This window comes from Melozone crissalis, unplaced genomic scaffold, assembly GCF_028551555.1.
Source record: "Melozone crissalis strain CALT ecotype California unplaced genomic scaffold, PUWL_Pcris_2 ptg000019l_1, whole genome shotgun sequence".
In the NCBI taxonomy this organism is placed as follows: domain Eukaryota; kingdom Metazoa; phylum Chordata; class Aves; order Passeriformes; family Passerellidae; genus Melozone; species Melozone crissalis.
In genome coordinates, this window is record NW_026535797.1 from 10311387 (window position 1) to 10428450 (window position 117064).

Genomic DNA, 117064 nt, shown 5'->3' on the forward strand with positions numbered 1-117064 from the left:
TGATGGTCCTGCCTTGCCTAGCCATACTGCTTCTCTCAGGTCCATTTATGATGCTGTTATTTACAGGTTCATCCTGCTAGTACCTCTAAAGCTTCTACTTAATTTCCTTTGAATTCCCTCCTTACAGTCCTGTAGGGATTGGTCCTCCTTGAAATCTTGTGTGGTGCCTCCTGATCTCAGCTTTCATCAGGCAAACCTATGATCTCTGCTTTTACAATAAGCTTTTTATTTTACCTCCAGCCTTCTAATTGCCCTCCTCACTCTCCATCTTTGTACTAAATAGTACATTTTCTGTCTCAGAGGCTGGGAGATGGCATGAGCTCTTCTCAGCTCCTACTAGTTCTCTGCTGTTCACACTTGGCCTTCCACTGTAGTTGCCATGCAGCTCTGATATAAAAATAATAAAGGATTTTTCTTGCCCACCCTTAAGGGAAAGCACACATATGGTCTGAAATTGCCTTGTGCCAGCAGAAAAAAGGCACATCTCCTGGTGGGTGGATTAAATGCTGAATATTCCTGGTGGGTCTGGGTGGGTGGGCGTGGATGGGACCTGCTAAGGCAGGTGGGAGGATGGATGTGGCAAAAGGTCCAAGAGTGTCTCCCCTGGTGAAAAGAGCCAAGTGGAGGGTCTAGTTCTGCATCTGCTCAACTGAAAGCTTTACATCACTCCTAGGAGTGCACCGATTGATCCTTGAGTCTGGGCTGGCAGATCAAGAGAAGGTCATTTGACATTGCTCCAGGCAGGAGGATCTTGTAACATTCTCAGTGTGCAATTTTGCATGCTTCAGCTTTGAGTTTTTATGTTAGATTCAGTAATGTGACATCCAACACATTTCTGGGATTTGTGCTTTCTGGGCTGGGGCTGAGGAGCCACTAGGACAAGCTCAGCAGAATTTGCTGTGGGAAGAGCAGAGAAAGAGGATCCCACACCTCCCAATGGAGGTTTGAGCCTCTTCTCACTTTGGAAAGCTTTGTGTCCCTCCACTCAGCCTTTAACTGATGTCATAGCACACAGCCTCCTGTGTTTTGAGGCTTTAGCTCAGGATGGCCTTCCTGAGGTGGTGGCTGCTATGAAACCAGGCATCTCTGGGGTTGTGCACAGACTGCACCTGCTCAGTGCCTCATTTTTCCCTTTCACCCCCTCAGGCCTCGTGTCTTGGCAAACTGGCTGCAGGAGATAAAGTCCAGAGGAAAAGAAAGGCAGAGGCTTTGCAAGGGGAAGTGTCCTGGGAGGTTTCCAGCCATTCCCACCCCGAGATGGAGGATGCAGAAATGATGCCCAGAGTTTTGGAGGGGCAGGGGATCAATTTTGGCCTCCCCAGAGTGTCCTTCAGCAATTCCTTATTTCTGCTTTGCCAAAGCTTTCACAGCTTGGACTCACCAGACAGTTTCTACAAAGAAGACATGCTGATTTTCACAGTTTTCCTTGGTTTCCTGGGATTTCATTGCTAACCTGGGCTTTGTGGCACCTGGGTCTGATGTTAATGTGGGGAAATCCATCAGGGCACAGCTGACACTTGACTCCAGCAACAGCAGCAACTAAATAATAGTGAAAAATGACATTCTTCCCTTGAAAGGAGAGGAGGAATGCTGGTCATCCCAAATAAAAGGCTGGATGAGGGTTTAACTTTAAAAATGTGTTAAACTTCAGAAAAAATGTTGTGGGCTAAAGATGTCATGCTCAGACCTGGAGTTGCTGCTCACCTGCAGGCAGAAGAAGGCTCAGTGCACAGGGACAGACTGCAGGAACCTGATGGGCACAGGCTGCTGGGGTTGGTCTGGAGGCTGGGGGGCACAAGGATGCTGCTCTTGGCCCTAATGCCACTGCACAGTGGGCAGGGGAAAGCAGCCCCTGGCTGTGGAGCCACAGTGATGCCACCACCTGGGCAAGGGGGCTTGGAGGGACAATGCTTCCAGGAGGAGCTTGGCTTTGGGAGGGACCTTGGGAGCCTCCAGTGCCAGCAGCTCTGCTGGTTCAGTGCAATGCATTCAGAGACAGCTCGTGGCTCTTGCAGGGTAGTTGCTGCTGTCTGATGATTTCCTTCACTTCTCACAAGCATCTCCCTCCAATACAGCTCACTGCGCCTCTGCAGGCCACTGGCACGCAAGTTTTGACCCCAGAAGCTGATGCAGGAGGGTTTTCTGGTGCATCCCAAGAACAGAAAAAGCACACCAGTGTTTGGATACAGTTTTTCTCATTTTTACTTGCTTGATACCCTAATATTCAAATACAAATAGACCAGCCCTGTTGCTACTCCCAGCACCTGGTGCCATAAGGGGAGGGCAAAACCAGAGGGGATAGGCTGGGTCATTTATCCAACTATTCTGAGCAGCCACGTCATATAATCCCCTTCACCAATTTCCCAGTCTCCCAGCAGCCCCCACCACTTAATACCCATTTGTTCGTGTGCCAACATTAGCTGAGATTTAAAAGATATTTCCTCTCCCCAGTATTTCCCTGCAGCTTCCTCCTCATCTTCCTCTGCTCTCTGTCATTGTAACCAAGAAGGATTGTGCATCCTCCAGGCTGATCCTGCCTGGCATCCTCTGTCCCCACCCTGGCCGCGGCTGATCATTGCAGCAGCACCAGGGACAAGTCTCAGCATCCTGGCCCCTGGTTTGCTGCCCACAGCAATCCCACAGGATCCACTGGGCTGAGATCCCCACATCTCATGGCAGGCATGTCACAGCAAAACCCTCAGCTGCTGGCTCTGACCCTTCTTTTGTGCAGGTTCCAGCTCTGCTGAGTGGGGGTGATGCCCCCAGCCCTTCTGCTCCCCTCCCCTCCCCGGCCAGTGCATTACTCACTTTGCAATCCACTCCCTAATCCCCACCTGCTCTGATTCCACTGATGGTGACTCCCACTGCGCTGTCAGACACCTGTCTGGAGAAGACATTTGATCTGTTGCACTGCCTGGCCTAGAAAAATCTCAGGTTGTAAAGACAATAATCAGCATGACCCGTTCATTGCACTTTTAACCCTGCGCCTGTTGTTACCCCCAGGACTCGGATTCTGTAGGATCCCCCAAAGAGCAAACAACTTGCAGAGTAAAACCACATAAAATGCCCCAAACCAATGTGCAGGGCAGGAAAGAGTGACTGTGGGTTCCTGATAGGGCCAACCTGGCAGATACCCTTGCTTAAATCAGCAGCTGATTGCGGGCAATGGCTTTGGCAGGAACGTGGTTGTTCTCTGTTACTGATGTGCTGCCCTGCCTTGGGTATTCCCCTTCCTGGGAACCCCCTGTGCACCCTTTGTTTAGGGCTCACAAACCCTCTATAAACCTGGGACTGTTGGCTCTCAGACAGCTGGTAACAGCAAGCAGCACAGATTATCTGCTCTACATTTCAGATGCCTGGGCTTGGTGGCAGATGACTTGGTCCACACAGCCAGCTTAAATCCTTGGCTCTCACGAGACTCCAGTGGTGATTTTCTCATTGCCTGCTCCTGGTGCCAGAGCACTTCACCATGAACATCACTTCAGTGATTCTTAAAGATGCTGTTTGCAAAGGTGGCCCTCTAAATCTACCCAGAAATTCTCTCAGCACCTGCAGGAAGTTGATTCCAGAGGTCCTGGTTCAAACCCACCCCTGTTTATTTGTACAACACTAAGAAAACACTCCAGGCCACAGCAAAATGGCTCCCTCCCCATGAGTGCTCACTGCATCTGGGGAGAAAAAATGATTCATTAGGGTGTCCAGGATTAGCAACAGGATTGGTGGTGTACAAAACACTTGGGGTGATTCAGCACTGGAGGCTGAGGGATGGAGATGTGAATGTGCTGTTGATCATGGCAGGTGAAGCAGGAAGGGGACAGAAAATCTCACCTGGGGATAGCACGGGAAGCTGCAGGTGGGGTGGCACTGACACAAGCTCAGTGTCAGGAGCTGGGGCACAAGGGCACTGAAGAAGATGCCATAGAAAACCAGGGTGGATTTGATGGGAGACTGAGCTGGAGCCCTAAATCCTAGAGGGATGTACAGGATATGCCTGCAAGAACAGCCCACAGGGCTGCAAAGCAGCTGGAGGAATGCTCTGCAGGGCAAAAGCAAAGTCCTGTGACCTCTGGTGACCTGACCCAGCACCACACAGGATGGGCGCCACCAGCCACTTGGGCTGGAGTCAAACCAGGGAAAACTCACCGGATCCAGGCACAATCCCTGCCAAACCCTGCCCTGCACAGGTTTCACCCGGCCAGACACGGCAGAGGGTAGAGCAAAGGCACAAATAAAGACACAAACAGAGAGGCTGGTGTTTTCCGCCCGTCTGTCCCAGCTGCCATGCAGGTTGCAGCTGTTTCTCCCCAGTCACGCTGGCCGCAATACTCGTTGGGTTGGTATTTAATTGCCTCTCCCTAACGACGCATTAGGCAGGCTGTAATTTGCTGGCGCTGGCCAAACAATACAGATAAACCCGGTTTGCACACAAAGGCAGCGGAGCGGGGAAACTCCGCCGGCTCCTTCTGCTCCCCTTTGGAGCTGCTGGCTCCAGACATGGGCGGGATGTGGACAGACAGACGTCTCGGCCTTGGGGAGGAGGAAGGGGAATGTCAAACAGCTGGAGACACCCGCCTGCAGTGCGGCCAGCCGGGGCGAAGTCATGAGCACCCACACCGTCACCAGGGCTGGGCTGCCTGTGCCAGCACAGGGGCTGCCCATGTGCTGCTACAGCTCAGCACATCCCTTTTCCTGGCCTGTCTTTTTCTTCTTCCTGAATTTCAGGTGTCAAGATATTTTAAGACTTCTCTCTCTGCTCTTCTTAAACCTTAGCGGTTAAGATAGGGGAGATGGCAGCTTCTCTCCTGCTTGGGAATGACCAGCTGGATATCAAAACCCAACAGGTTTTTTTTGACTTAGGAGGCAGAAGGGCCATCATAACACCTCTGCTAGCCCTCAGTGTTTCGCAGCAGGTTGGTTTCAGCAGAAGTGGTCGAAAAGGAACAAAAAGGGAAAGCTTCATTCATTCCCATATCTCACCCTGCAGCACCTTGATGCTCAGAGCATGCCTGCTCTCCCCAGCTCTGCTTGTACCCCAGGCTCCAGTCAGTGGACTGGTTTCACTCAGATGCTGTGAATATTAGGAGAGAGTTAAAAATTAGCCTGCCCTTGCAATGCAAGTGCTGAAAAAGCAAAACACGCCCTTCCTTGTTCTGGCCCAGGCCACAGACCTGCTTTTATGACCACATCTAATAGAGCCATGTATTACATGAGCAATCCCCAATATTGATACAGAGAGAAGGGCAGTTATATAGACCATGGGTGGATTTTAGTGTTCCTTAAATATTTACCCAAAAGATGCTGGTAACCAGAAGTGCTGTTAAAGGGTTGCAAACTGCCAGCAAGAAGTGAGCTTTAAAATGCCTAGAAATTAAGTATCACCATTAAAATTAATTGGGGAATCACCTCATATTAAACATGCCAGTGTTTTTAGGCTAGTGGAGGCGTGATGCTCTCTGGGCAGCAGTGAATCCTTTGGCTCACCCACTTCACGCTTGGATTTGAAGGAGCCTGACTGCTCTGCCTCACCCTGTAGAGGGAAGACTTGTTTCAAATAGCACCAGGCTCCCACGTCCCATCCCCAGACTGCTCAGCATCCTCCTCCCACTGCTAACATGCTGCACATGCAATAAAACCAGCTGCTTTGCCACCAAGTTGCACATTAACACCCACACCTACAAGCTGGGGCAATTTATGGGAAGCTGGCAGATAACCCTGTCCCAGCACTCAGCATCCTGGCACCAGGCACAGGCACTGGTGTCTGCTCCAGCACAGGCTGGGAGGAAGCAAACCAACAACAAAAAAAGGAGCTGTTTGTTTGAAGGCCTCTGGAACAGGAGGAAATCAAAGCTGCGTCAAAATGGGAAAGCACAAAGACAGCAGGGAAACAGGGTTTATTTATAAACTTGGAGAGGATGGCTGTGAACAATAGGGTGGGTGGTTTTTATCCCACCAAGAGAGGGAAGAGGAGTCTGTGTCTGTCAGCCCCCAGCACAGCAGGATGGGCTGGCTGGAGAGCCTGGCCAAGGGCTCAGCCTGGGGCTCTCCAGAGTGTGGCTGCACTGCCTTTGCAGAGCTGCATCCTTGGCAGGCAGGCAGGCAGGCATGGGATGCTTCCTGGCTTCCTCCAAGGCTCCACCACACCAAATTCTCTATGTGAGCAACAGCAAAGGGCTGCACAGCACCCACAGTGCATGTTTCTCTGGGGGGGGGGTTGGGGGCACCCATCAGTGGGGAGGTTTGGGGTAGGTCCTGTTTCTGTGCAGCAGTGCTCCTGAGCACGTTTGGGAGCAGGTGATGCAACAGCAAACCTCACTCCTGCTCATCAGCTCCCCAGGAGCTGCTGGTGACTTACTGCACGTCCCTGTTACCATCCTATTGCAAAGCTCCCATACCTTCTCAGTGATTTATCACGTGCAGCTCCTCACAGCACTGACTCCACCGTCTTCACAATCCAACCAACAAACTCCATCTCTCTCCTCAGCCAGCTAAGCCACCCTTTTGTAGCACTCATCCTTATTGGACACAGCTGTGGCCTGTTGAGGGCAGGCCTGTTCCTAATCTTTGGTGATCAGTACAGTCTCAGGTGTGAGATGACCTTCTGCACTATTTTCTTACATTCTATCCCTCCACACATCGTCAGTTCTGGTGATTTTTGTCCTGTCTGCCAGCACAGTAGAGGTGAGCCATGGCTGGTGGCAAATCCCACCCTGGTGCTGTTTCCCAGGTGTTGGGCTGGAGGCAGGAATGGGCAGAGCTTTGGCAGTGCTGTGGGAGCAGCTCCTGTTCACTGTGTTACCACTCAAGGGGCATTTCACCTTTCTGCCTAGGTGATGTTTAGAGAAGCTCAGTTACACTCCCATTCTCCCTTGCCATGTTAAATGCTCTCTGGCAGCCACAGCTGAGTGAACTGGGGTGGCACAGGCATCAATGAGACTGGCAAGGTAGCTCAGGGACAGGAAATGGACACTGAACCAACAGGGGAGTAAAGGGATGAAGGGAGCCATCGGTAACTTGGCACTGTCCCTGCTGCCCAAAGTGCAGCACAGGGCATCCAACAGCCCCTGGCTGGCAGGGAGGAGCATCCTTCCCACCACTGGAGTTGGGCCATGGAAATAGCCATCCCAGCCCCTGGCCACAGCATTTTGGTTAACACAGGAGCTAAGAGGTGCTGCCATTCCTTTATGATTGGAGGAACTGCATTGTCTAAATCCCAAAATCCTAAAATCAATTCATAACTGCATCTATCAAATTAAAGGCAGCCGCCAAAAGTGGCACTTGCACACGTGCTCTTGTTGCTCCAAGAGCCTGTCTGTCTGCATGCAGCACAAGCTATTTAATTCTTGTGCTGGGCATGGGCTGACACTGGGGAATGCTTCCTGCTTGCCAGACCTTCTCTTCTTATGGGAATATGCCCATACTGGAACTGGAAAGGCAGAAACCAAGCCAAGTGGAATATGACAGCCCAAAATATCTGTTTATAAGAAAACTACTCCAATGCCCAAATATTCTCCCATTAGACTGACAGTGGCAGAGCAAATTCTGCCCAATGTGCCTCTTCCAGGTCATTTGTGAAGTTAGCTCCATTAAATAAACCCAGGAAGAACCAGCTGCTCCAGCTGAAGGTGAATGATCACATGTTGGTGACATGCCAGCCAGGAGATCAAGACTTAAATGGATGTGGTTACTTATTAGTTGTAAACACTGTTGAATAAATCTAAATAAACTCTACTTAGTTATACAGCTTATTCCTAATGTTGCTTGGATGCTGCCAACTTTAAAATAAAACTGAAGTCAAGCAGGGTAAATGTTTTAATGCCTTTGTAGATATAATTAGCATGTGTAATATGTATATACAAATATACATAATATATGTAATTATAGGTATTGGTGTTTGAGAGAGCTGTCTAGCCAGATGGAAAGAGTAAGTATTGAAAACACTGTACCTCTGCCTGCTAGAAAGGGGAGGATGCTTAGACTCACTGGAATAAGAAATTGGTAGTTCCTGTTTGGGAAAGGGAGTTATTGTCCCACATTCCCATTCTGCTGAGTGGATTTAACAGCCAGCTTCTGTCTTGTCCATCCACTTAAAGAAGGATTGGGGCTGAAAGTGTCCAACATCCAAGGGCAAAGCACTGTGTATAAACTGCAGCTGCTGCAGTGTGTTCAGAGTTTTCTGTAGGTCCTTTTTGGCACTCAGCAAAGGTACAATTCAGGAGATGAGGTGGCTTTGGTTCCCTGGAGCACCTCTGAGATGCTCAGCACCTGTCTGGGTACATGTCTGCCCCACATGGCCATTGTGCAGGGACCTGAAGTGTCCCCGAGCTTTAGTGCCCCTGTGCCAAACACCAGCTCAAGAGACAAGCCCAGGCAGGTCCCCACACTGCCATTAACACTCAGAGACCCTGCCCATGGCATGTTTATTAGGGATCAGTCAGCTGCTCTCAGCAGCCTGGACACAGAAATTCAGCCATCTGCAGCAACCTCTCCTCTTCCACCCCAGTGAGGGCATGGAGGAGAGGGAAGGGCCTGGACTGACAGGATTCCACTGAGAAATTCAGCCCCTGCAAGGTCCTCAAGCACAGCTCAAAATGCTGATGTTGGGAGCTGCATTTCCCCTGCAGCTCAGGGATTACTTGGCTCTCACTGCACGCAGCTGAGGGCTCAACAACTTGCTCCTCTGCAGCTCTCCCTGGCATGGCTAAGTGCTCAGCCTTTCTAGAAAAGCCAGGCCATTAAGTTAAGCAGCTCACTTAAGTGGATGTTTGAACTTTCTGTACCTTTGGGAGGAGAGGGATGAGAGCTGTGCCTGGGAGGTCAGAGAGCAGCCAGCAGCTGACATGCCAAAGGTCACAGCCAGCACCAGCTGGCAATGTCAGCCTGGGCTGGGAGCGGTCAGGACCATGCCCAGGAACACGTCACCACCCCAGAGAATTTCACTTGCTCCTTACAGAGTTCAACCACTCACCATCCTGATAACCCAGGGCACAAGTTTTGTTTTTACAAATAACATTTGCAAATTAAAAATTTGCAAAAGCTCCAGCAGAGTCCAGAGACACGCAGTTGTATCGAGTTACCACTGCAAATGTGAAAGGAAACGCACCTGGAATTCAGGATGTGGGAGCAGGTGAGACAGAAGGGTGCGGGGACCTTTGGCACCAGAGCTCTTTCACTGGGGACTCCTGTGACTTCTGCTCCACCCTCCAGAACCACTGAGAACTCTCTGGCCTGTGGGTAAGGCTGATAGAGAGAAAATGCTGAACAAATGGATATTATTCTGCTTAGTGGAGTGAGTTAAAAAGTTCAAAAAAACTTCACCAGCATTCTTAGCTGGTTGCAAAAGGATGGAGGGGAGAGGAGGAGCCTTGCCTCCCTGACAAAGCCTGCTCCATTGCTGGATTTTGAAATGAATCAATATAGAAAATGAGTCCAGCAGCCAGATGTCTGCTTTCATCTCTCTGCACTGGAACTGGAATAAAGCCCGCAAAATCTCCACCAAAAATACCTTCTTTGAAAGCGCTTTGTTGGTGGCTTTGCGATTGCGGGGAGGGAACAAAGGCAGCAAACGCGAGGGTCTGATGCCACCTAAAGGCCGCTTGAATTCCCACCTCCCAGAGGCTCTGCTTGACTTTGGAACTCTCAGCCACAATTTCAGAGTGTGAACTCTTGTTCAACCTCCAGTTCCCATCATCAGGCTTTGTTTAGTTTGCGTTTAAGTTGATCAAACTTGACCGAAGCTGTCCATGCTGTGTGCTGCTCCACGTGAAAACTGCCTGGGTGTGTTTGCACGTACTGCCGGCACATGTAAAAAGCACAGCTGTCGTACCCCAACACTTCCAAAGGACAAGGCTGTACAAAAATACAAGTTTTTTCATATTGTAATCTGTCAATCTTTTCTCTTGGAAACTTAAATTATTTCTAGCTTTGCAATTGAGATTAGAAACTGTGGCGAAGGGCTGAGCAATGTTTATATTGAGGATGGGCTTTCTACTGTTCCCCCAAGAGCCTGTGCAAGTTTGGCCCAGCCGCAAGTCTCTGGCAGAGCAGTTCCTGCAGGTTGTGGGACAGGCAGCATGCCAGAAGTGCCCACCCTCACTGGATGCTGTCCTGGTGCTCCCAGTGTGCTGCTGTGCCCGGGGCAATGCCCACGGCCAGGCTGGCCCCGCTCCAGCTGCCCCCACGCACACACGGCCAGGCAGCTCCTGGCCACTGCCCTCCAGAGCCCTGCACCTCTGGGAGCACCCTGCGCCTTTGAAAGGACAAACACCAACCCACACAGCAGCCCCACGGGTGAGGGATGTGTTTCCCTGCCAGTCCGCAGAAAGGAAGAGAGAGAACATCGGTGCTCACGTCAGAAGTTTCCATCAGACCCACGTGCACAGCATGGGACACTGGGCCCTTTCTCACTGTCCTTGGATACACCACGGCACATCCTGTTTGAGAAGTTTCCATGGGCTCAAATAGTGAAAACTCAACAGTTTTGCAAACTAGATATGCAGAAAATAGAAAATCCTCAACTACCTGCCCCAGAGATGACAGCAATTTATGCCATGTGCTCAACAGTGTGTAATGGTCTCAACAGGCAAGGCAGGAAAATATGAGTCAAAATGGTCTATTACAGTCCTAACCATGACATTATTCTGTCTCCTTGTGCCATCTAAAGCCTGACACAGCTCATTCTGCAGATTCTGCAAAATCTGCTTTGCTATGTAACACTTATCTCCAGAACAGCTGGAAGTCTGTAAAAGACAACAACAGGCCATCACCTGGATGTACAGCTTTATAAATCCTTTTTAATGTTCTTTCTTGGTAGCTGGCATGCAATTCCTCACAGTATACACTGCTTCTCTCTATTGCTCTCTCTTGGGTTAAGCAGCCTAATGACAATAATTATTTCCTATCATATTAATGATCCATTTTGAAGCTCATCTGTCCAAGGGCTACTACTTCCCAAAACTTAAGTTTTAATGTTTATTATGACTGTTACAAACAGGCATCCTTTATTTCCATGCTGTGGCTTGCAGAATCTCAGATCCTTCAAGTAACACTGTGAAGGAGTAAGATGTAAGTGAAAATGAAGGGTCTGATGTGGTTTGTAGACTCATGGGAATAAAAAGAACCTGAAGAAGTAAATTATGTATGTCCTTGGCCTTACAGTGGACACTCCTCTGGGTGGATACAGTGTTTACTTACACATTAGTGCAGCACTAAAAAGATTGTAGATGCTTCTGGAAACAAATTATAGTCAGAAAAATACTAAAATCTTGGTCAAGATTTATTTAAAATGCTAAACCAAAATTATTCTATGACATAGGGACCAAGTTCATCAAACTGTCACCAGACTCAGAGGACTGAATTTTGACTTTCTTGTAAACAGAAACAAAAGGCTGATTTGTGGAAGGACAAGGAAAATAAACATTGTGCAGTCCTTAAAGACATTTCACAGAGTTGATACAGCTACAAAAACAAAACACTGCAACTCCTGCAGCTTCACAGGCTCCAACATACACCATATGTTGGCAGGGCATGACAGATATCTTCAAATAACTTTGCATTAAGCTTTTTCTATAAGGAAACCTTTGTTTTACCAATAATTAAAAAGGGTAATTTCTTTGATCTATTTCCTTGCTCTGTACTCACTCAGCACTAAAACCACCCCAGTCCCTCATGTCACCTGTGATGCCATGGTGCTGCAGAGCAGGAGGCAGCCCAGGATGGGCAAGCACTGACCCCCCTGGGCTCAGAACAACTGCCTGGCAGTGCCCTGCCTTTTACCAAGGGCCTGTCCTCTTTCCAGCACCTGTGACAGAGACAAAAGCTGTTCAACACAAGATCAGGTCATTTTCTTGCACAGCTCTTAGGATAAACACAAGCAAGAAGTCCTCTCCAGAATAAATTCTTGAGAAGCAACATGCAAAATCAAAGCATCTTCTCTACAAGCAAAAGATGTAAGTGCATAAACAAAAGGCTGCTATATGAAATCCATCTATTTAAAATACTGTTTATTTGTGATTTAACATTAATTAGCATTACATCTATGAGCAATTTCAGATAACATTTATATATTTTCCACAGGACACAAGAGTTGGCTGGCTCATTCTTTATGCCAAAGCAAGTAAATAGAGGCATTAGCAAAAGGTGCAAATAGTTCACGGTTGCATTTTAAAAAATATTTATGCACATTGCATTCATTTAGATATATTTTTAAAAAAGTTATGAAAAGCGTAGTTCACAGGTTACTGTTTCTACATATGTTGTAATACAACACAAATAATGTAGAACATAAAAAAACAAAGTAAGCAACTGAAAGTTTCCACTATGATTAAAAACACTGATTCCAGTATTTAGTGACAGCTAGAAAATTGTTTCCAGGATCCATTCCAACATTGCATTATCACACTTACACGGTCAAAGCTAACCAGCCCCCAAACATGCTATAATCAACATTTTTGCATGCCAAACCACTCTCCAGCCATATTTAACAATTATATATTGTATAATATTTCAACCGGTAATTTGGGAATCACATGGATCTTAAAAGATGTACTTCCTATTGGATGACTGATTTACAGACATTTGACACAGCGAAGAAACCCCTATGTTAATCTCTATGTTTAGTTTGTATTTACAATACAGTAAAAGTACTAAAATGACAACACAAGTAAAAATGAGTAAGTGGCAGTACCACCCTTACCCATGGCACTAGGCTCTGATTTGCTCTGGGTTCATCCAAAGGACAACACAGATTCACGAGACCCTTTTACAACTTGAATGAAACTGAAGAAAAAACCCCAAAGTGTTGCACTCTGCATGAATCCATACAAATTATTTAAAACATCTAATATGGAAATGTCACTCTGCTGATTTAATAAAAATATCCCGCAATCCGTATCATATATTTAAAAAAAATAATCACCGAACTTTTACTTTCTTTGTCTCCTCCTATTTCCCTACTATTTCACTTTCCCTTTTAACATTTTTGTTTCCTTCATTTGGTTATGTTAAGAGATTATTTTTCTTCATTCATTAGCAATACCATGAGAGAGAAAAAGAACAACCCACAAATAATTTTTAAACATGAATTCAGTTCAATTTTATATGCTTTTATCCTTTGATTTTGAAGTCCCTGGATTCCTGAATTATATTTAAGTATACTCTAAACCAAGCATTCTTAAATACACTCTAACTATTAAATGCTTGGTTCACATGCTTATAATACCTTTATACTGAATGGTATACAAACATTTGAACATATAAAATCTTCTTTTTGTTTTGTCAGTTAAACTAAATTATCAATGTTAAGTGTATAAAATCCCCCTTCTTGAAAAATAAGGGTTTCCCCCGCCCCAACTGATAGAATAAAAAAGAAGTCTTCAAAAATTATATTTCACTAAAATGAAATATTTGGCAAAAAAGTTATTGAATAATGGAATTCTTTAGACATTTTGTATAGTTCCAAATAAACTTTCTCTTACACAGTTTTTCCCCTAGTATTATGTGCCAGTGTATATTATTTCTATATGAGCTAATCTTAAAAAAGATGTAAAGGTGTGCTGTTAATATGTACCCATTCAAATAGGGGTACAGAAACACAAAATATATGGTCAAAAACCACAATACAAAAATGTATGATCTGGTTTCCAAATGAGACAGCAGTTTTAAAAAGTCATATGATCACTCAACAGCAACTTTAATAAAGACTTTAACTGTACTGAAAATTTTCAGGTCTGCAAAATACTCTGAGCAGAACTGGCTGCTGCATACTGTGATGGTATTTGACCTTGCTATGATGGTAATTGAGCACCTGCCAGTGTAGTTCTACATGAAACTAATCAATGTTTCCAACCCTCATAGCAATTTTGGACACAGCTAAGTGAGAGATGAATTAATTTGCAATTAACATGAAAGGTTTTCTTGTTTGTCTCTTTGTTTGGTTTCTTTAAAGCAAAACCTCTTCCAGTTTCTACTTGTTTAGGTTAAAAGTCCAGTTTACTGCACACCCCTAACACTACGCTGTTAATGGTCAACTTAAAGGTTTAAAATGTGCAATGTCTCCTCACCACAGAACTGCACTTATGCTTCCACCTTCTCCTTCTTTTTACTCTTTTTCAGGAAGGATGGGGTGCGGAATTTCTTCTTTTTCTTTGAAGGAGATTTGGAAGGTGACCCTTCAGGGGACAGAGCCTCCTCTATTTTTTCAGAGCCTTTAATGGTAATCTCCACGCTCTCCACAGTACTCAACTGACTGACCCTCCTGGTGAGATCCTCTTCCACGTCGTGTGCATCTTCCTTCCCGTTCACCACCACAACTGGCATCTCCACAGATATTAGGTTGGCATTCTGGGTGTAGAAATCCTCATGATTTTCTGAAAGAGCAAATGATTTAGAAATTATTTATGTACACTTTCATGCAACAAAACCCAGTGTTGAGACAAAGCCTGAGAGTCTGGACTGTGATCCAAAGAATGAAACCCGAAGTGCTTAGATGTGGTTTTTTCCCCTTTATCCACAGCCTTAGTTGCTGTAAGCAGATAACACAGTCAAAATGTCATTAAGGGAAAAGGGGCTGAAAAATTTAACCTTATCTCTGCCAGGTGCATACACAGCTCAAGCTGTATAGAGTATGTACAAATCAAGCTGTATAGAGTATGTACAAATACAGTCTACACAGCATACACAGCCTCAAGCACAGTCAGAATTACATGTTACTGCAAGAGACTGATTTATGAAAACACAGCCAATCCATATAGAAGGCATTGGAGAACTTGCCTTTTAAAATGCCTACTTAGACTTCTGGAAAAGTCTTAGGCAAAAGAACCATTCTTAACATTTTCAGTAAAATCAAATATAATATCTGTTTGCTCCACCTGGTTAATATCTAAGTTTCAGCACGCCCTGAGTTGCTTTCTGTTTATGAGAATGTTGTATTAGAAAAAATTGGGAAAAAATAGTTTTCTGGACAGAGTACCACCCAAACTTTACAAAAGAGGGCTCCTTTTGACTCAGTTGACTTCATGCAACTGTAAAAGGGCAGCAGAAGAGTCGAGGACTTGGGTTATTGGAGCCCTTGGCATCAAACAGAAATTGCATGGAATACCTTCTAATCTTTCTGGGACATTTTGCGGGGATTGAGTTTGTGACTGAATTTGTGACACAGATGAACCGTCATCTGAGAATAATTCCTGTTCAGCATCTGCAGGACAAGATGTGAGTTAGTAGCCAAGCAAAAGTGAAAATCAAGCAAGAGTGTCAGTGTTAATGCTACAAGATTTACAGGTCTGCTACAGCTTTGTGTTGCTCATGCTGACAACAACACAAAATTACAATAAACAGTTGAAACTCTAAAGAATTATGGATTGTTTTATCTGATAAAAATTGGTATATATTAGTTCTTTATTAGAAAGCATTAAAAAAGGTGGCAGGACTGCATTCAAGCCCCATGGTTTTATCTTGTCAGAGTCTGCGGGTACAGTAAGCAGTTACACTATATTCTGAGTGTGACATATAGCAAAGTTGTTTTATTACACAGTATTAGTGAAGAAGAATTCACAGTAAGTGCTATTGTTAAAAATTAAAATCAACTCTGAATTAGTAATTCTCTATGGAACAGTAGTATTGGAAGAAGATATGAAAAGTGAAAGTAGATGAGACTTGCACACTGAGAGAACAGAAGTAAAATTAGAGAAGCCAGGGCCAAACATCTCAGTAAACTTTTGCTCAGTTGGGCACAGACTTGGACACTTGATCTAACTTTAGTATCAGCTCTGAGGAGGAGCTGGATTAAGATGACTTTTGTGGACTCTTCCACCTTAAGTTATTCTATGATTCTGACACAAAAATTCATTATGGTTAATTGTGCTTTAGTCAACCCCATTTCTCTGCAAACCTTTAATTGCTTTAATTTCAGCACTAACTAAAATAAAAGAACGAATCACATTTAACAAAAGAATTCTACCACCTCAAGGAATGATTAGTCCTAAGCTAGTTGCCAGCAGTATATGCTAATAATTACCATGTACACATTTTTTACAGTAGATATTTTCAGGCTTATTATTAAAATGTAAACCCCAGCAACTCAAACCACACTGCTGACCTTCCAAGCCCTGCTGCTTGCGCTCAATGGTTTTCTTGTACTCTTCCAGTTCCTTTTCGGTGAGGTGGCTGAACGGGTTGGGCGGTGCTGGCGGCGCGTGCTCATCATCAAACTGCACTGGCTGGGAAGAGAAAGCCACAGAATTTAACAGTTAAAAAATATGAAAAAACAAGCAAAAGTTCAGGTCTTTTTTTTAGCCAAAATTTGATGACAAAGTTTTGGCAGGGAACACAGATTAAAACACAGATGTACTAACTGTTGGGTAGCTGGAAACTCTTAGAATTCCAATTCACCACAGTATGTTGGATAACCTCATTAGGGATATCTATAGTGTTTGGAATATATTCTATTCAAGAAAAGATTAATATGGGCAGGTAAGAAAGTGGAAACCCTCTCTCCCAATAAGAAGCCTGTTTCTAATGAAAGCTGCCTTTCACATTGTCACACCCCACCTTTTTAACTCAGCTACTTCTTGGACTCAATTGTTATCTTTAGCATCACTTCCACAGACTAATGAAGGCTATTTTTGGCCCCATGCATTCCAAAGTTCTTCCTCTCTCACTTAAATGAGCTTAGACAAGGATTCTACTTCATTAACATTAATGGTGGCAAACTTAACATGCACATCTCAATTTGAAACTAACTTTCTAAACCTTTAAAATGAAACATGAATAAGATGTATCACACCTCAAAAACTGGCATTAAAATAATCAGTTCTAACAAAACATTCACAACAAAAATGGTCCAAGCTGACATTTGAAAGACAGGCAGCCAAATAACCTGAGCAGCTGTAAATTAGTTAATTATGTTATACTCACTGAACTTGGCTTTTTATCCACTACAATCCCTGCGAGCAGCTGAGACTGAGGTCCTGCTGTCTTTAGGTCATATCGGTTTTGCTCCCTTATCTATAGAGAGAAAATAAACCAGGTTAGAAAAAGATATTTCTCTTTCACAAACCCTATGCCCATCAGTGACTTTGCAAAGTCACTAACACAGGCAGCAGTGAATGGCTGGAGAGTCAAGATGTGCTGCTGCACCTAAAAATGAAGAACTCTTCTTCCACCTCTGAATACACAGCATATGTTGTTTGGCTCTTTCAGTACTCACAAATATTTACCCCAGTCCCAGTTCTTGCACTTCATGCAAGCCAACATTTAGAAATAAGCTCCCAGGAATAGCCCCTGAGCTGTCCTCTCCCCCCCATAAAGGATGCATGTTCAGCTACTGGAGGAAACTCTGTGGTCACAAGGTTGGTAAAGTTTTTCCTTCTGTGAATAGTTGATTGTTTTCCCTAAACTAACAGCCCTGGCTTCTAATTGTCAGAGCTTAAGAGATTGACAGATCAGATATAAATACCAATACAGATCATATTAAGAAAATCCTACAGCAGAGAATTAGGAATAAACCCTCTGTGAGCCAGTGGCATGCATGAATTTAAAAATCATTGCCTTGGACTTGTCTTATTAATCTCTGGATGATCAGAGGGCGCCTTTCCAGTTCTGAGGAAGGGAGTTGCTCCTTCTAACTCCACTTCAGTCCCCAAGGACACTGATACAGTGCTTTCCAAGAAAGAAAAAGATATGCAATCCAATGAAAAGTGTCCTGAATATCTGTTAATATAGTTATGCTGAGGGTGGAGTATTTGGTCAGTCTGATAATCAGTGTCTTTCATGCTGGAAGGGAAAGGCAGAGAGATATTTCTGTTTACAGAGAGATGCAACAATAATCTCTCATTTTCTTTTTTTTTTTTACTGCCATTAGAAATTCCAGCTTAACAAGCACTAGGGAAATTAAAACAGAACAGAACAAGATTAGAGTCTGAGACTGAATCATGCTGCAGATGATGCACAGCAATTCTGTTGGTGTTGACACCTAATTATCTACTAAATAAAAAGCTAAATAACAGGGACTACCATTCCCAATCTATAATTTCCAGAGTTAACACTCATCTTTCATCAGACTATTACACTCAAGATTTAAATATATAAATATTGCATATGTATCTACAGATTTTATGTATATCACACATTTAAATACATGTTTTTGCTGCCAAAAATCACATATAGTGTAAGAACCTTCTTAATAAAATCAAAACATTTGAAAATGTTATTTTACTGCTCTGCTGAATCATTACTTGAACACATAATTTTATTTGGAAATGTTACAATTTTCAGTTCATTTTACCTTATTTCTCTTTTCCAACACTTCACTTGGGTTTGTGTTTAGAGGAACAAATTGGTTTGGATCTTCAATTTTGATTGGCGTTCCTCCACTAGTCTTGGAGGAGTCATCAGCTTTCATCCACTTAAAAAGGAAAAAAAAAAAAAGGACAGAAGCTAAAACACCCAGTATGGTGGAAAGGAACAATTCTCTGTGTTGTTTTTCTGTTAAAGAAGAGATATCAAGAAAGGACTTTCTGACTTTATTTTCAATTCCACATGACACCTAAAAAAATAACCCCAATTCCTTTACAGGTTTGTGTGTTTGCCCAAGAGGATTTAAGTTGCCTTGAACATGACTACTTTTTGCAAATACTGACATACATTCCTGAAAAATGCAGTGTTAGCTCTGTATTAATGATGCTGTATTTAGAAAGGATCACACTTTCTAGTAACTGGCATGTAGATCAGAGCCCTTGTTCATGCAACCATCTTCCATCTCTGCTGACTACACATTGACTACAGTTTTTTTCCCTTCTCAGGCAGGGTTCTGAGGGTTTTTTTCCCCAGCTCAAGTTTAGAAACCTGCCAGCCTGCCAGCAGGAGGAGCTGAAGGTTTTACAGTTGTACTGGGAGTAGCTGAGGAGCATTAACACGCTCTGCAGTCCCACGAGGGCCACCTCTCTGCAGGCAGGAAAAGAAGTGTAAGCATCTTGCTGAGCTGCAGGAGGGGGAAAATCTTCATCATCATTGAAAGCCTGTAGCACGAACAGACCTTTCAAAAGCTGTTTTCAGTAGGCTCACAAATAGAAAGAGGACAGCAAGAAATGAATTAGAGCTTGTGTCTCCCTCATATGAAAGAAGAACAACCCACGGTTGACTTAAAGCCTTACTATATTTGGTGGATAACTAATAGCACAAGAAGAAGTGGTAGAAAAACTGTTTTCTACTTCAGAGATTAGAAGAGATGGTTAGAACTGTGAAAATAATTGTTAAATTTTATCATAAAGTGTTACTCTTACAGTCAACCCCTCTCTCCTGTAAGAGAGGAGACCCTTAGCACCAATGTCATTAAGGCTCTGAAAAGCCTGTTTTAATATGCTCAATAAACTTATTTGCTAATCCTAGTCAAGATTTCATCATATAAACCGTGCATAACTTACTTCAAGTAGGGTAAAATCAAAGTGACTGTCCAACACATCAACCTACCGTAATCTTAGTCCTGGGACTGGTTTCCCCATTCCAGGACTCCTCAGGCACATTCACTTTCAAGTATGTGTTTGGAGAGTTCAGCCATCTTGTCTTCTCTCTCTGTTGCCTCTGTGCAAGGAATTTCAGGGGGGAAAGTGGGACTGAATCATCTTCAAAGGAAAAGGCAGTCACAGTGGCTGGGATCTCAACATCACTCTTATGTCTGGGTTTTTCCCTGACTAATGGTTGCCTATAGGCATAGCCAGTTCTGTATCCCTGTGGAGGAGAAAAATAAGAAAAGAATGTTTAAAAAATTAAAGATTTTTACTATTAAGTTACTACATATTTGTAAGATGGTGGGACAAAATTGAAGCTCAAAGCATTATAAATCTTATTAAGACAGAATACTGCTGTCAGAAATAGTATGACTAAAAAATTATTTGCTTTACAAATCTAATCCTACACTCAAAACCTTACAGACCTACATAGATACCACCAGCAACAGGCTCTCACCAGGTTGTCCAGCATCCTCATGAGTGCTTCAAATTCTTGCTCCCCAACTTTCCATTTTTGTTGTGAAGCCATATTAACTCCACCTCCTCCCATTGCTGCCACGGCGTGTGTGGAAGGCTTGAACTTCTGCAGATCCAGTAGTAGGAGATTGTCTATCCCACCTGCTCCAGCCAATGCATGAACCTGGACACATCAAGGAATGCATTTCATTTGTGAAAAAGCTTTTGTATTGTTTGCTTTTCTGAATTTGCAGCAAGAGGTTGCTTAAATACATGCTGTGGTTACCTCTCAGGCTATTTTTCTACTGTCCAAAAATTGCATTAAAATACATAGCAAGTGACAGCTACAGAAAGCATTATATCAACTGCTATTAATTGCATTTCAAAAGGGGTAGACTGAAATACCTGCTTTCAGAGTACCCTAAAAACATCTCTCTGCATCACAAGATTAAAAATCTTTTATTTTTCTCGCTGTTTCAAAATGAGAGTGTCTGAACTCAAAATGAATGGTAGGGCAAGGAAGGAGAGGAATGGGAGTCTGCCATTTGCACATCCAAATGCCTCTTAGGGAGGACAGGATCACTGGGGAATAAGAACAAAGTGATGAAGTTTCTGGGGATGAGCCTAAAACTTATGAAAGGTGAGAACACTTTCAGTGGTCTCTCTTCACATGTAATAGGTAATATCTGGATACCTAACCAGGTAGCTAAAGTTAGACAGAATGGAAACACTGAATTTGTGATTCAAGTTATTTTTAAATATGCCACCCACTACCACTGCTCTAAAGACCTTCTTTTAATTTGGTTTCACAAGTCTGAGATCACAGAGAGAAGCTTCTTTTCTTGTCACAACATTCAGCCTCAGTAAAGGAGCTGGATCTTAAGTCACACTTCCCCATGCAGTGAGTACCAGCAAATCTATCATCTGACAGATTCCCTGCATGAGGCTCACTCTGCACAGCATGGAACAAAACCTTCTGTACCCTTTGGAGTGTAACACCACTGAGACTGTGTCAGTGTTCCTAGAGTGAGTATTTGTGCCATTCCCTCAGTGATTCCCTGATCACTCCAGTCTCTCTTTGACCAGGTATACAGGATTACTGTATATATTCCACAAGTCCAAAACTGTGGGATGGAAGAGGAACTCCCATCTGGGGTACAATCTGTAACTCTGCAGCATAAGTGCTTGAAATGAAACACAGATAAATTCTCACTCACCTGTGTTTCACAGGCCAGTTGCACATTGAAAATATAGTGGAATGCTTCTTCCAGTGTCTCTCCTAGTGTTACCACACCATGGTTTCTCAAAACTAATACCTAGTAAATGAAGATTCTAATGTTAAATGGTAGAAACTGGAGCAGGACATGAAAATTGTTTAGGAGGAGCATAAATGAGGTTGAATACCTTGCAACTGGGTCCAAGAACTTTTTGAAGCTGAATTCTCTCTTCCTGTTCATCAAGAGATCCCTGGTAGTTGTAATAAGCAACATCACCCAGAATCAGAGCCTCTTGGGATATGGGAAGGATGCCACATTTCATAGAAGAAACCTGTTTCATGAAAATGAAATGCTGGTAACTAGGGAAAAATGGAACTCTTAAAACTCACATCTCAACCACCCAAGCCTTTGCAGGGTGTACTTTGTCAGAAAAGAGACAAACTCCATAGGGAGAGCTTAGAAACAACCCCTCCACCAGCCTGATTTGCAATAGGATGACAGAGATGCTGTCACCCAGTCTAAGCACATATTTATTGAAGGAAATTTTTGTGAATTTTATTCATGTTTCATTCTCAGCTTACTAAATGGTTTACCCTTCTTTCTCACATTTATTACTTCAAAAAGCTAGTATAAAAGAAATTATTCATTCCTTTATAATTTGTCTGTAGCCAAGGAATGTGTATATATGTATATACATATATACATTTCAAGATAAAATAGTAAGAATTTAGTTATTTCAAACCAATTCTTCCAGGCCTGCTTACATTTTTAGCATTATTATCCAGACAATTTAAAGTTTATGTTAACTATAACATTTAAATACTGAGGTAAATCCAAACTGAGTGTAACAACTAATCAAACCACTTAAAAATGGAGCTGCATAATGCAAATGAAGATGATTTATACAGCACATTATATTATCTAGGATGCTATAAATGAAGCCTGTGTAAACTATTTGCTTTACAACCTCCTCAACCTCAGTATAATAATCTCTGAGCATCAATTTATTCCGATGCCATTCCACTGTGGTGGCCTAGCCCTCTCTCATACTTCTATGAGAGAGGGCTGGGCAGAGTTGATATTAAAACCAAAATGAAACTACTGTGAGGAGAAATATGCCCTAAGTTCATAAGGCAAAGGTGTTTCCTTTCATTCTGTGCCAAAGGAAGACTTACAGCAGCTGTGGCAGGGGTGTGGATGTGTATGACACATCTGACGTCGGGGCGGGTGGAGTAGATGGCCACGTGCGGACTGAAGCCCACACTGTCAATACTGAGAGCTGTGCTCCCCTGGTCCACAACATCTCCTAGGATGTTCACCTTGACCTGAAACAGGCAAACACACAAATGACACCCAGAAAGGTTGTGACAACTTCAGTTATCTAGAAAATTGCCTTCCTTTCTTATTTAGCATCAAATTTCCCCACACACACTCAAGGCTCAAAGCACAAAAAGTAGGAGAGCAGCCATGAATGTGTGTGTCAATAAACCACCCTACTGTACTTGCCCTTGACAGCTGCTGGAAGCTCAGTCCTGGAAGAAGTAAGGATCAGACCCTGATACAACATATATTCTACTCCAGTCTAGCTGACCTTTCCTTGTTTCTGACTTTCAAAAATGTATTCCATTAACATTTCCTACGTTTTAAATATGAAGACAACTCAGAGCCTGAGAAATTTCCAGTAAGAATATTCAGTGCACAAGGATTCATTGGAACATTAAAATAGTAATTCCTGGATCAACAAAAAACTACAGCAGGGTCATGTGTCATGGTATTTTGGTTCTGTATTTGCTGTAATAGTATCAATCTCATTTTGGTCCCCCTTTCACCTTGAGGCAGTTTCTTTACATTTATGCACTGACATGAAGAGCATATGGCAGGTTCTACACCAAAAGATGTGTGATTTAGCAGCTACCACTGCCTAAATACCAGCCTGTAACTTCACCCAGCTCATTTACTGGGCCTGGGGAAGATTATTTGACTTTATCAGCTCACTTCCAAAGGTAAGAGGTGATTCTGATAATACTACTCCTACAGAGTCATTTCACATGTGTTGCCACACTCTCATGTTATAAAAGGCTACACTGAGGTGTAGCTGAGTTTCATCAGACAGGAACACAAAACTTTGCTGCTCCACATGGAAGCTGGAGACAAAGAAACAGAAAGTAAAACTAAACCCAAGAAGAAATACTGGCAACAAAGGCTGCTACTATCTATGCAGTTAATCAGCTTTTCATCTGGTGGGTAAATATTAAAAAACCCCAAACAACACCATAATTACAGAAGTCCATTTAAGCAGCCACAAAAGTATTTTAGAAAACAGGATGAGCCTTGTTGGTTATTACAGCAGGTGAATCACATACCAAATTAGAAGCTGAAGCTTCAGAAAAAGACAGCCCTCTTGGAATAATTAGAATGTGGTCATGTTCTTTGCTTACTCTTACCTGCAAAGGAGAGACAGGAAATGGATTACTGATCTAATTTACATTATTCAGAGGGAAAAATAATTTGAATGAATAGGTGAGATTCTAAGTAAGTTTTTTTTTCTCTAAAATACTTACTGTGATATAGGTATTTGGCAAATGTGCCCACCCAAACAAGTCAGCCAATCTGTACAAACTGGCTAACTTGCAACGAGTGAGTTTTTCTCCCTTAACAAACGAGGAGGTGTCTACCCCAGGTAGGTCATTGATGGGTGTAATCATTCCATGGCCTGAAAAACAGACAAAAACAGATGATGGCCAGTTGGACAATTAAATATATTTCCAGCTATGCCACGATCTTCCAGATGCAGTGTATTTAAATGGTTAGCGAAGCAGTACCAGTGTTTATGAGACTGAATAAAGGTTTTCCTGAGCTGTCTCCTGAATCAATATCCTACATAGGACTGGAACTGAGCTCTAAGACATTTGTCACTAATGAAGTATTTTTATACTTCTTTACTACTTTAAACTTTGAGGTTTGTTTTTGTTACAGGAGAAGAGATTCCTTGTAGACTTCTAACACCAGCAAAACTAATTTGAAGAGATATCTCAGTCTTAGCACTTCAGTTCAGCCCTAATGAAGAAATTAGGATTAGTGCAAGAGTTCTCAAACCCTTAGACAGAAGGTATCACCTCTTAACAGAGAAATCATCAACATCAATTTCTGTCTTTGACTTGTGACTACACAAACATACCCCTCTCCCCTTCACGAATGCACGACAGCCTTCTGAAAGCTCACAACCTTTGTTCAGAGGGAAAGTTAAGATCAAAAGAACTAGAAGTCATTTTGGTTTTCAAGAAAAGAAGTGTGCACTTTGAGATCTGTCCCCATTGTCCCTGGCAAACAGCAGAGACAACAGTGGGACTCAGAGTCTCAGTAACCAACCAGAGACGTGAACACGAGGTTATTTGGGCTCTCTGTTCTCTTCCACTCGTTTTGTTAAATAAACCCTGAAGTACCATTTTGGGACCAAATCCCCAAAGATGATGAATGCTGACAGCTGCCACTGTACTTCAGGCTTGTAAGCTCCCATATGATGTCCACCCACAGAACTTAAATTGACTTGAATGCCTCAGTGCTTCATGACTTGGAAAGAACTTGGGTGTTAACTGCGAGATCCCAGGGACATCTTCACAAGTAGACTGCAGACTAGGAGCTGTTCTTAACTGTGGGAGCTGTTTATCTGATAATTCAGTTTGCCAGGGGATTCTCCCCACCTCAGAGTTCTTGGGTTTTTTTTAGCAACAATCTATATGCAAGAGTAGAAAAATTAAGAAACTAAATGGCAATGTATTTCACATCTCAGTTTATATTCATGTTGAACTCCTTATAGAAACAGAGCACAACACTTTGTTCCCTATGTCAGTTCAACTTTCATTAACAAATTATAGAATAACTGAGTTTGAGGATTCCAACCATTTTGGATATTATTATACAAATCAAAGACTTTGAGAGAATGAAGCCTAAAACGGCAAGTTAAGGCCACCATCTGTACTACTTCACAGCTGAAGCAAGCTCTGACAGAATTTTTATTCAAGGAAAGAGGAGATTCCAGCACTCCTAAGCCCTGGTAACAATTAAAAAAAAAAAAAAAAAAAGAGCAGTTTATGTATAATTCACTTACTGAGTGAAGATGAGGAAAAACCTGTAAAAGTGCTCCCTGTAATGTACTCAGCAATCTGCTGTAATGCAAGCAGTCCGGTGGGGTTATTGCCCTTCTTCATCTGTTCTTGAATAAGGCATTCCAGATCTTCTCTAAAAGCCTGTAGAAACATTTGAAAAACATCAAGGAAACCCAGCCTTGATAACCTTATTTCTATAATAGGTGGGGCTGCTAGTTTTGCCTCTTATTAATGTTACATGAAACTTCCCCACAGAATTTGTTTTTAGCTGTTTTAACTTTGCCAGACTTCATCATCTGACCTAAACTTTGCATGCTAGGTACTGGCAATTTGTGGGGCAGAAAGGAGGAGTTTGGTCACAGAGGATTTACTATTTCCCAGTACACAACAAGATAAAATATATTTTTTTTTAATTATTGAACTCATTATTGTCCATATTTTGGAAGAGATACTTGAAATTCGATCAGGATGTGTTGCTTTCTGTGCTGGATATTTTTTTTATAATGTAATCCCTCTGAAAATCCATTCAAATTTGATAAAGTTATAAACAACTGGAAAACTGGAGCTTATCCACGCTCAAGTAATATCACAGACATGCAAAAACTAGAAGGAATGCTATATCCTCTCTATTTTTCCATCCCCAAAGGGAAAAACCCTTCCTTCTTTTTCTGAATAAAGTGATTGCAAGCCCAAGAGATAAACTCTTGCAGAATATATAATGAAAAAGTTTTCATAGTATTATTAAATTTAATATACTATGCACTGTGGACAAAGCCTGTTCCTTTGAGATGATAAACAGATTATTCCCTATCTACAACCAACTCCTGTCCTAGGACCACTGCAGTCCTGACATTCCTAGACTCAATAAATTCTGTTCCTTCAAACTTACAGGTTACATTTTCTAGCCCTCTCATTACTTCTTGGCAGCATCTTGCAGCTTTTCCCCAACCTTGCAGTGCCCAAAGCTGCACATAACGCGAGCTGAGGTGGATTGTGAACACTCCTGGTTCCTTCCAAAAAGACATTTGGTGTCTTTACCACGCAGCTGGCTCCCATTATAACTCCAGACTATTCCCTGTAAGTAATTGCTCCTTTCAGTTTGCCTTCCTTGGCAGAGCACTCGCTCTCAATTAAAGAAAGAAAACAGTTCTGTATGACAAATGTAATTTCTTCACTGAATTTTAATTCAGTCCTTCAAAACACCCACTCTGCTGGGCAAAATCCACCAATCCCTGGGGTCTGTTCACCAACAGGTTTTGATCAGCAGGAGAGAGTGCTACCGAACCCCACAAAGACATCCTCAAGACTCTGATACAGCCTCCTCAGCTGCACAGTTGAGTCTCTAGGACTCCTAATTCCCAACTCTTCAGATATCCATGCTCTCCTTAGAATAATTCGTCAGGATCATGTCTGTACCTGAGACTTGCTAGATTTTCCAAAGTAAAGCCTCTAAAAACTCCCCTTGACTGACTCTGAATGATCTGCTGCACAGATCTCTCAGTGCAGACCAGAATATTCACGTGGCATCCCCTCAACAGCTGAAGAACATCTCACCAGCCTGAAGATGAACAAACAAAGTCACATTTTTCTCTTTTGTGGCTGCTGTTGGTAAGGTCTATGCAGCAGGAGAAAGGAGCAAATGAGGAGAAGGAAAGGAAAAACTACAGAACTGAGAGAGGAAAAAAACCTAACAGGGGGAGAGAAGTGGAGGACAGGGAGCAATGGCTGTAAACTGAAATGTGCAAAGCTCCAGCTCAACATGAGGAAGAACTTTAGATCAAGGGTAGCAGAGAACTGGACCAGGCTGCCCAGTTTTCTGCATTATATTAAATTACTCCTCCTTCAATCCAACAAGGACTATTAAAAAGATCTGCAAAAATATTAATAGTGAACTCTTATTAGTCATATTCAGATTTCTGGAAGTTTTTTTAATCTGTACAATTAATGTTACTTCCATAGCAGAAAAAAAGGTAATGCAATATATTTTGGGAAATTTTTGAAAGAAAGATTTTTTTAGTTTATTGCATATTGTATTTTTAATTCTTCTGCTTTTTGGTCATGTTATTTTCCTTCTGAGCTTAATTTTGCACCTTAATGCTAGCAGTAGTATGTTACACATTTGCTAAGACTACTACAAATGAGGATTTAGTGTTGTATCAACAGCTTTGTTAAACCAAGCAAGCAGTTTCCCTTAAAAACAGTTTTAGAAATAAGAGAAGATAGGTAAGAGGCAGGAAAGTAGCAAATATGGAGGTTTGGGATGAGTTGTAAAGCAGGTGAGAATATGGATGAAGTGCACAAAATCAGGTATGCAATTTATCCACATGCCAGAGCATAATGATGTTTGCTAGCAGCCTTCAGCCTGCCACATGGGTATCTATGAATATTCCACTACATTTCATCCACTGCTACAGACCTCTGAAACTTGGAACTGTATATCCTTAGGTAACACATGTGCTAACACAGCCTTCCTCCATTTCTGATTATCCCAGTGGGCTCCTATGAAGGGCACCACCTTCTTGTGGTCAACAATTTACCTTTAATAAGAGCCACTAAATGAATGATATTTATTGGATATTTATTTCACTGTACAAGACTGATTTCTGTAAAACCACTAGCTTGCAGGGCTCTGATTCTGGGATCTGACCAGAGCAGCAGGAGCCTGCATCTAAAAACATAACTAGAGCCTGGGGACCAAATGGTTTGGTTTTGCTTTAATCCATGAGATTGTAATATATTTATATATGTGTGGCATTACACTGCCCACAAGTGATCAAGCAAAAGTCATACAAGTCATATTGGAGAGAGATGTTTGCAAAAAGATTACAAACATGCTGCTCTGGCACAAAGCAGATATTTTTCAAGCAGAAAGGTAATTTCAGATGTAGTATTTGACAAGAAAATGCTCACAAAGGAAAAACTGTACTGTGAGATGAATGAAAAATGATGTTACTCCTTGGTGTATTCATGATGTATGCTCAGCATTGCTCAATCAAGAGAAAGTTTCAGGGATTTAGTAGGCTCTTTGGGCACATGTGCATTGGTTTGTTTGTTTGTTTGTTTGTTTGTTTGTTTGAAACCATGACAACTTTAGACATGAGACACTAAGGGCAGTGACTTTCTGCAGTGGGGTACAAATCCCAAAGTGAGCAGCATAGCACTTCTTGGCTGCCCATGATCCTGCCAGCACAGCTGGACTCAACACCTGCCCGTGCCTGCACACAGCAAGGGTGTAGCCAGGCTAACCCACCCCTCACAGCTGGGAATCATTTCCTGTTTGCACAAGCATCCTCCTGTCTTCAGGGACCTCACCTGCCCAGCCAAGCACCTGGGTCCCCCCTGTTTGTGCTGAAGCAGCACTTCAAGCATCAGCCTGAAGGTCTGAGAGGAAATATCCCATGGTGTGAGAACTGGGCCCCTCACAGCTGCTGGGAAGGAGGAACAGTGACATTTCAGACAAGGTGCACAACCAGGAGGATGCTGAGTGGGGCTTTTACTTTAGTCACCCAAGAGAGTAGCCTGACCTTGGCAGAATGCAGGCTGCTGCTCTGCTTCCATCTCACCCACCTTCTGAGTCCCACTCCACCAGCTTGCTCTGAGACATGAATTTCCCCACCACTCACGAGTAAAAATGAACAGGGCAGCTCAGCCTGTTCCTAAAACTGCTTCCAGAATTCCACTCTTTCCAAAACTGTAGTCAGCTTTTTTACACCAGCTTAGAGCCTTACATGGTACTGCGCAGCCTGCAGAACAGACACAGCTTTTCTTGATGGAGTCATTAGTAGGATGATTAGGTCAAGGTCTTTCTAATATCATAAAACAGTTCTTCTCCAGAACTATTTGCAATCATCTTCCAAATACACATCATAGGTTCAGGCAGTTTAGATAGAAAAATCTTTCAACTTAGATCTGCTGAAAGTCAAGAGCGAAGTTAACAAGCTCAGTTCTGACTCATTTACTTCCATTTTCTTTCAGAAGTACAGTCTAACTGTGAGCTGACAGTGTAAATTTGGGCTTTTAAGAATCAAAGCCACATCTGCATGTACCAGTTGACAACTAGTATTTTTCAGGAAGAACTAGAATAATTAACTTGCTAGAATAACCTATTTTACATGGATATACACATACATAGTGCAGAATAACGATGTTACTAACAAACTTTGTATTAGTCTCTTCATCTTGCTAGGCAGCTCTCTAAGGATGTTAAGAAGTACAAAGGCTTATAAGTATTTTGACTACCTATGCTGTTTCTTTTTTGTTGACCACTGACTTCCACATGTATCCAACCAAAAGAAGTAGAAATAAACAAATAATAATGGTATACAAGTCATCTACAAATACTCCACACCACTGCAAACCTTTAAGAGGGGAAAGCACGTGCTCACATTAGGACTAATACAGTAATGACTAAACAGTTTCACATCATTCTACAGGAAAGTAGCTAAAAAATACATGTGAGGTCCCTACCTTTAACAGCAGCACTGCTGTTAGACTTAAAACTGCCAAATGATCCAAAAACCCATTCAACCATTTTCACTTTAGCCCATTTTGATCAGAGTTTCTAATATCTTAAATCCATTTTTAAAAAGGGCATAATTCAACTTATCTAAACATACCCACACAGAGTCTCTAAGCCAAATCACCACCACTGAAGAAAAGTTTCAAAACTTAACTGGTACTTTGTCCTCGAGAGAGAAGAGAGGTTAATTTTGGTTCCCGTGCTGTAAACACGGCTGCCTGTGAGAGGAAGACCTTCACTGAAACAGCCAACACAGCTCCTTAGAGGCTCTTTCAAGACTGAAGTTTAGATACAAACAGCCAGAACCCTCAGTGGAAAAGGGTGGAGCTGGCCACAAAAAAACCGCCAGGGAGCGAAGGCTGGCGGGGAGAAGATAACAGTCACAAAAAGTGTTTGTCAATGCTGTGAAAGAGAACAAGGGGGATGGGGCTTCTGGGTTAAGACAAAAAGAAGCAGCCTTGGTCGTAAGTATGGGGAATTAGCTGAAGTTATAATAATCTCTTCACTTGCACTGAAGGGTGAGGGTACCTGGGCTGGATTTAGTGACTGGGCTGACAGCGAGGCGCTCCCCACACAGAGCTCAGCCCGTGCCAGTTTTTCCAGCTCCTCTAACCTGGTGCACACTGGCTTTCCTCCATGAGCTGCAGCAGAGTGTTCACTCCTATGATAAGCAGCCTAGAGATACCCCATGATTAGAGCCAAACCTGAAGCACTCAACTCCTCTGCCAAGCCCATCCCAACCAACACAGAGGCAGCCACTCACACAACTGCTGCTCTGCATGGGGGTCTGGGTCCCTCCCTCATGTTCTCTCATGGAGTAAAGCCATACCACACATCCTTCCAAATGGAATGTAAATGAAATATAATGAATGCAATTGGAATGTACAATGAAATGTAAAATGCTAGACGAAATCAAATTTCAGCTCGTCAGGGGTCTCACTCATTTCTGAGCATAATTAACTGGGATTTTCAGTAAGTGCAGGACTTGGAAGGGTGGGAGCACATATGGTGAGGATGCACTAGGAGGGATGGCAGAGCTCTTGCAGGGTGTTCTGGATGCACATGCTCCTGCAGCCAAGGAGAAAAGTCACCAGTCATGGCTTTCCAAGGTTTTCCAGGTATTGTTCATCTGGTGGCATTTATATCTAATGAGAAAAAAACACAGGTCAAACTAAGTGGAAAGGAGCAATATGGAAATAGAGTGGAGTGAAGGGAACCCAGTTTGATAGAAAGAAGGGAAATTCTCATGATGTGCACTTGTGATACAGGATGTTGGTGTGAATTTACAGTGCTCACCACAGCTACAGAAATGAATGATAGCTGGGCACGGGGATTTCTTGGGTCCCCACAGAGATCTAGCGCACGGCCTTGATTTGAGACAATGTTACCCTGACCCCAAACTCCCTCTCAGTTAAAATGTTGTCACAGTGCACAGGGGATCTTTAAGGGACATTTTGTAGTATGTTTTCAACTGACATATCAACTGAGCTCTCGCCTCTGGGTGAACAAAATGCTGCACAGGTTGTATGATGAAAGCATGCAACTAAATAAGCTACTGGAATGGGAGGAGAGTCATGACCTCCCAGCAGAATACTGGGAAGATGTCAGAGAAGACAAAAGCCAGAGCAGGGAGCTGCAGGGTGAGAGGACTGCCCAGTGAGGAGGTCCTCAGGTGAAGCAAAAGGTTGTGTGTCCTTTGTGGCCAATGGGTGAGGCTTCTGAAGGATGTGAAAGGCTTTTGAACTTCTGAGAAAAGAGCAGTAAAAGCCAAAACATATGAGGAACTGAAAGGACTTTGATATTTTTAAGAAAATAAACTGCCGCAAAAGGGAGTGGTATTGCAAAAATACTGGATGTTCACTTGATACAAACTAAAGTAAGCTAAACAGCAAAAGCCGGGGAAAAAAATAAATTAAATCATCCTTCATCTCTGTCCTGATGGTTTGAAAATAACATATCCAGGAAAAAAAATTCAAGTGTGGGTGGGATTGCTTGTTTTTGAGGAGAAAAATCTGCCTGCATGCTGCATGCTAAGGCAGACCTCTGAATAGAAGAGTTGCTAAGCTGTATAGTTATCTCCCCATGTTTTTTTGGGCAAGACCGGCTAGTGTGGGAGGCAGGGGGCTGTGCATGTGCAAGGCAGGAAGGGAGGCACAGCACAGAAGTACATTCTTAACCTCAGTACAACCCCCCCAAATTTTTCAGTCTGGATAGTTTCACCTGAGCCTTCCTGCAATGGCAGTACCAAGCCAGAGTGGCCCTGAATTCCCTGCAGAGTCACAGTGGGTTGGTAGACACTCTCTAAATCCAGCACTAAATTAAAGTAAAGCCTGATGGGATCCTGCCAACACAGAGCTCAACTTTAGAAAAAAAAAAAAATCCCAAGCTCCAAATAGCTGTGTTTTATATGTAAAAATAGCCAGTGCACATCCAATGGGTCTCAAGAAGCCACACAAAACTTCACTGGTAAATTAAAAACATAAACTGCACATTTAAATTTTAGTAACTGGGCATTTTTATGTTTACATGAAACAGCTGTTCCACTCATCGCTCCAGACACAACTTCTTCTTACATTAGGAAAAATAATGAACAAGTATATATACATAACATATATATACCTATCTATCTATCTATCTATCTATCTATCTATCTATCTATCTCATATATAAGGACATTATCCTCTCCTATTTCCATCCTCATCTGTAGCTTTCCTTCCAATACACCAGTATAAAGGGATGGAAGGCATTCCTCAGTGCAGCCTAAGCCCTGATCCTAATTTCCCACTGGGTTACACACATTGTCCTGCTAGTTCAAGCCTGTAGAAGCTTTTCTGCTGGGTGGACAGTTGTTTCACATGGTGCCACTGTGCTGGAAGCAGTGTGACACTGCCGCCTGCCTGCAGAAACATCCAACACCTTCCCTGCTTCACCATGGCTGTGGGGATCTTCTCCCCATCTCTATGTTCACTCAGCTCCTCAGTGCTGAACTGGCTGCTCAGTTTTCATAAACATCATATTTGCACAACCACTGCCCTTTTTTGAAAAAGTGCTTTAAGAGTTTCTGGTTGCTATGGTGACAGCATCAGAGAAATGCTAGAAGGAAATAAAGGCCAGAAGGACTTGTGTACCATAAGTGAAGTAAGGAGTTGGATGGTACAGCAAATATATTTTTGCTCTGTGAAAAACATAGTAACTCTGTGTAACAAGCAACATATGACTGTTTAGCATACAGACAAAACTGTTTTTAACTGCAGAGTTAAGTTGGAAAATATAAAAAAAATCCCAAAACAACCAACCTATCTTTTCAGATTTTGGGTATATTATAGGGCAATTATTTTGAACCCAATAAGCAATAAAACTAGCCCACTGTATAAATGCAGTACCTTTCTTTAAAAATAACAACATGCTACCTGAATCCTCTGAAACTGAGGATGTTACCAAATAAACCTAAATGGCTTTATGCTAAGATTGGCCAGCAGTACTTCTGGATGCTATCAGGCTGCTCAGGCCCAGCTGATTTTAATTTCTTTCCACCCTTCTAACAGACACAGAAGAGCAAACATGTTCAGTTTATCAGATTCTACAGGGGCTACATGCAGCATTAGGCAAACACATCTGAGAACTCACTGATAATGTCAGGACATTCTCCATGGGCAATGGTCAGAAAACAGCTATGATTTGTTTAAGGTTTAATATGAACAGACTCCAAGACATTAGCAAACATCAGAGGTAATGGAAATAGCTTTTCAGTAGCTTTTAAATTATTTAATTTAGGAAAGGGAAATTGCACATCAGAGAGGAGTAGTCACATGGCACACTAGTATGGGCACCAAACAGTACATCAGAGAGATGCAGCAGCTTGATGTCTGAAGGTGTCTGGTCAGACCTGTAGCCCTTACAACAACATGCACGGAGTAATACAGACTGTGGTTCCTGGAATATATTCTCTAATTTATTGTCTTTCTAAAGGATTCAGATTTTCCCACTTGAAAGAAATAAAAAAAAGCTTGTTAATAAAACTAGATTAAATTAGTACCTAAGCTTCCTACTATGTGACAGTGATTAATCCTTTAGTTTTGCACCTCTGCTCACAGAAAGTGCATGTTAAGAGCTCACCTCAGTATATCACCACCACAACATGCTTGTGTACTTTTAAGACAGCTGCTATCCTTGCTAGATACACTTCACATTTACTAATACTTGCCAGAAGAGGAGTCATTGACTATTTCTTTGATCTGAATGCATTTATCAAGGCTTGGTGAAGATATGCATTTATAGATGTAAGACTGGGTGAAGATTCACCAGCAAAGCAAGCTCTTCCTTAAACTGCATCTCATAATTTCTATTCTTCTAAACACCTTACAACTATATCTCATAATTTCTCCTCTTCTAAACACCTTACAATTATATTCTCTCTGTCAAGTGGAATAATCCAGAAAAGCAATAAAGTTCCATGAAAATATCTAACACAATGTAATTCTGCAGCTATAGAACAAAAACACTATGGACAATGCTCATCAATTCACTCCTGAACCTGTGTTACACAGACTGGTAACAGGAACAATATTTTCTGGCCGTTGTGTGATGAACTTTAAATTCAAGAGAACAAGGTAAATGTTTTCAGTCCTGAGTCCCAGGGACAGTATAGCACTCAGCAGCTGGAGCCTGGCACACTGCACCTTCCACCCCAAATAAATTCTGAAATTCCCTTGATGGACATTTACTCACAGATACTGTATAAAAATGCTTTCATTTCCTTGCGTGAGAAATCACTGCAGAGTTCCTCTAAATTTTCTGTATCAGGAAAAGGGAGGATAAAAGGAGATACTTGAGGGGAAGTGGGAGCTCAGACAACTCCTCTTCGTGCCTGATCCCACACTCAGCTCCCACGTTCCCATTTCTCTCTAAGCCAAGCAGGCAGCAGGCCCCTGGCTTATTTGGACAACTGTTCCCTTACACAACAAAAACTTGCAACTTATTGGCAGCTCTGAACAGTCACTTTCCAAAAAGTGCTGGGCTCAGCTTCTCTTGCAGCAGGACACTGACAGCAGCCCAGCAGCTCTCTGTCCCACAGCCTTCTGCTAAAACAGCAGCCTAAACTCAGGGGTTCATACCCCTCTTCACAACCCTTCCTAAAAATCTGCATGCTGACATTGCATCTACCATAAAAAAACACTACAGAGGCTGCAGCCAAGGGACTTCAATTACATCTGGCAGACTTGGCAAAAGATGCCACAAAATGTTAATGAAATAGTTACACTCATCAGATTCAATACTGTCATCAAAAGGACCAAAAAACCACCATCACATACAAAACTAAATGATCTCTCCAACTTATTTTTATCTGTTAGGCTAAAGATTTAGTCTTTCTGTGAGTCCTGGCTACTCATAATGTGAGTATTTTAACAGGAATGAGTAGACTCTGATCACATTTTACAATTGAGTATTTAACATAAAATGGTCATAATTAAAACATTATGCAGTACCTCCTTAGAGTATTTTCCTTATAAAAGAGCCTGGCTGCAAACCCAAGCTTGCACAAATTGACTTGAAAAATAATAAATTCCTTAGTCAACAGGTTCACGTTATACTCAAAGCAACACACAGATCCAAGAGACACTCCAGGACAACACTTTAGCAAACAATCCTGTTATTCATGGATGACTATAATAGGGTGATTACTAACAGCTGTTTGCAATCTCTTTACATATGGAAAACCTTCAAAAAAAATTACAGAAGCACCCCAATTTACAGAAGAACTGAAGACAGAAGGATCTGTAAAGCTGCTTAGCCCCTTTCCAGTCCCATTATCCTCAATACTCGCATTACACATGGATACCCCTAAAGGATCATTCCACAGGCCTTACTCACTCCCTGTGGCTTCAAAATACTCAAAGCAAAAGCATTGCTTTCCAATGTATTCATCAGGTTAAACTCAAAGAATACAAATAGGTATTAAAATATAAATTAAAACTACTACAAATGTGGTTCAATAGATTGAATAGTTTTATATGTAGTCTACACGAGTACTGAACTTACACAACCAGTAGATGAGCACTAACGTGGCTAAGTAGGGGTATGATCACCCTCAAGGACACAAAAAGAACATAGTCTAGCTTTTAAATAAACTTAACCCAATTATAAATGTTAATTAAAGCATTCCTGATGCAAATGATAGGTTAATATTCAAACCCAGAAAGCAGAACACCACGTAATGCCCTAATTTGTTCCTATTTGACCAGTGACTCCTTCACTCTCTTCCCCGTCCCTAAGTTTTAATTAGGAACCCTGCAGCCAGCCACATCTTTCTGTAACAATGCAATGAACCATAAGAATATAAAAGTATCAGGAGAAAAAAAACAACACTATAAAGGCTGCTTGCCCACAGACAAAACACCACACCAACAAAATGCCGGATAATCTATTTAGCGACTTTTCTTAGAAGATGGTCCCGAGATATTCCATCTAGCTGTGACACAGATTTCTTTTTTTACAACACCCTTTCAATTTTACTCCCCATTAGTGGCACTCACAGGGCTCTGCAGTATCTGGGTGACCCTCTTCCTCTGCTCCATCATATTGAAGTCCTGTCTGAGGTCGGGGGACATGTTCCTCTCTCGGATGTACTCGGGGTCATTCTCATTGATGCGATCAAAGTACCGCTCCTTGTGAGGCATCGTGGCAGGGGGAGGAGTGGTGATCACCTGGCTGGCATCAGCACTCATGCTTCAACACTGTGCAGGGAAGGCTTCCCCTGAAACAAAAGGAAAACAGGGAAAAATGTTAGTTCAAAGGAGGCCAGTGCATGGAACTTCCAAGTCTGGACACAACTAATGTCCCTTTGCATCTCTGCAGATCATCTAAAATGACAGGAGAACAAGTGAGTAACTATCACAATCAGGAAATTTAGGAAAGAGTCTAGAAAAATGGTTAAAAACCATTAGTAAGTTCTCTGATGGTGCACAATCATCTTTATTTGAGGTAAAATAAAAACCAAAAAGCATACAGTTAGGAGTGACATTTGAAATGACCATTGTACATTTTATGACAAAATTTCCCCTGTAATTTTACATTACACTGACCACCTCCCAAGGTTTTTTATATAGCTCTCCTTCCAGAGCTGTTCAAGCAAACACCCAGAAGAGAAGGCCTGTTTAATATCTGCCCAGAGCTCATCACCCAGCTTGAATGAAGAAATTCCTCAATTACAGCACTTTCAAAGCATCTCATAACCACAGCTTAAAGATAATGCTTCAGGACTCAAGGACCACCAGGGAATTTCCACTGAGCTCCAGCTGGTGCCTGCTCTTTCACAAAGCACTTGGAGACATTGAGGGAACTGCAGAGGTTCTATGTTGGCTTACACAGCACTGAGGCCACATCCACAGCAAACAGCTGAGCTTTAGCTTTTCTCCTTTTGTGTGCAATTGTATGCAAAGATTCTCACTGAAGCTCATTACATTAGGAAAAGAAAAAAAAACCACCAATAAAAATACTTTCATGTCTTGGTAGAAAGCTTAAAAATCTCATTAAGAAACCTGATAAGCATTTGTAAACACAAACAAAGCTGGATCAAAAGGAAAGAAGCAGACACCTGAATTTTCATACAAAGAATCAGGCTCAAAAGCACACTCAGGAACACCATTCCTCAAAAGCTACTGAAGAGGGACACTTTCTCAGGTTTGAGGAACAAAGAGAAGCAGGATTTGAAGGACGAGATAAGTTTATTATGAAAATACATTTTAACATGCAAATATCTACAGTCAATAATACATTTAATATAAAAATATTTGCATGAAAAAAATATTTGGTATGTAAATTCACATCTTCAGAGGAAAAAAGCTCAAGTCAAGCAGTGTTCAAGTGTGGTTTGACAATTCTGGTATCAGTGGATCAAAGTGTCCTTGCTCTGTGGCACAGTTCACCCACCCTGGTTTATGTCACTGCAATTACCATTTGGGACATTCTGTGAACAGTGAGCCAATGTGGAGCATCCAGACTGCCTCCACTGTAATCTCTCATATTTCCCATGTGGAACACTGGGAATCCCTGTCAAAACCAGCTTCAGCAGCCCAAGCCCTCCTCCTGCCTGCAGCAAGTCCTTTCAGTCCTCGTAACACCCTCTGCTGCTCAGCCATACCATGATGACTGAGGATGTAAACTGGTTTTCAGCCAGTTTCCCACACTGATTCCCAAATGGCTTTGCTGACTATTCAAGAAAGAGCACAAGGATGAAATCCTGGGGCACTGCAGCCCTGCCACCAAGTATGAAACCCCAGACAGAAACCAGTGACAGAGCTGGGAAAGTATTAGCAGGTAAGAGCCAAGAAAACTATGTCTGTGACTTTCTTTTATACCACAGATTATGATAAAATTTGGGATTGAGATAAAACACAACAGTTCCTATAAGTTTAATTGGTTTTGCTCTTCCTGCCATTTTTTTTTTCCACAGAGAGAGAGAAAAAGAAAACATCATCTGGGATGCAACATTATCCAGCTGCACACACAGAGCTCCCAGGAGGTACCTGGCATGCTGGATGAACATACCATGTTCTGGGATGTATAATTCACATCCTGGAGACAAGCTCCATGAACTCTGATGGCTTCATTCCAGAGGCTGAAGAAACACATTGGTGAGTTTTGCATGTGCTGCTTGGGTGCAGAAGGAGTTCATTCAGCATTTGCTGACTGACCTCTGGAAAGCCTGGGATGTGGGATCAGTTTGGGGATGCTGGGAAGAAAATGGAGTTTGCTTCAAGGAAGTGAGAGTTTGGGAAAAATCTGCTAGAAGTATGAAAGGAGTTTAAGTTTTTCTAAAGACTTAACTCTTGGGATGGTGTCTGGGGATCTGACCACCACTTAGGAAAAATACCCTTATAAATGTAACTGTGGATTATGTCTCTGCTCCACTGCCCTGTGTGTACCTTCCCTTTCCCCCTTGCCAAAAATGGTGAGGTTTAAGAAGAAAGAGAAAAAAAGCAACAGGAGAAAACATAAGACCATGAAATCACTGGCTAAATGCCACAAGGTAAGAAAAACTCAAGACCAGACCTGTCGGCCTTCACTGCTCTCCATCTGTGTTGGGATAAGAACCTCCATCTGAGCCAGAACAGACACCTTCCATCACTTGCAGGTAACTAAAACCAGTCTAGAAAGCCAGATAGCAAGAACCTTGCTTGAACTGGTGACCAGCTGTGACTCCTGCTCTTTTCCTCCTTCCCTGGAGTTGTCTTATCTGACCATTTATTTGCCTAAAACCTGACCTGTTAACCCCAAGTAGGAGACTTGCTCAGCTGCTCATCGACTCAGTTGGCCGGATCAACTACACGCATGTCTGAACTTCAAAACACATTTATTGTTATTATTGTAGGTTTATAGGACATAATTAGTTCAAGTCCATTACTTTACAATTCATTCTTACAGTCACAGAAAAGCCCATTCATCTGTAAAAATGGCACAAATGTGACTGGCAATACCCAAAATCCACGAAGGAGATTTTTCTAATTGCCTTGGACTTGAGTTTTTCCTCTTTCCTTTCAGGCTGGTTTGTTACCTCTAGCCATTAAGATTACAACACTGAAGTCCTTGTAGTACAAAACCCCTCCATTACTGAAAATAATATGGGTGTTGGGTCCAGTTGTTCTTATTAGGTCTGGTTCAATGCCCGCTCTGTTGGGCCCAGGCTGACTCTCATATAACCCCTACTGTTTCCTGGAAAATTTTCAAACAAATCAACCATTCTTTTATTATTTATTTGCATCTTCTACTGATTTTGTTTTAAAGAAACAGGATATTTGTTAAAAATGCCATCAGCTTTAGGGGATCAAAAAATTAGTATCTCCTTCTCAGCATAGAACCAGCATTAAGACAAAAGTATTTACAGGAAATCCAGATCTCAATATTTATGAATTGTGATAGAGGATCCTCTCCTCCACTTTTGGTGGTTTTTTTTTACATTGTATGTGCGTGATACTTGTACATAGAGAAGAAATCAGCTTTGCTGCAAGGCTACTTTTGGCTTCCACCCCCTCCAATGCTGTTTATGAATCAAAGAAAGTGAGCTACCACCTTCCTGAACAGTACTAGCTAACATTACTTATGCATGCTCCAGACTAATTGCAGAGACTGAGGTACAGGTAGAAATGAGAGACCCTACAGCAACAAGACACTGTATCTAGACTGGTCAGAACAGAGAAACATACACAGAAATCAAATACAAACTCAGATCTGATTCCATCCTGGTGAGAGCCATCACTCCTGGTCTGCTGAGGCACACATTTTAGCTCTCGTTTTGACCTAACATGCACATGTTGACACACTAAAAAGAGATTCAAAGTTAAAGAAGAGCCCACACTTGGGCTCACAGTTTTCCCACACTTGGTTCAACTGCTCCAATGTGGCCTAACTAAGAACTGAAATTCAGGATGGATAAATTTTTGTTGCACAGAATCCTCATCTCCGCTGAAAATACTTGTAAGGACCTGTAAAACAAAAGGGCTCACAAGGTCTTGCTACAACGTAACTTGTTAATCTAACACCACTTCCCCCTCCGAGCTCTGCCCTCCTGGTTCATGCTGAACTGAATTCTGATACAAAAGAAAACAGGTCGTGTCCTCCAGTGCTTTGATGCCTTATATAGCTCATGGGTTTGGCTTCCATATCCTGCTCTGTATTTCAAACCCGTAACGGGGCTACAGAGAAAGTAGAACATACCCCCTCTGCCAGGAAGCTGTTTATCTCTCTACTTAGGAGTTAGTCTCATTTAATGGAACCTTCAATTTGTTTTTCCAGGAACTTGGAACTGTTGATTTTAGGTTGCAACATTACATCCTGAGCATCCCCATCTGACACTTTGTAAAATCTAGGTAACCTGCTGTGTTGCTTTTGTTGCAATAGCGATTTTCAATGTCAAATCACAAAAATAATAATGAGGTCAGAGAAACAAGAAGTACTAAAGTAAAAAAAAGTGCAGGAGACCAAATGAGAGGAAAATTTGTATTGAGAAAGAACCCCCCAGAAAGCACTGACTTGATATATTTATATCTTTCATAATGCACTGAATGTATATAAAAATAAATACCACCAGACAGAATAACAGTGAAAGGACCAAATTATTAGATCACCTAGCAACAGAACATTAACCTACCTTTTATGCTGATCTTTTCTGGCTGGTTTCAGACATCTCCATTTTCTCTATGCAGTGCAATCCATCTTACTGAGAGTTCCCAGCACTGCAAGCCAGCAGTGTGTGCACAGCATCATTAACTGCTGTGGCTGATTTGGGGTCTGGGTCGCCCCTCATCGGAGCAGCTCCTCTCAGGAGCACATTGAGCTGCTCTGCCCCTGCGATCTCTCGCCTGCTTGTTTTTAAGGAACAGTCTGCTCTCTCTCCCCACCACCCCTCCTCCAATATCTTGTCTGCCAGGAGACTTGTTGGAAGCAAACTGGGCGTCTCTTGATCTCAGTTCCAGCCTCCCCATGAAACAGGTTCCAGTCTGAATCAAAGACTTGGCTTCAGCAAACACCGTCAGCTGCCTACGTCAGCTGGCAGCAGCACACACACTTCAGGAATATGGGGGAACGGTTCAGAGGGATGGGGAAATATGTAGGGGAATGTGGGCTGACAAGAGGGTCACCAATGTTGTTTTCTGGCACTAGAAAGTTAACTGTTCGTCCTCCCTCCTACATATTTTAGTAATGACACACAAATGAATAATTGCAACTCTTTTAAGGCAAAAAACGTAATTTGGATAAGCACCTCAAAATTAAATTAATTCTGAAATTCACCTAATGGGGACATCAAATACCATAAATATCCAAGTTGAAAAAGTTCATTTTTCTTTTTATCTTACAACGGATTTGGGATTTTCTTACTTTACACATTGTCCAGGTGAGTAAGATGTGTGTTCAGATGCTAGTATTTCCTAAACTCAATTTGTGGAACTGGAAATAACTAGATAGGTAGCACTTGTTCAAAATTTTATTAACTGATTTTACTAATATACAGGAATTCCTTACACTAGTACTCAAGCCAAATGACACAATCAAATTGACACAAATTAATTTGCATTTAAAAATAGCCATATCTTCTCTCAGCCTGCCCAGCCATTCAATCTTTTCCCCTTTATCACATCTTCAGATTCATACCAACAAATGCCTGTAAGGGTTTTTTAAGTTGGTTTGGTTTTTTTTTTAAATGGATTAATTTTCAGCTGTATCATTTACCCTGGCAGTTAGCTGCATATCTACACAAATGTTTGTTCTGAAATAAAGATAATGATGATACAGGAGTGTCAAACACCATTGCTTCCAGTAGCAATGCAGCCATAAACAATTTGTCATACTGCAGCCCAAACTGGTTACTAATCAAATAGTCTAATCCAGCATTGCACACTTAAGTCCCTCTGCTTTTAAACAGAGCAAGGTAATAAAATGATCATCTCTTTTCAGACACCACATTAAAGAGACTGTATGGCATCAAGATATATTTTTTCCTAAGAAATAAGCATTTAAGCGCATTTGAACCTTGTTTTCGTGTTGCTGTGCTAAATCTAAAGCATTATTTTTTCCCAGTTACATCATGCAATGTTAAAGTCAACACAAATAGTCAAGCTGTGCAACTCACACTTTACTCAGTGTAAACTGGAACAGAGCCAGACACACTTTATTGTCAAGAAGTGAGAACTAAGTGGGTCACTGACAGCCATACAGAACATGAGAATTTGAGGCCTGCAGCTTTACCTTTAACTGCAGGGATGTTTTTTCTCTGTTAAGGAAGGTTCCCTATAATGCACTCAGCCTGTAGCAGGTGCAGCCTGCACCTCCACATTTGCAGCCTGGCCTGCCAACATTTTTCAGCACAAGTGGGGAAAAAACTTCCGGAGACCAGAATGCTGGTTTGATGTATCCAATATGCTCCACCACATGGCCATAAATGCTATTTGCATGCGTGGAGTCTCATAAATGAACTTGCATGCTTAACCCTGTAGACCCAAATTATTTCCTTCACTGCTGCATGAGTTTTTCATGTAAAAAAAGGGAGGGAACCCTTGATAAGCAAATTATGCTGTCATCCTTTTCTGCAAGTCAGTATGATAAAAGACAATGCCAGTCTCAGAAGCACAACCCTGGGAGTTCACCTCCAAGGTCCACCCTGCCCACTGTGGAACCTCTTGTGCCAAGGAAAGGCAGTACATGACCAGGATGTTGCCATCACTGCATTGCATGACACTTGAGCAATCAGCAGTGTAATGGTTTCCTTGCTCTGCTCCATGAAATGTTTTCTTGCTTTACACAAAAACTGTTAAGATTGTGCAGGCATTATGAACATTTTGAGATTATCATGTTCTGTGCAAAAAACATGCAAGTCAGAACAAACCCAGTCACACATGCAAACTAGTCACAGAAAAGTAGCAGAGGAGGAATACAGAGTTTGTTGGTGAAACAATTCCCACAGGTGACAATGAAAAACACTTTATTTTTAAAGACTTACCCTGCTTATCTACATAATCACTTGTACTTAAGTCACCTAAAAATATTTCACGAGTTAGCAGACAACAGAGAGCTAAATTAAAAGATTACATTCTGGTAGCACTTATCCGTATTAAGCTGTGAAAGTAGGCACACACACAGCCCACACACAGAGACAATGGCTGAACAATGTCCCTGTGTCACCTGGAAAACATGAAACCTGGGCTCCTCCACAGTATAAAATGAGAACTTCTCTGAGAAAGGAAAACTTAACTGGAAAGCTGATGGCAGTCACAGTCTTTCATATTTCGCAACACTCTTCCTCTCCCTCTCCCTCTCTTGCAAAGTCTCCAGCTTCCTCTGGTGACTTTTTTATTGGGCTGTCCCTGACCTGCACAGATGCAGGGGAAACCAATTCTGCTTTATATACAGATCTACATAAGGTTATGAAGTAGAAGAAAGAAGTCTGTTATGTAAATACTTTTTTTGAAATCCATTGATTCACATCAACCTGGATAGAGCCATTTGGAGTAACAAGGACTACTCCCAGCAACCTGCAGGAGCCCTCCTGGGTCACTGGTACAATGTGTGACATTGGAGAGCAGGGAAACCTCTTAACAATCCCAGGGCACATGAAAAGTCTTGGTGATTTATGGCAGTTTGATTATCCTGAGAAATGTCACGGCCAAAGCAGCTGCCTCCTGGGTTTTGCTGGAGGGTCAGAGGCTGTGACGGTGGGCAACCCAGATGATCGACAGGAGGCAACTGCTGGATTTTACAAATATTTACACCAACAACCAATCTTGTGTATGGTAGCACACAGCTAAACCTTTTTATAGCCCAAACCCCTGGAGTTCCTCTCTCTTCACAGCAAATCCTGACCTTTAGCACCACTGACAGCTCAGTGTAGAGCCTGTTTAAGACCACCACCATGCACTGACCATACAGAATTGCAGCACAACGCCCTCCATAACTCACAAGTGAGCACTGGGAAACCTGGCCAGCAACTAATCTCAGTAGGACAATTGTAACTGGAAACTTGAAGAAAAGAAGAAATTGTGCCAGGTCTTCGATCATACACTCTTCAGGACAAATTGTATCTTTATTAATATTATGCACCACACCCTGCACAACTCTCCCCAGTTCATCTTGGGATCTCTGAATCACTCTGCCATAAATTTTATATGAAGAGCAACAACATAATCACATTAATACACCAATATCAGCTTGATCATGTCAAAATAAACTGGCTAGCCTCTCAAAAAAGGAATTTTAACATTTTACTGACTTATATACCATTCTCACATTAAACAGAAAACAAGAGCATTTCAAAAAGCTGATTTATGATAGTTGTAGTTAAAAACTCAAAATATTTTAGATAAAACAACACAACTACGTATATTGATTTCACATATGAAGAAGAGGCTTAGTGTAATGTTATGGTTGTCTTAAGGTTTTTAATTAGAATTTACAGATAATAATTTTAGGGACTGATGAAAGTGTGAGACAAATGACACCAGCCAAGCCCAGGCCTGACTGTGCAGCAGGCACATTGCCACTGACTGGCCATGAGCAAGTGGAAAAACCTTAGGCATTGTGAGAAAAGAACTATATCCCCTTGTTCTAATAAACGCTTTAAAAAGGCAAGTTCAAATTGAGCTGTAGAGGGAAGGCTCTGTTAAATAGGACTAACAGCTTATATCAGCCGTGAGATGGCACAAGGGACAAAAATCTGTAAATCACTCTTCACAGATTATGCTAAGAGTGTCTTTTCTCACCCCATTCAAGGCCCCAAGACTTTCTTTTTCCTCCATTACTAAAATTAGTCTTGCTTTAGCATATGGGACATTTTTTCCCCTCCTTGGTCCCTTTATAAACAAATGTTTGTGACTGTCAAAATATAACAAGGGAAAAGTGAACAAACACACAGAATTTGATGGAGGCTATAGCTGCATCCCTAATACTTAAAAAATTATCATCTTTAGAGGACTTAAGTTACACATACCTTATGCTCCAATTTTTCATGTTTTCCTGGCTGCCTTGAGGCAATCCTGCCCCTCCCAGTGCACATGTTTCAGTCTCCCACCTCTGAAAATACCATTCCCTAATTGTGCTAAGCACATCTCTCCATGAAGCTTGAGTATACAGTGGTTACACAAAGGCATAAGGGTTAAAAAAAATCTGGGGAGGAGAGCAGGGGAAAGTGTGGAGCAGAGCAGAGCAGGGCCAAGGACCTGCCTGACCTACTCAAAAGTTCAAAAGGCAACTACTTTATTAGCTACGTTCACAGCATGTTGCTTTAATTATCCTTCCCAGGGAAATCCCTAGGATTTACAGTAGTGAGAAACCCTTCTTCTTTGTATAGTCACATGGTTAATATTGTCTTCAGCTTGCTTGAAAATAATTAAACCCCCTCACAAACTACCCAACTGGCACATGCAGAAAGTTTCGCATGCATTCAAAGTTTAACCTATACAAATATGCACATCAATCTCAATTGACTTGGCCTGAATTTGACCTCCTTCTTGTCTCTGCCACCTTTTGCTCATGGTATTAGAAAAGCAAATTGAATTTAGAGAGTTGAAGGTCTTCTACACCTTCAGGAACGGAAAACTATTCCCTTGAATTTCAAGCAAGCCCAGCTGATGGCAGAAGGTCACTTTGGACTTAACCACAGCACTGAACAGAGAAGCAGATGTGCCCAGAGCAGCAGCCAGCACATCTCTGAACAAGTGCTGAAGATTTACTAACAAAAGCTTTGGTAAGACAAACAGTGAGGGGTAGCGTGAGTCAGCATCAAGCCCAGTAGTAAGAGCAGTATTTTAAAAGTCAAAAGCAGAATACATAAATATTTCATAATTAGGTTACTATTATTTTCCAGTACAAGCAAGCAATTATGTACTGTTATCCCATAATTCTCCTCCTCCATCATCACTAGTAAGCCCTGGAAACTTGGATAAAATAAAAGACACTCCACAGCTAACTACTCTGGTACTAAAGAGCATGGATGCATCCTGGCATGCTACACAAAATCATGGGGACTTGCACACACCTGTGATTGTTCTTAGACTGGAACACCAGCTGACACTGAACACTTGTCCTACAAACTCAAACCATCTTCTCCTTTGATCTCAGTTGCATGAAGCATGAATATTTCAAGTCTAAAGAGGAGGTAGTCCAATGTACTGAGAAGAGAATTTCAGCCAAGGTGGTACAAGCAACCATCCACCCCAGACTGCTTCAGAAGACACTCACTTTATACTACAGCATTGTCAAGCAAGTGAACAATGAAGAAAAGCTTCCTGCTTTCTCCTCTAACCAGGGACTTGAAGAAACTGCAGCACAGTAGCTCAGAATTCCAGTTGCAAAGACTCCACTATAATTTTGCAGGCATGTGCACTCTTTGATCAGTCACATGCAGCACTAAAGACTCTCCCTCTAATCCTTCCCCAAACAATTCTTCCAATTTTGCCTTCTACTGGCTTTTTTGGTTGTTTGTAATTTCAAAAATATTCTGAAGCCAACAAATATATTAGATGGATCTGTCTTCTAGTTAACTAAATACTTAAGAGTAATTTTATTTGAATTCCCAAAGCTCATAAGTAAACCTGGCCCGAAAATGCTATTGGCTTGTTTGCAAATAAACCTGTGTATGTTTATACTGGGTGGAAGTATCTGACACCTTACCCATGGGCTGAATTCAGAGCCTGAAATGTAGAAGCATATTCTTTCCTCAACTCTAACATTAAGAATTAAAAGCAACAAATTTAAAAGTTAATTAGTGATTTTTAGAAAAATGACATTATGTTCTGAGCTTTGGTGATGCTTTTTTCCCCTCAATATTTGAATAACTAATGGAAATGATCCTAGGTAAACAGCATTTCACCTTACACCATAAGAAAATTATTGATGATACAAAAAAAAGTCTGAGGCTATGGAGAGTCCATCTACTTGATGAATAAAGGTAAGTAACATCTTTTCTAGGTTTTTCAGGGTTTTTTTTCACTTTTGTGTTGGGTACTTCGTGAGTTTTTTTATAAACATCTGTGAAAACCTAATACTGTTCAAAGAATTAAAGATCTCCATGCAAGAACATGCCCAAAAAATACCACAAAACTTGATTAATACAGTGCTGAATAGTAGGTGATTAGATGCTTGCCAAGGGCTCCTCCATGACAGCTCCCACAGACGTGCTGGAATGCTGTGGAGGACAGCACTGACCCAGGGCAGCCAGAGCTCTGAGCTCTGCCTTAACCACAGTGGGGATGAGGAGGAACCACATCTTTTTTTTGGAACTCATTTCTTAATCCAAAGAGGAAAAAGGGAATCTGCAGGACTGATCTGGTCTCAGGAGTTTGATCTAAAAGGTTTTTGGAAGAATAGGAGTAGGTGCTGCTTTTAGAGTTTGGCAGTACTTAAATTTATGTTTTTCCTGTAAGATGTGTTCCTCTAACTTGCTCATTTATTGCAGCATTTTGGGCAGGGAGATAGCTGGATTTCTATTTTTATTTTAATTACTGAGTGATGCTTCCAGTGTGCATTGAAACAAGCATGTAAGATACCATTTGGGGGTTGCTGTGGGTTTATAATTTTGTTCTTTTTAATTCTCTGGCAAATTGCTAAGGAATTTTGATTTTGGCCTACCTCATCAGTACATGTTCTCTCTCTGTGATAAATTATCAAAACTAATCAAAGTTTGTACTGAAAAGCAGACAGTATGATGTGATGAAAGCATGCAAAGTTTTGTGTTATATGAACAGACTTTTTCTTGAGACTTCTGGCTTCAAACTCAGAGAAGTGGAATTCATAATGAGAAACACTCCTACCTGGCACACAACCCCCGTCCCTCAGAGAGTGCAATTATACAATTATGCTGGATGAAACTTGAAGAAAGGTTTTCATTACATCTATCCTGTGTTCATTTTCATGTCATATTTAACATGTTGTTTGTGTGATACTGGACTGGGAGATCAGTGGTTTCTAGAAGACTGAAATGGATGGTTTATTTTTTTGAAGTTATTTTTAAATGTCACATTCACCAGGCACTGGATATGAAGCCTTTAATAATTATAATCTGATATATAAATAGCAAAACATGAGAAATAAGTAAACAAACAAAGCTATCCCTTCCTGGCCACTCCTGGCATGGTGCAGCAGGTTGTGGGCATGCCTGGCTGTCCTAAAGTAAATCAGCAGCCATCCTGAGCTAACAGCACATTCCATTTTCATTCTCTGTTAGAAACTGTCTCCCACAACAGTAAGTTCTCCAAGCTGGCTGTTTCATTCTTGTATCCACAAAAAGTAAGTGCTGCCTTGTGTAATTATGACAGCACTTTCACAAGTTCAGAAACACAATGCCTTAATGTTACTTGTCTATTTAAGATTGCAATATTTTATACACCTAAAAGGTTTTTGCCCCTTTTGCAGGAAATACATTTTAGTCTTTAAAACCGAGAATTTTAATTATCTCTTGATTCTGCAAACTTGTGATTGAGTTCAGTTAATTCTCTACATTTAACCTGGACTTTCTTTTAGTCAGTGCCCTATAATCAGATGGACTGAGCAACTTGTGCTTCAGGTACTCAGCATCAAAATCCTACATCTTTAACCAGATTTCAGCTTCTGTAAAGCACAAGCAAATGATGTTTTTACCTTTGTACCACATTTGGCTTAAAGTAAGCAATAGGTTCAAAAGTTAAGTGGCAGGAATGAATACATGCACAGCAAGATCAGGTAAGATCTCACTTTCACAGAGCAGCAGGTGGACAAGCAGTACCTGGACCTCTCTCTGACCTGCAGCATGAGCCCAGACACAGATCCAGTCATTTAAAATAACCTCCCATGATAATTAAGCTGAAGTTGTGAACAAGCATAATTCTGCAAACATGGACTATGAAAGGGGAACCTGGATATAGAAGAGTCAATAATTTTCTTTCTTCTTAATAAGTAATGTTTGTGCCCAAGGTGGGAGTACTTCTGAAACATGAACAAAGGAATAGGTATGTTTGGAAATTTAAATCTGTAGGTTAAATTTAAAAACAGCATGTACCCTCATAGCATACTAAAGGCTAGCCAGTGTTAAAACTGCTATCTATAAATAGCTTAAGTTCATTGTTCTGAGAGGAGACCAGGATTAAAAATTTTCCAGGTGCCAGTGAGCAACGACCCAAGTTAGTTCTACCTGAGCAATAAAAGCACTTGACAAAAATGAGAAATGTACTGCTAGGGGTTGAATTTGTTTTTGTGCCCTCTCCTTCCATTTCCAATTCCATCATTACCACTAACAGACAAGTCAATTCAAATAATGACACTCAAGTGATCCCATGTAAAAAAAAAAAAAAAAAAAAAAAAAGAACGACATTTTTGTTGTTATTCTTACATCTCATCTGACCTCCTCAGTACAACCATGAAAAATACAAGGGGGGGGAAGAAGGAAAAACAAAAGACCAAACCAAAAATCTGAACAAATTGCTACACAGGCTCAGAATATCAGTTAAGAAATATAGCTGCTCTGAAACATTTAAAGGGAATACAAAAGGGCCTCTACAATAGTATAACCTTTGCCTCTGTCTGCCAGCATCACAGTTTACACGGTTTCCATGGAAACCCTCTGCAAACATACGAGTGTGCTTGTTGCGTTAGATGTCGAACAGAAAATCCTTTGTGGCAACTCTGGAGGGCCATGGCCAGTGCCAACCTCCCAGAGGAATAATGCCCTTCACTATGCCTTGCCCAGCAGGCTCATGACACACTCGCTCACATGGCACAGCTGCTGCCACCGCTTGTTTTTCCCCAGCTGATAAAAAAAGGAAGAAAAAAAAAAAGAAATATGTGCACATCATAACTATTAAATATTTCCTCCTTCATGGAGAGCCCGTTTTGCCTTCACCATACTGACAGCAAAGTCTTTGGTTCTGGACTCTCAGATGCAATGCAGGAACTGTTCTGTGAGGACTGACTGGGAAGCTTCCAGCAGGGCATTGGGAATACATTTGCATATTGAGTAGATAGCTACCCAGGAAGGGGATGCCACAATTCTTCATTATTATGTGCTTTGAGAAAAATACATTAAAAAATACACATAAAACCTCAGCATGCAATAGGTACACCAGTCCAGAATATAAAACTAGTTTCATCACCTTGTTATTTCTCATAATGGGAAGACTAACTGACCTACAAATAACTCACTGGGCTCATCTTTCAGCCCTGGAGGCAGGAAAATTCTACCCAGGACAGTAAAGTGTTATCAGGAGGGGTGGTTTCTTTTTTTTTGTTGTTAGGGGTATGTGTGTAAGTGAAAGCTGAGGAACTAAAAAACTGGTTTCTGCTTTACAAAAGAGGAGTATTGCTACTGGCAAACATCTGGCTGTTGTGTGCCTTCTGGATTTTCTGAAAATACATGTCCAATCTGTAGCTGTACATATTTTACCAGCATTGAAACATGAGCACTTCTAATAAAAGTACACCTTCAAGACCAGCAGCATACATACTTGGAACATACCTTGTCTGTAGGCTAAAACATTGCCTTACATCCTTACTCTGAAAAAACAAATTTTTGGTACAGCAAAATAGAATTAGAAAAAGCTTCTTCAGCCAGAGGGTGGTTGAGCACTGGAACAGCTCCCCAGGGCAGTGGTAAGAACACCAAGTCTGACAGAGTTCAAGAAATGCTTGGACAATGCTCTGGGGCACATTGTGTGATTCTGGGGGATGTTTCTCTGCAGGGCTAAGAACTGGACTTGATTTTTGTGTGTCCCTTCCAACCCTGTCTGTTCCGTGATTCTGGGATCTGACTTCTGAGATATCAATGGCATAATCTACCTAATTGCTCATCAATGTGCACAGCTTCAGGGGGATCACCCTCAGGGAGGATGGCACCTCCAAAGGCCACATTTAAAATCAAAGTCTTTGGACCTTGTATGGGATGGGAAAGCCTGACTGTGCCATTCCATGTAGAACTGGGGAGGCCAGCACCCTTCTGCTTGTGACCGGACTCTTCACCTGTCATTCAGCCATTTCCAGCCACTTTTACTGCCAATGGCAAAAACCAGCAATGTAACAGTTTTGTCTTAAAAGCTGATGAGTGAAGGAAAACAGATTTTATACTAGAAAGAGAAAACAAACTGAACACTTTCAACTTTGCCAACTCTCTGTTTTTGTGTTTACTTCTTTCCCTTTCCCAGTGAGGGCCCTGAGGGGAAGCGCTCCCTGCTCCCTCATGGCCACCCTCACCTCACACCCACCGCCAGCCCAGGCCCCAAGGCAGCAGCTGCCAAATTAACTCTGAGGGCAGCCAATCTCTGCTTTTAGCCTTGCCTGCAGAACACAGGACCGCGGGGGTCACTCAAAGCCCGTGTTGTTCCAATGCTCTAATAATCCATTGTTCCCTCGCGGCCGCCTCAGCGAGATAAAACGAAAGGCCGCGTTTTCCGAGGGTAAGCGAATTCCCGCTGCCCGCCAAGGGCTCGGCCTCACATGGGGCCAGCCCATCCTGTGGCTCGGCGGGGACCTGGTGGGTTTGTTTTTGTTAGTGGGGGTTTGCAGGAACATCTGCTCAGTGAAGGGATGGTGTGGGGCTCGCCATCGCCTTCCCCACAGGGCTGTGCAAAGCCGTGTTCGCTTGCTCTGCACTCAGTAAAGATACTGCATTGATGGTCCCGCGGCTAAAATCTGACTCCTACCTGCTGGATACGGGTTTATAATCTGCTTCCTACCTGAGGTTGCAAAAGGATTGACAATCTAATGGTTGCTACTGTAAGTTTCACAGGAGAGGGGAGCCACAGCATGGGCTCAGGGCAGAGAGCCCCGACAGCAGAGCTGAAGCACCCCCAGCATCACATCCACCAGACTCCAGGTACACAACGTGTAAGTACTGGGACGGGAGAAAGGACACAACAGGCAGAAATTAATCCAACAATACAGGAAATTGTAAGATTGAAAAGGCACTCGTTTTATATTTTCACCACATCCTCTCATCCAGTAATGAAGTTCGCTGAACATCATTAACATTCCGCTAATGAGACATCCAACTGCCCAGAACAGCAATAACGAACGTGAGCTCTGTTTCCATCAAATCTACCAGAAAGATTTTTAAGGGTCTGCTTTCCCACTGACATGAACACATGACTCCCATTAGCCTTAATAAAGGAACAGTGCATCCAGTGCAAGAGAAACTTCTCAAGGTTGCATAACTGAACTGCAGCATTCTCAAGACACAGTATAGACTGCTAAGAGAAGATAGCAGTCCCAAAACTACAGGGACAGGCCAAATTCTTCCATTACTTTCCCGTTAACTTTTGTCATAGTTCAGACTTCCTTGCTTTAGGCAGTGAGAGTACTCAAAGCTTTTTTTATGACAGAAAAAGGGAAACGTAGATTTTTTAATGGAAAAGCAAATCAGACAGTGGGATGTTTAAATTCTATTTTTAGGCTGAAATAAATTAACTTCAGATATGGACTTTCTTAATGCATTGTCCCTACATACTATTCTTGACTCCACGGTATATAAATTCTTACTTTTCTAACAATGCAAATTTGTTGACAGGATGACAGGTTAAAGTTTATCTTTCAGGCTGCTTCCCTTGCCCCAGTCACAAAAATCTAGTTATGTCAATTTATGTGCCTTTCAGTGCTCAGTGAGGCGAGGAAATGGAGTGGAGTGCCAGAATGTGGAAACAATGCAAAAAAACTAATGCCAGAACTTAGTATCTGCCTCCTAGGCTAAGCTCTGCTCGCCCTCACAAAGCTTTGGGATTAATATTGTGTATCTCAAAACTATGCTTAAGAAAAACCTTCATTCCAGATGTTGAAAGCATGATTAATCTACTGAAAGTTAGAAGCTTTTTGTTCATCCTTTCTCCCCAGTTTATATATTTTAAAATACTTGGGTACTTAGCTCTTGTTTTTTTTTTTTCTTTGACCAGGGTGCATGCATGCTTTTGGATACTAGGAAATTGAATTTAATAGACTACTTAAAACTAGTTGGTCATGCCTTTACCATAAGAATCTCTCTGATTCTGGTGTAATGAAAGAATCTGATGTAATTTAAGAAATTCAATACAATTGCAGCATACATTAATGAAGGCTGCCTCATGCACTCTGCTATAGCTTTAAATGAGAATAGACTTCTCTATTATCTATCACACTGCAATGACTAATATGGGAGAATGTCTAGTCTGCTACTACTCACACACATGATAAAAACTCATTAGCACACATACTCACAGAAGCTGAACTACTTTGATACAGTAAAGAGAGATGGGGAACTACATCTCTCTTTACAACTGCTGTAACTGTGTGACCAGTAATGAGCTGTTTTAGAGAACCATGTGTTCAAACATATCAAGATTACCTACCTATAAAAAACCTCCAAACCAACAGCAATTAAAAAAACAACTACAAATCAAACTCAACCACAAACCAAAATATAAGTGATTCATTTTATTTCACAGACTTAAAACCTCAAAGGTACAGGGACCCATGGTACTGCAGCACAGTGCAATCGGCCCTGTGCCCCATGTGGCTGTGTTCACTTTAGCTGCCAACAAACACTCAAAACTCTGAGCCCAGTCCTACTGAGTCTGGTGTTCTCCTTGGCTTAAGCAGAAGCAAAATCAGATCTCATTTCCTTAAAAAAACCAAAACAAAAAACCAACAAACCCCAACCCATCCCATAATATACAGAACGACCAATGCTAACAGACTGATTTATGGATACATGATACTAACTGCAGTAGGAAACTCCATTCAAACAGAGAAACTGTAACTCACCAGTCATGTCACAACACTGAAGATAAAAATCATGCTGGTGTCAAACAGAAGACACTCAAATTACACGACAACTATCTGCAGCATCCATCCCCATCCATTCTATCAAACACACAACTGCAATAGCACAAAGCATCTTTATGACAGGAATAAAAGGCTCTTTAAATGCTCCTTTTATTTTTTATTGAATGAACCCACTCTTACACAAAGTTCACTCAACGATGTCTCGAGCTTTAGCGCTGCCAAATCCTGTATTTCATTAGTCAACTATGGCTTGTCAGTCACACACAGAACAATCTGAAGTATTTATTGACTGCATACAATTTCTTCATGTAGTAGGTCAGGTGGTTGTTTAAGACACTGAACTTATTACTATATTGATAAATGTAGTTGTCAGGACAAGAATCTTTTCAGTGTTACACCACAGCTGACCAAACATTTCCCTGCTCCAAGTTACTGGCAAAACTCAAAGGGAGTTAAAAACCAAAGCCACAGACTCCTCCCAGGCAGTGTTAGTTTCAGCATTTTCTGTAGCTGACTCTTCTCACAGATCAGTAATCTTTACTAACAGTGCCTCCCTCCAAGGAAGCACACTGCACCACACCTCCCAACTGTTTTAGAAGTACATATATACAAAGACCACAGTTCAAAAAGATACCATCAGACCTGGCGAGCCCAGAGAAATCTTGTCCTAAATATTTTTCAAGTTTATTCATGAGAAAAGGGTAGAGAAAGAAACCACAGCTGAAAGATTCACAAACATGAACTCATTTACAGGTTTGCAAAGCAAATCACGCCACCAACCTGTCACGTAACCCACAGGAAAACACAGTGCAGACAGTCTGGATCAAGATACTCACTGTCAGATGAATTAAATTGCCCAGCTCCTCTAGGAGTTCCTTAAAAGTGGCTGGATTTTTTTGCCACTCTTAATCTCACAGTCAGACAGGCACTAGATTAAAGTGAAGGCAGAGCAGAGAACAACCAGTCTCTAACCTTTAACAACTTCTTACATGCCGAGGTAATTAAGAACACTGTTCTCATACACTGTTTATTGCCTTGAAAGGATCACCAGTTGGTTACTGGCCATAAAAACAACTGTAGCTCTGTAATTCCTTAAATATTTACTAACAACATACACCAGAGTGCAAACCCCATAACTCTATTCTTGATACTCAGACCTATCTGTCCAAACACAAATTGACAAAAGGACCTTCTGGCAAAACCACTCCAGAATGCTTTTACTCTTTGGTTTTGAAGCAGAGATCTGCCTTTTTCCCCTCCTTACAACACCACCCACTCTTCCAAACAAATAAGTAATCCAGTGTTGCACAGGAATTTTAATTGTTTCCATAACTTCTACTACCTGCCAAAAAAGTACTTAGTATGACAGATATGGAACAGGGTGCCTATGATATATGCATATTTATAATAAGATATGAACATATATATGGATATGTACAACATACAACTTATGTAATAGTTAACTTTTGTATAGCTATAAAAACTAAAAGCCCTTCAAGGGGGTAACCTTCGTTCTTTGAAGTAACAGCCATGATTTGAGTTACTGACTCTCAGGCTCAGATTTACAATCAAATTACTACAGCTGAACTTCCTGCATCCCATGTGAGCCAGACTTGGGTTGCTGTCCCCTTGCGTGCTCTTGGCCACGACAGACAAGGTCACAGCGGAAATCCCTTGCATGGAAGGCTGAAAAACTAGGATGTAAGGATGCACTCCTCTGTATTTGCTGGAAGTACAATCCCACAGCTCTCTGCAGCAGTCTCTGCAAGAGTTTGGCTGATGTGGGTGCTGAGACTGAAAGTTTGGCTCCTTTCAAGAGTTGTGCAATTTCTATTTATTTATTTATTAAAGATCTTGGTCTGTCAACCCTTCCTCACTCTGCAGAGTATTTACCACAAATAATGGCCCTGGTTTCAGTGGGACCTTTGAAATACTCATCTTAAGATACGAGGAGTTACACAACCCAAGCTGGTGGGGACATTTTCAGCATATTTGTACAACTTCATTTATTTAGTTATTAAGACCAGGTCTTAAAAAACAAAACCTTTTTCAAGCATTTGTTTAAACAATTCATTCCAGGTATGAGACTATTTATAAATATATGGTATGCAAATACTGTGTACTAGTAAAATACTTACGAGAGTTGTAATTATTTTGGCAAAAGAGCTTAGAGATCTTCCCCTGAGTAAACTGCACGGCAGCATAAGCCTACTAGCAGGGGAGGTGTAACAATTCCATAAAACAAAAGTGCATTTAAAACAGTTTAATAAACAAGGGGAAAAATATCTGTTATACTTTCATACTGAAAATTCACAAAATATTATCTTCAACAACAGGTACCACACATTTTTCCACTGATTTTACAACTAAGCCCAGCATGCTGCAGCTTCTGACAGCATTAGGGCTTAGAACCTACTTTTGACAGCATTTTTTCATTTGTGAAGGGTGGTTTGTTTTTGGATTGTTATGGGCTGGGTGAAGCCTCGAGGCAGACATGCAGCCCTGTTGATAACATATGTATTTTCCAACCCTGTGATAAATTTCCCATAACTGCTGGGCTGGAACATGACTTTCAGCAACTTGACTCTTTCACATTTGGCTAAAGCAGCATCAGTCCATTTTAGAAATTAGCTCCAAGAGTATGCATGGAAGACAATCACTTTCATAACAGATTGCTTTCAACGCTCAACTTCAGACTCCTATGTTCAGAAAACAATGATTACTGCTTTCAGAAATCCAAATCTCCTCAGCCAGAATTTTTCCTCAAGCTGGAAATCCAAAGTCAGAAATTAATTTTGCAGGGTGCACCTGGAATTTGAATACTGATGTCAACAGTGCTGGTTGCTACACCTTAGGAGAGATTTTACTTCATATGCAAATCCTAATCTACACATATATTTCAGTACTCTTACATTACTCCCACTGAAAAGGTCTGCTGTTTTCAAAACCTTAAAACCTTGCCTTTCACAGCTGCAAAGGAAATGACAAGAGAAGAAAAACACAGCCCAGTGCATATCAGCAATTAATTCCATCCACAACTGCCCAGCTGTTTGTGCATGGAGGAACTGGGCTGTTTCCCCTCTGAGCCTGGGCCACTGGAAGCTGACACGGCCCTTTCGGAGATGTGGGCTGCTGGTAACGCGTCAGGAATGCGCGCGGAGCTGCAGGGGAAGAAATGAAATCCAGACTGAGTATCTGTGCTATGGGGATAAAGTTATCTGGGGCAGAGGGAGGCCAGCAAAGCCAGGCTCAGCCTGCAGGGCACGACCATCACTGGCAGAGACAAGGTGGGATGAGCTCAGAAACCTGCATGTCTGTGTCAGCTCTGCCAAGGTGTTTTTATGCTGGCTGATGTCAGACAGGTACATCTGGGGGCACTCCACAAAAGCTGTTACTGTCACTTGGGATCATGCTTTCCCAGCAAAGCTGCAATAGAGACTTGGCTCCATGCATTCTAGAGTAAGACTTATTAGTGTAATCTCACCAATGCTTGCAGCCCTGAGACCCCAGAACTTAAGGTAGAATCCAGTCCTTTAGAGTCTTTCCTGTGAATGAAATCCCCTCATGCCACCCTTGGGATTTTAGGAAAGGCACAGAGTATATAAAAGGGGGATGCTATTGGTATCATCAACAAACTTCACCCTGTTAGAGCCCTGGAAATTTCTGCCCACTCAAACTCACTAGTTTACATGAACAGCTCATTTTTTCCTCTAATACTTTTAATAATTTAAACACTCAAAACAACATGTACTTTTTTCCTCCATTAATCTAAGCCAGTCCCCATATAAAAATTACAAATTGATTCCTTTTTGCTGGGTAAAGCCACACACAGAAAACCACTTCTAATATATATTATTGTCATTTTTTTCTTCAGCTTCAATACCACCAGTACAAAATAGCTCCTTTGATTTTTGGTAGCAGCAAGTCATTGGATGGAGCAATCAATCCTCTCAAAACTGTACAGGTATTCAAAAGAATGACACTAATAAGAAAGTATTTTCACTTGACCATTTTCAAGACCAGTGCCTATGGTAAGAAGTAACTATCACAGTGCTATTCCCTTCACAAAAAAGCAGTGAAATACCAGCTTGTGTGTTTTGCTGAATAAGCTGAGTCTGCTAAAACTACACACTTGTGCCCCAACGTGTGGAAAGAAAAACATTCAGCAGAAATAAAACTGTGAAATGTTCATACAGTGATAAAATAAATGGTAGAAAAATATCCTTCTAGCTAACAAGATTGATGAAATATTTAAACATTACCTTTTCAAGAAAGGATCTCTAAAGTTTAGAGCAATGCTTCTGGAAGCTTGGTATAATCTCCAAAACCATGATATAAGCATGCAGTGTTAAAATTTGGAAAATAGAAAAGCAGAGAACTTTCAGTAATTTACAGCTTCTCAAGGAAAGTAAATTCACACTCTATGCTTGACTGGAAGATATAAATTTGTACAAACAGCTTAAAATACCATCCCTTTTTTCTCTCTTGGAACCAATGACTCAGTAAAGGCAAAACAGAAGCAGCACATTTTTAAATCAGAAGCATAGCACAATTTGGACTTCATGGAATCTCACTGTATTGCTGCATGAACACTTCCACTGCTGCCGGAAAGCAAGAACAGCACTCATCATTCTTCCCATAATTTCATTTTTAGCTACTCAACATTGGGCAAATCCATGGGGGGATGATTTCCTATGTTGTTTATTGTCTGCCACAGCAAAGCTGGCTTTCTCACATATTAGAAACATGCACAGAAAGTTTCTGGAGGTGATCAGTCAATCACATCACACTAAGCAATGCCAAGACCTCCAAGGTACATAGGCCACCCTCCCAAGACCATTAGTTCTTTTCACATGAAGTTCAGCAATGCAAATAATTTTATTTCTTAATATCCTACTTATTCTAAATATTGGACAATACAAGACAAAAGTATTTTTAAACAGCAGGATATGGGGAAGTCTTTAAAAATCCCAGAAGGATTAAAGGGTTTTTTAAACTTACCTCAAAATGGAAGATATCTCAGTAAAGAAAGGAATGGTGATAGAGCTGCAGATGCCTTAAAAAATTATGTAGCTTAAAAATTCCTCCTCCCCCAGCCACACTAACTAAAATGGGTGTTAGTTATTGATTTCAAATTTGTTTCTCAGGCTCAGTTTTCAGCAATATTTTGATAGAAGACTGTGAAAATACTGATAGATGCTGAAAGTGATAACACTAAGTTTCACTGCATCAGTAGAACTCAGCTGAGCACTACAAATAGAAATCATTCAAGTGAATCTTGCAAGTGCACATATGCCAACTGACTAACTAAACAAAACTCTTCACTGACTAGTCTCTTCTGTTTGCTACTTCTTCAGAGCAAAATTCTCTCTTGTGAAGCAAACCTATCCAAGATCTATGTACTTTTAAAAAGTATGAAAGATCTATCCCAGAAATAAACCACAATTCTTTGGCTCGTAAGGATTTACCATTTAAATTTAGGCAAGATGCCTCAAACTGGAGATAAATTTTAGTCACTAAGGCTAAAATTCAGATGCAGAGAGGGTTCCAAGCCCACATACCACTTATGTCTCAAACCAGACTTACAGATGAGTAATAGTGAGGTTTAGCTGTGCACACCTCTCAGATTTGATACACACAAAAAATTTCACACCAAAAGAATGAAAAAGGGATTTAGAAAGTCCCTGATTTTCACATCCAGCTGTAATACATGCAAATTGTTTTACTTATGCTGAATATGAACACATATCACATTTGCTGGAATAATTATTGAAATGTGGAAGTTGTTTGATTGTGCCTAGAAATGCTTACATCACATAATAGTTAAGGATAAATAGCACCATCTGAGCTTGCAAGAGAAGTTCATACTTCACAGTTAAATAATTTGTGAGTCACTTGGGATGACTTAAGTTCTTTTCTCTCTGAGATGTGAATCAGGAACAAAGTTGCTCAATGTCTAAAATTTCCCAGTTCGAAAGAAAAATTCCTAAGGCCTAAAGTAACAGTTTTCATTTATCATCTCTATTATCTACTGAGTACTGAAATTTAACATCTTCATGTTCAGCATGTGTTTGTGAAACCATTAGGTCCTAGAGCGCAATTCTTTCTGCCTAACTTCAGATAATTACATAGCACTTGAATTCACTGTCTAACTAAGCTCTCTCTAGCATGAAGTGAGTAATTATCTGGGCTTCATTGGCTGTGCCATAGACTTAGAGCAGTTCCAACAGAGGCACACAATCCACAAGCAGGCACTGATATTGCAGAGATCGCGAGTTATGCAAGGCACGTGCTGCTCTGAAACACTGACAAGCTACAGGCAAGGCAGAATGAACGTGTAAGAGATCACCTAACTATTTTATTAGCCGAGGGGGAAAAAATCCAAGTGGCAGATATAAAACAAATTCATTAAATTCTTGCCATTCACATGCACAACGGGTAATACGCTTTTCTATTCATCTCACAACCAGAGGTCTTTTTTAAAATTGCCCAAGTCAATACCACATATTACAGACTAATTCTCAGCAGTGAGATATAACACAGTATAAAAGGAGAAACTCAGTGCCAAGCACATCCCAAGATCTGGCAACAGTGTGAGTGTAGACTAAAATATGCTGTGAGAAACTGTGACCAGGCACAAACAAGGTTTCAGAATACCAAGTGCAAGAGCTGCCAATATAGCAATCATCAAGTAAAAATATATGACCAATTCCTCAAAAAATAAGAAGGAATAAGATCTCAACATGTAGGGAATAGAACAGAAGGAAAAGTTTAGGAAGGAGGAACAGAGGAAAGCTAGCAGATACATTTTATTTGGTTTGCAATCAAAACACAAATTTTTTGGAAAAATAATTTAAAAAAATTTATGGATTACAAAAATGTTCACCCGTGAAGACTATTAAAAGGCAAACAAGCTTAATAGTAAATAGTATTTAACAAGTTCCATAAATGATTTTTAAAGTAATAACAAAGCTTTATCTCCCATTCTCAGTAAGTGCTTGAAGCTAATGTGCATCTCAAAGAAAGAAAAATGAGCCAAAAAGTTAGCAATTGCATTGCACAACTCACACTTCTTGACATCAGTGTGATAATACAGTTGCTACATCTCAGTGTTAGCGTGACATGTAAATAAACAAAGCACTCCTTTATAGTAGAAAACCTTTAATGGTTCATGCTGAAAGTGGAGCAAAGGCAACAACAAACCCCTCGCATCCATCAGCCCACTACAAGCACCTCGCTGTACTCATGGCAATAAGGAGTTTATTGCAGTGAAATGTATTGAATGCACTGCACTGAAATGTATTTTGTAAAAGCTGATTTATGCTCTCCTCCTTACATGACCGTTAGATGCGCCAGGACTGAATTGGCATGATGCATGACAAACACGCAACACTAAGTTATGGTGAAGATGAGAGGATTTTTGAATACTTTTCTAAATCATACAAGCTTATCAGTACCCACCTACAAACATATGCTTTCTTCCATATGACACAATGTGCAAAATAGCAATGGTAAAAACTTCATGATTTATGCTTGAAAGAGAATAGCATAATTTTATCTACAGTGTATACTCCCAAAGCCTAAAGGAGAGTTTTGGTGAAAGAAAATATTTCCATGGAAGTAACTTTATCTTTCTGGTAACCTTTGATCATTTTGTAATTCTTTGGTACAAACCTGGTATAAAGCTGACAGATGCTGAAGAGGGCTGCTCTAGTAAATCTGTTTCACTTTAAAGCTATTTCACCATCATTAAGTACCTTAAAGAGGCTCTAGCCGTGAAAAAGCTTGAAGCTGCTTTTAGTCCAAAAAAAATTTTTTTCCTAAAGCCTGGTATGATGCCAATATGACACTTTACCTTACTTATTTTCTATCTTCTTACCAAGAAATGTGTGTTATCAGTAATGTAAGACAGAGTCAGAAACATTCAGTGTGATGTGCACTAATCACATACAAAGACAGGAGAAAATTCAGACTTGGCAGATTTCATAGGAGTCTGCTTACAGACAATGCCACACATACCACAAAGTAAGCTTCACCTACATCTTGTGGTCAGAACCTGACCAAAATTAAACAAACATTCACATCTAAATTAACGTACATCAGCAAAGATTTTTATTACATATGTGTATTAAGATTTTTATTACATATGTGTATTAAGTGTTCTTGAGGCAACACAGTTAATTTCAGTCCACTGTTTCCTATAATCCAGTTATTTATTGGGGTCCATCTAATTTATCACAAAGTTGCATTGCGGTATAGTATTCTGTTCCTGGCTGTTAAGCAAGTACATTTTTCAAAAAGATATACAATTACAGAGCAAATGATTGGGGTTTTTTTGCATTTCACACCAACAGCAAGTTCAACTCTGCAAGCTGAAGATGAGGAAAACAAGACCTAAATAACTGCATGTCCCACCCTAAGGTTAAAGGCCATCTATCTGAAATGCACATGAGCACTTCCCTCAAATCCTGAGATAAGTTTTTGCCCACGCATTTGCCCATGTGTTTACCAATTTTGTGGTCTTTGTTCCTAATGAAACACACCAACTTGCCTGTACAGACCTGCAGGTCTGTGGTACCCTGGCTATTCCTGGAATGCTTTTAATACATTGAAATTGTATTTGTCTATCTTCCTGCTCTGATCTCACAGCCATTTTAAGCAACAGATCACAGTTGCCAGATCAGTGTTGTCACTGGTGGTTACTGTAAGCTCTCTTGGGTAAATAAATGGTATCTATTCCTGGCAATTTGACACTTTTTTTTTCCTATGTTCTAAAAATATTTTTAACCAACATTTCAATTTGAGACCAATTCTCAAAATATGACCTGCAAAGTGAAGTTTCTGCCCTAAAATCTCTCAGGGAAAAATCTTGGATAAAAACCATTTAGCTTTTATACTGTGCCCTATGTTCACAAGGTATTTCTTCTATACTTCAGTCATCTATCAGCTCTCCAGTCTGTCTGGCAGGATGTTCATTCCTGATGTACTTGAAATGATTCAATTTAAAGGATTTATTGCTGGCTCTGGTATCTTTAGCAAATTGTTTCTCAGAATATCTTTTGGCCAGACTTATTATACTTTAAAATTTAATTTGTGAGTCTTTTTCCTCCTTCTATTTTCTTTAGCAAAAACTTCAACTTTTGAAAGATGGTTCCTTGTTGCTAAGAGATTCCTAAATCCTGCTATAAACCCCTCCTTGCCTCTTAAAAATAAAAAGTAGCAACAACAAAAAGTTTGAAGTCTTCAGTAGATGGGTATGTATTTTATCCAACTTCTCATTCATTCTTTTAAAAGCCACTTTACTGCCTGCAGACTTTAACCTCCTTATAACAAGCATGTTCATTTTTATGACTAGCAAAGGCAGGAGGCTGGCAGGGAAATTGCACTGCTCAGACCCCTGAACTTGAATCAGACAAACACATTCCTGGGAGCCAGGGAAGAACAGCTCTGCTATCCCAGACACAAACGTACTGAGAGAAACACTGATGCCTTCTGAAGTCATTGCCTTCAACAAGCTTCAGACTTGTACCCACAGGCTTTGGAAACACAAAATTGCTTCCTTCCACACCTTCATGGCAGCAGGTTACTGCCCCAAACATCAAGGTGACCTTCACTGTAGTATAACCACTATTGGTATTCTGTGTTACAATGTTTCAAAACTTTTTTTTTTTAAGAACACATATTCAAACACTGCAAACAGAACGCAGATGGGTTTGTTTCATCGTTGTTTAACTGCAATATTGGAGGGATTGACTGCTTTAGTTTATTAGAAGAATTAACTCAATCTAAAGTAACAGCCTATGTGAAGTACAACTGGTCCATTTTCATGGAGAATAAACACATTTCATTTAGCAATTCACCCACCAATTTGTGTAGCTGCACTACTGTTAGTCCAAAAAACATGATTAAATTGAATTTAGAATTAAGATAATTATAGGTTTCTCCAGTTGATGGTATAGATAAGCTTCAAACTGAACTTCTTGACATGAAACCCTCCTTATTTCTATGTTAAGGTGTAGACACTGGGTAATAGCAGCAACTGTTCCTGAATGTGGAGCATAAAGGAATGAGACTTTCACGCTTTTTTAGTGATTGCTTTTACCCCATTCCCCTACAACCAAGACTCCCCTCAGCCTAAATGACACCACAAATCACAGTTCCTAGCCCTCCACCCTGATAACCAGCAGAGACTTGAGTGTTGGCAAGTCTCAGTTAGCAGCCTAAGCTCTGCAGGAGGAGCAGAATTAAGGGAGCATCAGCTGCAAAGAACTTGACTGAGTTTGTTTTAACCTGACACACAACAAAACCAAGCCTTAAACTTGAACTTCCACTTTTAACAGACTCTTCTCCATGAAGAGTCATTGGTCATTAGCAGACAGAGAAAAACTTCATGTTACTGCAACTGAACTGTCAGAAAGTTATACAAATCCAGATTAGCAGAGGGGAAACAAAAACCCGACTTTCTAAATATCAGCATTTGCTAAGGATGCTATAATCTCTGAATACAGCCCAATAAGAGAAGGGGGGAAAAAATCACAAACCCACAGGCTGCTGCTGAAGTTAAATTGGTACTGAGTAGGAGACTTTCAAGATTTATAACTACTTTAGAAAAAAAATTCCAGTTTTAAAACACATATTCCTCATTCACTCTACACAGCTGATTAATAAAGCCAGACCTGATAAAATCCAACAATCTCCACAGTAAACACACAATGGTGAGCTAATACCCATCTAGCCACATTTGGGTTTTTTTATGTTTTACAAAGATTCAGCAGTTTGAAGTCATCAGGAACAGATTTATTCCTACACCAAGGAGCAATTAAAAAAAATTAAGTACAATGTGGTAGATGTAGAGAGACACAATTAAAGCCATTTCATTAATGGCTATAATGCTAGCAAAATAGAATGAGTTTATCTTTTGGAAAAAATATTTAATTTTAAGGCAGATCTGTTCTCTTGCAGTTACAAGCCTGATTGCTTAAAATATACCAGTCTGCAACTTTGAATAGCATTTCCAGCTTTAATCCCATCATCATAGAGAAAGAGCTGAAAATCTGATCACCATGTCACAAGCAACTGAAGAGTTACATCAGCTTGTCTTTGCAGAGCTGTTCTTCATTAATTTATAATTAACAGGATGTGATAAAACAATCTGTATTACTAACTTTCAACAGCCTTCTTGTGTCAGCTGGAAATGTTTGTGGGTGGTGAACGCCAGAGCTCCAGTGCCTCTCTCCCATGCCCAGCAACTCCCTACAATTCCTTCTGGAGGTGCCCACCAAGCTCCTCTGCCCCTTCTAAAATCAGAGTTCACATGAATGCTGTCCTCTTTCTCCTCCTGCCTCCCATGGAACTCTTCATCACATGGACTGAGGAATTTGACTGGGAATGAGATACAGACACTTATCTGCTGCCAGCAAACTGTTTCCATGAAAGGGACCTCGGAAAGGGAAAATGGCAAAGAGCAATCCAACGCTCTTCAACATGTTCCAGGCACTCAAGGGGAACAAAAAGCAAAAGACAAAAGGGGGGAAAAAAAGCAGCACCAACAATTCAGTATTTTAACGAAAGTGAAATAAAGCCTTCGAAAGCTGTGCTGTCTTGGAAAGCCTGAATGTCTTTTTCCTAAATCCTCAGCAGAAGTTACAGCTACAGAAATTCTGCACAAACTCAGGGATTAGCAGCATGCCCAAGGAGGAAATGGGATCTTTGCTTCAAGCACCCAATTCGCATTTAAAAGGTTGCAGGAATTTGGGTAAGCCTTCCTTACTGCTATAGATCATCCAAGAAGCAGCAATTCTGGAAGTATCCTAGAGTGATGTTTTCCTGATTTACTTATTAATCTTCCTCATCCTCAACTTCTAAGCTACTCCAGCTTTCCATCACAGTGAGAGAAGCAGTACAAGTGCTCAAATTTAGTCTGTTTATGCCAGAGAAACTTTAGGTTTGGCTCTATTGAGACAAGACAATCATCACTTGGTGCTGAGGTTACAGGGAGCCAGGTTCTATTTTGTAACAAGAATCTATGCTGAAAATTATTGTGTTTTTAAAATAATGATTAAAAACACAACCAACAACCCCACAGCTCTTTCACATATGTACTAAAAGCAACAGGAGCTACACAGAAAGCAAGTGTTTTTTCAGGAGAAAGGCAACAACTATAGAAATGTTGAACAGGATCTCCTTTTATCTTTTTTTTTTTTTAATTCACTTTGATTACTTTAACTTGCATGATATATATCTCACATTTTATTTCATTTGTTATGAGTATCTGGGCAGAGCTCCAGTGCTTTGGTGAACTGGTCACAGTGAACAGCTCAGTTCAGCACGAGCACTACCAGCAGCAGGGAAAGCTGGAGAAGTGGAGGAGATAAAACACCATTGTCACATCCATACAGGACAAGGCTGAGACAGCCAAGTAAACAGGAACTGAGTTCCAGAGAGTTTCTTCATCTCAACAGGAAAGAAAAGTCCAACCAAAGCAGGACTTTAAATGCAAATCCTCTTCACAATTAATGTGGTTACCTTTCAATCTGAACAAGAAAAACACAGATTGCAGAAACAGCATGAACAAATATTACTGTCTGCAACTACAAATATTTAATGAGATAAAAGCAAAGACTCAGACTTCTATGCATTGAAACTTCTCACACTAGGAATAAAAAAAGCTTTAAATTGATTCTCTAGAGAAAAAAGCATCAGATTACATAATTGTATGAAATGTGCATAAGCCCAAATTTGTGTTTAATTTTGTCTTTGTTATCAGACTGCAAGACAACTTCTTTTTACTGGAAACAGGCATTTAAGGCAGAAATATACTTGTGTCACATATTCTGTTTCATCATTCATGCAGACAGGATTATCTACAGTCACTGACATTTGAAGGGCCACATCTGGGCAACTTAAACAGCACCAATTAAAAAACTGACCAAAATCAGGAAGTTCACTGACAATGGGGCTCAGAGGGGCCAATAAATTTACATTTAACCAGAGGACCCCAGGCTTTTGGGATGATTAAATATGGTTTCAACAGGGCTGGTAGCTGAGACAGAAGATGGAGAACAGAGTCTTTCCAAATTTACATGAATACATTCAGAAGGAAACACTTATTAAACACTTTCCCTTGCTTGACCCTAGGAAGCATCATGCCTGAAGGGATTTTGAGCCAATGTTCATCCCAATTCCTCCCTGATGGGCTGGAAGGGTGAGGGCTGTTTGGAGAATGGAGAGGGAATGTTGAAAGATGCTGGTCAGGGTGGGAGGAAAGCACTCAAGAGCATGCTTAAAATAGTCCCACAGACACATCTAGCCTCTCTCAAGGATTAGAAAGCCCAGGGGCTCAAAACCATCAACACCACAGCAGCCTAGTTAGGAGCATGACCTTCAGCAGAGCTGGAAAACAGGGTGTGTGCAGGTGGCAGGAATGGGACACTAAAGGCTGACACTTCAGCAGGGCACAGACAAAAGGTTTAGTCAACTCCACTGCTGGTAACATGCAAAAATACTTTGGCAACTGTCCTGCTCTGCCCTACCTTGACCTCTTCCTCAGTCCCATGTGCAAGGGGATTTTAACAGTCTAAATGAGTAATGCCACCCGCAGCTTGGAAATATGCTTCATATCCAAGAGAGAGAGAGAGAGACATTAAAAAAGAAACAGCAATTTTACCACTTGCTGCATCTCGAGAGTTCTGTGAGATGTTTTCAAAACCAGCCCCAACAAACCCTTTGAACGTTTCAATAGTTCAGGATCTGAGCTCTCCTCACACAAACCATGGAGAGACTGCAGCTCTCCCAACAGCTACGAGACAATGTTGAATCTTATGTGACCAAGTGAAATGCTTATGGGTAATACAGCTACACTACATGTATTTCAGGGAGGGCTTGGGGTTTTATTGTTATTTTTAAAAGAAAAATCAATTCAGGTGATAGACTGGAAGACAGATTCCCTTTAGTCTTGCATCTTACTGTATTTTTGTACAGCTTACTTTTAGATTGTTCCTTAGATCAGGAAATAAAAAGGCCATTGTTTTACCATGTTCTCCCATCATTATAATGAGATGCATCAGATTGGAGTTATTGAATAAGCTCAAAACTCCCCAGGTTACATTCTTCTTCATCTTCAGCCTCGCCTTTCAAACGAGCTTAACTCTTATTAAAAGGATCAGGGCTGTCCTCAGGCATGCCCTGTCTTTAAACATGAAGCCCCAACCACATTTTATGGAAAAGAACTGTCAGTCTCTACCTTTGCCAAACTCCATAGCAGCTTTAAACAATTATGCAAGACAGTAGATTTTTATTCCAGGCTCCTCTTACTCAATATCAAGTTCTAAAAATAATATTTTTCTTTCAGCTAGGGCACCTCCAAATAGTGATGATCCAAAGGCATTAAATAAAAGAAAGTTACAACTTAAAGAGCATGACACAGATTATGAATAAAGAAACACTTCCCATATGGAAAAGTTTTCAAAATTTGACATTTCTTTTCAATATGTGTTAATCAGAAAGACAGTAGTGAATTCTCACTGCTTCAGACAGAAAAGAATCAAACCTCTTGGGGCACATTACACAAAGGCAATTGCAAAGAAGGGAGAACAATCCTGTAGTTTCTTTTAAAACCATACTCTGTGTTTTTTTTAAATGGCTGGGAAAGTCAGCAGTTTGGAGCCAGCCACATGTTACTTATCAATGCTTCAAATGCAGGGTGAGTTAGAAAGGCCATGCCTGGTTCCTTTTGCAATTGGGAAAAATCTCTTTTGAAGTCTTTTTGAGGGACTGATGGGGGAGAAAGTGTCAGGAAAAGGATTTGACAGGTTCTGCACAGTGAGGGGCAGAAAAACGTCAAGAGTAAAATCCCTTGTCTAACATGAGCAAAGAGATAGAAACCTCTCCTTCAGCACTGGAGACGCCAGATAAAATGTCTAAGAGTCCCTTGTATCTTTTTTCCAGCTACACATTAATTCCTTTCCATGCTTTTTGCCAGCTTCTCATCTTACCAGGAGCCTGCAGGAGAAGCCAGTCCAACACTGCAGGAAATGCAGCCACACTGGGGCTCCATGTCTAGCACTCTCCCAAGATCCCAGGAAAACATCTTGTATTTTAAATACCCCAAGCATCACAGAAGGCCTCAGTTTCAAGGTGGAACCAATGATCTGAATCATCTTAAAGCAAAAGTGAAAGGACCAAGAAATTACCCAGTTTCTTGAAATGAAAGGTATTATTGACGAACACATCAGTGACAACTACACTGTTGGTTTTGCTCTTGGACAGCAGACAGGTTTTGCTCACCTGTATTTTCAATTCCGTCTAAATAACAGACACGAGCAGTTTTGTAGCATGTGCAATGTAAGCATAACTACCACCAGCAGGTCAAGAACTGAACACATTTTGTTTTTACCAGGACCATAAGTTGCACTGCCCTTTCTTTTAAATTCTCACACTCTTCAAACAAAAAGAAAATGTCCATTATTTTTTCCATCAATCACAAAGACTCAATGTACCTCATCTCTGAAAGCTGTATTTATAGTAGAGATTTGAGAAATTAATTCCATATAAACTCTGCTCTCATCTGCAGCAAACTGCTTTTGCATGTGTGGCACAAGCAACCTACACAGCTACAAACAACACAAACTTAGCATCCACAGGACAGAAAGGACCAGAGGTCACCACATCACTACTCGCAAGTAACAAGTTGGTGCACTCTTAGTGGAAGAAGGCAGCTCAGCTCCTCTCAGTTTGAAGTGCACAGAAGTATAAAATCAGCTTTTATTACCAAAAGCCATTGTCTTTCCATTTTGATGAAGTGATAATATTTTGACTTCTTCCTTGCTTCTGCCTCATAGCGTTCCATTTGCAAGGTACATGTAACATCTCACAGATAATACTTCACAGCAAAGCAAGGAGAAAAACTTTCTCCAACTAAGAAAAATCTTTCAAAAGAACCCTATCCAAGTGCTAGCAACAGGATTATTTTAATATAGTCTTTTTAGTTAAATAACAGACATGAAAATGCAAGTTATAACACTGTCTTATTTTAATAAAGACCTGGGGAGCTAGATAAAAGAGTGCTAGACAAAAAAATACTTCAGATAAGAGATTAGGCACTCAAATCCCTAAAATATTCCACTGCAAGAGTGTTTGCTGCCTATTATTATAAAGATTACTACACAATATATGTTACCTATACCACAGATACACTTGTAAGACATTAACAGAAGTGTCTGAAAAATGTATAAAAGAATCCCCAGTTCAGCTTGTAGAATCCAGGCTGCTGTCAGGTTCTGCCATCTTCTCACCACTCCTTTTGCATCTTTAGAGCTGTACATGGAGCAGCTAACTGCTGTCAGCTAAGTCTGCTAACTGCCCTGAAGAAAGTCAAAGCTGCAATCACCACACTCACTCGTCTTTGATGATATTTATCATCAGCTGGTGCCTGTACCCCACTGTACAAGAAGGGAATATCCACCTCAGTGGGGCTGGAACTTGCAGGACACCCCAATACCTTTAATCTGTGCAGTTCTATTATATATTTACAGCAAGTATTATGCAGCTTTGTTCAGACTCTTGTACACACACCAAAGCTGAGGTAAAACTTCATCCCACAAAAGTACTTTGTACAACATTAATGAGATTATTGTGATGGGGGTTTTTGTCTGTGGTTTTTAATGAAAACATTTTAAAAGTGGCAGTTCACTGATTCAGTTCCCTCTTCCCCCTTAATATTGTTACGCTAGAACACAGCAAGAATTCAGGCAGTAAAATGTTTTAGGTACCTTGAGTTTTTCCACAGCTCTCCTCCTCTCTAGTAATACAGTTGACCTGGAAAACAGAAAAAAGACATGACTGACTTGTGGTAGGCTTATCAACATAACTGGAAGATACTGTATATTTAGCTTCTTGAACCCCTTTTCAGAATTTTTCATTGAATTAAATTTTAGTTTGTTATCACATAATGCATTTTTCATATAACAACATCTCAAAGGGAATTCTCATTTAAGAGTGCCTAGCTGGAAATCTCAGGTTACAACTCACAAAATCCAGACTACTTGCTGCATTTTTAAAGTAGAGCATAACAGCCACAATCCACAACTCCTCTGTCAGCCCTGAGGAAGCTGAACCCCAGAGCAGGGCTGAGCTGGGGCAGGAGCAGAGCACAGAAAAACAACACCTCCCTTTGAGCACTGACCAATGCCCAGAGCTCGTACAGAAACAACCACCCTGCTCTGACCCTTTCCCACCCCCGAGCAGGAATGGGTTTTCCTCCTGCATTCACCTTCTAACATGGAAGTAAAATGAGTAAATAAAATAGCAATTTTTACTTCTATCATCTTTTGTCTTCGCAGGCTTTGACCACAAGTTATCTTCAGTCAAACCTGACAAATTATTTCTAGCACCTTCCTTTTTCCCTCAGCCATTTCACCAAGAAAAAAAGTTATTTCCTGGGGACAGGGACCAGAATCCTTCCTTTCATGCATGCATACAAAAAATATGCTACATTTTCTAAGATCTGTACATTGCAAATTAGACATTTTATGCATTGTGAAAACACTGGGCTCAGCCTACCATGAGGCAAGGCTGGTACCTCTCACCAACTTGTTACCCTGTTTGAATTCATCAGGTTGCAACAGACTCTTTCAACCATTCTCTCCTCAAGCACTACTGCTTAGGTTTTCTCAGCATATCACACTACAAATACTTCACCAGTTTCAACACTTCAGCAGCCTGGTTATCCCATTTCCCATCAGCACTAAAAGCTGGATTATTCAACGTGCTCTATGAATTTCAGGAGTAAAGAACTGACTTTCAAAAAAACCAATGCGCACAAAAATAATGCAAATAGAATTATACAAAATTACTGGAAGACACTATAATTACAAGATACTCTAAAGCAAAAAATAAAATTCCAAGAGAAGTAAAAATAAGATGTTCTTGCATCTTGGGATTGCTCAAATTGTCTATTTTCTCTGAATTATTTACTTATATAAAGTGAATGCCTTGCTCAGAAAGTTTGCATTTAGCAACGAACAATGTACTTATACAGAGTATTACAGGTGTAATACAGGTAAACAGCCACAAGACTATTTCATCTACTTTTAGAGCTGACAGGAATACAGATGTAGGGGAGATTTAGGGGACAGAATTCTCTATTTAGGTGATTTTTGTGGGGCTTGAGCATATTTGCTCATTTTGCTGCCCTGCCAACTGCTCCCTGGCAGAGCACACAAAGCAATGGCAGTGACTGGGAAAGTAGAAAAGATTCATTGGCACCAAAATGCCAAGCTAGAGCATGAGTACTCCACAGCATCAGGAATTTAAACACTCTAACGTGACTGTTTATTCTTGGCATGAGTGCAGTTTATTTTCATCTACTTCACACTGTTAGAGATAAGGGAACACTATTTTTACGCAAGCTCCTGATGTGTTATTTTAAGCTTAGCCATCACAGGCAAGGAGAGACTCCCTTCCAGGCTAGCAGCTCCTGTTTCCAGAGGGCATTGACAGACCACTCTCAGGAAAATTTCAGTCTCTCCCATTTTCCAGCTTCAGGTCTGGGAGCAGTGGTTTGCAGAACACAGAGGCGCCCATATCTGAGGTGTTGGACACCACTTCAGTCTCCCCAGCGTGGCACAGCCCTGCTCCTGCCCAGCACAGCCCCAGGACAGCAATGGGCAGCTTGCCCAGCTCTGTCCCCACCTCTGGCCACCGCACAGGCTGGAGATCCTACAGCTCTCAGCAGAATGGGGTACTGTAGGAGAAAGCCAGAAACTGTGACACTGCAAACATAAAAGGCTATTGAGCAAACTTCTTCCCGTCCTTTGTCACAAGCTCTTTGTAACAATCTTTTTCTTCTTCACCCTTCCACTTTCATCTCTTCTCCCTATTACCACTCAATGCACTTTCACAAGCTATTCATCCCTCCCCACTTCAAAATTCTCATTATTAAAACAACAACAAAAATATGTGACAATTATCAAACTACTCTGCCATTCAGTGCCATGACTTAATTCCCTCTGCTTAATCCATCAGGGTCCTTCATCCCCCATTCTACCCACTCCTGGAGTAAGAGCAAGAAACTTTGACACAGGCACTGGTCAGGAAATGTCTTCACTGCACTTTGCATTGTTTAGGTCATATTCTCAGCTCTTGTTCATCAGTTAAATGACTCTATGCCCAAAATAAAATGATATAATCAGTAACAAAGGATGCAGATCATATCAAGAATGGGAAAAAGAAAATCTGGGAACGAGTAACAGTCACACATTAAAAAATAAACTCAGAGTCACCTCTCAGATCAGGGAAAACAGCAATATACATTCTTGGATGAATAAACTGGGAGGAGAAATGGATTTTAACTAAGAGATGACAGCAGTGAGATAGATATTGAACATGAACAGCTTTGGAAAAATTTTCAATACATTTGAATAGCTGCATATGTCAGAAATCAGACATACTACACAAATCCTAACATGATATTGAAAATGCAAGTGCAAATTAAATGCTAAATGTGGGCTTCAGCCTGTAGGACAAAAGAATTTTTGTGTCAGAAATACCATTTATCTTGAGAATTAAAGTGCAAAAGCCACTTGGTTACTTGAGAGCTACCTCTGCGTCTCTCAGAGAAGTAATGTTTTAGAGCTGCATCCAGAAACTATGAGTAATCACAATGATGGATAGTCCAGGAACTGTTGGGATATCCCAAAGAAACATGCCCTGGAATGAAATGATAATCTTCCTCAGCTACTCATATTATAATGGCTGATCGGTGCATTAGGAAAATATGCTTCTGGTTTGAATCCAAACCTTGAGTATAAAAGCAAAACTCTAGTAAATATTTAAGAGAATTTTGAGTTCCAAACTGAAGAGCTGGCAACTAAGTTCTTTCTTTTTTTTTCCTAACAAACAAAACCATCAAAAGATTGTGCAACACTAAGAGCCCTTAAGGAAACAATTGGGAATTTTTCATAACATGGTATTTCCTTATACTGCTGACCACAGGAATGCAAACAGTTCCACCAAACAGAGATTCTTCATTGGAAACAACTGACAATCTAACCATGTTTCCATCTTTTCCATTCTCAGCACTCAGCATACAAAACAGATGATATAACAGAATACAGAACTGTCATACCAGGGCCACAAGACATCTAGACATCTTTACTATAAATCAGCACCTGAGAAACTTAACAAAAACATATTTCCTAGGGGCTCCAGAGATAATTTCTGCCTAATTATTTTGCACCTTTGATTAACAAAACTGCAATCTTCTACTTAATTGTCGAATTTTCCTTAAATACTGTTAGCATCCCTGTCAACCCAAAACAGACCCCTATCCCCAACCATAACTCAGTATATCAGTAACAAGACACATTCCCATAGCATTCCTTGACAGAAAGGCAGATGAGGCACAAAAACATGGGCTGATACTCAACTGAGTTAGTGAAAGGAAAAGCAATGCTACTCTTTGTACCTTAGAAGACATCCTATATAAATCTAATGGATAGATTTCCTCACCACCTTCTTCATTTAGGATTATTTGAGCAATGTCAACTGACATAATGAATCCCTCCAAAGGAAGCTGGAAATGTTTATGTACCTGTACAGAAATGGTGCTCAGAACTGACATTCTACCAGAAACTGCACAAGGAGAGCAAGTATCAGAAGGAGCAAGTGCCTCAAGGGAAAGGCAAGACAGGACTTACAAAGAGACCTAATTTTCCTGACAGATAATTAACAAGTCACTATCATGGAGAAAGCAATTCACACTCTGTGCTGAACTTCATGCTGTGAAGAGAGAAATATAGGATAAATGAACATAGGCAACTGAAAACACATTATTGTCAGAATTCAGGAAGGCACTAGGAATGGGAAAGGTGCTACATCAGCACCCTGACCAATATATGTCATTGCAAATTTGCAACTCAATTAAGGCAAGATTTTAATCAGAGCTACAACTGCACTTAATTCTCTCAATTCAGGCTGAAGGAAAGCAAGAGGAACAAGTCATGAAAGGAGAACAAAACTGGAATGTGCTACAAAGAGACCAAATTGTTTTCAAAAGGAAAAACCAAAACAAACAAAGCCAATGAAAGACAAAGCTTTATGGAGTTAGTTTGCCAAACAAGTCAAGAATTTTGGATGGTAGAAAAGACAGACAAATGTTTTAACTTCAGATAGAGACATAAAAAGACTTTGCTAGTGGGGAAGTGTTTACAATCCATGGCAGAGAGATTATTATTCTTGTAGTCAAGGAAACCACTCTTACAGGATTTCAAATTTTGGAATTCCCCTTTCAAGAGGGAACACAGGAAAATCCTCCAAGCTCTTCTAAAAGCAGAATGAATATGGCTCTAGTGTCCCAAACAGGGCCACGAGGCTTTGACAACAAACTGGTTCCAATGGCTCCACAGAGGAAGAGGTCGCCACCATGAATGAAACATGTCACTACTGCACTTCCATAAATCATTAATGATAAAACAGCCACTACATCCCATAATATTTTCACATACAAAAACCATTTACCAGGAGTTGCTAAACCAGTAGCTAAAATTTTCAAGCTAGGCTTTATTTAAATTACTGCATCTCTTGATGTTTTCTTTCACAAGGATGCCCACTGAACTCTCAAAAGCTGACCATTCATCACAGCACACTTCTGTCTTGGAGAATTCAACTTTTCTGAAGTTACAAACATGTGAAACCCCCCCTCCTGTTTGGATCATTCCGAAGCTCTAAACATAAATTATACAAAGAAACAGCTTGGTTTAATTATAATAGCAGAGTAAAACTTATTTTTCCAGTTTTTATCTTAACTAGATAACAAAACCCCACTTCAGCTGATACATCAAAGTGTGCTGAGATTTAGAAGAGAATTCAAAACCTATCTTTTATTTTTATTGCTGTCAACATCCTAAGAAAAAAATATGCACCAAAAACTTTTCAATTTAATCTCCCTGATGTTGCTAGAGAACTGCCCAGACTCTGCAGACTGTAAAGCAAGGCAGCACTTACAGCACACCACGATCACCATAATTAGAACATAGTAATGCCAAGTGATGCAAGAAATTATTTGCTGGCTTTCATTAAAATGCACAGTTCATTTCTTATTTTTCCTACAGTCACTGCACCAAGATGCATGTTCAGAATGGCAAGAAACTACTAGGCAAAATTTATGTAACATTCATACTCAAGTTGAATTAGCACTACAATCACTAGAAGCTTTGGTGCTGATAAGGAAGCAGAAACTGATTTTAGAAAAATTTTACAAATTAAAACTATTGAAGAGTAACTGAAAAGCTTTAATTATGACTTCTGGCTGAAATAAATACATATTAAACAAAGGTGTTAATTCACACTTACCTTATGGGTTAGTGTTTATAGTAATATTGGCTATTTAATTTTACCTTTGTCATCTGATAAACCCCACTAACAAAGGTCCAGTGCTCAACAGTTTGGTGTTGTAAAGAATAGAGTTGCTGTCTGGTATCTGTCTTAATGACTGTTTCTCAGCAATAATAAGATTAGTTTTAGGTGGGGTATTTTAAGTACTGCACTACTAAGTTTTCACATAAATACAATCTAAGCAATGGGAAATGACACTGTCAGAAATCATCTGAATGGCCTTATCTGACGGCTGGGTACAGTTTTGCAATAGACCTTCTAACTGGCCTCAGGGAAGTAGTTTCTGCATTATCTATTTCTGCTCCCCTTGCTGAGAGCTACCTCTGATGAGGCGAGGTCCCTGCTGAGACTGGCATGAGAGAAGGTGTGTGTTAATATACTGGAATACACTGCACCTCTTTCAGTAATGGCTGTGTCAAACCAGACAAAACACAAGTGCTAACTGCAGCTCCAAAATGCCTGTCTAGAGGAGGCAGACAGTGCTCCCTTAGCCTTCCTCATGAAAAACGAAAATACACCAAATCCACTTAAGTAAAATAATTGTCAAGGCCATGTCCAATGTTTGGGCCATTGTGAAGAAAAAGACACCTAGCATTTTTCAGCTGCTATTTAATGCTCCTGAACCTTTTTCCCCTCTCTTTGCTTCCTTTTTGTCTCACTCCACATATATTCTTGTATTCAGACTTCTCAGATTTTAAGTCTCTCTTGAAAGAAAAAATATCTTACATTCCTTTATAAAAAGAGAAGAAAATGTGAAGGCCTGGCATGACTCCTTTCTCACCTTTTGTTAACACAGGTTTCCTGCTTTCTTCTCCCTGAGATAAAATCTCTCATTTTCTACCAATCTCTCAGTGTTAACTTCAACCCATTAGCTTTTACTGCAGTCTCACTTCTGTCCTCTGCCCCCACCTACTAATGTATAATGGTCATTTCCAAAGCTGCTTTTGGTTTCTCACCAGAAACCATCTGTTCCAATCATTCCTTCCTTGTGGTCTGCAGGATCCCACTCCTACCAAAACATACCCCTTCCAGAACACCAAGACTACTAATGGTTGTAAGAAATCCTACCCTGCACCCACTGCAAGTCCCTTCTGTCATGCTACCTCTGATTCTGTTTTCAGCACCACCAGCCCATTCCTCCTCTTCCCCTGCCCTGTGAACTCCTGGCATGAGAACTGCCCAGACACATTGTGCTGGCCACCACCTCAAATGCACAACTGGAAGCAACTTCTTGGTGCTGTACACAGACCACCCACCTCCCGCTCTGCCCAAGGGACCCAACACAGCCTCAGAGCTTCAAGAAAGGAATGGGCACTTCATGGAGCAAGACTTCTGCTCCCTTGGGTTCCATTTCCCACACAAGGAAACAAGAACAAGTTCCCAACTCGCTCAGGTATGTGCAGGTACTTTGAGACTCCCTTCTCACTTAAATATTCACACCTATAACACTGGTATAGCAGTAGTGGTCTGCCTAAGGGTACAAAGCAAGGCAAGATTCATATGGACTCTCTCCATGTGTTTTCTCCCATGAAGTAAAAGCAAGACCTAGCACATTCTTACCCTATGTTTAATTTCTCAGCAATTCTTTCTGCAAGCTGCCTTTGGCACGTCAATGCTAAAAATGTCCATGAAGGATGTTTTTACTAAGAAGGGACTCTTGCTAAATTGATGCTTCAATCACCAGAGCAGACACTGATTCCTATCTATTCTCACCTTTTCCTTTAATACCATTTTGGTTTTATTTTGCAAGCCATCAAGCCCACATCACCTCTTAACCTGCACTCACATAGAGTTTTGTCTTTCAGCTCTGCAGCTGAAGTGTTACTCTCACTCTACTGCAGCAACATTACTTATGAGCATTCCCAGCAGGGTTATTGGCACTGGGCAGCTCTGTCTGAGACTGAAAACTCCTCTCATACTGAGCCTGCAAACAGGAAGAGAATGGTGGAAATAAAAGTGAAGACCTGCAGCTGAAGTTTGAGGGGGCTGGAGAGGATTCTCCCCACACTCCCCACAGTGACTAGTGGGGCAATTAGCCCATTGCATCAAGGCAGGACAACACCACCACAAGGAATCTTTGCCTGACAACAGATGATCAGAAGATGTTTCACAACATAAACTTCAGATGTATGATATTATTTTCTTCCAGCATTAACTTATGGATAAAGACATAAGTGGACCCATGACACCAAATTATTGCTGCAAAGCGAATAATGTACATGAAGATCTTGAAACACTTTTCCTCCTCTCTGAAAGACCAAGCCCCTTATTTATTAGAACAAGCTGTATTTGGAAGTTGAGGTTATGATTTGTTTACAAACTGACCAACTCCACTGGTGAAAGAAAAATAGTTTTTCATCAGTATTCGCCCTACTTCATAATGACATTATGAACAGAAACATTGCCTCTTATATTCTTTTATTTAATTATGCTCATGATACAGTCAATTCAGCCCCCAAACCTGAGAAAGGATCAAAACCAACTACAGTTTTATTTTTTTAAACTCTGTATCTCACTTGTTCACTTTTGACTTCTGCAAAGCTTAATTCAGCCAACCTCCACCCTAACCCCTGGGAGCATCTTGTACTTTCCAGCCATCTGGACTGTATTTACATTACTAAGAAGAAAGTCAAACTTGTTCGTGAACGAAGAAAATCTCCTTACTATCTTTCTGTCTCGTCTCCACAGTTATCTTTTAAGTTCTTATTTTTTCAAAAAAATTACTGATCTCTCTGGGGACCTCACTCAATCTCCCTCATGAGCTCTACTGATGTCATACAACTTCTGCACTTATAATTTCCTAGTGCTGCCTTTAAAAAAAAATTAAAAATAGAAATTACTATTTTTCCCCTCAGTTTTCACCCTCTCTTCACAAAAGCCCTTACAAACAGCATGAAAGTTCATGAATGATGGATTAGGATAGAAGCAATTGTACCAAAGTGTTTAGACAATAAAAGTGACAGCTTTGCAAATAAAATGAACTATTGCCAAACTAAGATCAGAGACAAATTTTAAGAGGAACATGGACAAACATTTACTTTTGAACTTGTATCCATTTTAATGGTATTCCTCCCTCTGGCAGTGACTGCTGCATTTTGGCTCCTCCAGGACAGAGGAGCACGCAATTTTTTAAAATTGTATTTTCATCAGACTATCAGTGCTGTGACCCCTCTCCCAACACTGTTGATCCAGTGTGCTGAGGAAACTTGAAGAAAAAGCACAAACTGCAGAAGACAAGAAACTGCTTCAAACTGGTTTTACTCCCAACCACATGTTGGGAGTAAAACCCCACCTATTTTTTATTTTATCTGAGCTGCAGTATAAGTCTGCCTTTTAGTATTTTATAACCCTATTTTTCAGGGCACACTATCTCTTTTGATCAAAGGTAGTCTACAACTACGGCTTATCATTAAAAGCTATTTTGCAGATTTACTCTGCTCCAGTTGACATGCACCAGAAATCTGCATCAAGTTTAAATGAAAGCCAGATTGGTGTCTTAGTTACACAGAAAATTAATGAAAGCAATGAGTGATGCTTGACATTCAGCTTTTTAACTAGGAATTGAAATGCTTTTTGATGCCTGACCCAAACATCTGACTAATTTCAAATATTAATTCAGTTTAATGAACTAATTTAATACCTGTATAAGGGAAAAATGCCAATGTAACATAAATTAGAAAATACTTACTAGGAAGAAAAACACATTTCTAGGGGAGTGCTTTCTTAAAGAGAACTCCCTACTGTTGTTTATTTTCAAGCTGAACCTCTGAATTTAGTGCAACAAAGTGACCCTTCAGTGGCATAATGACTTTTCATGATCATGTCAAGTATCTTGTCTCTTCAGCAGCTCTTCTGGAATACCAAGGAGTAGAAGTTCAATTACAGATGTATGGTAGGCTGCACACCACAGCAAGTTCATTAGAGAAATACACAGCAGAGAGGTAACAAGGCATTAAAAATGTAATGAATATGCCCACATGAAAAAATAACTACTGAAATAACTCACCCAAACACTACCACATTCTGCTTGCTTTCTTTTAAAGATGCCAGTTTCTAGAATGATTCAACGTTGTCCCTTCCCAGTTTTTTCCCTCCTCAACTCCAAAACTCAAAAGACCAGCAGAGCAAATAAACATGGTTTGTCATTAAAAATAGCTGAAGTGCTGTGAAGATGCAGCATATCTCTGCTTTAGGGAAGCACAGCCAAATTACTTATCAGAAACAAAACTCCAGGAGATCTGTTATCATTTGAGCAATACCTCTACTAAAAAGGACTTCTCCCCCTCCATTTCAAACTGTTCAAATTTTCCCCCAAATTTGCAATATTTTTTCTTTTTGAAGACATGGACAGTAAACATTCAGGCAACCCTGAACTTCTTTTTCTTGAGACACAAGCTGAACGTTTTATGCAAACTACTAAAAATAAGTTTTACTTCCAGCAGTGACAACTCCTCACAGCTTTAATCAAAGGAATAGCAATCACAGCCTAATGGGCCCTGTTCTCTAGAGCATCCAAGTTGAAAAATTATTAGTAGGAGAATATTTGCTGCAAAGAAGAGAAGAATCTGCCAAGAAGTGAGGAGTAATATATTTGCACTTAGTCTGCCTCAATTTGGTTTTACATGTTTCTAACAGAGAGAACAAAAAGTGACTTGATGCTCAGTCTGCAGCTATGGTATGAAATTAGTTTCTAAGGAAACAGGGCAGAATCCAAGGGACAAAATTTCTGCGTTTGTGCTGCTTCTGTAGCAAACACAGCATCAGCTGCAGAAGGCAGCTTGAAGCAAAACTCCAAACTGATTAAGGAATTGGACCTTTGGCATCCTGAACCAGCAATTTAACTGGCAGGATCACTGGTGAGGCACTCATCCCTTTGAGGAGAGCACAGAGGTGTAAGCAGGATGCACAGCAGCTCACAGCCACTGCCAGCCTACTCCTCCCAACTGCAGTGCAGAAAGAGACACTAAAAATAATACAGCTGGCACTGAATATAGTCTGCTCCTTCAGGCATGCACAGGCTCTGCTGTGACTTTTAGAAAATCTGACTGCCCACATCTCGTGGTTCCTCTTTCAGAGGAAAAACAAATCTTTAACTAGTGAGGCAGAAAACTTTTCTGTCCAAGAACTCCAAGTGGGTCAGATAAAAGGTGCTGATTTTCAAGAGAGGTTTCCACACCATGAATGCCAAGCAGGTTTCCCTGCTGTGATGAGCACTGGGCTTTGGGGAGCATCCCTCCAACCTGATGGCACAGGGATGCTCTGGGTGCTCTCCCAGCTGATGCTGCACCCCGTGTCCAGGGATTGCACTCAGGATGCAGACAGGCAAGAAGGGCAGCTACACCAGGGAACTCCAGATGATGAGATCCTCCAGGCCAAAATAATCAGAATTCCTTGGAGAATTTAAAAGTTCTGAGGTTTGTGGTGCACTCTGAAATGAAACATTCCTCCTACCAACCAGCCACATAACTCACTGCTTAGCAACAGAGGGTGCACACGTGTACCTGTTTGCAAGAAGGAAAACAACTCTTGTTATCCATCATTCTCACAACACAATTTCTCTCTGAGTATACACAGGGTTTGTTGTTTGTTTTTTTTAAATTATCTTAAACTCACATTTCAATATAAATCCAGGTCCCCTCTACATTCAGTGAAAACTAGATGGTGAATTGAAAATAGAATGTTTCTAAAGCAGTTTCAACACAGGTGTTTGAGTGAGGCTAATTTCAACCTGAGAGGGAACTCTCCTTGGTTTGCTGTGTCTGTTTGGGCAGTGACAATTCTTTTTACACAGCTTTCCTTTTCAGAAGGAAAACATCAATGCATCTCAAAACCTCAGTGTCAAGAGTCTACTTCTAAAACTGTTTGCCTGATGGCCAGAGGTGACACCCAGCCCTGAAATCCCAAATACATTGCCCCAGGCTGGGGTATTATTTCCACTATGCTATTCCACTGCAGAACACACATCAATACTCATCTCTGTCCATAAATCAATGGAACCTATTTTAGGCACAAAAGCTTCAAAATAAATCGTTCTGACCAACCTCTCAAATTAATTATGCAAATGCTGTATCAAAGCACAGAGATAATTTTTACTTCAAATTTTTAAAATCTGCACAGATACTCTGAAATGAAAAGAAATTAAATGCCTAATTATACACACTGAATAATACAGATAATGGCCTGTCACATGCATCATTCTGAATGCAAATCAGAACAATGGTTTTAGCTGTAAACACAATGTGGAAACATCAAGTAACTTTGATCTTGTCTTTGGCAAGAACACACTTTCTTAAGATTACCTTCTGTATTCAGTGGGATATATATATATATATAAAAATATATAATGAAGTATTTTTCCCTTTTGAATCTCAAAGCCTTTCCTTACCAAACATACTCTATGATTTATTCCAAGAGAGATGAATTATATTTCTCCAGACACAAGGACACTGCCTTTTACTGCCCTGCTAGAAACACTAAAAGCAAAAAAACCCTTGTTTGATGCTTTACTTTCATTCAAGCAAAGTGTGATTGGTTTTGTATCCAAAATATCCACAAAGTGTGGCTGTACTCAAAAGCTCCTGTGCTGAGGAGCACATACCAGCTTAGGAGAGAGGAAGAAATCCATACCCAGAGCAAGCAGCCAACCTGCAAATCCCTGCTGTGGAAATGAGTCCTAGCACACACTCCAGGCATGTTTAGGAGGTAAGATTTTCTGCATTTCAGCCCACTTCTCCCTAACACAGCAAGCCAACCGTGCAGAAATCAAGTGACCTACCAAAGGAAGGGCTAAAACTGAATAGATGTGAATGTTCAGGTTGGACATGCCAGGAAGGCAGTGGAAACCACTGCTGTCCTCTTTGCCTGGTACTAAAAAATTCCTTGTACCACTGCCCATGCTGTTAAGACAAATTTCAGCAAGTGTAAAACCTTATTTCATGAAAATGTCAGTAAAGGGAGATTAGGCTTTTAATGCAACAGTTCCACAGCTTAAGGAATTGAGGCTGGAAATTAAAAATTAGGAATTTCAGTGGCGACTATGGCTAACAGTGACTGAAAGGTCCAAGTGCAATAGGAAAGTCTGTAGGGTGCAGAAGTCTTCACTTGCCACTCAGCTTTGCTTTCCAACACCTTTTGCCACTTACAGATAAAACACAAGATATTAAATTTCATGTTGTGGTTTTATTAGTTTTAAGGTATGAAGAAAATCTATGAAAGTAACAATACAGGAAAATAAATGCATGACTCTAGTCACCTCTCAGTAGCTACATTTCTAACAAGATCCTCAGCTTAGGCTAAAGCCTTTATTCACACACCTGGATCCCTTCAACAAAAATTGCTTTAAAGGAGGGAAGGGAACATGTGCTGATCAACCAGAACACTCCATTAAATGGTGATGCAAGACTGCATGAGATACACATTGAAGGCCTGCACAATTAATCCACACCCAGGTCTAAAATAAAGCAGTACTACAGAATTGTAAGATTCCCTGAGCATGTGCACCTCAGCCAACTTACAAAAGCCCTTACCTATCTCTGCAACTCAATCTTTTCCACTGCTGAAAGTGCCAAACTCAAGAAAAAAACCAGCCACTTTCAAGGCAGTCACATTGAGAACTTGTACATCAAATTCAGTTAGGAAAGTGAACAAAACTAGGACAGACACCTTCAGCTTGAATTTGTTGAATGTTAAAATGATTCAAGTCTTATTGTGAGGTTTTAGGTAAGCTTTTCTTTCTACTTTTTTATAGTAGTATCTGCCTGTCCAGACCAGGTTTCAAAATGCAAACAGGGACTTGTTACCTACTTAAACAGAACAACTATCCAGTATAACATTTATTAAGACACTACTTAAAACACTGTCTGCATTCTCCCTTTCTGTCTTCCTGACATGAACTCATCCCTCATTTGCTGTTCCATTCAACAAACTCTTGTTACTTGGTCCATTTCTGTTGGCAAAATGCACAAGTTTGTGTGTTTGTAGGAAAACAACCATAACTATTTTACAAATACCTTAGGAATTGCAAGTTGCAATTATCAAAACATCTCATGAGCTTTCTCCTAAGCCTGCATCAGCCTATAGGCTTGCTAGCAAACTACAGTCATGCATGCAAGTTTGCTGTTTTAATATTCCTCCTCCTCCTTTTTTAGGCAACATTATTCTCATCCTTAGAAACAGGAAGTCATTAAGTTAAAAATGTTTATACTAAATGAAAACACACATATTGCTGTGACTTCTACTCTGTGACTATTGGGTGGTCTCAATCTGAATCCACTTTCTGACCAGCAAGTGCTTCCCTTGGAGAAATTATCAAAGCATGGCCTCAGAGACCAAGGATTGGAAAGGTATAAACTATCAGCTACTATAATTACAGTACAGGATTTAAATTTTTTTCAGAAGACTTTAATATACCCCAACAAAACTCCCAAACATCTGTTTTCAGTAAGTATTTAAACAAATGTTTTTCCCGAGCTCTATCAGAAATTGGCTGGTGCTGTGTTTCTTGGGATGAGGTCAGCAGTGTGTGTTAGTGCAGAGCCTTTGCTGCAGTAATCATAAAAACCATGTTTATTTGTGACAGAGAGTGGTTCAGGGGGGAAATCCACAGCCCACTGGCATGCTCCACTGTGACCTCCAGAACCAGCCTGCAACCACCTGTGATCAGTGCCTCCAACGTGCCAGCTCTGGTCACACTCTTCTTATTCATAAACTCCTCAAATTTCCTCTTGAATTTAATAAACATTAAAAAAATCAATCTTCATTTTACTACTGTGATAATAATACACTGATGGGTGGCCCACAAAGACTTCCCCTGCACAGAACATATGACTACAACTCTCCCCACACTCAGAAAAATCTGTCACTTTCTATTTGAGTTTTTTTGTCAAACTTACCATTGTTTGCTTTTTATGGATATAAAGTACATCTGAGGAAAAACCAAACTTCAGTCCACCAGCACACATTTTCAACTCCACCTGTCCTTATTACAAGAAAATGGACTTCCTCCCAACCTCAGTATTTTAATTATTAAATAATTGGAAGAAGTGAAGAATGCTTCTCAGAAGGGAGCTGCACAGCAGTCCCTCAGTGATCATGAGCACTTTCGGGAAACTTGAATGCTCTTCCAGCACGCCCACTTGCTTCCTGTGAACAACCAGTGTGCAGAATTATTTGGAGAGGTCTTCCAAAGTGCTGAGAACATGATTTCTGTGCATTTTGATGCTCTATGAATCACCAAGAACAGACTATGAAGCCAAGAAACAGTGAAACATGCACATGCACATACAACAAAAATAAGAGCTGCTAAGACTAAAAATACCGAAATATATCCTGAAAATAGCAGGAAAAGGCCAACAGGAAGCTACACACTATGCCACTTCCACCTGAGACTCTTTACTTTTGTTTGGATCCACAGATCAATATGAATGTGAGGAATTAATAAAGCTAAGCAGGAGAGATCAGCTCTCCAGAGAGCAGCCACATCTGCTCAGCAATGCCAAGCTGCCAGCTGGACAGAGTCCCAAAAGCCTTTAAAGGGTCATCATGCACAGCAAAAGCTTGTACTCGAGTAAAAACCTTTTAGCTTAGCAACTAAAAAGGTAATAGATATTCTGTTAATTACATTAAGTAATTAAGTCCTGTTTAGCTCTGTTAATTAGGGTGCCTAATTTTTAAAGGTCTAATAGCCACAATATTTAAATTTCTGGTTTGTTTGGGTAGTGCAAGAAAAATCCATTGAAAACCACTGTCATTTTTTTGACTGGCTCAAAAGAAGAAGTTATGCTGTTAACAGAAAAGTTAATCAGTTGCAACAAAGAGTCAAATAAATTATTACTTGTTGAGTACTGCATATTCTAAGCAGCTTTAGTGTATGAATTATCAGTTAAGAAATGCAAAATGAAAGACACTCTGGGTCTCAGTTGAGATCATCAAGCACACAAGGACACTTTATCTGGGTACAAATTGTCAAAATGCTCTTTCCTTGCGCACATTTGATAGAAATCTGTTCAGGGAAGAAATAAACCCTGCAGCAGATGACATTTGCCTCCCTCCCCAGTATGTCCCTCACTGACACACAAAGTCTGGCAGGGTAGAAAAGCTCCCATCGAGCTTTTGATACTTGAAGCTATTTCTGAAATAATTGCTGGCCTATGTGGAAATTGCTCCTTCCAAATATCTCAGATTCAGGAGTACAGTACCATCCATGCTCAGTTAAACATAGCTTCTTCTACAGCTGCAGGTGGCTCAGCTTTCATGTGACAAAGACACAGGTGATACCCTTCAATACCTGGGCAGGCAGGTGCTGAGGAGATCTGCTGTTTGGGATTTCAGCAGCTGAAACCCCACTGGGAGCTCCCCCTGCTCCCAGGGCACCACAGCCCAACACTCTTTAACACAGGATATCACACCTCTGATGTCTGCAAGGTATTTCCAGTTCTTATCTTGTGGCTTGTTTCCAAGCAGGGCCCAAGAGCTGAGTCCAGGCTGGACCACTACCAGCCCCACATACAGCTCGTTTTGTAAGCAAAGAAACCACTTCTAAGAGCCCAGTTAAGATCAGCCTGCTGAAATTAGTCTGAGCAATTCATGTTCAGCACAGCAACTGCAGGGCTGCCCATTTTAATAAAAATCACTGCTCTCAAATTTTACTCAGAGCAGCGGCCACTACCAGAGGGTTACTACCAGTCCTAAAGGGATTGTGTCTGTGAAGGTTTGTCACTGCACAGTAATGCTCCTTCTGACCCCATGCAATGCATCAGGAGCACTTCCAGCATCACAGTCCCTCTACAGGATGTGGGACACTCCCCATGAAGGCACCTGGAATTATTAGCCCCCATTCAATTAGCAAATTCAGCCTCTAATTTTATATGCCTTTAAGCAGGGCTTAAAAACCACACAACACAGTGCCCCAAACCAGCCATCTGGAAATGCAGATGTCATCTGCTCACCTTGGTAATCTGCTGCAAGGTTTTTCAGATGAAGATGTATTTCATCTTGTGGTGCTATATAAATAAACAAAGTATTATAAACAATCATTTTATCTGGCGGGGGTTATGTCATATGGTTTGCTTTCTCTATGAAAGAAAACACGTACATAAAGTGCAACCAGATGTTGTTGGCAGAGAATCCATTTAATATGGACTCATTTCTAAAAACATTATTACAGATGTGGCCTACATCCTGAACCCAGTGTTTAAGGAAAAATTCTCTCTATGTGAATTTCACTAATTTTCTATGTTTTCTCTAGGTCTCCTAACTCACAAAGAAAATGTTTCCTAGAACTGAAAAAGTTGCATGCCCTCCCCTTTCACAAATAATCTAAAAATTAATTCAAGCACACTGTTGTAGAAAAACCCTGATCATGTACTGAGGAAACCCTGCTCTGCAGCAGCTCAGTGCATTACCAGCTGTGAGAAGGCAACGATGCAGGTTACAACCAAGTCTAGACTGGGTTTCCTTGCTACAAACAATACTTAGCTAGCACTGCATCTGACTTGTAATTTAATTTTCAAAGTGCAAAAATAGTTACTACAACTCTGCTTGCAGAACTGTGGAAACTGTAGACACTCTAAGCAATTATTTGTGGTGTTTTAAGTAAAGAAAATGAAAAGTCACCTGAAACATACCAAAGTTTTTGATTAATAATATCATCCTTGAAATCTCTTACAAATTTAGAGAGTTCTCAGTAAGGAAATTAAAATATAAAATAAAGATTTAATTGGTGTACTATAGGATTGCTTAGGATATAGAAGGTTGTTTAATTCTAATAAAACCCTGAGGAACCAAGAAAAAGAACAGAAACAACAGAAAAGTTTTAAATTCAAAATCAGTCAAGTCTGAATAAGAACTCCACTGTTTCATGCTTGCTGGTTTATAAAATCCTATCTAGAGCCTCAAGAAAATTAAAATAAAGCTCAAACTCTTTTGAAAACAGAAGAGAAACAGTACTGAAAGACTGATTGCATCATTCCACACCTGAACCCAAGAGATTTTCACCATATTTGATAGCCAAGTATTGAATTAATTAAGAACAGTCCTCTTAACAAACACACTCCTGAACTAGATCAGACAAGTTCTTACTCATATGAACAGAGAATCCAATGCTTAAGAAAAATTGTCTCTCTTTATAATCATTACTCACTCCACATCCATGAGCATATGAAGTTAAAGTAGAAAACCCCCCAAAATGTTCAGTGGCTACTGAGACTGTTCCCTTAGCAATGTATTTATTGAAGGAACAAAAATACTTGAGAAGCTGGGTTAGTTCTCAGTGACATCACTGAGAACCAACAGTTGAAAAGAAAGCAATCCCTTTCCCAAATTATCTTTTGATTAGACCTTTAAAAAATAAAACTAAGTAACTCCTTCAGAGAACAGCACCACACAGGAGCACCTACATTTATTGGTAAAGCTCATATATTTGATTAATCTAGATTATCTTTTCCAAGCAAGGTATTAAAAACGTCATATGAAATGATGAAAAAGTCAAAAAATAAAAATCAAAACAGGGGAAAGTCCTACTTTCACCTAAGAAATTCTGAGTCAGATGATGTGAATGGAGGTGAAATTTTAAAATCCTCTCATGACCAGCCAATTTCTAACCAACAGGTACACGGCTACTTGCTTCTCGAGGCAGGACAACGGGACAACTGGAATTTTACACAACTATTTAAAATGTCCCAAGTGACCTTTAACAAGAGCTTTAAACATCTGTTTTGAGAATCATTTTCAGCAGGATTAAATATATATGCGTGGTTGTCAAAACACGGTTTTCAGTGGGGGAATCAGGTTGATTTAAAGTGTGGTTACACCTTGCTCAGAGAGGAAGCTCTGGGGAGGGTGGATAAACAAACTCTGAGCCCAGAGGTGAGCAGAGCACTTGTTCCTGCTCCTCAAGGAAAGGTTCCTTCCCTGAGAGGCTGCTGAAGGCCCAAGCTCTGAGCTCAGCTCTGCTCTCCCCGAAGGGTTTCCAGCTGCTTTGGTTGTGGGTGTGATGCAGGTCAGAGGCTCTGCCCACCATGCAATCTATCTGCAGAGCATTCAAAAATTACCCCCCAACTTCAGTTGCTACAGCCTCACTTAAACAGAGAGCCCTGATGTATAGGTGCACTCACCTGCTATTTATAACAGGAGTCTTGCTAGCCAAGTCTTTTCTTTAAACATAAAAAGAAATCCCAGTTTGAGAAACCTACCTATGGATGGGGGTAGGAGAAACAAATGAGGATGTGGTTTTTTGTTTATTTTCTTCAGAGATAGGACAAATAAATGGAATTGCTTGAGAACCCAAAACCTTACAGGTGGTTTCTGGACACATTAATGAATCAATGGCAAAACCTTCATTCACCTACTAGTTGCCAACTACTTCACATGAAGGGTTTAACAGTTGCCAAGATGGGTGAACATGAGCAGCTGTCACATCAGTATGGGATAAAAGATCTTAAAAGGAGAAAAATAACATACTGCAGCACTTACACAGCTTGTGTTAAGAAGTTCTAAAGAAAAAAACCTCACAGCCCAAGTCTTCTCAGAGATTAAGCCAAAGTGCAGACAGAATATTTAAATGTAACAGCAATCTGAATAACGAGCTGAGAATTAACAGAGTTGTTATCTGGGTGTTATCTGCACAGAGCTGAGAGGAGTCACAGATCCAGGCCCTCCATACCAAGAATCTGTATGCAGGAATAACAACCCCAGTGTGCTATTCACTGCTCTGCTGGGGCACCTCAATTAGCCAGCCAAGCCTGACTGGAGTCTGCCTTGTTTTAAGGCTTCCAGCATCCTCAGAGTGTTCTCCAAACAGCAATTCAAAGCAGGAATGTGATTAAGGGGAAGGCCTTGGCTGGCCACAAACAGTGCTGTGAATACCTCCTGCCTTTCTGCTCCCTGAAGGGCTGAGCCAAAGAAAGAGCTGAGGCTCAAGAGAACATCCTGGGTCTGAGTGTGGGTCTGAGTCCAGCGCAAATTCCTCCCCACAAGATGCTACACGGAAGTCTCTGCATCTCACAGGGACGACAGCTCTCCTTTCTGCTTTTACAGCCACCACTCCTCAATGCTGATCTACCAAATACACCAAAGAGAGCCCTCTCATTAGAGAGCTGCACAATTGCACACTTTTGGTCATTTGTGCTAGCTCAGTTCACCACAAAGAACAAACAACTACAAGATCAGATTATCTTACAGTAAATAACATCACTCAGACCTCTCAGGAAACTTAATTTCACCCAACTGCAAGGTAAATAAATAATTTGAAGATATCAGCTGCAACCTTTTATGTCTTTCACACTGAGTTACACAACCTTGCAGCCTCAAAACCCACAGGTTCCTGTAGATGAGTAGGACGTTACAAAGCATCCACGCTCGTGTCACCTCTGGTCAGAAGTAGACATTGCAATAAATTTCTGGACAGACAAATCCTATTTTTACAAATGCTTCAATAACTTAGGCACTTCAGGGCAGACATTTTTCTTTCTTATGTAATGCCCATTGCTGGAATCCAGAGAAATATTTCTAAAATTTTATCCTTGGGGCAATATGTAGTTTTACTCCCTCTGTCAGCTTGCCTTCTTTCTTTCATCAAGCAGAATCCTCCTTTACCACATACTGCATAGAAAGACTAAAAACACTGAGTACAATAAATTTGACCATAATGCACAGGGCTGATGCACTGCAAGTGCTAATCTCAAATCACATACAGCTTTTTGAATTTAGTTTTCATCTTCCAAAGTGCTACATGTTAGGTCACTGCAAGGGCTTTCATTTTTACTTCTAAGCCACTAAAGACAGAAAAGATGCAGGAACAGAACTTAAAGTTATGCCATTGAACCATTGTTCATTATTGATGCCATTATTATTTCTCTAATAAGAGAAAGAGCGTTAGGAAAGCTTCTCCTAGACTTCTGTGAATAAAGAATTGGATAAGGCACATTGAAGAGCAGGCGCAGGAAAAGATGGGAAGAGGAAAGAGTTTTGTGTACTGGGTATCAACCAATGCATCTGATTTCACCAATGAGCAAAGACACAGAAATGAATAGGAAAAACACCCCAAAGCATTCTAAAATAATTAAAAAGACATTTAAACAACAGCTACAGTTTCAACTTCAGCTTAATGTAGTACCTCTTAGCTTGTAAATGTCAAAACTAATACTACTTTTTTCTCCTCCTCTCTCTCCTTGAGAACTATCTGCAGAAAACTGCAGTAGTGCACACTCTCTACCCTGAAAATCCAATGTTCTAGCATAGCAGAGGCAGTGAAAAGCAGATTCAGCATCATTCCCCTTCTGGCAGTGCTGAACATGAGAAAGAGAGAGAGCTACCAGCATACCCTGTGCTCTTGCTTCACACTGTATTTCTGGCTGGCAGTCATTTATTTATAAAATCTCACAGCAATTTTGCTTGCATCCTGAAGGGCACTCTGATTATTTTATCCCTATTTTAGCACATTACAGTTAATAACATTTTATAAGTGTGGTAAAACACAAAATACACTACCAATAACAGCTAAGGGAGTTGCAGCAAGTGAGAGGCTACAGAAGTGAAGGTCAGGTACTCACTCTGCCAGAAAGCAGCACTGCTTCTCACTGAGCACGAGCTCAATGCTTGGAATCAGTGTTTCAGAAAGCCCAGGCACAGTCAGGTCTGTTACACTGGCTTTACTGATAGTCTTTCAGTGAATCTGGATGTCTCCTGTTGGATTTACTACTCTAATGGCATTTGAATCAAGGCAACTTCCTGAGTAAGCCAGAATTCAAAATAAATGCACAATGATAGGATATAGCGATTAAAAAAGTATTGCCCAAATCATCTGCTATTGGTCCCTCAGTTCCTTCAGGCACTCAAACTGCCTCAATTTTAAACTCTGCTTAAAGTAAAATTTGTGAACGCCAATAAAAAAGTTTGATGGAAAATCCAACATCAGCCAAATCTGGCATTGTTTGTTTCAGTTATACGGAATCATTGTGTCCGGTCCTTGAATCCTCTTTATTATACCCTCATTTCCCCTGACTGAAGAAACCTCTGTAACAGAAAACCCTCAGGAGTCATAATTTAACAAAGACAGCATCCAAACTTGATACAACTGCATGAATGAAGCCAGTAATCTGGGTATGGTTAGAGCTGAAAAAAACCATAATTTCCAATGGACAAAATGAAAAACTACATTTGATAATAAATCTTCTTTTTATGAGTAGGCTTAATACTCTTCCTCTTGATACAAGAATGTAATACTGTCTTCCTTGCCAAGAAAAAAAAAGGACAGAAAACCCACAGATGACAAGAACTGTAAAACACAGAATAAACATCAGATACACAAAGCATTTTCAAAAAGTTCTCATTAAAAGTTCTCCCAGAGTTTTTAAGAACATCAGTGCTTTAAATGAGTGTTCAGAAAGGCAGCAGAAGTCGGAGACACAGGGCTGGGGCAAAATGAGACAATTGCACAGGAATTAGTAGAAAGCCCCTCCACACACCATACTATGACAAGAAAGCAACAGGCTTCGTGTGTGCAAGCATGGAGTCACACACAGATCTCGGGCTGGAAAATACACACACCACCTTTTTACTACAAACAGCTGAGAACCCAAAACTAACTGAGCTTAAATGAGGGTGGTGTTTGCACCCAAACCCAGGCACTGCTATTTTCACAACGTGAACAAGAAAAATGCTGCTGCTTCTCCTGTTTGTGCATTCAAAAGGTGCCCACTACAACAAGCTCTCTCTGAAGCCGTTTGGCTGCTCACTTGTAAAATTCAGGGGCTCTGTTTTGGTTCATCTAACACTGAAATGCTACCAACAGAAACCAAGCTCACACTGGGGCAATACTGCAACAGGCAAAGTAATTCTCAGAAGCTCTTTCTGTTGAAGTCAGTATCAGGTCGTCCAACACGCTGACACAGCTAGAGCAGTTATTTTTAAACACAGCCATAGTCTATTTAACTAAAGCATCTTTACTCTGACTGAGCCAGTATTACTTTGATAAGACTCCTTAAGTCTCTACACTGGAGCCTGCATATCATATGAAACAGAGCAAATGCAAACTTTGGAAGACAATCCTTCTCTGCAGCTAGAAGAAGAGAAAAAAGGAAAAGAGAGGTGCAGGAGAAAGCTGGGAGGACCTGGCAGCAGGGACAATAAAGTGCTATCTGCAGGACAGCTGCTCACACTGAGAGCTTCTATCACCACCACCTGCACAGAGATGCCCTGGAACGATTTCAGTCAACTCCAGCAGCAAAGAGCTTTCTGTTGCTAGGAACTCAGCATTACACTCCTAAAACAATTCTTCTGCCAGGTTTTCTTACACATTCTTTAACTGATGAGAACCTGGATGCAAAGAGAAGAGGGCCAATGCCATTGTGAAAGGCACCTAAGAGGCTGCAAGCTAGAATTAGCATTTTGGGCGGCTCGCTGAGATATGCTAAGCAACTTATTTGTATATATTTTCTACAATGGAATTCTGAATTCTTTATTATATATAAAATTATCTTGTAAACATATGCAGAAGTTCATTACTGGAACCAAGAGCAGCCCCACCCTTCCCTCTCACCAAAGAAAGAATTTGTTCTATACATATAGACAGTGTGGCCTGCTTGATGTAATAAAGTTCTCCTATGGCAGTATTTAGCCTCTACTTCTTATATATAACTTATGAAATAAAGAAAAAGTAAGAGAAGCAATGGTATGCACTACTCAGTAGTGCAAACCTTTGCATTTTACTATAGAAAATTTATTTGTGCATCTTGTGCTATGCATGGATACTGCAGGCTCTGGAGGCAAGGGGAGGCTGCTGTGGAAAGCAACACCAAGTGCCCAAGAGCAGCACACCCACAGGATTGTCAAGCCACACAGAGCTGGGATATGCCTAGCATGCAGAGATTATTTTAATTAAAATATTTTTGAAATTATTTTTTTGTTTTGCCAAAACATTGCATTTATCCCAGAATCTCCCTTTAAACATGACTGCTCCCCCTCAGACTCTGAGAGCACTGCGAGGGTAATGGGGAACCTCTCAATCTGGGGGCTGCCGCATTGTATCTCAAAGCCCAGAGAAATTATTTGATCACTCTTGCTCTCCAGCCTTGCAGTGCTCACTGACACCTCCCAGTTCGGCAGAGCATCACCACACCAGGATTAAGGGGCTGGAGTCTACCTGGAGCCCAGCACTGACAGTGCCCCATCTTCTGACCCCCTCTTTTCCCTGCTCCTCCCCATTGCCTTTGACTCCTTGTACACACCCAGTGCTCACTCAAACCTCTCTTGAGTTAATTCAACTTATTAAAGAGAGTTGATGGAGTCAGAGGGGGGAGAGGAGCTTTTCTGCTGCAATCCACAGCAAATTGCACAAGTTCAGCAAGCAGCAGAGTTTACACAAGAGAGGATGAGGCAGGGCCAGGAGGGAAGAGCAGGGTATGCCCTTCAGCTTGGTTGTAATGTACAACCCAAATATTTCAATCTGATGGAAATCTGTCCTGGAGAGGAGTGACTGCACTAAAGAGGTGATTATATTTATTGGAACAGTGACATGCAGACTTCTTATTTGACAGGGCTCTTAAATAGGATTACAGGGCTTTAATTTGGCTCTTTAAATTGGTTTTGGAGAGAGAGAGAGAAACACAAAAAAAGTTTAGAGAGAGGTTGGAATAACCTTGGAGGGAGTACACTACATTATGCCATGTTAACCATAATAGCTTCCCTAGCACAAATATATGCTCGTGCACATTCTCCAAGTTAACTAATAAACAAAAGACCCATAAAAAAGATAATTACTTACACTATGCATTTGCACACTGCAACCAGTAATTTTGTAGCTTTAGTTCCATCTTTCAAGTGTCACTTATATTGACAAGGAACAGTGGCAGCAGTGTATATCACAAAATGAGTAAACAAATGACCTTTATCTGACTTTATTAAAGTAATAAAGGACAGACTTTTTTTTTTTTACTTACTTCAAAGAGAGTTTTATAGCTAGCTACCAGCAGGGTGTGGACTGAAGCAAAAAACTTTGAAATGGGTCCCTGTGAAATCTGAAACCAAAATACAGAAGAGGTCACCTCTCTGTGAAGAACCGCCTTGTCTGTATGTATACTATAAGCAAAGCTCTGTTAGCTCAGCCTCGGTAATAATGTAATTCAACTTAGCCCCTGGGAATAGCAACAACATCAGGTTTCTACTACAAAGATAAATTTGCTGCCCACAATATCTGTTACTATATATTTGCAGCATGTTTGATAGTAGCCAGACACTAGTGTTACATGCTATACCTCAAGCTATTTTCTCTTGTTAAAGGCTAGCCCAGGCTATAAATAAACTTTTATTCTTACTCTCACCATTAGCCAATTCTTTTTAATCAACATTGCACGTACATTAGTTTTATGCAATATAGTAGCTAATATTAATAGGAAAGGAAGCGATACATGTGGGAGTTTTTTGTTTTAATTTTTAAATATTGTTCCCATAAAGGGGAGAATTCCCACCCTTTTCAACAAGGAAACTGATCATTTTTCCAGTGGAGAGAGAGAACCTCCTAAGACAAGTATTGGGACAATAAGACCAGTATACTTTGGTCTGGGGTATGGGCTCCTGTGAAACAGTTCACTGACCCAAGCTCGGTGACAAGTGCCACACAGCACTCGAGGTCCTTGGAAAGGCACCATGCACACATTGCTCTGCTGACACACATGGCCTAGGCTGCCTGTTCCTGCAGCTCTAGGAAAGGAGCAGGCAGAGGAGGCTGCTGGCACTGGGAGCACTGGAGGAGCCTGGGCTCCTGCTGGCCCTGGGTGCAGAACAGAGCGCTCCAACCTCCTGTCCCCGCTCAGAGCTCTCCAACCTCTGTCCCCACTCAGAGCTCTCCAACCTCTGTCCCCGCTCAGAGCTCTCCAACCTCTGTCCCCACTCAGAGCGCTCCAACCTCTGTCCCCACTCAGAGCTCTCCAACCTCCCGTCCCCGCTCAGAGCGCTCCAACCTCTGTCCCCCCTCAGAGCGCTCCAACCTCCCGTCCCTGCTCAGAGCGCTCCAACCTCCTGTCCCCACTCAGAGCGCTCCAACTCCTGTCCCCGCTCAGAGCGCTCCAACCTCTGTCCCCACTCAGAGCTCTCCAACCTCCTGTCCCCGCTCAGAGCGCTCCAACCTCTGTCCCCACTCAGAGCTCTCCAACCTCCTGTCCCCGCTCAGAGCGCTCCAACCTCTGTCCCCGCTCAGAGCTCTCCAACCTCTGTCCCCGCTCAGAGCTCTCCAACCTCCCGTCCCCCTCAGAGCTCTCCAACCTCCTGTCCCCGCTGAGAGCGCTCCAACCTCTGTCCCCACTCAGAGCTCTCCCTCCCTCTCACCCCGAGGTCTGTCCCGTGGGTTTGCCAAACCTCTCCTCAGATGGAAATCTCCACATCTAAGCAAGGATTCCCCAAGGCACTGGACTGAAGTGTTGCCCACCCTTGCTGGATGACACCTCTCTGGTACAGAAGAAATAATAACCACACTTAACAGCCTCCATCGGCCACTTTGGGTCCATTGCTTGAGAGACAGTGCCTTGATCCAGGCAATTGGGGACTTAAGATACTTTGAAGGACACAGGCAATACATTAAGTGCCACTTGATTTGATTAGAAGCATTGACATGCAATAAAACACTCATGTTAGGAATGGCAAGGAAAAAAGAACACTTCCTGCTGACTAGACAGCAAGTTTCCATTTTGAATGGTGTGGTGCTTGAGAAGAACTAAGCACTCTTTGAAATCCAGCCCTTCACCAGGAGCTGTCTTAGGACATGTTAAAACGAGGGGCACAGATCTTTAAAAAAAAAATCTAAGTTTTAGCAAACACACACAAAGAGCATAATGTATACAATGCAACAACCCTTTAAAGAGGAAGCAGTATTTCAGTTTCTCCCCAAGTTCTTGGCTCACAGGAAAACATCTGATGTAAAAAGGGAACCAACCCAATCTGCTCCCCTGCCACCTCAGGGCAAATTATCCAGGCACCTATAAAAAAAACCTCCTGACGCTTTACAGCTTGAATGTTTTATATAGTTAAACTGAGTTGTCTTGAGTTCACATACTTTATGTTATTTGATATGTTTTAACTAGGAAGCTACCTGGATTCATTTCAAGATTTTCTTTTTTTTTTTTCTTTTTTTTTGAACTAACCTGTTTTTGAGCACAGAGTCACTCATGCTAGCACTACACAGATGTATTCAATCTCTCTGCATGCTGCAGAAGTATTTAAACAAAGTTGGAAACAGAGTAAAAAAATGGAAGGGGGAACCTGACTGCCAGACCACTTGGTTTGGGTTCTGCTTTTGTGTTGGGTTCATTTATTTATTTTGAAACACCATAAATTTCAATGTATTTGCAATTTCTTCTGCATTTTTTTTTCCTGCTCCATACAGACCCATAATTTTGATCAGGCTGATAAGGAACAAAACAAACACCTAAAGAGAGCTTTGCTGGTTGCAGACATACTGGACTCTACAAAACATTGTACTAGCCATTATTAAAACATGCACCACAAGTCCTCTTTTCTTCTTAAGATGCTCAGAATTAAATCTCTGCAATAAAAATATTTATGAAATTTTGACTGAGAGATCTACTTTGGACAGTTTGTCTTGGAAGATGGAGTTTTTTGTTCCAAATCATGCACACACAGAGGTATCTGCCAAGCTCTCCAACTGTGTCACTCCAGTCCTTAAGCCATTTAACACAGAGCATGCACGTGTCCTTTGAATGCCAAGTCAGCTACGTGTCAAAGACAAACAGCTCTGCACAGCCAACCCATTCCAATCAGCACATCAGTAAGAAATCTCATTTTGTATTCAGTATTATGCCCACTGGTGGGAATGGGGGGGAAAAAATTAACACATACCCACAAATGCTTTTACAACCTCAGTAACTTTAGGAATAAGAAAGTTTCACAGACTTTGGCCTGAAAATACACAGTTTGCTCTAGAGGGGAACAGCTTCTATTTAGTGGGTGAATTAAAGACCATGAACATCTTTGCCTTCTACCCTGATGGCTGGGTCCAAAAACATTTGAGTTATCAGGAGCATTTTGCCTCTGTCTATATGTTTAGACATATTCAGGCATTTAAAGACAGTTGCAATTGAAAGCCAGAAATTGTACAGATTAACTGTGAACACTACGAGGACAAATTATCCCTTAACCAGGTATTTAGTGCAAAACTTCATCTGCAATCAAGATCTGAAACAGGATGATGAGCTTGTTGTGGGTACTATCACAATTTAAACACTGTAACAGAAATACATATTGAACTAGGTATTAATTTATTATTGCAGTAATGCTGTATCAGGAGAGCTACACAGGCTAATGTAGCATAGGCATGCCAGGTATTATATTCATACACAAGTTCTTACACCCTAAATCTCAGCACCTTCAAATAACTGTAGTCAATACAGCTGAAAATAATAATTTGAGAAAACTTGATCTGACCTTCCACAGGGCACACCTTCAAATAATGTATAAAGTCTGTATGTTCCAAGAAAAAAAATTTAGGTTAGGTTTTAGTGGTTTAAGATACACAGCAAATATGGTATGCTGCCTGGTGTGTAGCAATAGTTTAAATAATATTAAAAGGCAGCTTGCTTAATTTGTGTTTTACTCCTGTTTTAGCATTGACCAGGAGCCTAGAGAAATTGTTATGCAATTCATTAACACTCCTAAAAATGGTTGTGTATCTGAGTCAGGAAAGAAACAGAGGTACTTGTGAGGTCAGTACTTTCAAGTTATTGTATTCAGTTCTAGACAGAGCTGGATGCACTGCCTAGTATTGTCCACTGTTTCCGTCCCAAAATTCTATTTTCAATTTCACCTAATTTTTCACGTTGGGCTGAAGGTTGCCTCTGCTAAGTGTCTGCTAGATCTGAAGCATCTGAGCCAAAACACTTCTCTCTTTCTGACATCAGGGCTCCTAAGTGTACTTTCCAATGCTGTAATTTAATTTTTAAATCGAGGATATTTTCTTTGGAGAGCACTACCCAGCTTTCAAATACTTGACTTTGTGGCCTTAGTGATGCTCTTTATAAATACAGAGGTTTTTTGTATATACATCCATAAAGACTAAAACATCATATGGGTTGTTAAGACAGTACTGGGATACTGGATTATATGAAATGACTTACATTAATACCAGCAATCTCTTTGAACCCAGCCAATTTATAATTTACATTGCTCTAGAAACTATTTATTTTAATCACACAGACAACCTCAGTACCAAACTGCTCCCATAGCATTCTGCCAAGACTTCTAGAGCTGTCCAAAAAAAAAAAAAAAAGAAAAGAAAAGCTGGTCTACATTTGTAGGGGGGAATATAATATATATTTATAATTAGATTTTTCCTTCCTTGTTTTGATTGTATTGAATAGTTAAGTGAGCTTTACCCATCAATTCAGGTCCACCTGGCCTCTGACCTAGGCTGTGTTTAGTGTAATAGCAATGGATGATATGCACAGGGATACAAGGAAAAAAAAACTCAAACAAAAGCAAAACCACGAAACTCCCATATCATTTACCACTTGAATATATGCATTGAAAAAAAAAGTTTGGGATCAGTTATTACAGGTATAGATGAAGACAACAAGCAGAGATTTCCAAAGCAATTCAGTGAATCCTCTTTGGCCAGCAGAGCAGAGCTCGGCTCCTGGCTGAAGCGCTGCAGGAACACCAGGTACTGCTCAGGGCAGCAATGGGAACAGCAGCGTGCTGCTGTCAGCTCCGTGCTGCTCAGGGCTGCCACGAACTTCAGCTGCAGAGTAACTTCAGGAGATTCCAGCTGCACAGGGGAGAAGGGATTTACCAGCTGTCAGCTGCTGTGGGTCAAGAAAACACAACGTGAGATGCTACAAAGCCAGCCCCAGCTCTCACCTCAGCTTGTGATTTACGGATTTCACCTCAGCCTGCTGACTCACATGAAGCTGCCTCTTGCTTTGATGTCACTTGGATTTTAACACGCCAGACAACACAAGGCAAGAAAAGAGTTTCTTCCTAGCCAAGACCACAACAGTTTAACAGACGAGAACAATGAATGAGGCTATTAGAATATTTCCCTAATTAGCACTTTGTAACAGCTGATTGCATCCTTGTCGAGCGGAATTGACATTACCACCATAAGACACAAACGATGTTTAATATGCTCCCAGAGTCCTAAATAAACAGATTCCTACATCACATTCACCAGGCTGTAAAGATCCAGGGGGCAATAAAACACCTGGAGCCATCACCCTCCCACTGAGGAGTCGTGCTCTCAAGCCTTCTCCCACTATCCAACTTCTCAATTAATCTGTAGAAAATGTCAAGTTTGAGTAGCCAACATTTTCCAGTTTACTCTACAGTTGTGAACTGCCATCCCTCTGCCACCAGCCCAGATTAAAAGCATGCCATAACTGAACATACTTTCTTATCTAACCAATTAAAATTTGTTTCTCTTAATTAATAATCCGGATCACAAATTATCTGCAGAAAAGCCATGTACTTGCTAGGGTATCTTTAAATGAAATACCTCAAAATCCCATTTGTGATGATGTACAATGACATGTGTTATCTTGAATACAGAAAAGAAACAAAAGTGTTTTCCCACGTGTCAAGTGACTCAGAGTTAGTATAGAAGCAGAGTATCCTCTGTGGGCAAACAGAACTAATATTAACACACAATGAGTAAGTTACTGCTTGTTCCCCAAGGGTCAAGTAGTTTTTATTCATCATCATCTGCCAAAAAACACTGCACAAAAGACAACTAACCCCCAAGAATCCTACCAGAAGCCACACCACCATCTCTCATATGGCAAGAGGCATTTCAAAACATAGCTTGAAGAAAAGCCTGTGATGTAAGGGGAAGCAATGCCATGAAAAAATATAGATTGCATTCTTCTAAGTCAATACCAAAACAATGACCAACTCGGTTTTTGAAGCAGCAGCACTATAAAAATGCAAAATTGATTTACAAGGGAAATAATAGCCAGAGGTTACTATGGCTGCTAAAGTTACAGGACATTTTTAAAAGAAACTAGAATTCATATCCAGTTTAAAAAGCGCTAGCAAAAAGGCAATTTTATGCACCATCTCAAAGTGAAGCAAGTTATTCCCCTAAATTAAAATTGTTTTTGTTAGGCATTATCATTCCAGCACCATCCACAGCACAGCAAGGACAGCACTGCAGTTTTAACTGGCAATGATGATTTTAACAAGGGAAAAACCAGCAGCATTTTGCCTTCTTTCAGTTCAGTTCGTGATCCGTAAAACATTCCCTTACAAAGGGAAACAAACTAATGCCGGCCCTTCTTAAAACAGTTTTCATTTCTCGCCTCTTACATGTTAATTTCTCACGATTTTCATTCTTACATGTTAATTTCTCATGATTTCCACAGCAAACAGAGTCTTATGCCAGGTCATTTGGCCTCTAGCAAGTGGAGCTGAACAAAAGCAGGCGGCCCCTGCGTGCAATGTCACCTCTAACATCACATGCAACAGGGACCGTTCCAGCACAGCTCCACCGAGCCCAGCTGGGCTCGGCCAGCCCTGTCCCCAGCTCATTTCATAACCAGGCACTGCAAGGGCTGCAGTACACCTTGCTGGCCAAGGCAGTGAAACTGCTCTGTTCCCCCAGATCGCTCCAGCCCAACCTCCCTGCAAGCGCTGCAAAGCCTGCGCGGTCAGAGGCATCCCCTGGACCTTCTCTTTGGGTTACATGATTGTGGGGTACACGGCAGCTTGAATGCACCACCCTAAAATCACCTTTCCCTGAAATAATGTCAGCTGCCACAATCCTCAGGCAAGAGTCAAGGATAATGACTGATTTAACCAAGAGACCATTAAATCCCCAGATATCCTAAAGCATAGCAGCACTCCATCTATTGGTCAGGATTTAGGGACGTGCTTAATCATCATCATCATCGTGCACTAACCTCTGTCATTAAACACTCAACCCCTAAGCAGTCCACCCCCTCCTGCCTGGGACTTCACATTCTTCCAGCAAAAATTAAACTCAAGTAATAATATCTTCTGAGAAATAATGCAACTAACGCTAAAAGCATTAACATGACAACATCTAAACTTAAAACTGGTATACTCTATTAGTTACACAACTATAATTTTGTTTCATTGAGAAATGCACACACTTCTTACTCAAATCAGCATTGAGGAGCTTGTCTGATAACAGCCCAAGAGCTCAGGCTGTCCCCTGGGCTGACACTTTTTTTCCATGCAAGGACTGGATGCCACCAAGGAGGTTTGTACAATTTGTTCACACAGTTTCCAGCCAGCAAGGCCACTGGAGTGACTGGGTGTGTAGCCCTGAGAACTCCCTGGTACACGGCAAACCCTGGCAGGGAGGCAAAAGGGAGTTTTTCACAGCAGAACTGCTGTCAAAGCAGACACAGGCAGAACCTGCCCCGTCTTGCACCACTCCCCCCAAAAGCCACCACCATCCCCTCCCAGCAGATCACACACAGCCCTGCTTCTGCCACACCTGTGCTTCACTCCAGTCATCAGCAACTGGACCAGAAGGTAAGCGAGACAGCTGCCCCAGGCACACCGAAGCGCTCTTTGAAAGGCTGAGGTTACATTTGTCAGCTTCATTCCTCTGGTACCAAAGCTCATTTAAGCAGCAACTTCTCCCACACAATTCAGCAATTCCATACATTCATGCTTTTATAACCCTTGGCCATTCATTTTTTGGCCCAGATATTCATTGCCATTGATTTTATCTGTTTGGTTTTTTTTTAACTAAACTCCTCCACATAGTGGAACTACACAGATGAGGCACATGCCTACACATTTTTTCCCTCCACTTGGTATCACATCACTACCCTCCAGACACGAGTCCAGGACATGTGAATGAAAACCAGCAGATTCAGGCTCAACCTGCCTGTAACATAATGATGCTGAGACAGAAACAGAGGCAACCCACCTCCACGACTGTGCTGTTGCTTTTGAGGCATGCTCTACCCTCCTTACAGAGCCACTCCAAGGCTTCCCTGCCAAAATCCCATCGTTCAGCCATGCAGACACTGCCTGCCCTGAAGTCTGCAGTGAACACCGACTGAGAACTCCGCTCTGAATTCCTAAATAAGCTTTTCAATGAGAGACGAAAACTGACCAACACCGAGGAACAAACTCCCAAAAGGCCCATGGTAAATCCTCCTTTCTGGAGCCTAAAGTTCAAGGCAGCAATCTTGAATTTCCTGCACCCTAAGAGAGGCACAGAATGGAGATAATTCCAAGCTGGGAGCAGGGCAGGGGCTGGGTGGCCAGGGCGAGCCCGCAGCAGCGAGCGGCGCGGGCTGATGCCGGTCACGCCGGTGGCTCCGCGCTGCCGTGACCGGAATGCCGGAGCCCGCACCGGGCAGCGCAGCCCCGGGCTCCCCGCACCGCGACCCGCGGCCAAGGTGGAGCTGCGCGCCACTACAAAAACCCCAAATCATGTGGATTTTAAGAAGTTTTCCGGGAGGCGTAGGGAGCGCGGAGCCTTGCGGTGGAGCAAGGACAGCCCGCGGTTACAACGCTCACTCCCAAGGTTTTATTTGATTAGCGGAGTTTCGGAGCGGAGGCGCATTATTTAAAGCCCCGTCCTCCTCCTCAGCCCAGCGCCGAGGCAGAGCGGCAGCACTGCAGCATCTCCCCGGGCGGAGAGCTGGCGCAGCCCCGCGGGCGAGCCCCCCTCGGCCCCGCCGTGCCCCCGCACCGCCCCATCCCGCCGCCGGCCGCGGCCCCGCGCTCCCCCCGCAGCCCCGGGGCGGCCGCGGCAGCGCGGGGAGCGCTCGGGGCCTCCGGCCGCCGCCGCCCCCCTTCCCCGAGCGCGGCTCCGGGCCGGCCCCGGCCCCGCGCTGGGCGGGAAGGGAGATCCGCGCCGCCTCCGCGCCGGTGCCGGTGCCCGCCGCCCGGGCAGCGTTACCTCAGCGGGCCCGCGCCTTTGTGCTGCAGTCCATCCCCGCGCCCGGCGGCGGGAGCGCCAGCACCACCGGCGGCGGGCGGGGAAAGGGGCGGCGCACTATGTGGCAGGAAGGGACACCTGGGCTCCTCCTCCCGCGCCCGCCCCCCCGCCCAGGATCACTATCTGGCAGCGCGCGGGGGCTCGCCCGCCGCCCTTCCCCGGCCGCCCCTCGGCCAAGTTGGAATCTCGGCCGCCTTCCCTCGCCCTTCCGCGGCTTCCAGCTTGGCCGAGGGGCGGCGGCACCGCCAGCGTCCTCCGCCCCGGCTGCCCTCCATTGTTGCGGCCCGCCCCGCGCCCCGGCCGTACCTGCAGTGCGGGGCTGAGCATCGGTCCCGAGGGGCCGGAGAGCGGCTCCGGGGGCTGGGGCACACGGGGAGGTGTGTGCGGGAAAAATGAATAAAGAGCCCACGCCCCCTGAGCAAACAACAACAACAACAAAACCCTGGGCTGGAAGTGAAATTGTGAGAAATTCAAACAGTTGTTGGGGCTGAAAGGCGGCAGACGGCTTCTCCAGATGGCTCGTGCTGCTCAGGAGAAAGCTCTTTTGCCGAGAGCAACCCTGGCTAAAAAAAGCTGCACAAAATCTAAAGATCTAAAGTCATATTGGCAAACCCTGTCCTTTCTTTCGCTTTTTTTTTTTTTTTTTTTTTTTTGTTTTCTTGGCTTTCTGTAGTTGTTCCGCTTTGTGGCTGAAATCATCCCTGTTCTTGGTTCCCCACCCAAAGTTACTTGGTTTCTCGGTTTCAGGGCTGGTTTTGTTGCATTTGAGCAGCTCTGATCAGACGTTTGAAGCCACGGAAGCACTGTGTGATAGTTCTCCTTTTTATGCAAAAAAACAAAAAATAAAACAGAACAAACAAACAAAAACCCTCTGTATTTTAATTATGTTTTTAATTATTTCTAAGACACGGAAGTCCTCAAGTACAACAAGTCCCCATGATCCAGGCTAGGAGAGAGTTACAAACAGGATAAAGTAGAAACTTTATGAAATATGCTTGAAAGTCTTGGAAGGTCCCTTTGAAATCAGCACTGCTGTTTTCAGGTGCAAGATTACACATTAACTAACTCCATGCAGGTTCGGGGGACAAAACCTTTTAATTCTGGGTACTGCTCGCTTTTAAAGAGCCCCTGGAGGACTGTGGTGATGGGGAAAGCAGCAGGGCTGGAGCAGGGCTGGATGAAGACCCTGTGTGCCAGGACCCTGTTCTGATGGAGTCCCAGAGAGGCTCCAGCCCAGCCGGCTGCTGCCACCACATCAGTGTAGGAGCTCCAGGACCATCACTGCAAAGTGAGCAAGGGCCCTTGGGAGCTAGAGAGGTCCTTGGAGAAAAAAATGCCTAAGGCACCAAACTGTCCAGCCATGGGGTGTCTGATTTGAATATGGAGAGGGTGCAGAACACGTTTTAACTTTGCAAATGTGTGCCCAGCACTGAGATGGCTCCACCTGACTGCTCCAGCACCACGGGAACCTGCAGGTACCAGCCACTAATAAGGGGATGAGGTAGCACAGCATCTGTTATTTAATACAGGACTTTTAATACTGGTGGCTGTTGGAAATTAAAACTTACCTTGGGCACAGGAAGAATATGCAACTACATGTGGAGTGTGCTATGAAGGTTGGAGCAATTGGCTTTCTCCAATTTGCCTAATTCAGTTTAACACTCATGGAATTAGTAGGGCTGTTCCATCCATGTTCATCCCTTCCTTTTTATTTCCTTTTGGAAAAAAATTTACAGCTGTATCGTGTTTTAATAAACCTTGAATCTGAAGAGGCCAATAAATTACACACTTTAGGTGTGGTTTTGAAATTAGTGGATTGGGATTTGCCTTGAATTCTGAGCTCTGGCCCAGAAAACTGCTTAGCTAGAGAAGGTGCAGCCAGTGATTGAATAGGAACTGGCCACACACAAATTTCAGCTGGAAACCAGAAGAGAGTTGCTAACCATTAGAGCAATCAAATACTGCCTTTTCCAAGGGGGGTATTTGGAATGGAAATCTCACTGCTTTTAAGCTGTAGTTTATTAAAGTCATTATACAATGCATTGTCTGCAGCAGCAGGGGACAGACTTGATGTCTCAGGCGTGCTAAGGTGCTGTGTGACATTGATCACACACCCTGATATTTGAATTTCAGAGGCAGCAGTTGCTTATCCCAGCAGGTTTATTGTAGGGTGAGTTTTCTTCTCCTGGGCATGTAGATGAGTTCTACTTTAGTCTTGGAAGGATTATGAAGCTGGCATGTACGGATGATTCAGGCTATAAATGGATTACAAGCATGATCAAGGAGAAACTCTCCTGCATGGAAGAGACTTCTCCCATTAGTTCTGGAGCTTTTGCTCCCTCCTTCAAAAGAGCTGCCAGGTGCTTCTAGAGACTCAGCGGTGTGGGCCACTCTAGTTAGTCAGTGGTGTGGACTCTCTAACTCTCTAGTTACACAGATCTCTGTGCTGCAGCTCCTGCAGGTGATGCAGCAAATGGACACCTCTGCCTGTGCATCCCTCCTACTGTGGGGTGGACAGGTAACCCAGAGCAGGGAGGACAGATGACTGAGCAGACAGGACTGTTCTTTTGGGGTTGGACTGTATCTTAGCATGAAATCCCCCCCTTAGCAAGTGAAACCAAACACACAACAAGCTTCAGCAACAATTTTTGGAGATGATCCCTCAGACATACACCTGCCTTTGTTACCCTCTCTGGACCTCACACTGTTTCTCTCTGTTGGCCATGTCAAGGAAACCATCTCTGTGTACATTTCTTGCTAAATACATTGAAAAAAATCCACACAAGAAGTAAAGTATTTCCTTTTGGGGAACCCAGTGTGGCAGAAATGCTTTGCCACTCTTTGCCACTTTACATGCTAGGGCAGCCTTTTCACCTTCCCTAAAGCCACGTGTCTCATCAGTGGACCTAGCTGAGCTACTCATTAGAAACTTGGCCAAACCACAAACATTTGTTTCCTTGCTCTATGCCAAACTCAGAGAAAGGACGAGGGAGTGGCATGGAGCTCATGTTAATGAGTCCTTCATTCCCCACAGAGAGATAATCAGAGCACTGCTCAGAGATTCATCAACTTTTTTTTATTAGCACTTTAATGACCTACATGTTTGGGGTTTTTTTGAGAAGTTACTTCAGCTAAGAGCTGGATAATTCCTCATGCAGCTGTGGTTTAGGAAGCAGTTCAGGGGACACACATGCCAAATTACTTTAGCTCTAGTTAAAAAAAAAATAAATACACCACAAGGTTTCCTGGGTGCCTCCCTTTTCAATCAAGGGCATTATGTCCTCAATCCATCTCTTCTGGGTCACGTGTGGGGGTTGGTTTCTTTTTCAGTCTTTGCAGCTCCGTGAGCTGTACACAGAATGCCAAACACTGGTGGTACTGCATGTTCCCCACAGACAATGGGCTGTACAGCTCCCTGACCCTGCTCACTGGGGAGGGAGGCTCCCTTGGGAGCAGCTAAAGCATTTCCTGGGAGCAGCACAGATCCCACAGAGCCCAGCAGGCTGCCTGAGGAACAGAGCTGCAGAATGCTGGGAGCTGGAGCCTCTTCCATGTTGCTGCAGGGTGAACCTCCAACCAAGGGATTCTGCAGTGCCTGCTGAGGAGTCTCTGGCCCTGTACACATGGTGGGAACTCACTGCAACCATCAACACATTACAGCGAAGGCCAATGGCAACAAACAGCTCTCATGGGCTTGGCAGAGGCTGCTCAGAAATTATCCAAAGTTTGGTATTTGCAGCTTTTCTCATGTAAGGAACTGCTTATGGTGGCAGTCAATAATGGCAGCTGCTCAGGAGTCCCTTTGGTTTAAAAGTGAAGAGCTGCTGGCCTTTTGCTGTCACTCAGGAAGGCCATCGGATGGAAAATGTTGTAAAATCTCTTCCCATGCCTCCCCTGCTCCCCAGTGACCAGATTTCCTTCTGGTCTTCTGGAGAGAGCTGTGAGAATATATACATTAAAGACAGGGATGTAGTCAGATACTGCAGGATAACCAGGGTTATGAGAGTGTTATAAAGGGATAGGATTTACTTTTTCCTGAATCAAGCCCCAAGTGTTTCCTGTCAGACCTCGGTACAATGGGATACAAATGCACAGTCCATTACGTTCACATTTCCTCCAAACTGCTGTTCTTTCCTTGAACACAGAGTACAGGAAAGGATGCTTTCTGCCCCCACTCATGTCTCTCAACTGACTTTATCTCATTCGAAAAGGGAATGGGGACATTTAGCATGCACTGTCTTCAGTAGGTTGCCTCCCTTCTAATGTCTTTTGCCTTAGGATGAGAGAGGTTGTAAACATGGAGGAATGCCTTTGATATCAGAGAGCTTCACTGGAGTAACATCAGCATGAATGAATGCAAAATTAGGTCCATGGGGAATAAAATGCTAAGGCTGGGGAGAAAAAAAAATCAAGATTCACAGCATTAGTCCAGAAGAATAGTAGCTCATACCATATAAGAACCCCATAGCTCTCATTTCCTCCTTATCCCTTCAGGACAGGAAAGAACATCCTGCTCTTCTAATATGAACAAAATAAAAGTTATTTTTGGAAGGAGAAACTTATGTTCGGAGCACAGTTTTAAAAAGACATCGCTAATCTGTGATTCTGATGATGCATTTGGAGCACAGCACATTTCTTTGCATCACTAAACCCACATTTATTGACTCAGCACCATCTACACCCAGGCAAAAGGTTTGTGTTGGTTGAACAACAAGGTGGGGATTCTTTGTCAGCTCATGAATGGTGACTTGAACCCCAAGTGCCATCTCTGACCTGGGTGTGCTGTCACCAGACACACACCAGCTGGGAGAGAGGAGTGTGCAAGTGTGGGAGCCCCAGGTCATGGCACACTGATAGATGTGCTTGTTCACTCAGTAAGTCTGAAAAAGGTTCTCTGCAACTACCCTGGAGCTCCACTTTCTTCTTCATTACCCCAAGACAAATTGAATATAGGACAAAGATAGAGTCCCCCATCCTCAGCGTTGAGGTATCTTGGCATGCTGTGCTTTTTGTGTTATCTCAGAGCCCACAAAGGAGCATGTGGTGTAATTTCCTGGACAAATGTTTCGAAGTTTAGAGCATCCAGTCAAATTCAGAGCTGTTTGGGCCAACTGTTGCTTTTCATATTTGATGGATCACTTGAAAGGACAGCAAGGCAATGAAATCAGCCTCAGATTTGTTAATATGCCTAAACAATATTAATCCATGAAAAATGTTTTATTTTGGATTTTGATAAGTAACTGTCACTCCCAAAGCTCCTTAGGAGGCCAGTAAGATAGAAGAATGTGTATTAGTGCAGTATGTAACAACGAGGATAAACAAATTGTGGAGGAGTTAATAATTTACCCATTCACGATTAGCAAACAGCTAAAGTACTATAAAAAGAGATCCACTTTCCCTTTAAAAACCATTCATGGAGCATAAGATTTTAGCTCCTCTCAGTGTCAAGGGCCCCAAATACCTAAGCAGACTCTTGGGAATGACCTCATCTGTAGTTTCTGAGTGTATTCCCAGGGATGTGTAATGCTAGGAACGGCTGGATCGAAAGCTGGGGGGCAGGAGCTCGCTGCCCCAGCACAGCAGGGCTCCCCAAATTGCAGCACAGGCCAGCAGTGCCCACAGAGAGCTCCTGGCACCAGCCTGCAGCTGCCAGACTGAGCTCAGGGCAGTGTCCTTCTGTCACTGCAGACATGGAGCAGGCTGAAAAAACCATCCTGAGATATTCCTATGAAGTCAGTGGATTACTCACATTCTTAAAGCACTGATTTCCCTGGTGGGACAAGCTGTGTTCGGTGGTTTTCATTGAAAGGATGTGAAGTTGCTGCTGCTGACTGTCTCCATTTGTTCTCAGACAGGAAGTGGAGAAGGGCAGTGGGACCAGCGATCAGGTCTGTGCAAACAGACACTGGAAACCCAAAACAAATCAATCACACAAGTATGTGGATAGAGAGAAAAGAGAAAAACCTTTGCTTCTCTTTGCCCAGCAAATCCTGGTAATTCTTCAGAATGTGTACTAACCAGTTCCAAGTCTGTCTCTTACCCTGTGATGATTTACCCTAATTTGCAAAGTCTGTGGTTTTAACAGGGATATCTGAACTCTCTGAGACTCCACAGGGGAAAGATAAATGAATTTACAGAGCAGACTTCAGTGTCACAGCTGAGGGAGATAAGGAAACTGTGGAGAAGTAAAAGCACAAATTCCCTTTAAGAAGAATGTGTAATTCTACATAGCGTCACTTACATACCAGAAAATAATACACAAATCCACTATCTAATCAGAGTTCTGAATGTGTGTGTTATACAGCAGATGAAGCAGCTCAAACTCCTGTGCAAGAAAACAGACCTTGGATTGTCTAAAGATAGATGGTGAAAAACTATCAAACATCCAGAGTTTCCTAGACCTCACCAGAGTGAGAGGTACATCAGTACAAATTGTCTCTGGCCTCCTGGAGCTCTGCAAATCATCAAAAAGGACATTAATGTCATTAGCAAAACCAACAAACGTGCCTGTACTTATTACTTGTTTGTAATAAGATTTGGCTAGTGTATAATTAGCAGGCTGCAGAAGTCTTTTACGACCTCTGAGAACAGTCTCTGCCATGCTGAGGGTCACCAGAAAATTCCCATTCCTTCCGTGTAGTTACAACTTCCCCATTGGTTTCTACCCCATCAGATAGACTGACATAAATATATCCAACATGTCATATGAATTCATGTGAAATATAAGTATACATATGCATATACTTATATATATATTTCACATGGATTCATACGACAAGTTGCATATATATATGTATATATATATATATATATATATACACATGCATCATTAGTTTGGTTTGATTATTTATTCTGCAAGGATAATCTTTGATCAGGAAGAGGGCTTGTTCCCCAAGAGGCAATGACACTCTCCTGCCAAGCAGGATGGTGAGTTATCTTGTGTTGTTGTGGTAGGGAGACACAGGATTACCCATTAGCTGGATTGAACACATCTCACTGTGTGTGGTTGATCAAGCTGGTTCTCTGCCCTTCTGCTGGGATGTTTTTTTCTCAGGGCTTAAGCATGGCTGTATGAGTTCTTTAAACATGTTCTAACTAGGGCAAGGGAGGCTGGAATGGGACAGTCACTGAATAGCTGCTAAACTGGGGCCCTGATTTGGATCCCAGTGCCAGATGGGTGCCAGAAAATGTCACTGAACAAGACAGCAATTCATGCCACCACTCTACAGAAAGCTGGGGGAACGTTTTTCTTTGGTTTAGGCTCGTATGATGCTGGATTGGAAAATGGCACACAAGTGTTCATCTGACACTGAAGCAGATGAGAACAGCGGTGTTGGAGTTGGCCCTCTGTCAAGCTGAACTGCAGCTACAGATCAGGCATCCTGCCTGGCTTTCAGATAGGAAACCAGCTCCAGATCTCGCAGCTCTGCTGCGCTTTTCTACAACGGGGGGCTTTTCAAAGCTGCTGAACCTATACATGAGAACCGGCTGTTCCACTTCCTTTTCCAACACCAGAGGTGTAAAGAGGCCAGCACAGAGCCAAGAAATAGGGCCCTGAGTCAGCTGGGATTTTCTGAGCATCTGACTGATAGCTACCCTTCCTCAGATGGAGCACTCCAGCTGCTGGAGCTGGCTGCTGCTGCTAGGGGCCAGCTCTCAGACTCCTTTAATGTTCTCTGGGCTGTGCTCTGAAGCTCAGCTCAATGATACAAGTGCTTTGGGAGGCTGGCATGGAGGGACCTGTTTTGTCATACACCTTCTGTCCCTTGCACCAGTGTTGTGCCCTCCACGCTTTAGGAAAACTGCTCTTGGACTGCAAAATGTGTAACTCAGATGTTGCCTCTCTGCCTTGCAAGTGGCTGCTTGGGACAGCAATGTGCTGGGACTGTGGGAGTGATCCCTTACAATCTCATGGATGAACAATACATTCCCTTCACTTGTGATATTGTTATCAATGATTCAAAATGAGATAGCAAAAATTCTTTCCATGCTGTGTAACGAGCTTCCTAGCAGAGAGATCCAGCTGCAGATATGATACTCATGCTCTGGTGCTTTCAAGGATTATCAGTGTAATGTTGGATGCTAATGGAAAGATACACTGAGTGTTAAAAAAAACCTCAAAACAACTGCTGTAATAAAATGAGACTGAAATTCTGTTGTTGCTACAAACTTGGTGTATAAACGTGGGCAGATCATCAGGAGAAAACATCAAATTTGAATGCCCATGTCAAAATTTTCCATGTTCTGATAGCTGGTCTTTCAAATCCCATTACAGCAGGTATGGCCATAATTCATAACCTTTCTTCTACCTGGGTGCTCATTTTCCCAACCCTTGACTAAAGTGTCCTGAGCCACTGATTTGTCTGACTGGATCCAACACTATGCTTCTGTTTTGAAGCCTGCTGGCAACACCAGCCAGCTTTACTTACAGAGCCCCTCTGGTTTCTGAGGAACTTTCATTTCTCTCAAAGTCAAACTGGCGATTCAAGACTAATGAGCTGCTGTGAATACTCTGCTTTATCAGAGAAAATAGTTGGAGGCTGAAGTCTTGGTCCCTAACAAGTCTTTGCGAAGATATTAACGTGTCTTGCCAAGACCTAGCAATTCCCTCGCAGCCAGTGCAACATTCCTCAGAGGCCATAAAGCAAGGCTGGAAAGGGGGATCATGTGGCTGGGCCCAAGATGAATTAGCTACTCCAGAGAAACGCCCTGAGCATGTGACTTCTTTGCAGACATGGATCTAAAGTAACAAACCCACCTAATTTTGGTGAATCCATTCAAGACATCTATTCTCAAGATGTCTTATGTAAGAAAATAAGAATAAATTTTCCAAGTGAAACTAAGAAGTGTACATACAAAGCTATAGCCATAAGAAAACAAGTAGACTTGATGATTGGGGTAAAAAAAAGGAAGTGGGGAAGAAGACATTGCCCAGCTATGTCTACATTTTATTTGCTTGCTCTCCTGCAAGGAAAGTCTCAGGAGAAGAAAAACAGAAAGATGCTACATGTATCCCCTGTAACTGATTGTGCAAAATGCTGGCCTTCTGGGAGCTGCAGTTAAACCTGACTTTCAGGGGATGAACAGCAGGTTTTCAATTATGGCATTTGAGACCTCTGGAATGGGGATTATGAGAAGACAGCATAAGTCAGACGGCCCTTTTGAGACGTGCTTTTTATTCAGTGACAGACGAGCCCTCACGCTGGTACTCTTGCAGGCACTCAAGGTATGTACAGTAAAGGGCAGCACAAAGATCTTCAAACAGGCTCCAGGGGCAGTGGAGCATGGTCTGGGCTGGGGGAGGATTGGTGCCTTGGATCCCAGGGTGTCCCCATGGCCGTGCCTCTGCTCAAATGCCATGCAGCTAATGAGTTGTGGGAGCAGCCTTGGTGCCTGCTGGCTGGGTTACCTCTGTGCCACATGCTATTGCTGAGCTATTTCTCCAGCCTGAAGGGCAGGGGGAATTTCACCAGCAGGTTCAGTGAAAACAGGCCAGCAGGCAGTGCTTTGCATCTCCTACACTAAGAATCTTTACTTGGTTCACCACTCATTGTTCTGACAGTTGTCTCATTTATTCACTTTTTACATCAAAATCCATTCCTCTGAAGCTTATGTTTAGCCTAAAGCTTCAGCATGTGCTAATAGTATTAATCATTCTGGAAATAGCTCTGTCTGCCCTGCTATCAGTCGCTATCTCGATGACACACTGTCCCAGCTCCACACTGCTCCCTGCTCTCTGGGGGTGGCTCTCCAGCAAGGGCACAGCAGGGAAGGGGCACAGGAGGCAGAAGGAAGCAGAGGGGGATGCCCTTGGGTTGTACATCCATGTTTTAGAGCTGTGCCAAGGTGCATTTAGCTGCAGTGCTTTTCAGCCCTGGCTCTTTCTGTGGAGTCTGAGCTTCCCCTGTGTGTGCCATCTGTCCTGGAGGAGGCATCACAGAACACATTCAGGCTGGTAAACATGGTCCAGAAAGCTTCCAAGAAGGATCCCATTGTCACAGGCTCTAGGGGCAGATGGGACTTGCAGATAGGAGAGCCAGGTCTTGGAAGTGCTCTGGGGTCCTGCAGTTCAGCTAAATGTTGTGACCAGCCCATATGGCTTTGCCTTTTTGCTAGCCTGACTTCTGTGTAGGCTTCCTTTCAGAAAAAGGAAGGATATTCTGGAGGGCTTCAAAACCTTCTCCTGAATATATTAAGAAGTAACACCACATGTGGAATTATCAGCAGAGAAATTAAACTGAGACTAAAAATAGAGTTTCTTTTTGCTTTCTTATTAAAATTAAAAATAAATGCAAATGCCCAGATCGTGGACTCTCATGTTTTGTTATCTAATGGACAGTCTCCAAACAAAAACATCCTCTGGGGCAATGCCATGTTCCTTTCACAATTGCCTGAAACAGTTTTTCCTTCTTTCTGATTGTATAATATCTCACAGCTAGCTATGGCAATTGTGGAAAAATGCCAGTAACCGTAGTAAGGGTGCAAGTAACACATTGCCAACTTTTTTGAATATAATTTAGCTGCTGAAAACCAAATGATGGCTACAAGCATATGACCAGTCACCTGCCTGCTTCCTGACCCACAGCTTAAGAACTTCAAAATAGTACAAAAAATATTTGCCAGTTAATTAAAAACCCTGACTTTTATGAAGGTCAATAGAGATGGCTCTGCCAAGGAATGCACACACAAAAATTTCCAGCACAATTGGCAAACCACTTCCCATGTCTTAGTTTCCCATTTTAATATAATAGAAAGCACTTGCAGACCTGACTTTTCCATGATCCACAGCAGGTGCCAGAAGAACAAATTCCCACACAGGGCATTTGCTCAGGTGAAATACTACTGTACTGAACGTTGCACATGATGGAGCAGTCATTGAATAGGAAAACATGAGGTCATTTTTAGCTATTGATAATTCATGGAAATGTAAAATATGTGGGGCATAAGTGGGAGTGGAACAGAATACTGCTATGGTAATTGTCCAAGAAATGTTTTGCTTTTATTCACAAATCAATTGACAAGTCAACAGGTTCATCTGAGATCATTGTGTATCTGAGGTACTTCTGCAGTACTTGAATTTTAGAGCCCTAGTATCCCATAGCAATGTAAAAATATTGTATGTGTAGTTGAAATTAACGTAAGTACCTGACTTCTTCAGCACTGATCTTATTTTGACTCTGTGGTCCTTGGGGTAATATTCTTCCTTCAATTCAGAGTGTACTGTCAGCATTAACAGTGAATCATAGACAGGAGAGAATAATCAGCTTGCAGCTTCATCTCTTTTCCAGCTAACCTTTTGCTATGAAGCATTTTTAAAAGGCTGGAAATGAACATAAAATTGAAAGTTGACTGAGCTACTTCATGGTTTTTACTACAGCAGCAACAATATTTGTGCCACTAAACAAATTTACTGAGAAAATTATTTTTGCTGTCAACACTGTTGGGAAAAAGCCAAAGTTCCCATTCAAATTACAGCAGCACTGCCCAGGCTAACCAAATATAAAAAGTGAAGATTTTGTGATTTTGCTTTTATTCCCTCCAAAAATGCAGCACATTTCTTGCATCACAAGCTAAGACATCCTGTTCAGCCACATTGTTTTTTAATCAAATGCTTTCCTTTACCTATTGCTTGACATTAACCCATTGCTCCTCCTCTGGATGCTCTCCTCCATATCTGTGCTCCCATTTCCCCTCTGCTGCTGTGCTTTTTAACTTAACATCAATTTTAAAAGTTCCCTTTCAATCAGCCCGGGCCTGCTGGCATGAGCTGTCAGCAGTATTCATTTCTCTAGGCTCTTGCCTTGTGTTGCATTGCCTTGGCAACAAGATTTAGCAGCAAGGCAACAGTCTTGAACTTGTCAGAGTCTGTTGCAACGCGCCCAGCATGTATTACTCTCCAGCACCTCCGGTTGCTATAACAACTCCTAACAATAAAACTCATCTCCTGGCTTTTAAATACAGGAACTTCTACAGTCTGTTTCCTGGCAGGGCTGCAGCAATATTATGTGATTCCTGGCTGTGCTTGTTTTGCCTTCTCCTTCCTTTGTGCTCATGATAGCAGCCTGCAGGAGCTCGGCATGGGCAGCACAGCCCGTGTTGGTGACCAGGGGCACTGCCAGGGCTGGGAGAGGGGAGAAAAATGCCAAGGGAGCCCAGGGACAGTGCTCCAGACTGGTGATGCTCAGCACCTGCCTGAATCAGGCCTTTGGCTGTGGTGTTTTGGATTTTTTCCCCTGTTCCAGCAAAATACACCTTGTGGTAACAGCATCCTGGGGAGGAGACTGCAGCCAGCAGAGAGGCACTTTTGGTCTCTACCAGCACAAAGTGTTTTCTCCCGTCCTTGCAAATGTTCAGCTGGCAGTGCTGATGACAATATAGGAGCAGTGTAGTGTGGAAAGTTGGGCAAGGGACCAATGACTGCCATAAGATCATAAAATATCTCAAGCTGGAAGAGACTCATGAGGATCACTGAGTCCAATTCCCTGCTCCTCACAGTATTACCTACAGATAAACCCTGTGACTGAGAGCATCCTCTAGATGCTTGAACTCTAGCAGAGTTGGTTCCAGAGATCAACACCCTCAGTGAAGAACCTTTTCCTAGTGTCCAGTCTGAACTTCCCCTGACACAGCTTCATTCCTGTCCTGTTGCTGGTCACCCGAGAGAGATCAGCACCTGCCCATCTCCTGCC

General features: G+C 41.8%; 1 protein-coding gene and 1 pseudogene across 3 annotated transcripts; both read right to left on the reverse strand.

Annotated features, from left to right (window-relative positions):
• Nucleotides 1-11982: 11982 nt before the first annotated feature.
• ADD3 (adducin 3) lies at nt 11983-104416 on the reverse strand. Of its 3 annotated transcripts, XM_054277391.1 has the most exons (16): nt 104337-104416; nt 70828-70873; nt 36331-36551; nt 25281-25419; nt 23734-23885; nt 23536-23616; nt 22348-22497; nt 21360-21503; nt 21173-21271; nt 19957-20139; nt 19462-19719; nt 18278-18397; nt 16909-16998; nt 16091-16211; nt 15095-15190; nt 11983-14363 (listed from the first exon to the last, which is right to left on the reverse strand). In XM_054277391.1, exons 3-16 carry the CDS (start codon nt 36520-36522, stop codon nt 14071-14073), a joined length of 2118 nt encoding a protein of 705 aa, XP_054133366.1. In that variant the 5' UTR covers nt 36523-36551; nt 70828-70873; nt 104337-104416; the 3' UTR covers nt 11983-14070. The 3 variants fall into 3 exon arrangements, with proteins under 3 accessions (XP_054133366.1, XP_054133368.1, XP_054133367.1); XM_054277393.1 differs by lacking the exon at nt 15095-15190; XM_054277392.1 differs by lacking the exons at nt 70828-70873; nt 104337-104416 and adding an exon at nt 40944-41296.
• LOC128937536 (fibril-forming collagen alpha chain-like) lies at nt 93437-103383 on the reverse strand (annotated as a pseudogene).
• Nucleotides 104417-117064: the final 12648 nt, after the last annotated feature.

Excerpts from the sequence above, each read along its gene's own strand:
- ADD3 (XM_054277391.1), bottom strand. The coding sequence starts at position 36,522 with ATGAGTGCTGATGCCAGCCAGGTGATCACCACTCCTCCCCCTGCCACG. Across the intron at positions 21,504-22,347 it reads ACACCCCTGCCACAGCTGCT|GTTTCTTCTATGAAATGTGG; the intron begins GTAAGTCTTCCT and ends TTCATGAAACAG. Across the intron at positions 18,398-19,461 it reads GTCCCAGGACTAAGATTACG|TGGATGAAAGCTGATGACTC; the intron begins GTAGGTTGATGT and ends TTCCTTTTTAAG.